This window comes from Nicotiana tomentosiformis, chromosome 1 (assembly GCF_000390325.3).
Source record: "Nicotiana tomentosiformis chromosome 1, ASM39032v3, whole genome shotgun sequence".
Taxonomy (NCBI): domain Eukaryota; kingdom Viridiplantae; phylum Streptophyta; class Magnoliopsida; order Solanales; family Solanaceae; genus Nicotiana; species Nicotiana tomentosiformis.
In genome coordinates this window covers 102,281,242-102,425,420 of record NC_090812.1, presented here as the reverse complement: position 1 = coordinate 102,425,420, position 144,179 = coordinate 102,281,242, and the positions used below count along the sequence as shown (strand labels likewise).

At 37.7% G+C, this 144,179-nt stretch overlaps 7 protein-coding genes across 7 annotated transcripts; 3 read left to right on the top strand and 4 right to left on the bottom strand.

The window, feature by feature from the left end:
- Positions 1–5,412: 5,412 nt before the first annotated feature.
- Positions 5,413–5,991, bottom strand: LOC138907915 (uncharacterized). Its single transcript, XM_070198541.1, has 2 exons — positions 5,824–5,991; positions 5,413–5,706 (listed from the first exon to the last, which is right to left on the bottom strand). Exons 1-2 carry the CDS (start codon positions 5,989–5,991, stop codon positions 5,413–5,415), a joined length of 462 nt encoding a protein of 153 aa, XP_070054642.1.
- Positions 5,992–30,967: 24,976 nt separating this feature from the next.
- On the top strand, positions 30,968–35,856 carry LOC138907910 (uncharacterized). Its single transcript, XM_070198535.1, has 9 exons — positions 30,968–31,071; positions 31,246–31,437; positions 31,480–31,667; positions 31,764–31,916; positions 32,004–32,787; positions 33,066–33,214; positions 34,076–34,192; positions 34,403–34,730; positions 35,232–35,856. The coding sequence occupies exons 1-9, from the start codon at positions 30,968–30,970 to the stop codon at positions 35,854–35,856; spliced, it is 2,640 nt and encodes an 879-aa protein (XP_070054636.1).
- Positions 35,857–55,229: 19,373 nt separating this feature from the next.
- On the top strand, positions 55,230–58,904 carry LOC104120316 (uncharacterized). The gene is made up of 6 exons (XM_070198530.1): positions 55,230–55,325; positions 56,654–56,711; positions 57,781–57,867; positions 57,988–58,113; positions 58,260–58,395; positions 58,510–58,904. The coding sequence occupies exons 1-6, from the start codon at positions 55,230–55,232 to the stop codon at positions 58,736–58,738; spliced, it is 732 nt and encodes a 243-aa protein (XP_070054631.1). The 3' UTR covers positions 58,739–58,904.
- Positions 58,905–59,755: 851 nt separating this feature from the next.
- Positions 59,756–67,065, bottom strand: LOC138907902 (autophagy-related protein 8h-like). Its single transcript, XM_070198525.1, has 4 exons — positions 66,937–67,065; positions 66,378–66,570; positions 66,028–66,268; positions 59,756–59,967 (listed from the first exon to the last, which is right to left on the bottom strand). The coding sequence occupies exons 1-3, from the start codon at positions 67,063–67,065 to the stop codon at positions 66,168–66,170; spliced, it is 423 nt and encodes a 140-aa protein (XP_070054626.1). The 3' UTR covers positions 59,756–59,967; positions 66,028–66,167.
- A 1,580-nt stretch (positions 67,066–68,645) lies between these two features.
- On the bottom strand, positions 68,646–72,932 carry LOC138907897 (uncharacterized). Its single transcript, XM_070198520.1, has 3 exons — positions 72,833–72,932; positions 69,614–70,270; positions 68,646–69,533 (listed from the first exon to the last, which is right to left on the bottom strand). Exons 1-3 carry the CDS (start codon positions 72,930–72,932, stop codon positions 68,821–68,823), a joined length of 1,470 nt encoding a protein of 489 aa, XP_070054621.1. The 3' UTR covers positions 68,646–68,820.
- A 17,676-nt stretch (positions 72,933–90,608) lies between these two features.
- Positions 90,609–96,767, bottom strand: LOC104113527 (ribosome-recycling factor, chloroplastic). The gene is made up of 11 exons (XM_009623719.4): positions 96,509–96,767; positions 96,312–96,423; positions 95,757–95,826; positions 95,572–95,667; positions 94,849–94,946; positions 94,360–94,471; positions 93,067–93,108; positions 92,414–92,470; positions 92,288–92,338; positions 91,757–91,813; positions 90,609–90,955 (listed from the first exon to the last, which is right to left on the bottom strand). The coding sequence occupies exons 1-11, from the start codon at positions 96,591–96,593 to the stop codon at positions 90,938–90,940; spliced, it is 798 nt and encodes a 265-aa protein (XP_009622014.1). The 5' UTR covers positions 96,594–96,767; the 3' UTR covers positions 90,609–90,937.
- Positions 96,768–110,877: 14,110 nt separating this feature from the next.
- Positions 110,878–114,854, top strand: LOC104113526 (blue copper protein-like). Its single transcript, XM_070198515.1, has 4 exons — positions 110,878–111,267; positions 112,037–112,419; positions 113,228–113,405; positions 114,318–114,854. Exons 1-4 carry the CDS (start codon positions 111,081–111,083, stop codon positions 114,746–114,748), a joined length of 1,179 nt encoding a protein of 392 aa, XP_070054616.1. The 5' UTR covers positions 110,878–111,080; the 3' UTR covers positions 114,749–114,854.
- Positions 114,855–144,179: the final 29,325 nt, after the last annotated feature.

Here is a 144,179-nt window from a genome sequence, read left to right as displayed (position 1 = left end):
CTAGTAGAGTTGACTGTGACACACTATGTTCATCCTTTTACCATCAATGAGATCCAGTTGCTCATACTGGTTCTGTATCCATTCCGCATCGTTGAGCTCGTCCTCTTGTATGATTCTTATGGAAGGAATCTCCACCTCGGTGGGTATAATAACTTCAGTACCATAGACCAGTAGATAAGGGGTTGGCCCAGTTGACGTGCAGACTATGGTGTGGTATCCGAGCAAAGAAAATGGTAGCTTCTCATGCCAGTTCCTGTAGTTATCCACCATCTTCCTTAATATCTTCTTGATATTCTTGTTGGCGGCTTCCACGACTCCATTCATTTGCAACCTTAAGGTTGGTAGAATTGCCGGTAATGATTGACTCAAGTACTATGAATAGGAAAATAATACGATCTCGGACGAAGTCTGCTACAACCCTCTTAGTCACAACTTTATAGGAAGCGGATTCGACCCACTTCATGAAGTAATCTATGGACACTTAGATGAATCTGTGTTCGTTGGAAGCAGCAGGTTCAATTGGTCTGATGACGTCCATGCCCCAGGCAGAGAAAGGCTAGAGTGAACTTGTTGCATTAAGTTCGTTGGGTGGTACCCGTATCATATAAGCATATACCTGGCATTGGTAGCACTTTTGCACATATTTGATGCAGTCTGTCTCCATAGTCACCTAGAGATCCCCTGCCCTTAATATCTTCTTTGCTATAACGAACCCAGTCATGTGAGGTCCGCAGGTTCCGACATGTATCTCTTCGAGCAACCTAGATGCCTCCTTGGCATCGACACATCGCAACAGTACCAAGTCAGGAGTCCTTCTATACATAATCCTTTACTATGAAAGAAATGGTTGGCCAATCTTCGAAGCATATACTTCTAAGGGTGTGTAGCATTTTCTGGGTATTTTCATTTCTCTAGATACTCCTTAATATTGTGGAACCATGGGTTTCCATCGAACTCTTCTTCAACATGAGCATAATTTGGCTCCTTACAGATTTCTATTGGTATGGGACCAATAAAGTTCTTTTCTGGATGTTGTATCATGGAAGACAAGGTAGCCAGCGCATCGGCGAACGCATTCTGAGTTCTTGGCACATGTTTGAATTCTATCTTCGTGAATCTCTTGATTAAGTCTTGCACGAAGTGCAGGTATGTCAATATCTTAGTGTTCTTGGTGGCCTATTATCCGAGTACTTGATGTACTAGTAGATCTGAATCTCCAATCACCAACAATTCTTGAATATCCATGTTGATGGCCAACCTAAGTCCCAAGATGCAAGCCTCGTATTATTCCATGTTGTTGGTGCATGGGAACCCGAGCTTGGAGGATACTGGGTAATGTTTACCGATTTTCGATAATAGGACAACTCTGATACCTACTCCTTTGAAGTTTGTGGCTCTGTCGAAAGACATCCTCCAACCATCATATGCTTCGGTAATATCTTACCCTATAAATGACACTTTCTCTTCGGGAAAATACGTATTCAATGGTTCGTATTCTCCATCTACGGGATTCTCTGCCAGGTAATTGGCAATGCTTACCCCTTGACCGCTTTTCGAATCACATAGATGATGTCGAACTCACTTAGTAATATTTGCCACTTTGCTAGCTTACCCGTAGGCATGGTTTTCTGAAAGATGTATTTCAGTGGATCCATCCTTGATATGAGATATATGGTGTATGTGCAGAAGTAGTGTCTCAATTTCTAGGTTATCCATGTCAAGGAACGATAGGTGCATTCCAACAAAGAGTACCGGGTTTCGTAATGTGTGAAGTTCATACTCAAATAGTATATCGCCTACTCCTTTCTCCCGGTTTCATCATGTCGCCCAAGACGCAACCAAAGGCTCCATCCAACACAGATATGTATAGTAGTACAGGTCTCTCGGGCTCTGGTGGGACAAACACTGGTGTCTTGGACAAGTACTACTTGATTTTATCTAAAGCCTTTTGGCATTCTTCAGTCCAACTCATCGCAGCATATTTCCTCAACATCTTGAAGATTGGCTCACATATTACCGTTGACTATGCTATAAAATGGATGATATAGTTGAGGCATCCTAGAAAACTCATCACATCCTTCTTGCTCTTTGGCAGTGACATGTTCTGAATAGCATTGATTTCTGATGGGTATAACTCGATATCGCAATGACTGACGATGAAACCCATCAACTTTTCAACAGGGACTCTGAAAGCACATTTTGTAGGATTTAACTTCAGATTGTACTTTCGAAGTCGGTTGAAAAACTTCCTCGGGTCTGCTATGTGATCCGAACTCTTCTTAAACTTGATGATGATGTAATCTACATGTACCTCTATTTCTTTGTGTATCATATCGTGGAAAAGAGTAGTCATGGCCCTCATGTAGGTCACCGCGATGTTCTTTAAACTAAACGACATCATTTTGTAGCTGTATATTCTCATGGTATGATGAAGGCTATCTTTTCGGCATCCTCTTCGTCCATCCAAATATGGTGATATCCTGCAAAGTAATCCACAAAGTATTGGGGTTCATTATGTGTATGTTGGGCAACGGGAAATCATCCTTAGGACTTGCTTTTTCTATATCTTGATAATCAACACTCACCCCGACTTTCCATCCTTCTTTGGAACCGGTACAATATTGGCTAGCCAAGTTGGGTACTCGACCACCCGAAGGACCTTGGCTTTGATTTGCTTGGTAACCTCTTCATTTATCTTTAGAATCATATTTGGCTTGAATTTCCTGAGCTTCTGCTTTACCAGCGGACACATAGGGTTGGTAGGTAGCTTGTGAGCCACTATGGATGTGCTTAACCTAGTCATGTTGTCATAGGACCATACAAAAATATCTACATATTCCTTTAAAAATATGATGTATTCTTCCTTCTCTGATGACGATAGATGAATGCTAATGCGAGTTTCCTTGATTGTTTCAGAATCACCTAAGTTAACCGCCTCAGTTTCTTCTAGATTTGACTTTGGTTTATTCTCAAAATTCTCTACTTCTTTGACAATTTCTTCAGGTATTATATCATCTTCCCCATCTTCCAAATCACTTTCCTTATGTTGTGTTATCTCATTATATGTCACAGTCATAGGTTCATCATGATATGTAATAATTATGTTGAAAATGAATGTAGAAAGAAAATAATATAATTAAACGAAACGCAATGATGCATAAAGTAGAACTTAAAATTGTCAAACAAGCACGACTCGATGTCTCGAGTAATTATTTCAAAACAAAACATTGAAATTGTCTTAAATGCCAAAAAGAATTTTAAAATGAATCATGCTAGATCTGCCAAGGCTACCCAGGTGCTCGGCGAGCGGGGATGGTGCAGCAGTCCAGTTCATGAGAATAGCTCCATCTCCAACTATCTAAATAGTAGGGTTTTCATGATCCTCCTCAAAGATTGCAATGCAGTCCATAGTTTCCTCGTCTAGAAATAGCTTCCTTATTCCGGCCAAAACCTCATCTTCCTCGAATCCCCAAATCACATAAGTCTAGCGGAATGTCTCGTGCAGCAGTGGTGTGGGTTGTTCCAACGGATAGTAGAAGTCATTCCATGGCGGTATCCAATCATTATATTCTTGCATGGTGTATTCATATCTAGGACCAAAGGTTATGTCATGTTATTATGGTCGTATTAGTTCTATGATCCCTTGAATCTTAGGACCAAGACCCTTGCCCGGTTCATACCCTAACCACATCAGTATGCTCTGTATCTTGTTGCTCCACCATCGCCCTTTCTCGATGCGTTTATTCGCTCAATGCTGTGGAATGTTTCTCCTCCCAATTTCCTCCCATTCTCAGTAGTTGGCACAGTCTGGTTGGTGTAGATAGGGTTATTTCCATCTCCGTGAAAGATTACCTCTTAATGATTCCACTAGAACTTCACATCTTGGTGCAGAGTAGAAGCGACCTGCCCTAGCTATGTGTATCCATGGCCGTCGCAGTAAAAAGCTATAAGTAGCCGATAGTGGCATCTGGAAATCAACGCCGAACCAAGTCGGGCCCATCTTCAGATCCAGGTTGATCTCTCCAATGGTGGCTCTCTGGGACCCATCAAATGCTTTCACGTTTATAATCCCCATCCGTATCTCATACATGACTATACCCAATCTTTTCAAAGTAGTCAGTGGTCATATGTTCAGACTTGAACCCTCTATTAGAACTCTAGCAATGAACTTGTCTTCATATTGCATAGTGATGCGCAGTGCTTTGTTATGACTTAATCCTTCTGGCGGCAACTCATCTTCGTAGAAAGTTATCTTATGACTCTCCAGTATCTATCCCACCATGTTTGCCATTTCTCCAATAGTGATACCGGTAGGTACATAAGTTTCACTTAACACCTTCATCAAGGCATTCTTGTGCGCATCTGAGTTTTGCAACAGTGACAAGATAGATATTTGGAAGGATTTTATTTAAGTGATCAACGACAGAATATTCCCTTGCATGTACCATCGTCCAAGGATCATCAGTGCATGTCTCCACAACAGGTGGTTTATGTGCAGTTTCTTTACTCGTTCCTCCAATATTCTCATGTGTGTAAACCCTACCAATTCTGGTCATTCCTTGTGCCATGCCTATCTCTTCCATTTTGGCTTTTCCTTTTCTCCTTGCCTCTACCACATAATCCCATGGGATAGCATCAGCCTTATAAGATGGTGTTGGAGGTACCATAACAGTGAAGGGCATATCTACCTCGACCTCGAATGGTACCTGGGTTTGCACCATAATCGGCAGGAGGGTGACATCAGATATTTTGGGAGTGTCACCCTCTCGGATAAGCCTAATAGATCCTTCCTGATCCCATTCTTCATTAAGTTCTATCACATTCACTCTCTCGCCTAGGAAGAGGGTTATTGTGGACATTCGGCGTGGACTTTTTTGCTTGTATAACTTTGGTGTCAATCAGTGTATGAATCTTATTTTTCAACATGCAGCATTCCTCGGTAGTATGACCCTTCATGCCTGAGTGGTAGGCACAAGTCTTGTTGGGGTTAACCCACTAGGAAGGATTTTCAATAGCAACAACATGAATGGGAGTGACAGAACTAGCGACCTTCAGTCTCTCATATAATTGGGCTATGGGTTCAGCGATAGGGGTGTATTGTCTAGGAGTTCTACGGACAAAGTTCGGTCATGGCTTTGGGTAGTTTTAGCGGGCGAGAGGAGGTGAATGGTAATATGCAATTTGGGTGTTATAGGTTTGGTCATTAGTGGTAAGGTATTGGTATTTTCAAGGTGAGGGTTGATATGTCGGTGGAGGTATCTGATAAGAAAGGGAAGACTTAGGGCCTTAGGCTACCATCACAACACCCACTTCCTTTCTCTTCGAAATATCTTCGAACTGTAAGGCTTTGTTGGTGGCTTGCAGAGCCTTAAAATTGGTCACCATACCGCTCTTGATTCATTCTTCTATCATTTATCCCAACTTGATGATGTCGGAGAACTTGTAATTCTCTATAACCATCAATCTTTCATAATACAGTGGATCTTGACCTCTGACAAAGAACTTATTCATTTTCTCTTGTTCAAGCGGCGGCCTTACCATGGCGACCTCTGATCTCCAGCGAGTAGCATATTCACAGAAGGTCTCAGTTTGATTCTTCTTGAGGTTTTGGACATAGAAAATGTCTGGCGTGTTTTCTGTGTTAAACCTGAATCTATCCATGAAATCGGATACCATGCTTACCCAGTTTGCCCACGTCTTCGGATTCTAGCTAATATACCAAGATAAGGTATCACCTGTAAGACTTAACATGAACAGCTTCTTATGGATTTGCTCATTCTTCCCCACTCCTACAAGCTTGTCATAGTATGTTCTTAAATGTACCTTAGGATCGCCGGTGCCATCAAACATTTCAAACATAGGTGGTTTGTAACCCTCCGGCAGTTCCACATCTGGCTGGATACACACGTCTTCATAATTCAAACCTTCAACACTTGTCCCGCCCTCAATACTCTGAACTCTTCCAGTCAGTTTCTTTAGCTCCCCGGCCATATTCTAGATGAGCAAGTCCTTCTCGATCGGTTCGTGTATGTATAGGGTTTGTTGTGGGGTATTTTGTAAGGTCTCCATGTATATCGGGTTACCTTGGTGTGTTCCTGGGACTTGGGTATATGGGTGATCATTGATTGAGGTTTGAAGGGGATCGGGGTAGGTTGTGGTGCATTTTGAGAGGTATTATAAGTAGTGGTTTACGAATTATGGGTCGGGTGATGGTGGTGTTATTGAGGGGTTTGTACTGGCGGAGGGTTAAGGTTTTGAGGGGGTGCAGGGTTTTGATATTAGTGCATTGTGGGAGGATTTTGTGAAGCTATAGGTGGCGGATTTTGAGCTTGTGTGTTTTGGGGTGGTATTTGATTCTGGGTGGTGGTGTTCTGATGGTTGATGTCAAGGACATTCAGAGTAAGGGAAAGGTTTGCTAGATTTCGGACCTACTCAAGCTCACCCTGTAATTCCAAGATCTTATGTTCCAACCGTAGGAACAACTCATTTTGTCCTGGCGTACTCCTTCCGTCTGAAGTTTCAATATTTTCTACCATGGTAGCGTTGTCCTTTGGATTACTGCTTAAATCATCCATCTTCCCTTTGCCTTTGCCTTTGCTTTTGCTTTTGGGGTTGCTAGGTGGAGGAGGGGTGGAGGACCTCTAGATATGGTATGATATGTTGATGATGCCAAAATGCACGAACCGACCTTTGGGAATGGAAATAATCAAAAGAAGGAAAAACAAAAGGTAACCAAGTATCTAAGATGAAGTAAAAGAGTGTTTGCAATATTTAAGCAAGTATCATGTAAGGTCATGCAACAATTCACGTCCTAATTTGGGGACCTCATTGTTCCCGAGGTAGGCCTAAACAACATATGGACTTGGAGAAAATTCATGCCAATGTTAACTCATTGCATTAATGCAAAAATGAATCAAATCAATCTTTACTAAATCGAAATAATAATATGAAGTCACTAATGGCACGAAGCCTAATTACATGGAAAGCTAATGAAATCTAATCTAGAAAGCGATAAAGAACATTATCTTCTAGTCTATTTGGTCCTAGAAGGACCTTCTCCATGCTTGGCTCTTTTGACTCCATCAATCACACTTCCTAGGTCGCGCATGTCGAGTAGCAAGTAAGCCATTGCCAGCTTCCCTCCTTCATCATAGCCCATACCTTGACAATCCCAAAGCCTCATTCTCATCTTCCCCTCTAGATCCATCAATCCTTGCTCTAGGTGGTCCAACCTATTTGTCGACTTATTTGCAATTTCATTCCATTCTTTGATCGCTTCCATATCCATCGTATGCTGATCTAGATGCTTAGCTTAAGATTCAAACACTCTTTTGTGTAGCTTCCTGTACTTTACCTATGCCTCAACCACCTCATCTATGATTCTGTCTTTCAGATTGACCCCCAGTTTTACGTCCCCGTTTATGTCGTCTTTCAACCAGAGAGGTAGTAGTACATATGACCGGCGTGATACTTGTTTGGTTCAATAGTCTCCCCATCCACGATGATCTTTTGGTTCCACATATGTTGGGCCTCAAATTTGAATGGGATAGCATCTCCTTTGAAGTCTGCTTTGTACTGAACCATGTAGGAAACCCGAGATATGACTTGCTTCCTCCCAGCTTGGCTCATTACCCTTATTGGAGCGTAAGGGTAGATGCCTCGCAGCCCAGTCAGTACCAAGTGAGTGGTTCCTTTACACCTGATGATGACCTCGCTACTAGGAAACCACTCGAACATCCAATGCACTTTCTCATTTGTTAGATTACTGAAGAAACGCACCCAGCCTACAACATTCCCAGGCTACCTATCTGGACCGAATGTATTATTCGTTGGATGATTACTTGTTATGTAGTCATTCAATGGCCTACACAAGATCTCTTGGCGGTAATTTCCCCTCTGAAAGTGTTCCGGCAGCCAAACCTGTTGTAGGAGTATTCAACCCTCAAAATGCCTAAACCCATTCTTGCACCGATCCAGAGCACGGTACATCTCAGCTAGGATCATAGGGATGATGGTGTATTTCTGACCCTCGATACCCTCCATAACAGTCTTGGTAACCATGGCTAAGCGAGTGTGAATTCTCCCTCCTTGCATCAAAAAGATCAACAAACCCAAGAAACAAACTATGAAGACATAAACCCGGCGGTGTACCCATCCAAAAGAGGTAATGGCTAGCAATTCGTGATGCAAGCGATACGATTTTCTATGCCCATATCACTCATAGAGAAACCCGACGGGGATGTAGGATTTATTCAGGCAAACTAGTTCGACATTCTTCTTAATTACTAGCATTTTCAGAATACGGCGTGGGGTGCGCGATTTTTTGGCACTAGTAGACCCGGACTATCGAATGGTAACTTGGCGAAGTCCTCTATCTATTCCAGAAGAGGAGTCATTTCTATATTGCCAAATCGGAAAACATCCCTCTTTTCATCCTAGAACATGGTGGTTGCCTCAATTAATTCCCTGTTGGGTCGAATATTCAGCAAAGATGGTAAGTTACCCAGTACTCTCCTCTCGTGAATTTTGTCACATGGTGCAAGGTCATTCCACCAGTCAATTAACAGAGGCGGAATATTCTATACCATGCCAAACCTGGGAATTTTGTGCTTCATTTTCTACAAGCAAGTAAAGGTTAGCCCTTCCCCCTCTAAATACGACTATTTATGCAATAATGGTCAACATGTTGGCCCATTTTCTCCAAGCTATGCACATAATATGATGGTATCCTTTGGGATTAGGAAATCCCTTTGGACTTTGGACAAGGTTTATCTAAGTGGGTTGATGCATCAATGACGTTTCAATCCATACTAGGTTTAGCATGATGCATGTATATTTCAAATCAGAGCGTGGTTTCTAGAAGGGTCTAGATTGGTACTCTCAAGTGGATGACTTGAGAGGGAAAAGCACAGGACCGTTCACTGCACTGCCGATCGAATAGTCTACTACTAATAAGCCTTTCCTGTTTAAAAGGGGTGTTTTGTAGGAAAGTGTGGACGCTCATCAAGCGTCGTTATGTTGATAATTGGCGCGAGTGGAGTATGATGTTGAAAGTATGATGTTGAAAGCATGCTTTATGCAAAAATAATAACACATTGCCAGATATTTTCATGATGAAAGTACATAAAAACAAAGGAGAGAAGTTAGCATAACTCATGAAAAAATGCGAGAATGCAATTAAATGAAGAAAATAGGGGAGATAGGGACAGGAGACATGTGATATAGTAATTTTAAGCAAATAAGGGAAATACAGAGGGGATGTACATGACATAGCAATCTTAAGCAAATAAGGGAATATGGAGGGGATGTACATGATGTCAAATAATCTGTTAATCCACATAAGCAAAAACTTCATTTTGGTAAGAGCCTAAGTATATCCCCAGCAGAGTCACCATGTTGCCACACCCCATTTTCTCGTGAAAGTGGATTTCGACATGTAACAACTCTTTTAAATGGGTATTAAGAAGAGAAGAGTCATCACCTAATGAGTTTAGGGTGCGTTAGGGCACCTATTTGCAAATAACTTTATTTTAACTAGTATGTATCAACAAAGATCGGGTAAGGGCTCAAATTACTTCGAAGAGAAGGTATTAGGCACTCTTCATGGTCCACAACTATGGGTCCCATCCGAACTTTAGGCTATGTGGGATCATTGGATTATAAATGTCCTATGTGATCATGTAAGTTAAAGGAAGATAGTGAATTTAAATATTCAACTACAATGTAAAACAAGTGTAAAGAAGATTGCACATATGAAGGAATTAGACTATACATTAATAGATGATTAGTACAAGGCCTTGGAGATTACAAGGTACAACCTAATTTGTACCAAGTCCGAAGAAATAAAGGTGCGAGTAACAAACGTATGGCGGTCCTAAGTTTTTTAGCCTAAAGGATCACCCCGTGCAACATAAATAATACTTCACAACTCCCTTAAGATAGAGGTGCTCATGCTATTTAGCGGGCACAGACTATTATCTGTTGCTACCCAATTACTATGTTAAAGTTGTTTACCTAAAGCGCTCTAGTTCAATTCTAAACCGCATCCTATGTGTACATTAATCGTCCCAGGCCTATGGTCCAGGAGGATTTGGACCTACTATTTGGGTGGTTCTAGACTTTACATAGGGCGCTCAAAATAATAAAACTAGGCGCACATTCAAAACAGGTAGGACTGCACATAATAGCAATGAAAAGCTCAAGTTAGCCTCCACGTATAAGCAAAACATGCACGCAAAACAGTCTCAAATTATGCAGTAAGGGGTTATAGGCAGTTTTAAAATTGAGACACATTAAAGTCGTTCAAACCTATAGACATGGATTCTACGTGATTGCATGGTGTAATAAAATCTCATCGGTAGTAATGCTATTTAGATTATCGAAGCTGCAGATTATAATCATTATGAAAAGCTCAAGTTAGCCTCCACATATAAGCAAAACATGAACTCAAAACCGTCCCAGATTATGTAGTAAGGGGTTATAGGAAGTTTTAAAATTGAGATGCATTAAAGTCGTTCAAACCTATAGACATGGATTCTACATGACTGCATGGTGTAATAAAATCTAATCGGCAGTAATGCAATTCAGATTATCGAAGTTGCAGATTATAATTATTATTAAAAGCCTACATACATGATCTTTAGGTGATTCGCACTTAGGTAGTGAAGCTGTTGAAAAACTCAAAATTATTGATTTTGATCCTATAGGCATGCTTTCTAAGCGAGTAGCGATATCATATAGGCATGTTTTCTAAACCATTCGTAGTTGAACACGAATTCATCATGCTTATTCTTATAGGCATGTTTTCCAGGCGAGCAGTGTGATAAGAACAACAATAGCGATTTAATTAATCAATTAAGGCCCTATAGACATTATATCTAGATGAACAGATCTTAATTACTTAATGCAATCCTATAGTCATGTTATCTAACAATCACACAGCAATAGCATAAGTTAAGTTAGTAATCAATGATGTTTGAATCCTATAGGCATGCTATCATATATCGTGTAGAAGTGAAGTATGTAAACAAGTGAAACACTTATATTCTTATAGGCATGCTTTTCTAGCAATGTATAGGAATAGGATATGTAAAGCAAGTGAAGTGCTTAGGTTCCTATAGGCATGCTTTCTATAGAGCATGTCAAACAAAGTAGCAATTAAAATATATAGATCCTATAAGCATGTTTTCAACCCCTTTGTACAAAAATAGAATATACCCATTCCCCATTTCACTAATTCCCCAACTGTTTATTTAAAAATTATTACAAGCCCAAAATAAGAATACGGATTCAAATATTATAAACTAAAGGACTACCAACCCAATAAAAAGAGCATGCCTAAAGGAAAATAACCCATCACTTCCTGGACCTTCAACATGCTCTCTCTTCACACGGATAGCAAACACACCTCAAACATGAGAGTGTATCAATTGTATAGCTCAAGACCACACATGGATTCATACCATGCCCGGATGGAGGACCCACTTACTTGGCAATTACAGATTAACCACTTAATCACATAAGTTAACAAACTACACATGGCAACCGATTGACAGATCTGAAGCCTAATAATAACAATACCTCACAAGGATAGGATTAACATATTGGCACTTGCATTTTAGAAGCTAGGCTGACAAGATTGGCCAAACAAGAAGGGTTGAACATGACAACTAGGAGAACCAGCAAAGCCCAGTTTCAACATGATGGGCTAACAACATAGGTTCATGATTTAGAAATTATTAAACATGTGAAAGATTGTAGCATGCTGAACATAAACACAATATTAGGAGAGTTGAGGTGGCATGTTACTTGGTTTAATAGGGCAAGCATACCAGACATACACATAATGAACATACTAAGTTCCCAAGAAAAATAAGTTTTAGGCTAAAGCATGATCTAGAATTAATCTGAAGGAACTTTAGACCTAGGAGTCTTAATCATGACAATCTAACAAAGTCATAGTCAGGGGAACATCAATTTGCACATAACAACAGGATAGTAGGCATGATCCACAATAGTCAACAAACAACTTAACATGCTGAGTATACACAAAGATTCCAGAATCTAAAGAACTCATGGTACAAAGACATATTGACCTAAAGTTAATGGAAAAGGCAGACTCCAAGGCTTATGGCAGTTGACCATGCACAATAGAAAAAGCTAAGTATATTGAAGTTCAATTAGAAGTTTTAGGAAGACACTAAAGAATGCAAGTTTGAATAATCTCCACAATAGAGTTCTCAACAACATAGCAACATGTTTGACTAGAACATTGAGACAGTAATTGGCACATAATGTTCATATAATCATGAAGTAGGAAAAACAGTAGAGCATGCATAAAAGATGCATCAAAAGAAATGTCTTAGAGCAAGTTCTGGGAAGGAATTAATCCCTTAAGGGCTTCAATACAAGGACCTCAGGCAAGTCATGGGAAAAGACTCATAACAAACAATAGGTGATCAGAACAACAGAGCAGGCTACAAGATCATCAGCTGAACATAATGAATATATATTGAAGTTTAGAACCTAGGCATGTTGGGACACTAGGAAATTCAGAACTGCAGAATAGCTTCAAAGAAAGTAGGATGGAAAACGAAAATTTCACAATATTGAAGTCATATTGGTTCACAAAGATCATACAACATGAACATATAGAGTACTGAACACAAGCAAAAGAAGAAATAGGATTGTAAGAGTTAAGGTACACACCAGTTTGCAGATGAACTAGCAGGTAAAGGAGAAAATCAAGTGCCAATAGTAGTTCAGTTAGCAGTAGTAGAGAAAGAACAACAGCACTCCCAAAATCCAGTGCGTCAGAGTTCACAAGGGTTTCAAGTGAACCCCGAGCAGTGCTCGCACTGAGAAAGAGAAACAATCAAATTCCGGTTGCCTTGGCTTTCAGCCGGCCAAGGTCTCAATTTTGAATAGTAGAACGAGTAAGAGTGAGAGAGTAATACAGTAGTTAAGGTCTACCTAAATAGGAAACTGGGGAGGGGTTATATAACGTTCAATCAGGCGAACAGACAAGGAAAGAAATTACACATATATAAACAAGGAAAGAAAATATCGCATGCAAATTAGTAAAGTAGCCGGTAAAGGGAGAAATCGAATTCCAGACCCTAATTAGTGTTAAACGTTTGGAAATTCGCCTGTTGGTGTGAGAAACTAACCATTTTCTGTGTATATGGACGGGATATTATCGAGATCTTGGAGATTGAAGTTGAATGGACCCGATTTTGACAGATGGTACTTGCCAAGTTTAGGCAAGTACTTTATAACACCATTGTCGTGTACATAATGATGTGGTAACACGAATAAGGAAGATGAATCACAAGAAGATTCCATTGTCCAGCCAAAATTGGATAGGGATTAGAGATGATGTGGCTAGGGTTTCTCAGGGGAGAAGAAGGATTGGGAGTGTTTGAGGGCGGCAGAGACGGGAAATGGTCTCTAGGGTTTAATGGGGAGGGATATGAGGAAATGGGTAGGCTTTATTTGGGTCGTTGATCATTTAAGATCAACAATTGGGATTTAAGGGGTATTGGGGTAGGGTGTAATGGGTGGCGACCGGGTTAAGTTTAAGGGGTTGTTTGGTTTGGGCTGCTGAAGGGTAAAGTGAGATAGGTTAGGTGTTTCGGCCTAAATTGTTGTCCGAAATTAGCTCAAAATTGGGCTACAATTTAAATACACAAAATTCATTAAATATAAATAATAGAAAATGAGTAATAAGTAATAAAAAATATTATTTATTCAGTAAAATGCTTAAAATTAATAGCTTAATATTATAAAAATATAAAAATGCTATTGTGGCATAAATAATATAATAAACGCAATTATTTAAAGAATATAGGCCACTATTGTAACAAATGTAGAAAACATAGAAAACATACAAATATAATTATGTAAAAAAGAGATAAAATATTATAAAATTTATATATCACCATAAAAATAATTTAGTGGGATAATTTATAAATATTTGAACAAGAAAATCGATTTTAAGGCTTTAAGAATTATAGAAAATTATAGAAAATACTTATATGACTCTTGTAAATTAGGTAATAGTGCAAAATGATATTCTAAAAGTATATAGAATACTTTATAAAATATGAGGGCAAAATTGGATATCAACAGTAATTATTTTTATCTGCTTCGTTGCTACTTGTTGTATATTCTCCATGTCTACTTTATGTATTTCTTTTACTGTTTGACCACTAATAAGTATCAAGTCAACCCCTCGTCACTACTTTTTTGAGGTTAGACTTGATACTTATTGGGTATGCGTTATTTTACATACTCAAGCTACACTTCTGCACTGAATGTGCATGTAATGAGACAGGTACTACCAGTGGTCACATAGGTGCGTAGCCGCACTTCTACGGAGACCTAGTGGTGAGTTTCTTGCCTTGCTTCAATTTGCAGCACTGGAGTCCCCCTCTACCTTGTTTATTATTTCTGTCGATTACCCTTCAGACATTAGTTGTACTAGTTTTGTATATTCTCTAGATTGCTTATGCACTTGTGGAACTGGGTTTTGGGGTCTTCTAGCATTTATTTACTGTTGTACTGGTCATTACTATCACTATGGTTTATATATTTCGCACGCTTGATATTTTTGAGAAAATAGTACCTACGGTTGCACGAGATCTTACTTATTTCGGTCTTTTAAAAGGAAACTTATGTTTTAAAAGTTAAAAGGGAATAACTAGATTGGAGGTTCAATTGTGAGCTTGCCTAACAGCGGCGTTAGGCACCATCGTGGCCTGTTATGGATTTTGGGTCGTGATAGTTGCAGTGCCCTATTTTCTCGTGAAAGCAGCTTTTGACATGAGACAACTCTTTTAAATGGGTATAAAAAGAGAAAAATCGCCACCTAATAATATTTAAGGTGCTTTAGGGTACCTATTTTCAAATAACACTATTTTAACTGGTTTACGTCACAAAAGATCTGGTAAGGGCTCAAATTACCTCGAAAAGAAGGTGTTAGGCACTTTTCTAGGTCCACAACTGTAACGACCCAACCGGTCATTTTTAGCATTTGCACTTCACTTGGTAGTTTACGGGCATGAGTAGCTCCTTATGATGCATTATGACTTATATGAATCGTCGGTTTTGAAGGTTAGGTTATTCGGAATCGAATTGGAAGAATGGATTTCATTGTTGAAGCTTTAAATTGGGGGAGTTGATTAAGTTTGACTTTTTGTGAATTTGAACCTGGAATGGAGTTTTGACGGTTCCGTTAGCTCCGTTGAGTGATTTTGGACTTAGGAGCGCGTCAGGAATGTGATTCGGAGGTCCGTAGTGGAATTTGGATTGAAATGGCAAAATATGATTTTTTTGGAAAGTTTGACCGGGAGTGGACTTTTTGAAATCGGATTCGGATGTGTGATTCCGGGAACTGTAATAGCTTTGTTATGTTATTTGGGACTTGTGCGCAAAATTTGAAGTCATTCCGGATTGATTTGCTATATTTCGGCATGAGTTATTGAATTTGAAAGTTCGAAGTTCATAAATTTTGATTTGAGGTGTGATTCATCGTTTTTATGTTGTTATGTGTGTTTTGAGGCCTCGAGTAGGTCCGTATTGCGTTATGGAACTTGTTGATATATTCGGACGGGGTCCCGAGTGGCTCAGATGAGTTTTGGACAAGGTTCAGATCATTTTCACTTCATGTTGCATTGCTGAAGGCTGCTGGTTCTGGTATGATCGTACCTGCGGTTGGTTTGCGCAGGTGCAATGGCCGCAAAAGTGACAAAGGCATCGCATATGCGAGATGAGTGCTGGATGAGGAGGCCCACAGAAGCGGAGAAAAGGGTGCAGGTGCGGATGCACAGGTGCGTCGAGTGAAAGCGCAGGTGCGAGTGTCTTCGCAGATGCGGAGTTTGATACCGCAGGTGCGGGGGTGGATGGGCAAGGCCATTTCTTGCAAATGCAATATTTTTCCACAAAAGCGATGGTCGCAGGTGCGACGAATTGTCCACAAATGCGGAAATCGCTGGGCAAAACCTATATTTTGAGGTATTTAGTTTCTATCTTCATTTTCGGATATTGGAGCTCGGATTGGGCGACTTTGGAGAGGAGATTTTCCACATAACTTGGGGTAAGTGTTCTTTACTCATTTTTTATCTTATATCACGAATCTACCTTCATTTTTGGTAATTGGATTGTGAATGTTGTAGAGGAAATTGGGGGTTTTGGCCTAAAGTTTCATAATATAAATTTATGAGTGTTGAACATCGAGTTAGAGTCGGATTTGAGTGAAACTAGTACGGTTGGACTCATAATTGAATGGGTTATTGGATTTTGCAAATTTTGTCAAGTTACGAGGTGCGGGCCCAGGTTGGGATTTTGGTCGGTTTTGGGCTTTTGATTCAAGATTTGATCTTTTTCGATCAGGATTGGTTCCTTTAGCATTGTTTGATGTATTTGAGTTGGTTTTGGTTAGTTTCGAGCCATTTGGAGGTCGGAACGCACGTGATGACATTTTGGAGCATCTTGACTTGCTCGGTGTTGAAATTGGCTTGTTCGATGTAAGTAACTCTTCTAAACTTAGTGTTGAGGGTATGAAACACTGTAATACGTGTTATGTGGTTGGTATTGAGGTGACACATATGCTAGGTGACGAGCGTGTGGGCGTGCACCATGTGAATTGGGACTCTATTATTTCTATGGCACTGTATAGTGGCCCTATTTTTGTTGATATCCATGTTTTCACCATGTGATAAATTAATTAAGGTGTCAATCATGCTAGATATCATATTTAGGCTTTATGCCGATACTGTTGGGTCCCATAGTGGTCGTTTCTTGCTGTCATCTCACTAATTTCATTGATATTTCGTACTCAGTCATATTCATGCATTCATATCATATCTCAGTCTCAATTGTTATTTATTGATACATCATATCATTGTTGTTGGGCTAGTTTCATGACATTATGAGCCCGTGAGTGAGACTGGAGATATTGATAACTGAGTTAGGCCGAGAGCTTGATTATGAGTGATAGTTATGGGATCGGGTTGTACGCTGCAGCATGCTATATTGATTTATGCATGGATCTGCTTTATGATAGCGCTTGGGTTGTAGGAGCCCCTCTGAAATCTGTACACACTCCTAGTGAGCGCGGTTGATTATATTGAGGGATGGATCTTCCCTGGACATAGATCTTGTCCGAAGCATTTATATACATGGAGATGGATCTTCTCCATGGGTCTGGATTAGCCTTCCTCGGTACTGAGTGACTGATGGTCAGTGATGTATATATTCCAGGATGGTTTTTTTCTGGGCCGTGTGGGCCATATACAGTACCGAGTGGTTGAGCATGATGAGTGAAAAGTGTGAGACAGTGAAATTGAGTACTCTGACAGTGTGAGTACTTGATTCATCTCTGAGATACATGGCATTGGCATGCACACATGACATACATGCATAGAGATGCATTTTTCCTCATGTTGTATAGTATCACGTCATTCGTGACTTTTTACACACATTGATATGTAGGTATAGAGAGGTATTTCACACTTGCTATCTGGAAAGAAAATGAAACATCTTATTTATTGTGGAAAGGATATTTGGAAAAATTACAGTTTTCAAACTTACTCGTATTTTTGACATTTTAGGTAAAAGATTTGGGTTTTTACTAAGATACTTGAAAAGCATGATTATTTTCTGGTACTGTAAATGAGTTGCGCATTTTACTTCTGAGATACATCTTTTATTACTTGTATTACGTTGTTATGAACTGTTGTGGGATATTGATATTTTACCCGACCTTGTGTTAGCTCGTTACTACTTTCAACTTGATGTTAGGTTTGTTACTTACTGAGTACATGGGGTTTGTTGTACTCATACTACACTTCTGCACCTTGTGTGCAGATGTTGGTTGTTGATGTTGCTGTGTTCGATGGGAGATGGATTGAAGATGTACCTGCATCCCGGTTGTAGCTGCCCCTTGTTCGTGGTAGCTTTAGATCTATAAAACTCTGTTTATGTACTTTTCAAACAGAAGATGTATTTATTTCATTTCATCTTTGTAAATTATATTCTTAGAAGCTCATGATTTGTACTACCAGTTCTTGGGGAAATGTATTAGTTTCATATAATTTCTTTTGAATAATTGTCTTATTAATATTGTTGGAATTGGATAGCTGTTAATTGGCGTACCTAGCAGGTTGGGTTAGGTGCCATCACGACAAGTTGGATTTTGGGTCGTGATAAGGTGGTATCATAGCTCTAGGCATAGGTTCTACAAGTCATGAGCAAGTGTCTAGTAGAGTCTTGCGGATTGGTATGATGACTTCCATACCTGTCTTCGAGAGGCTACAAGACATTTAGGATATACTTTCCATCTTTCTTTCCTTATCGTACGAAATTGATTCAGCTTGAAGCGTATCTCTTTGAATTCCTTCCACGCATTCGTATGCGCATATGAACACTCGGTATCCGCTGTGCGCCAGTGGCTTGTGATTCTATGGTTGAGATGCGAGATGTGGTTTTGGCGTGCTGATGATGGGCCAGTCTAGAGGACTTGAGGTCAGGTTTTGACGGTAGCTTGAGCACGGAGATTTCGATTGTGTGAGCACATGCTTTTGGGACTTATAGGACCGTTGGTGTCCCTATTAGTAGAATTTGTGATTTGATGACTATGTGGTGAGTATGATGAGACTGCGAGATGTGTTTAGATTGTTCGGATGTGATGAGAAGAGTTTACGTAACATACAGCAAGGACTATGGGGTGTTTGATTTCTATCTTGATTTGGCGTATGGTTTCGATTTATGGGTGTGTTGAGGGATATCTCATGTTGTTTATTTGTGGAGTGAAGTAGATTCTCATGTCATGTTGATGAGTTCAGAATCAAGAAGATTAAGTGATTGCGTAGTACTCGTGACTGTGGAAGGGTGTAGAGAGATGTCAGTTTGAGGCAAAGAAGGTGGGTTATCTCCTGCGAGGTATCCTGAGGTTGTGTGATCCCTATAATGTTTTATAGAGAGTTCTCTTTTACTAGTGAATGATATATGTTGCAATTTGAGTTTGGATCGCTTGTGGAAGTTTGCTTAACCCTCACGAGGATGAATGCGAGATTTGCATATGACTTGATGTACTAGATGGTTTGTGTTGCATGAGAGGATGAAGGATTTAATGGAATCTCACTGTGGTATTATGGTAGTAATGTGGTATGGTAATTGTAAGTAGTCAGATGTTTTATTCTAAGGATTTGAACCAAGTGGGGGAGTCTGCTATTGACGAGTTGATTGCACGGTTATATGTTGTATTGGTTTCGACTCGGGGTATACTGGTGAATCCGTTATAACTTGCAGAGGTCGAGATAGAGGATGACTCGGGTAAAGGAATCTCTGGATACAGGTTGTATTACACTCTATGTGTATATAGGTATCATAAAATAATTGAGGGGTTATTCGCGAAGGATGTAGTGTACATGGAGTAGGAATTTGCCCGGTTGCTTAGGAGTAGAGGTTACTCCCTTGGGTGTTGGTGTGCTAATGGGTCACAGATCGTTCGGTCCATTTGGTCGGTTTAATTGAGATTTGAGTAGAATGGATGACTCTCGAGAATGGTTCTAATGGATTGAAGATTTTTATCTAACGATTTGGAATTTTCAAGATTTGTATATGGCTAGAAACTGGGAGTTGCGTTGGATGGTGTCGAGACTTGTTAAATTTTTATATCATTGTGGATTGTGCATTTCAGTATCAAGAAGGTGAATGAAACAGTTTTAGGTTCACACAAGGTCTCTTTAGAGTGGGTGTCTCGGTTGTGGTGCCTTAGGGGTGCTTGAGAGGGAAGTCAGCGGCTTATGGGCCTTAGGGCATTGTGGTTTTATACTAGGGTCTCTTGTGTGGTAAATTTTGGTTAAGGATCATAGTATTCCAGCAAATAGGACAGTGTGGTAGTAGGTTGGATTAGCACAGTAACGGATATAATCAGTTCTTTGGGTACTTATGATCTGGCTAGCCTCCACAGGTGTTTCGTGGCAATGTTCTTGGGTTTTGGCGACCTGCGTGGCTGGGTTGAATTAGAGAGATTCGGTTCTGATAGCTTGGTGGTGTGCAAATGGGTTTCAAAGAGTTCTCAATGGTTTTTACCACGGTTTGAGGAGTATATTTCTTATCTTCGTGAGGAATATGTTGCGTATTGGGATTTTCTCCGTGATGAGATCAAATGGAAGGTTTCTGACTAATCGGGTATGTATTCTGCTTGTGACTCAGAGTTGATTATGAGATTTTTGTACTCTTCACATGATGGAATGGTAGATGCGGTGTGTTGGGTGCGATTGAGATTTGCATGTGCAAGGTCACAGTTCAGTTTTGAAGGGAAGGACATAAACTCGTAGGCAGCATGGACAGTTGCAGATGACTAGGTAAATAATATTACTAATCGGTATGGACTGATGAGAGTATACATTTCAGAAGGGGCAATGTGTTTTGATTTATGGATACTTCACTGGTATTGCGACACTCTCCTGGTTGATCGACTGTTCATATTCAAATTTTGCTATGTGGCACCGAAGAATTTTAGAAGTATTCCTCGTGGGATGACCGTGTATGAGAGATGTGTTAGACATTCTGGTGGTGGAGTTGGGATCAAATATGGTGATTCGTGTGTCCTATGGAGTTGGAGACTGGGAGTTCTCAGGAACATATTGTTTCATGGTTGTGGACTATGAAGTCGTGACCGGAGCTAGAAGATGATAATATGTGTTATGATTCAATCATTGTGGACTTTTGGAGGGTTATTTATCTATTTGTGGGTGACCAGAGTTGATTTAGGGTCCATTGGTAGGCCTAACTAGGATGGGTATTCTTCATCGAGCCGGATTGGTTGGCTCCATACTGCTATTTTTGAGCGATGTGCCATTCGATATTTTTTGAGCTTATTCGTGTTTTGAAATGATCTGTGAGTTACTCTTCTATGCTACGAGGAATTGTGATTCGTTGGTTATAAGCACACCTGGTGCGGTTCTATTTGGGATTTATAGTGGAATTTGCGCGAGATGGGTATTTGGGTGATGCATGATTGATTGCGCATTAGGTATTTGGTTTGTGTGGAATTGTGTCATTTGCTTATCCATGGTTATGGTAATGCACTTTGAGTACTTGATGTCGGATTGCGCGTGGTTATTGATTTTGAGCATGGTGGCTTAGGTATTTCATATGGATCAGTGTTTGGATAGGGTCACGCATTGCAGTGGAGTTGTGTTGAGATATGATCCCTTGTATTAGATTCTTGTCTTATGGTTCTGTGGTATGTGATGGATTTTTAGCTTTTCGTCGTGGCGATACTTGTTAAGCTTGCGGGGCAGTTCTCTTGTCTGAGTCATTTTTCCATGATTGAGTATATTTGGAATGTTGCTTATTGGTGCATGGATTGCACGGGTTGTGGCTTTATATTATATGGGTGTGTCATGTCACTAGAGTGGTCGTGTTGGATGAGATGAGGTCATTGTACCTAGAATGGATACTATCGGAATTGATTACAGCATGGTTGGAAGGATAATATCCAAAGTCGGCTTAGAAATTTGCTATAGTTCTTATCGAATGAGATGGAGTAACATGACTTTAGAACAAGGCTTTATTTGATATGAGGTTGTTACCGGTATTGGGTTGATTTGAGCAGCTACTGTAATTAGAAATCATTACTTCGAGCATTTAAGCTATGTGGTATTTGAGTTTTGAATATTTGACTTATGGTTACGGCATTTGGTACAGCTTGTTCAGACTTATACAGTATGTAGATGCGAGATTCAGATATTCTAAGAAATTTTGGATGTTGGAAATGGGATTCTAAGGCTTGTGGGCTAAGTTGAATTGTGAAATTTCAGTTATGTTGTGTTATCGGACATGTATGGGATAGGGTGACGTGGGATCACCCCCGGGTACATGCATGGTAAGGTTATACGGCGGTTTAATGGCTTTGGGAACAACTCTTGGCACGTTCGAGGATGAACATATGTTTAAGTGGGGGAGAATGTAACGACCCAACTGGTCGTTTTGAGCATTTGCACTTCGCTCGGTAGTTTACGAGCATGAGTAGCTCTTTATGATGCATTATGACTTATGTAAACCGTCGGTTTTGATTTTTAACTATTCGGAATCAAATTGGAAGAATGGATTTCATTGTTGAAGCTTTAAATTGGGGGAGTTGATCAAGTTTTAATTTTTGTGAATTTGAACTCGGAACGGAGTTTTGTTGGTTCTGTAACCTCCGTTGGGTGATTTTGACTTAGGAGCTCGTCCGAATTGTGATTCGGAGGTCCGTAGTGGAATTTGCCTTGAAATGGCAAAATAAGTTTTGTTTTGGAAATTTTGAACAGGAGTGGACTTTTTTATATCGGACTCGAATTTGTGATTCCGGGAATCGGAATAGCTTCGTTATGTTATTTGGAACTTGTGCGAAAAATTTGAAGTCATTCCGGATTGATTTGCTATGTTTCGGCACGAGTTATTAAATTTGAAAGTTCAAAGTTCATAGATTTCGATTTGAGGTATGATTCGTCATTTTTATGTTGTTATGTGTGTTTTGAGGCCTCGAGTAGGTCCGTATTGCGTTATGGAACATTTTGGTATATTCGGACGGGGTCCCGAGTGGCTCAAATTAGTTTTTTACAAGGTTCGGATCATTTTCACTTCATGTTGCATTGTTGAAGGCTGTTGGTTCTGGTATGATCGCACCTATGGTTGGTTTGCGCAGGTGCGATGGCCGCAGAAGCGACAAAGGCGTCGCAGATGCGAGATAAGAGCTGGATGAGGAGGCCCGTAGAAGCAGAAAAAAGGGTATAGGTGCGGATGCACAGGTGCGTCGAGTGGAAGCGTAGGTACGAGTGTCTTCGCAGATGCGAAGTTTGATACCGCAGGTGCAGGGGTTGATGGGCAAGGCCATTTTTTGCAGATGCGATGTTTTTCCGTAGAAGCGGTAGTCGCAGGTGCGATGAATTATCCGCAAATGCGGAAATCGTTGTGCAGAACCTATAATTCGAGGTCTTTGGTTTCTATCTTCATTTTAGGATTTTGGAGCTCGAATTGGGTTACTTTGGAGAGGAGAGTTTCCACACAACTTGGGGTAAATGTTCTCTATTCATTTTTGATCTTATATCACGAATCTACCTTCGTTTTTGGTATTTGGATTGTGAATTTTGTAGAGGAAATTGGGGGTTTTGGCCTAAAGTTTCATAATATGAATTTTTAGTTTTGAACATCGAATTGGAGTCGGATTTGAGTGAAACTAATATGGTTGGACTCGTAATTGAATTGGTTGTTGGATTTTGTAAATTTTGTCAGGTTCCGAGGTGCAGGCCCGGGTTGGGCTTTTGGCCGGTTTTGGGCTTTTGATTCAAGATTTGATCTTTTTCGATTGGGATTGGTTCCTTGAGCATTGTTTGATGTACTTGAGTTGTTTTGGTTAGTTTCGAGCCGTTTGGAGGTCAAAACGCACGGGGTGGTATTTTGGAGCATCGTTTGGCTTGCTCGGTGTTGGAATTGGCTTGTTCGAGTTAAGTAACTCTTCTAAACTTAGTGTTGATGGTATGAAACCACGTAATACGTGTTATGTTATTGGTATTGAGGTGACGCACATGCTAGGTGACGGGCGTATGGGCGTGCACATGTGAATTGGGACTCCGTTGTTTCCATGGCACTGTATAGTGGCCCTAGTTTTGTTGATATCCGTATTTTCACTATGTGATGAAGTAATTGAGTTATCAATCATGCTACATATCTTGTTTAGGATTTATGTCGATACTGTTCGGACCCATAGTGGTCTTTTGTTGCTGTCATCTCACTGATTTCATTGATATTTCGTACTCAGTCATATTAATACATTCATATCATATCTCAGTCTCAGTTGTTATTTATTGATACATCATATCATTGTTGTCGGGCTAGTATCATGACATTATGAGCCCGTAAGTGAGACTGGAGATTTTGATGACTGAGTGAGGTCGAGAGCCTGATTATGAGTGACAATTATGGGATCGGGTTGTACGCCGCAGCATGCTATATTGATTTATGCCTAGATCTGTCTTATGATAGCGCTTGGGCTGTAGGAGGCCCTCTGGAGTCTGTACACACCCCTAGTGAGCGCGGTTGATTATATTGAGGGATAGATCTTCCCTGGACATGGATCTTGTCCGAAGCATCTATATACCTGGAGATGGATCTTCTCCATGGGGTCGGATTGGCCTTCCTCGGTACTGAGTGTCTGATGGTCAGTGATGTATATATTTCGGGATGGATCTTCCCAGGGCCGTGTGGGCCATATACAGTACCGAGTGGTTGGGCATGATGAGTGGAAATTGTGAGATAGTGAGATTGAGTATTCTGAGAGTGTGAGTACATGATTCATCTCTGAGATACATGGCATTGGCATGAACATATGACATACATGCATAGAGATGCATATTTTCTCATGTTGTATGGTATCACGTCATTCATGACTTTTTATACACATTGATATGTGAGCATAGAGAGGTATTTCACAATTGCTATCTGGAAAGTAAATGAAACATCTTATTTATTGTGGAAAGGATATTAGGAAAAATTACAGTTTTCAAATTTACTCGTATTTTTGACATTTTCAGTAAAAGATTTGGATTTTCACTAAGTTTCTTGAAAAGCATGACTATTTTCTCGGACTGTGAACGAGATGAGCATTTTACTTCTGATATACATCTTTTATTACTTGCATTACGCTGTTATGAACTGTTGTGGGATATTGGTATTGGACCCGACCTTGTGTTAGCTCGTCACTACTTTCAACCTGAGATTATGTTTGTTACTTACTAAGTACATAAGGTCGGTTGTACTCATACTACACTTCTGCACCTTGCGTGCAGATGTTGGTTGTTGATGTTGCTGTGTTCGATGGGAGCTGGATTGAAGATGTACATGCGTCCCGGTTGTAGCTGCCGGTTATTCGTGGTAGCTTTAGATCTATAAAACTCTATTTATGTACTTTTCAAACAGACAATGTATTTATTTCATTTTAGCTTTGTAAATTCTATTCTTAGAAGCTCATGATTTGTACTACCAGCTCTTGGGGAAATGTATTAGTTTAATATAATTTCTTTTGAATAATTGTCTTATTAGTATTATTGGAATTGGATAGTTGTTAATTGGCTTACCAAGCGGGTTGGGTTAGGTGTCATCACGACTAGTTGAATTTTGGGTCGTGACAACAACAGTGGTTGCCGACCGAATTTCAGGCTATGTGGGGATATCAAATTACTTTGTTATCCTAAGTGAGTATACGAAAACTAATTCAATGTTAAACTAAGTGAGTAAGTGGTTGGAGCGGGTTCTTAGAGAGACGGTACTACAGGGTGGTGTCAAGGAGGTTACTATCAATGAGGATAGTGTCTTGCGACTCCAGGGTTGCCTATGTGTTCCTAATGTTGATGGCTTTAGGGAGAAGATTCAAGAGGAGTCACACAGATCACGATATTCTATTCATCCAAGTGCTACGAATATGTATCGCGACTTGAGGCAACATTATTGGTGGCGGCGGATGAAGAAGGACATAGTCTAGTATGTAGTGAGATGTCTAAATTGCTAGCAGGTTAAGTATGAGTATCGGAGGCCAGGTGGCTTACTCCATCAGATGATTATACCATAGTGGAAGTGGGAGCGCATCACTATTGACTTCGTAGTTCGGTTGCCGCAAACGATGAGGAAGTTTAATGTAGTTTGGGTCATTGTCGACAGACTTACCAAGTCGGCACACTTTATTTCGGTTGTTACTACTTAATCTTCAGAGAGGCTGGCCTAGATTTACATTCATGAAATGGTCTGGTTGCATGGTGTGCCTGTTTCCATCATTTTAGATAGAGGCCCTCAGTTCACTTTGTATTTCTAGAGAGTAGTACAAAGTGAGTTGGGTACCCGAGTAGAGCTCAACACAGCCTTTTAGACTATGGAGGATATGCTCAAAGCATGTGTTATTGACTTTACAGGGGAGTGGGATAGATTCTCGCACTTGACCGAGTTTTCTTATAACAACAGTTATCAGTCCAGCATAATCTAAAAGACGTTCGCGAAGACAGTAACGCATTCAGGTAGAAGAAAAGGGCATGGGAGGGGTCAGTCGCCTTTGCTCTTCGCAACCGTGTTCGCGAAGCTTAGGCTAGGGAAGCCTTTCTGGGCATGAGCAAGCATTTCCTTCGCGATCGCTAGTCTCCTTCCGCGATCACAAAGAAGGTTTCACTGGGCAATGTCTTAATTAAAAATGGGACTTAGGCCATTTTCTCTCATTTACATTTCCCTTGGCTGATTTTGGAGCTCTTGGAGGGGGGGTTTTCATCTACCATGATAAGGTAAGTAATTCCTACCCAATGTGAGTTCAATACATAGATTACAGGTAGATTTTAACATGTAAAGTGTGGGGATTAGGATTTTGTTGAAAAACCTAGGTTTTGATAAAAATGAGATTAGACCATGAAAATGAATATGGAATTGAGTAGAAATTATATATTTGTATTAGTGAGGTTACGGGTAATATCTATTTATGAAAATATTCAGAATCTAAGAACTTAGGCTTCGGAGTGAATTTTAGGAACCTTCGAAATTGGGTTGGGTAATTACTCTATAGGTTTAATTATAAACTTTTGAGCACTTATTGATAAGTTTATACGACTTTTGATTAGCTTCGTATTGCTCAGCTTCATTTGAGGAGTTCTAGTGAGGTTAAAGGGTCGAATAGTGGACTTGAAAACGAAGTAAGTCTCTTGCCTAACCTTGTAAGAGGAAATTTATCCCCTTATCTGTATTAATTGGTGTGTGTTATGCCATGCCCCAAACCTGGGGAGGCATGGCCGGCACCCAGTGACACATTTGGCCCGAGCATATCACTCTGTAACTGTGAACTCTGGATCATCAGAAAATATCATCTGAAAATATCGTCTCTCATCTGAGGGGTAAGCATACCCAAAAGCTCATATATATATATATATATATATATATATATATATATATATATATATATATATATATATATATATAACCGTGCATGCTAATGAGGTCGCCATGAAAATCTACTGATATACAAAATATATAGGACTCGTCTACAGGCCTCTAGCGATAACTGAACTGTATCCTGGTCGGGAGAGGTCCTCGACCTACCCATAAAATATGTATATATAAAATATACTCTAAGGTCTAGACCTGGTAACTCCAAGAAAGTGGAGCTTACCAACCGAGCTGATGTTTGACTTTGTCTACTGGGATGGTCTATCCAACTGTCTATCAGGACCTGCAGGCATGAAATGAAGCGTCCCCGACAAAAGGGATGTCAGTACAAAATAATGTACCGAGTATGTAAGGCAACATAATAACTGAAAGCTGAAACTGAACTGATAATATAATAACTGAAAGTAACTGGGAGTCAAGGATGATCTGAAGATATGCTTACTTGCTAATACTGACTCAACTCTCTCAATATAGTAAGTAAAATAGTTATCCGACCCAATAAGGCTCAATACGTATAACTGCTTCGCCGTATTAGGCTTGCTCATAGGCGCTCGGCCTTACTAGGATCTGTATCTCAGTCATTCTGGGGTCGCTCATCGGCGCTCGGCCATTATAGGCTCAATAAATAACTTACTATCTGATTGGAGGTTGCCCAATATGGGCATGCCTACCGATTATAGCTCGGTAGTTGTGAAAATACTATAATACTGTATATATATATAGACCTTCTACTCTCTTGACTGAAAGAAGATAATACTTATCTGAATAGAAAGTCCGAATAAGGGAGAATACTGCAACTTATAAGACTAGGATAATGTTAATAAATTCATGAATACGAACTTCTCTTTATGTCTCCTTATCAAAGACATGTAGTTACGAGATCATGCCCAAATGAAGGAAAGGTTTAACCTTAACATATCTTAAACTCGTTGAGTTCTTAATAGCTTCCAAGCAATTATTCAAATAACTCAACTCAGTCTCCCATAGCATAAGGAGATTCAAAATCAGTGTTGAGTAAAGGCTAAGTCTGTAACTTTAGCTAGTAGCTCGTTTATGTAAATTTGGGCAGCATCTCCCCTGTAACAAGGGCCTCCACCAATACCATATACCAAATGATAGCATCAATGACAAGGATAGAGTTTTGGAAGATCCAAGAAGGCCATTTAATAGATCTCAAGTTAAAGAGTTATAGACTAAGGTTGTTGGACTTCAATGGCAAATAAAGAAGCTTTTAATTGTAGAGGACAAGCTCAAGCCTAAAGGAGATGAATTGTACAAGTTTTTAACTATTTGGAGGCCCAAATTGATCTCCAAGAGGAGGAATATTGGGTCCTCAACTCGGCCTTTGAAATCCAGTAAAAGGGCACCCAAAAGAGCTCAAAATGAGATTAAAAGAGGTCCAAAAGGGGATGTTTGAAAAGGAGCCCAATTGGAGTCCAAACCAATGGTCCAAACTAGTAGTTTTAAGGTCCAAATCTACCCCTAAGGTATATGGCCGCCCACCCTACCTAATTTTAATGACTTTTCTTATTCCTTAGCAACCATCCTACCTAATTTTAATGACTATTTATGCCTTAGCAGCTACACTACCTAATTTTAAGGACTTTTACTCCTATAAATAAGGAGTTCATCTAATTCATTGAGGTACTTCATTATTGGTTAAGAATATTATGCTTTGGAGTTCTTTTGAACCTTTGTTACTTATGCTTTGAGATTTATCTTTCAACCTTTACTAGTTCATAGTTCAAGGTAGTAAGATAACTTCTTTATTATGATATAATTTATGATTGATGGTAGGCTATAATCTCGTATTTTAGTCGCTTATGGCATTCTAATTTACCGCACTTTTATTGGGTTTGAGCTTTAATGGATAGTGTTTTGCACTTATTGTGTATTTTATGCCTTGTAGGAGTGATTCTGAGCTATGTAGATGTATGGAATGAATTCGAGTGATTTGGAGCTTTGAATTCTAAGTAAAAGCCCAAGGGATTAAGTCGGGATCGCCTTCGGGGGTCGAGAACCACGTTTGTATATCAAAAAGTGAGCAAAATTCCGTACTTTGAGAAAAGCCCACAGCTGCGGTGCGTAGGGCGCCGCACTTGTGCATTTCTCTGCTGCCTGACAGATTTTAACTCTCTGGATTTCCCCACTAATTCCCCGCATGGCGCGTCGCCCCATGCGGCACGCCTGTGAAAAATTTACAGAGTAATTGTCCTATTTCACGTAGGAAAAAGTGATTTCATTTGGGCCAGACTCTACTTGGTATAAATACATGGAAAAATATTATTTTCAAGACTTTGGACACATATTAGACCTAAGGAGGCTAAGGAGCGGTGGGAGAGCAAAAGCACAAGGAGTTCATCATTCAATCCTCACTCAAGACCCGAGTTTGGATTGTTTTATGTTTTCCTTTACTTTAAACATATTTGTGATGAATTGCTCTATATATATGGAGTAGTTCTCTTTAGGGTTTGATGGATTTGGTGTATTGATATTTGTTTATGGATTACAACTCTAGTTTTATGTATTGAAGCGTTTTTGGATGATCTAATTATTGCATCTATATTCACCCGTTCATGTAATAGAGAGAGGCATAACTTATGATATCTTTGCATTATCTTATTGGTTGAGTTTATTAAATCTTCTTAATAATCAAAAGCGGCTAGTTGAATCATTGATTGAACCTAGTTAGGAGGATAATCGAGAGAGGTTCTCCTAAAGACCAATCTATTACGCATTCTTGCATATATTCATAGAGCTTAAATTGGTTCATATTGTGAGGTTGAGACTTAATTGAGAGGAGTTTCTACAAAATAATTGTACTGATAATTAAGTGAATTCAAGAGAGTCACTTGAACATTAGAAGTGAATTATCTATAGTTAAATCCCAGACAATTATCTTGCACCTATCCTATCAAACCCTTATTTTCTCCCATTGATATTTTCCTTTACTTAGTCCTTGCTTCGATTGTCATTAGTCAATTTGCTCTAGATTCTTAGTTAATTTTTGTATTAATCACATAAATCTAATTGTTGATCATCTTGGATAGCAATCTAGCTACAAACTACGATAATATTGTTTAACTTCAATCAATGTGAATGCGATATTATATTATATTTGACTAGCGAGCATATTTAAGTGTGTGATTTGCGCTCGTTAATTAATTTGTGGTATTCTTAGAAGGCGATTAATACGAGTTATTAATTATTGTCTCAAGTTACTCGTAAAGCGGTCAAGATCCGAATCTTTTATTTTGATTTGTTTTTAAGTAAAGGCATTTGATTTCGTCAATAAATCAAAATGTTGTTGCTTGAATCTTATCAAGGCTATAGAACTTGCATTCCTGGAAGGTCTTGGAATTATTTCCTTGAATTTTCCTATATCCTTTATTTTCTGAACATTAATTCTAGTTGTTCAATTCCTTATTGTTATTGCTTCCGCATTTACTTCTCAAATTCTTACTATAGTTTGGATTCCCGGCCTTGTTATTATCAAGTGGTATTAGAGTGGTTCTATCAAGATTTCGTTCTTGATAATTTTGGGGATTTGTTAAATACTAAGAGCAAAAAAAATGAGTTAAAAAAAAGCATAAGAAAATCAATTTTAAAAAAAAGATTTGCGTTCTTCCAGAAACTTTCTTTTGTATCTAATTTGTTTCCAAAATCTATTAAAGGAAAACAAGAAGAGGGGGTCCCATATTTCAAAGATAAGAAAAAAATTCAATTTTTCATACTCTTTCTAATCTAAATATATAATCCTTTTCTTTTTGTTCGTGTCTTGTTTCAACCGAGCCCAATAGTTCTAAGATTTGGTTTTTCTTTCACTTGTTCCCCAAAAATCTATATTTTACAACTAATAACTTTATATGAGTTGGGTTTAACTATAAATCTATAAAGAATTTATTTCAAAGTTTATTTCGAGAGGAAAAAAGGCAAAGTGTGTGTGAGAACAATTGAGAGAAAAGTCAATTTGTTTGATACAGTTTAATTATTTAAGATGTCACGTACAAGTAGTGATAATGAACGAAGGGTTCTTCAAGTAGCTGAAATCAAAGCAAGAAATGATTTTACCTTGCAAGCTATGCATCAACAATTCGAAAGGTGGAATTTGCAACTCTAAGAGATGAGGGACACCATTACTAAGAAAAATGATACAATAGCTGAACTTAGAAGGAAAAATAATGTTAGGCCCTAAGCTAGGAGAAATGTACCCCTTGCTCCCATTATAAATCAAGAAAACCCTATAGATGATATTAATGATATTGATTTTGATAGGGTGGGAAGAGATAGAAGGGGACAAAGAGATAGAGTAAAAGATGATAATATAAATAGTATAAATATGAAGATGCCATCTTTCAAGGAAACAAGGGATCCAGACTTGTACCTTGATTGGGAGAGAAAGGTTGGAGCCATCTTTGACTGTCACAACTACTCTGAGAGTAAGAAGGTTAAACTTGTTATTGTTGAGTGTTCTGACTATGCTGCTATTTGATGGAAAAATCTTACTAGGGGAAGATTGCAAGAAGGACAAGCACCAATTGTTACTTGGGTTGAGATGAAGAGGGTGATGAGGAAGAGATTCATACCATCACACTTTCAAAGGGAGCTACAACAACGTCTTCAAACATTGAAGCAAGGGTCCATGTCTGTGGATGAGTACTTTAAGTCTATGGATATGGCTATGATGCAAGCTAATTGTATGGAGGAATAAGAGACTATAATGGCTAGGTTTTTAAATGGTTTAAATAAGGAAATAGCTTATACAGTAGAATTACAATAATATGTAACAATAGATGAGTTAGTTGATTTGTATATAAAGGTAGAAAATCAAAATAAAAGAAAGCAAACTAGCTCGTGGAAAGGTAGGTCAAACACCATCTCCAAGAAGCCAGGGCTGAATCAAGAGATGAAGAGTTCTTCTAGACCTCAAGAAGGCAAGGATAAAGGTAAATTTGAGAACAAAGAGGGAGGTAAAACCTTTAACCCTAAACCTTTTACATCTTCTAGTTCTATTCAATGTCATAAATGTAAAGGAAGGGGACATATGATGCATGAATGTTCAAGTAGAAGAAACATCATTCTTAGAGAAGATGGAGGATATGGGAGTGAAAAGAGTGAGGGAGAAGAAGAGGGAGATGTGAGTGATGAAGATGATATAGAACTACCTAATGATGGCATGATTGGGGTAGTTAGGAGGATTATGACTATCAATTTGGGAAGCAATAGTGAAGAACAAAGGGAGAATATATTCCATACTAGGTGTGGGATAAAGTGGAAAACTTGTTCTATGATCATGGATATTGGTAGTTATGCTAATGTGGTGAGTTTGTACTTTGTGGAAAAATTGGAACTTGCATGCATGAAACAAAGGAAAACTTGTTCTATGATCATGGATATTGGTAGTTGTGCTAATGTGGTGAGTTCATACTTTGTGGGAAAATTGGAACTTGCATGGATGAAACACCCTACTCCCTATAGACTCCAATGGTTAAATGATAGTTGTGAACTAAAGGTAAACAAGCAATGCATGATTTCATTCAATGTTGGTAGATATGATGATGATATTCTTTGTGACATAATCCCTATGCAAGCTTTCCATATCTCACTGGGTCGTCCTTGGCAGTATGATAGGAATGTTTTTCATGATGGAAGGAAGAATAGATATTCTCTTGAGTTAAATGGAAGAAAATTTACTCTTATACCTTTATCTCCTTCTCAAGTGTTTGAAGATCAAAAGAGATTAAGGGAAACAATAGGAAAACCAAGGGGAAGGATAAAAAGTGTGCGCGAGGAAAAAGAAAAGAAAGGAGGCCAAGAGTTAGAAAAAAAAAAAGAGATGACCGAGAGAAAGAGATAAAGGGCAGAAATTTGAGAGAAGAGATAAAAAGGAGTTTGAATGAAATAATAGAATGCCTTGGTGAGAGGAAAGAGTCTAAGGAAAGGAAAAAAAATAGAGTTTCTATATAAAAGCCAAAGAGTGTTTAAATGCAAGATAAGAGGGGTTTCCCATAATACTACTTACTTACAAAGAAGTTTTGATTGATTCTGAGTTACTAACTTCTTCTTTGTCAAGTAGTATTTCTTCTCTTTTGCAGGATTTTGAAGATTTCTTCCCTTAAGATATTCCTAATGGATTGCCACCTTTGCGTGGAATTGAGCATCAAATTGATTTTGTGCCTGGATCACAAATTCCAAATAGGCCTACTTATAGGAGTGATCCAGAATAGACAAAAGAGCTTCAAAGGCAAGTTGAGGAGTTGCTTGAGAAAGGCTTTATGAGAGAGAGCATGAGCCCTTGCTCTATTACCATCCTATTAGTGCCCAAAAAGGATGGAACGTGGAGGATGTGCGTGGATTGTAGAGCAATCAACAAGATAACGGTAAAGTATCGCCATCCTATTCTTCGTCTTGATGACATGTTGGATCAATTACATGGATCCAAAATATTTTCTAAAATTGATCTAAAATGTGGTTACCATCAGATTTGAATGAATCCTGGAGATGAATGGAAACTGCTTTTAAGATCAAATACAGGTTTTATGAGTGGTTAGTTATGCCATTTGGCTTGACTAGTGCATCTTGCAGTTTCATGAGATTAATGAATCATATCTTTAAGGATTTTCATGAAAAATTTGATGTGGTGTACTTTGATGATATCTTGATCTTTTCTAACACTTTAGAATATCATATAGAACACCTAAAACAAGTTTTTGAAGTTCTTAGAAAGCAGCTTTTATTTGCTAATCTTAAAAAGTACTTTTTATGTGGATCGTGCGATTTTCTTGGGTTTTGTGGTTAGTTCTAAAGGAGTTGACATTGATGAAGAGAAAATCAAAGAAATAAAAGAATGGCCTAAACCTAAGAGTGTAATTGAAGTTAGGAGTTTTCATGGACTTGCTAGTTTTTATAGGAGGTTTGTGAGAGACTTTAGTACCATTGCTTCTCCTTTAACTGAAGTTATTAAAAAGGATAATATTTTTACATTGAGAAAAAAATAAGATGATGCTTTTAAATTGTTGAAAGAAAAGTTATGGTCTGCTCCATTGTTACAATTGCCTAATTTTTCTAAATCTTTTGAAATCATTAATGTGATGCTTCTGCAAAGGAATAAGTGTTGTTTTGATACAAGATTCTAAACCTATAGCCTACTTTAGTGAGAATTTGAGTGGAGCCACATTGAACTATTCAACTAATGACAAAGAGCTATATGCTTTGAGTCAAGGTAAGCTTAATAGGAGGCATGCTAAGTGGGTTGAATTCATTGAAACATTTCCTTATGTAATTTATTAAAAACAAGGAAAAGAGAATGTTGTTGTTGATGCACTTTAAAGAAGGTATGTTTTAGTTTCTACTCTGACTTCTAAATTGATGGGTTTTGATCAAATCAAGGGACTTTATGCTAATGATGTTAATTTTGGCAAGATTTTTGTAGATCGTAAGTTGGGTCCTTTTGAGAGGTTTAATCTCCAAGATGGGTATCTCTTTAAGGAAAATAAGTTGTGTATCCCTAATTGCCCTTTACGTGAAGTATTTGTAAGGGAAGCACATTGTGGAGGACTTATGGGTCACTTTGGAGTCCCACAGATACTAGACATACTTGCTGAAAATTTCTTTTGGCCTGGAATGAGAAAAGATGTTGAAAGAAAGTGTGCACAATGTTTGGAATGTAAACAAGATAAATCTAAAGTGTTACCACATGGTCTTTACACGCCATTACATGTTCCTACTTTACCTTGGATTGATATTTCTATTGATTTTGTGTTAGTTTTGCCTAGAACAAGATATGGTAAGGATAGTATATTGTTTGTGGTAGATAGGTTCTCCAAAATGGCTCATTTTATTCCTTGTTTAAAGACTAATGATGCTTCACATGTTGCTGATATTTTTGTAAAAGAAGTTAAATTGCATGGTATACCTAGAACTATTGTTAGTGATAGGGATGCTAAGTTTTTGAGCCACTTTTGGCATGTATTTTGGGGGAAGTTAGGCACTAAATGGTTGTTTTCTACTTCTTGTCACCCACAAACTGATGAACAAACTGAAGTAGTTAATAAAACCTTGGGAAACATGTTGAGGGCTGTTTTGAAAGGTAAATTAACTTCTTGGGAAGATCACTTACCTATGATTGAATTTGCTCACAATAGAACAATCCATTCTTATACAGGTATGTCTCCTTTTGAGGTTGTTTATGGTTTTAATCCCTTTACTCCCCTTGATTGATTACCATTACCTACAAATAATATTGCTAATATTAATGGTAGGACAAAGGCCGAGATGAAGAAAATAATTCATGAGCAAACAAGGCTTGCAATTGAGAAGAGAAATGAGCAAACTTCCTTGAGAAAGAATAAGGGTCGAAAACAAGTTATTTTTAAACCTGGAGATTTAGTTTGGGTTCACTTTAGAAAGGAGAAATTTCCTTCCAAAAGGAATTCAAAGTTGCATCCTAGAGGAGATGGTCCATTTCAAGTCCTTGAAAGGATTGGAGATAATGCTTACAAGCTGGACCTTCCTGGTGAGTTTCAAGTAAGTGCTACATTCAATGTTACTGATTTGTCTTTATTTGATGTAGGATCGAATTCGGGGACGAATTCTTTTCAAGAAGAGGGAAATGATAGCATCAAGGACAAGGATAGATTCTTGGAAGCTTCAAGAAGGCCATTTACAAGATATCATGTTAAAGAGATGCAGACCAAGGTGGCTAGATTTCAATGGCAAATAAAGAAGCTTTTAATTGTAGAGGATGAACTCAAGCCCAAAAGAGATGAATTGTACAAGTTTTATAATTATTTAGTGTCCCAAATTGAAGTCCAAGAGGAGGAAGATTGGGTCCCGAACTCAGCCCTTGAAATCCAGCAAAAAGGCACCCAGAAGAGCTCAAAATGAGCTTAAAAGAGGTCCAAAAGGGTGTGTTTGAAAAGGAGCCCAATTGAAGTCCAAACCAATTGCCAAAACTAGTAGTTTTAAGATACAAATCTGCCCCAAAGGGATTTGGGCGCCCACCCTACCTAATGTTAATGACTTTTCTAATTCCTTAGTAGCTACACTACCCAATTTTAATGACTTTTTATACCTTAGCAGCCACCCTACCTAATTTTAAGGACTTTTACCCCTATAAATAGGGAGTTCTTCTCATTCATTAAGGCACTTCATGATTGATTAAGAATATTATACTTTGAGAGTTCTTTTGAACCTTTGTTACTTATTCTTTGAGATTTATCTTTCAGCCTTTACTAGTTCATAGTTCAAGATAGTAAGATAATTTCTTTATTATGATATCATTGATTACTTTGTGGTATTCTTAGAAGGCGATTAATACGAGTTATTAATTGTTGTCTCAAGTTACTCGTAAAGCGGTCATGATGCGAATCTATTATTTTGATTTATTTTTAAGTAAAGGAGTTTGATTTCGTCAATAAATCAAAATGTTGTTGCTTGGTTCTTGGGAAGGCTATAGAACTTGCGTTTTTGGAAGGTCTTGAAATTCTTTCCTCGATTTTCATATATCCTTTATTTTCTGCACCTTAATTCTAGTTGTTCAATTCCTTATTGTTATTGCTTTCGTATTTACTTCTCAAATTCTTACTCTAGTTTGGATTTCCGACCTTGTTGTTATCACCAACAACAACAACCAAAGCAATACAATAAGAACAACATCAATAATAGGGTACAAAATATTTCATTAACAAGTCATCAACATATCCCGACGAGCGGCAAGCTCAGATTGAATTCTTTTAGCACCCTTCAACCCCATTATCATTCATTATTGAACTTAGTAATATATTCAGTATAATAACCAATACCTTTTAAAGGATTTTCAACCTTGTACTTAATTTTAAAGTTACCCGAAATAGCCTAACACAAGATAATATCATTGTCGACAACTTCCAAGTGCTTTATAGCCATTTCCTTTTCTAGTTACCAATTTCCTTAACAAGATTGACAAGTAAACCAACATAATCATACTAACAATATCATAGCCAACTTATTTTCTATAATTTCCAGCCACTTAAAGTTCATAAGACAAACTTTCAAATCAATCCATCAAGAACAACATCTCAAGCTAATCCAAGTATTATCTTGTAGTTTATCATACAAACAACTTAACCAACATACAAGCAAGCTTATGCACAATTATTAGTTTGTTATACTCACCCTAGACAGTAGCAACAACTTGAAATTTCACCCAAACACAACCCACAATTATCCTCAATGACACCATAACACTATAGGTGTTGTATTCTCTCCTTGAATCAAATTTTGGTGTTCAAGTAGGTGCGTAAACACATGTAGTTCGCCTTGAAATATATATATATATATATATATATATATATATATATATATATATATATATATATATATATATATATATATGAAGGAGGTACTGATTATTATCTTAATCAACAAGAAAAATATAAAACCTGAGGTTACTTCACTTTGAAGAACCATCCAAAACAGCCACAAGATAAAGAACTATTATCTAACACCACAGGGTTTCTAGCGTTGAATTCATGTTTTTATCTTAGGTTTTCATCCTATGATCATGGAGGAACCCTTGGAAAGCATTTAGGAGGGTTTAGGAACTATTTTGGACGAGAAAAATGTGTGAAAATGATTTAGAATTGACTTTAATACAAGCTGGAGTTTTACACCGACTTTGTGGATCCATGGGACCTGCTTGTGCAGTCCCACAAAAACATGAATATCTCTCTACTCCGTTGTCGTATCGACAAATGGTTAAATGTGTTAGAAACTAGACTCGTATATCTTCGATTTTCTAGGTATATCACCTCATAATTCTAAGTATATGGGTAGAAAAGCTCAGCTACATTTGACCTAAGTTTCAGCACTTTTATGAATGTAACTTGTGATGATCTTTTCCAACTTTTGGTCCACACTCGCTTGACTTCAAAACATAACACACGACTATTATAAGACTTAAATAACTCATAACATAATCTCTTTATAATTTTAAGTACCCTAGTCTCACCCGAAAAGTAGATGTTATAACATTCCCAACTTGTCGACTTTCGGCGAAACTTATTTTCTTCAATTCGTTTAACTTCTAAGCCTTCCAACCCTCTTGGTACTTGGCATTCGTGATCTTAAAAATTTGCAGCCTCCATGGTAACATGATTAACATACTTTATAAACTTTTCAAAGATGATCTCATTTCTGAGCATACATCAATTGACTTACGACGTACTCTTACGTACGAAAACATGGGGTGTAACATCATTCCCCCCTTTGGAACATTCGTCCTTGAATGTTGACTGATGCGCTTATCAGTATCATAACCTATAGATCTTACAAATACTTTACTATTGTCCTTTCCATCTAGGCATCTATTCTGTGAATAAATCTAAAGGCCAGGGCATTCCCCCCTTTTGGCCTTTCTCTCAAACCACGACTTGTGGTCGGAATTCTTCCAATCTTGTAAATATTGCTACCTTATGTCATGCAGCATGTACGACTATGTCCTTATATGTGCGCCTATGTGACTCTTCTCTCCTTTGTCCTCCATCTTTTAGCCAATCTCTAGGCTGCACTTTGTGAACATATACAGAACTAAGACAAGATGTCCCTGTAAGCATCTCTAGGTGTACTGAAGTTCTTCGCTCGGTACTTGTCAAACTTACAACTTTTTCTATATCTTGTTTCATAGCCTCGGTTAGCTATGATTATGGCTTTACTACATCTAGTTAGGTCATTCTAAACCATAATACTTACTTTAGTTTATTAGTACCGGGGTCTGCTACACAACTCCATGTTACTCTCTCGCTGCTTATACTATTTGTATAAATCTAAGTCCTTTAATACTTCCTCATTATTTTTCATCTTAAGAATGACAACCTAATCTCCTCTCATACTTTGTAACTTTTAACCATCCATTGTTGATTCACCTTAATGTTGATCTATAATCTACCACTCATAACTTAAAACCTCTTATGTAATATATTGTCACTAGAGCTCACGCCTCATCGGGGAACATCTGGAGTTATTTGCCAGACACACTTAGGGACAATACTACACTTAAATAACTGTATTTCATAGCATCCCAATGTGATTCACCTTATGAGGGTATTTTAATCCTGTACAATTCATGAAATCCCTTTTCTTTGAATCATTACCCAATCAAAGGCCTAAACGTCATCCTCTTATCTATCGCAATTACACCCTTATTCTACCACTAGGGAAACATTCCATCTCTTCTAAATGCTCCTAGTCTCAAACTCCTCTGAGTTCATTTAGGCTATACTGAGCTTTTTATAAATTACGGAAACCATCCACTCTCTTGTTTGATGGGTTTCATCCCGATGACTTACCTATTCTCATCACCTTCTCACTCAGCTTTTCTTATTCTTACTCCTGTCTACCTAAAACCTTGTCTCTCTACCATACTTTACCTTGCGACCTACATATATCTATTTATACTACTTACAACCTCCCTTTTAACTTGCTAGCACCATAGATTTCCTTATGTTATTCTAGAATCTCAAGTGAGACATCACGTCGTCTCTAACTCTTCTTAACTCTCTTCACTAGACCTCACGGTACCTGGAAACCATAGAATAGAAGATATGCAACTGACAACACCACTATCATTTTTGGATACTGAATCACGGCGCTTCTAGCCCTCTATCTAAAATCTGGACTATTCACAACCTTCTGTACTTACGTGTCTCGTACCTTCTTTACCTTTACCTTTCTTATCTTTAAATATCGCATCATATCTTCTGTCACTTTCATAACCTCCCTTCCACATAGGTGGATTTCACATCCACACCTTAAAGCTCTATTATAATACTTGCACCTATGAGGCATACATAATACGGCGTGAGCTTCATACTAACTTCTTATGAGGCTGATACTCTTCTAACTGGCTTTATCGTGGAGCCGTAATAGAATATGGTCGTTTTACTATCTCGCATGTACCTCTTATATTAAGAGTGATTCTGTAATATTCTGAATCGAGATTTCTATAATAATCGGGGTCAAATAATCAGACTCCTGATTCACTTAGCTGATGTAACTCTTTAGTTTCCTCTTCTATCTCAGCCTTTAAGTAGGCTTACGCTATCTTCAGATCTGTGGCTCAGGGTATTAGTTATTACTTTAGCCCTTCGTGGACACTATGGAACATCCATTATATAACCTTTTAACAATTCAAACTTTTGTCACTGACATGAACTCAATTCTTTCTTTCAACTTATACTGGAGTCTCCTATATCTGTATCAATGTCAACATATATGCTACATGGATAACGCTCTGAAATCTTAAGTGCGTTCATAACGTATCTAACTCTAGGTCATAGATCAAATAATTCCTTTCGTGCCTTCTCAACTTTTGTTAAAAGTAAGCAATTACTTTTTCTGGTCATTCTGCCACTTGTTGCATGAATAATTGGCTTATCTTAGTGCCCACATATATTGGAATATTGTACAACTCATATGATCTCAAATATTACTTTGGATTTTACTTCCCGTTCATTAGTCATGTTAGGTTCCACTTTCTTATGCAGTGCAAACAATATTGTAGTAAGAGTGTTGTTACAAGATCATTTCTTCTTTAGGTCACTATGCTTATGTTAAATCCTTCTTCCTTATTTCCTGAGCTAGTCTTTTGTTGTAGTACTTAGGGAAGACTCTTTGACTCTTGTAAAGTTGCAAGCTTATTACATCATATACTCGAAAGAATGTTTGATGTTCTTACTCACCTATAAATATCCCTAGTTACATACCTTCGTGACCTTGTTCTCATGGGGTTACTTCTAAATTCAATTTTTTTTTAATTGTATCCCCCGTGGCACTCTCTTTTATTTCCATAACACCTACATGGCAACTATAACTACCTGAACTTCTATCTGAATATTTCTCAAGGATTACGATGTTGTATCTGCGAGACTGAATGCCCTATGTCGGGATTCACTAGGTTTATCTTGCATGAACTGTTGATTTATTTGTATCCTATTGTCTAGCCATAACTAGGATATTCCAGAATCAACTACTAACTACTCATTGGTCCATTCTCATATCTATATCCCATGTACTCTCTCTCAAGTTATGTGCATTGTCTTATCTTACCACTCGCTCTAACTCGATATGTATCAAGTGTTCATTCGAACTTATTTATCAATGACATCCTGGGAGGGAACCCTTACTGCATCTCCCCGCCATCGTGCTTGCATAATGTACTAGAGGAAGATACATATCTGTAGGATCTGAATAAATGCAATCTCATCCCTTTCTTCTTTTTACTACATTCTTCCTTTACTATTCCATAGGTACCTCTTCATCTTTGGCATCTTTTCACATCTTCGCTGACTCTTACTCGCCTTGCGGTAACCCTTATGTACCAAGGATAACTGAATTCCTTACGCACGAGGGTGACACCTAGTGTAATTGGAACACTTAGTCCTTTAAGCTTAACTCTACTCAGAATGCTTGCTTTAGGGAAGCATATTCTCGAATGACCTTTAAATGTTATTCTTCTATTGTCCATTCTAATTTTGCTGAAACACGGTCTCTGAAATTCTCATGATGTCGACTATTATCAAATCGGCTGGTCCCTAATTCATGTTTGTTGTTTTTTGTTCACTAGCCCATAATAATTTATATTACTCAAGGGGTCTAACTTAGCCTTCTAGTAATCATGTTGGATTCACCAACTCATTTCTCAAAATACGGATATGACTTTATGGCTTATACTCTTTTATAGTCTCAAAGCATGTCACCTCTTATCTTTTTCTTTACTTGACTATAGACTTTGTCATCATGTCATATTATGATTTACTGTTATCACCTTTTTATCACATCTTACTCGTAATACTTCATTTACTCTCTTCCTATTCTCCTGATAATATCTCTGTCTATTACCTTATTCTGAAAAGATCAACAAAATATTCTTTCACTTTTATCTCCCCATGCTCCATCTCACTGGCTCTTCCGGTCACCTAATATTCTCTTTTTACTAGGAACGGGAGCCATACTAAGGTAAATATTTATCCCTTCTAGGATTCCGGTGCTTATCTTCTAAAATTTCTTAACGTTTTATGTACTATTCAGAGTGCGTCGCTTGAGTGTCTCACAAGGAGAACTATTTTCACGTTTACAATATCCTTCGGAAATGTCATCTAACGCTAACAATCCATCTACCATTTTGGGTTACTCTAACCCCAACTGCATCTTGATATCCCATCCTTCTCGTAATTTATATCTGCTAGCTCCCATAGGGCATAACTGATATGGGTGTGGCAAATTGTAAATACCTATGTTAATGTTGAAGGTAACGCAGAATGCTTATATTTCTCTACCTGAATTGTAAATACTGATAATCTCCACTAACTAGGTACCTCGTACCCTCCTTCACCTTGCTTCTGTTACTTGTTGAAACTTATACTTCTACCTTATAATAATCCCATGGCCTCATATTCACGGTTTGTGTTTGATATTCCCATTTTAAGGTCTTAATCAAGAAATTTGCAAATTTGGTATGCACAATCTGATAGGGCCTCAAATAAGGCCACGCCGTCAAGAACTCTCTCTCTCTCTCTCTCTCTCTCTCTCTCTCTCTCTCTCTCTATTAGTGCCCTTACATGTTGTTGAATTAGCCCTTTAGCTAGCCGTAACTTTTCTAATTAAAAGCATCTCTATATCATTAGCAACCATAAGTCTTGGCTCGAACTCTTATGACTCATCTTTATAGCACAATGTCGATTTGAAAGAAGGGTAACAGACTCCTAAATGCCTTGTAGCTTCCTGTTTATATAATATGATGCACAACACGTCTATAAACAAGGCTCTACTAGACACGACTTATAGACTCTCTAGGATAGAACTGCACTCTGATACCAAGTTTGTCACGCTCCAAACCTGGGGAGGCGTGGCCGACACCCAGTGCAATATTTGGCCCGAGAGTACCACTCTTTAACTATGAACTTTGGAGGAGTAACCCTCAACTTAGTACGATGAGGCCATATTCTGAATCATCTGAAAAAATCGTCTCTCTAATATGAGGGGTAAACATACCCAAAAGCTCATATATATATCTAATATGAGGGGTAAGCATACCCAAAAGCTCATATATATATATATATACATATATATATATATATATATATATATATATATATATATATATATATATATATATATATATATAATGTTTAACTGTGCAGGATGATGAGGCCTCCATGAACATCTACTGATAAATAAAATATACAAGACTTGTCTACAAGCCTCTAGCGATAGCTGAACTATATCATGGTCGGGACAGGGCCTCGACCTACCCATAAAACCTATATATATATATATCATAGACTCCGAGGTCTAGACTTGGTAATTCCGAGAAAGTGGAGCTTACCAACCGATCTGATGTTTGACTTCGTCTACTGGGAGGGTATATCCAGCTGTCTATCAGGACCTGCAGGTATGAAATAAAGCGTCCTCAAAAAAAGGGACGTCAGTACGAAATAATGTACCGAGTATGAGAGGCAACAGAACAACTGAAAGTTGAAACTGAAGTGATAATATAATAACTGAAAGTAACTAGGAGGCAAAGATGATCTGGAAATATACTTACCTGCTAATACTGACTCAACTCTCTCAATATAGTAAGTTAAATAGTTGTCTGGCCCTATAAGGCTCAGTACGTATAACTGCTCTACCATAGTAGGCTCTCTCATAGGCACTTGTCCATACTAGGCTCTGTATCTCAGCCATTCTGGGCTCGCTCATAGGCGCTCTGCTACAATAGGCTCGGTATATAACTTACCATCTGATCGGAGGTTGCCCAATAGGGGTCTGCCCACCAATTACAGCTCGGTGGTGGGGAAAATATTATAATACTGTATATATATAGACCCTCTACACTCTTGACTGAAAGAAGACAAAACTTAACTGAATAGAAATTACGAATAAGAGAGAATAATGTAACTTATGGGACTAGGATAATGTTAATAAATTCAGGAATACGAACTTCTCTCTATGTTTCCTTATCAAACACATGTAGTTACGAGATCATGCCAAAATGAAGGAAAGGTTTAGCCTTAACATACCTTAACCTTGTTGATTCCTTAATAGCTTCCAAGCAACTATTCAAACAACTCAACTTAGTCTACCATAGCATAAGTAGATTCAAAATCAATGATGAGTAAAGACTAAGCCCGTAACTTAAGCTAGTAGCTTGTTTATGAAAATTTAGGCAGCATCTCCTCTATAATAAGGGCCTCCTCCAATACAATATACCAACAAAAACAAACAGAGCAATACAATAAGAACAACATCAACAATAGGGTACAAAATATTTCATTAACAAGTCATCAATATATCATGACGAGCGGCTAGCTCGGATTGAATCCCTTTAGCACCCTTCAACCCCATTATCATCCATTCTTGAACTTAGTAATATTCAGTATAATAACAAATACCTTTTAAAGGATTTACAACCTTGTACGCAATTTTAAAGTTACTCGAAATAGCCCAACACAAGATAATATCATTGTCGACAACTTCCACGTGTTTTATAGCCATTTCCTTTTCTAGTTACCAATTTTCTCAACAAGATTGACAAGTAAACCAAAATAATCACACTAACAATATCATAGACAACTTATTTTCCATAATTTCCATCCACGTAAAGTTCATAAGAGAAACTTTCAAATCAATCCATGTAGAACAACAACATCTCAAGCTAATCCAAGTATTATCGTGTAGTTTATCATCCTAACAACTTAACCAACATACAAGAAAAATTAAGAACAATTAGTAGGCTGTTATACTCACCTTAGACAGTAGCATCAACTTGAAATTTCATCCAAACACAACGCACAATTATCCTCAATGACACCACAACTCTATAGGTGTTGTATTCTCTTCTTGAATAAATATTTGGTGTTCAAGTTGGTGTGTAAACACTTGTAGTTAGCCTTGAAAATGTAATATATATGAAGGAGGGACTGATTATTATCTTAATGAACAAGAAAAATACGGAAACTAAGGTTACTTCACTTTGAAGAACCATCCAAAATAGCCACATGATGAAAACCTACGATCTAGCACCACGGGGTTTCTAGCGTTGGATTCATGTTTTTATCTTATTTCTTCACCCTAGAATCATGAAGGATCCCTTGGAGAGTATTTAGGAGGGTTTCAGAACTGTTTTGGACGAGAAAAATGTGTGAAAATGATTTAAAATTGAATTTAATACAAGCTGGAGTTTTACACCGACTTTGTGGGTCCCCTGGGAGCTACTTGTGCAGTCTCGCGAAAATGCGAATATCTCTCTACTCCGTTGTCGTATCGACAAATGGTTAAATATGTTAGAAACGAGACTCGTATATCTTCGGTTTATTAGGTATATCACCCCATAATTCCAAATATATGGGTAGAAAAGCTCAGCTACATTTGACCTAAGTTTCAGCACTTTTATGAATGTAACTTGTGATGACCTTTTTCAACTTTTGTTCCACACTCGCTTGACTTCAAAACATAACATACGACTATTATACGACTAAAATAACTCATAACATAATCTTCTTATAATTTTAAGCACCCTAGTCTCACCCCAAAAGTAAATTTTATAACATTTCCAAGTTGTCGACTTTCGACAAAACTTATTTTCTTCAATTCGTTTAGCTTCTAAGCCTTCCAAACCTCTTGGTACTTGGAATTCATGATCTTAAATATTTTTAACCTCCATGGTAATATGATTAATGTACTTTATAAAATTTTCGAAGATGATCTCATTTTTGAGCTTACATCAATTGACTTACGACGTACTCTTACGTACGAAAACGTGGGTTGTAACATGTTACTTGTTGTGGTGAGATGGGTTGTAACCTCCATAGTAACATGATTAACGTACTTTATAAACTTTTCGAAGATGATCTCATTTCTGAGCTAACATCATTGACTTATGACGTACTCTTACGTACAAAAACATGGGTTGTAACATGTTACTTGTTGTGGTGAGATACGTATACATGAGATGACGAGAGTCCGTACGTAGCTATATTCATGTTATGTCTAGGTAGACTTAGATTCACATCATGCCTTAATTGTTCTATTTGTATCTATCCTGTGTACTGATTTCCTTGATTATGACTGAGATTGAGGACTAGAATAAAGATATTGATTTATCCTCTTACTTTGGAAAAATTGGGAAAATATTGATGAAATATGGATCAGTGTCTTCTCAACTCGCATGTACTTTTGCGAGCGAGTTAAATTTCTCTACTCTTATGGAATCGGGTAGTTCGCATCGGCAGTGTATTAAATTACTCTTATGGGATCGAGTCGTTCGCCTCGGCAGTATGGTAACACTATTCTTATGGGATTTGGTCGTTCGCCTCGGCAGTATTGAGTACCACTGTTCTTATGGGATCGGGCAGTTCGCCTTGGCATCCTTGTGCTTAATACTGGAAACTGAATTTGGTTTGGTAACTGTTGAGTTAGCGTCTTCAAGGCCGGTTATAACATGTTTAGTGATTTGATATAGACTCATGTGGGGAATTACTGTAATTGTTTTTATCTGTTTCGTTGCTACTTGTTGTACATTCTGCATGTTTACTTTATGTACTTCTATTACTTTTTGACCACTAGTAAGTATCAAGTCGACCTCTCGTCATGACTTCTTCGATGTTAGACTAAATACTTACTGGGTATGTATTGTTTTACATAATCATGCTACACTTTTGCACTGAATGTGCATGTACTAAGACAGGTACTACCAACTGTCACAAGGGTGCGTAGTCGCACTTCTATGGAGACTTATTCGTAAGCTGCTTGCTTTTCTTCGATCTACAGCACCGGAGTCCCCCTCTACATTGTTTATTATTTCTATGTATTACCCTTCATACAATAGTTGTATTAATTTTGTATATTCTCTATATCGCTCATGCACTTGCGGCATCGGGTTTCGGGGGCTTCTAGCAGTTATGTACTGTTGTATTGATCATTACTATCACTATGGTTTATGTATTTCTCACGCTTGATATTTTTGAGAAAAGAGTATGTACGGTTGCACGGGATCTTACTTATTTCGGTCTTTTAAGAAGGAAACTTCTGTTTTAAAAGTTAAAAGGGGATAACTAAATTGTAGGTTCACTTATGGGCTTGCCAAATGGCGGCGTTAGGCACCATCGTGAACTATTACGGATTTTGGGTCATGACAGTTGTCGTGCCCTATTTTCTTGAAAAAGTGGGTTTTGACATGTGACAACTCTTTAAAATGGGTATTAAAAGAGAAAAGTCGCCACCTAATAATTTTTAAGGTTTTTGTAACGACCCGGCCAGTCGTTTCAAGAGTTATAGCCTTGTTTTCCCTATTTCTACTTCTTTTTGTATTATTCAGCTATATTATGCTATGTCGGGTTAGTTGGTTCGGGACCAGAGTGGTTTCAGAGTGAATTGAGACACTTAGTCTCTTAAGTAGAAACTTATGTTGGAAAAGTCAACTGGATGTTGACCTATGTGTAAACGATCTCGGATTTGAATTTTGATGGTTCCGTTAGCTCCGTTAGGTAATTTTGGACTTAGGAGTGCGTCTGGAATGTGATTTGGAGGTCCGTGGTAGAATTAGGCTTGAATTGGCGAAATTGGAAATTTGGCAATTTCGGTCGGCAGTGAAAATTTTGATATCAGGGTCGGAATGGAATTCCGGAAGTTGGAGTAGGTTCATAGTGTCATTTGTAATGTGTGTGCAAAATTTGAGGTCATTCTAACGTGGTTTGGGTTGTTTCGGCATCGGTTGACGAATTTGGAAATTTAGAAGTTCTTAGGCTTGAATCCGAGGGTAATTTGATGATTGGATGTTGTTTTGAGTGATTAGAAGGTTCAACTAAGTTTGTATGTTCATATATGACTTGTTGGTATTTTTGGTTGAGGTCCCGAGGGCCTCAGGGTGATTCCGGGTGGTTAACGGATTTGTCGAAGTTGGAATTTGCAACTGGAGCTGCTACTACTGCTATTTTCGCACCTGTGGAAGAAAACCTCGCAGGTGTGAGGCTGCTGGTGCGCGTGGGGAGTGCGCAGGTGAGGGCAACACTGGGCCAAGGCTGGGAATGCAGGTGCGAAGAATTGGCCGCATCTGCGAGCCCGCAAGTGCGAGGCCTTGAGCGCAGATGCGGAGATGAGAATTTTGGGCTGGTTTCGTAGATGCGCACCAGGGACAGCAGATGCGAGTCTGTAGGTGCGATAAAGGTGTCCGCAGGTGCAGAAGTTGGGGTATTAAGTGAGTTGCACAGGTGCGGCTCCTTGGACCGCAGGTGCAGTCGTGCGGGGGCGAGAAAATGGCCGCAGGTGCGAAAAACATGGGCAGAAACCATAAATAGAACCCTTCGCGATTTTGGTGCATTCTTCACCATTTCTATTCGGTTTTTGGAGCTTTTGGGAGAGATTTGAAGAGGGAATCAAGGGGGTTTCGTTGAGGTAAGTTAATTGAGCCCTAATACTATGTATATATGGTGATTTTCCGTTATTTAATCATGGTAATTAGTGAAAATGAGGGATTAGGGCTTGGAATTTTTGGAAAGTAATTTAAGGATTTGAAGGACCAAACGATGTCCGATTTTGATGAATTTGGTATGGTTAGACTCGTGAGTGAATGAGCTTTCTAGTTTTGTAAATTCTGTCGGATTTCGAGACGTGCGTACGAGGGCCGGGTTTGAGCCAATTTCGGGTTTTGGTCTAATTTTGAAACTTTTCTTGTGGAATTCATTCCATTAGCGTATATTGATGGTATTGTACTGATTGTGAATAGATTTAGAGCATTTGGAGGCCGAGTCCAGAGGCAAGAGCATTGCGGGGTAGAGATTTGACCGGTTTGAGGTAAGTAACGATTGTAAATCTTGTCCTGAGGGTGTGAAACCTCGGATTTTGTATCATTCTACTATTTTTAGTGATGCACATGTTAGGTGACGGGCGTGTGGGCGTGCACTGTTGGGAATTTGTGACTTGGTCTATCCCGTAACAACTATAAAGTTGCATACTTTGTCGAAACCATATGATACTTATATGTTTTAGAAAGAATTTCTGTAAATTGGGATGAATGCCATGTTTGGGCCTTGCGTCAATGCTGTTTGGACCCTTAGGGGCTGTTTCTTACCATCCTCTCATTGTTTTCGATTGAAAATCTATACCCAGTCATGCTTATACTTGTTTACCGCATAACGCAGTTTTATGACTCTATTTTGATGCATATAAATGTTTTGGGCTGAATGCTCTATTTTACTGAAATGCCCGAGTGGCTTGAGAGGTTTATGACTGAGTGTGGCCGAGGGCCTAATTTGTGAGGATGAGTGTGGATCGGGGCTGCCCGCCTGTAGCATAATTTATTATAATGGCACATGAGTTGTCCGTGCAGCACGTGAGTTGTCTGTGCAGATTATAGCGCTTGGGCTGAAAGAGCCCCTCTGGAGTCTGTACACACCCCCAATGAGCGCAGGTACCTACTGAGTGCGAGTGCCGAGTGCTGAGTGACTGGGAGAAATGAGTGATTGTGAGGTATGCCCGAGTGGCAAGAGTGATTGTGAGGAATGCCCGAGTGGCACGAGTGACTGTGAGGTTTGCCCGAGGGGATATTTATGAGTGATGTTTTGCCTGAGGGGTTGTTTATGATTTCATCATTTTTGCTCACCTTTGTATTTTTCCTCTGTCTGAAAACTGTTGAAAAATATCTTTAAATGCTTTTTACTGGAACTAGGTTAAACGAGATGTTTTGATTCAAATCCTGATTTTTAAAATCATGTGGTATTTTACTGAGATTTTGCGATATGAATGTTATATGCTTTATTGCTCGTCACTACTGCTCAGTCTTTATTTATTGTTGTTACTTACTGAGTTGGCGTACTCACGTTACTCCCTGCACCTTGTGTGCAGATTCAGGTGTAGCTGGTCACGGTAGCGGTTATTGAGTGTTCTGGTTGCAGATTTTCTTGGAGATAGCAAGGTAGCTGTTTGGCGATCGCAGCCCCTGCTCTTCTCTCTCTTATCTTCCTCTAGTTGTATTTAGCTATTTTTCAGGCTGAGTTAGCCTTGATATTATTAGATAGATTATAGTAGATGCTCATGACTAGTGACACCCCGATGTCGGGCTTTTCCTTCCGCACTTTTATTTTGATTGGAACTCCTTTACCATGGTTTTTATGTTAAATAACCTTGAAATTATCTTTAAAATAAAAATATCGGTTTGTTTTGGAAATGAGTCGGCTTGCCTAGTTCTGCGATAGGCGCCATCACGACAGGGATTAGTTTTGGGTCGTGACAGTTCTTTAGGGCACCTATTTATAAATAACTCTATTTTAACAGGTTTATGTCAACAAAGATCGGGTAAGGCCTCAAATTACCTCGAAAAGAATGTGTTAGGCACTCTTTAAGGTCAACAACTGTAGCTCTCGACCGAATTTTAAGCTATGTGGAGATATTAAATTACTTAGTTATCCTAAGTGAGTATAAAACTAATTCATTGTTAAACTAAGTGAGTAAGTGGTTAGAGCTGGTTATTAACCACTCTATGTGGAGAAAGATAATTAACCAATTGGGAAGAAGTAGTACAGAAATAATGTAAAGAGAATAATTTGGAAGATAGTACTTTATTCATTGACTAATTTTAATTAACAAAGCTTGTGATTATAAATATTTTTGAACCTTAGAGCTACTTAAACAAATCCCAGATTTCCTCAAATAATACTAATTGCTAAGACATGAGTGATTAGACATAGTGGGGGGGAGGCCCTAAATTTTTAAGCCTAAAAGATCACCCTGTGCAACAAAAATAATACCTTGCAACCTTAAGTGCAATGATTTCTCATATTATCCAGCGAGAACCGACTATCATCTCCAGCTATCTGATTGCTATATTTAAATTGCTTACCTAAAGTGCGCTGACTTGATTCCAAGTCGCACCCTATATGTGTCTATCCGTCCCATGTCTATTGTCCAAGAGATATTGAAAAACTATAAGGGTGGTTCTAGACTCATCCAAGGCTGCTCAAAATTAAAAGACTAGGCACCAGATAGTTAAAAACAAATAGGACTCCACAAAAGCACAATTATCATAAAGGGCTCACATTTACCTTCACAGATTGATTCATATAAGTGACAAATTACCACCGATCCAATGGTTTATAAGAAAGTTGTAGAATTAAAGGTTAGATCAATGAATTTCCCTATGAACATTATTTCTAATTATGGAGGCATTTCCGACAGTTTGCTAGTTAGCCCGTATCATCAAATTAATAGATTTGGTCCTAGAACATGATTTCTAGGTGAAGCTGTAAATGGCCACTCATAATGGTGAAGGAATATGAACCAATTAGATGTTAAGCCTATAAACATAGTTTCTAATTGGATATCATAGCAAGCAGACTCCATTGTTATATCTTATAGGCAGGATCTCTATGTGATTTAAGTGTTTGAGTATTAGATTATGCAATGGTCAAGTGATATAAGCCACTGATTGCAATCTTATAAACATGATTTCTAGGTATAAGGCATTAGGAACATAGATCTTATAACATGGTAACACAAATTGTTAGGTTATTTAACATAAATGTCCTATATGCATGGCTTCTAAGTGTAGTAGCGCAGATAGTTGAACAAATTAGCACAGAGTAGATCCTATAGACATGGTTTCCAAATGACGTTGCAAATCACATAGGCAGTGTTTTATTACTATTTTCTTGAGATCATAAGCTCATGATTTCTAAGCGAGACAGACAAAGATGGAGGTCCTATGGGCATGATAGCTAGTAATAAGTAATATGCAAAAATAGAGCATGGTTGACAAGTGGCAGGCAAGGTAATTTGGACCTATAGACATGTTGTCTACAATTATGCAAGAATTAAACTATCCCAAACCCGCTTTTAACTATTGTGAGCCCAAGTACATCTGGGCCTTCAAAGCTTCCACGAACACGAATGACCATAAATTGCACCACAACTTAGTGGCAGCGAAAGGAAGCCCAATTGAAGGTATTATTCGACTGATCTCGATGGTAGGGCTTACGAAACCATGTGCTTACCAAGTTAAGGAACTAGGAGAGGCAGAATATACACCCCTAGAAGTAGACTCTCTAAGTGCTAGTGCTTAGTCTCTATCACAGAAGATAACTGCGAACATAGTGAAAAGAAGAAGGATTTTATACTGATAACGCTAGTGATAAGTTAAGCCATGTATACTATACCTTATTATGCTTGTTATTGATTTTTAACATGATATCCAGGCCATAATGAATCACGAGTTACAAAGGTTTACAAACAATTTCACTATCAACAAGGAAAGAAACAAGTCTCAATGAGCAGTAAGTGAGATTCATATACAATCCACATTCAATCAGTTCCAACCGATTTGAATCATCCTTTAATAGCAAACTGACAAACTATAGAAGGACAGTCAACAAAGAATGGCAACCTAAACACCAAATTCAAATAATGTTCACCAAATCGACTAGCTAGGTCTAATTGCGTAAATAGATATTGAGCATTGTCAGGATTCTAACAGAAACATCAACAATTGAACTCCATGGTGTGAGATAGTGGCAAAGATTTCCTATAAGCATACTAAGACAAGAACGCAATTGGAAAGCCAATAACAGCAGATTTCATAATTAAACAGGCAACAGTATAATTAAATAGCTAAGAGACTAACTTGTCAAGACGGTAACAATAATAGGTAACAGAAATTACAAAGAACCCCAATAGTATCTCCAGAACCTCGAATCCGCAAGTCAGAGTTCACAAAGACCTCTTAGGATCCCCAAGCAGTGCTTATGCTGGGAAAGGTATAAAGAAACAATATCTAGTGGCCTTGGCTTTCAGCCAGCCACAAAGCAACCAAACAGTAGAACCAAATAGAATCAAAAGAACACAGAATAATATGTGTGAATTATAGGTATGAGAGTATTAGTGACTTAGATCTGCCTCTAGGGAGAAAGGGAGGGGGTTTATATAGTACCAATAGGAGATGAACAAATAAGGAAAGAATAAAATCATGCAAACCTAATCAGAGACGAATTTAGGGCAAATCGCACATAAACCCCAATCACAAAGAAATCATCAGAGATATGCTAAAATGGGAAGATATTTACTCTTCCCAGAAATATAAAGCCATAATCGTATCCAAATGCTTAAGGTGGTGATTGTGTCTGTGTCACGACCCAACTCCTATCGAAACCGCAGTGGTGCCTAACACTACTTTCCAGGCAAGCCAACAACCATATAATAACTATGCATTTGATTAAACATAGTTTAATAAACTTAGCATCGGAAAATATCATAATTATCTAGTGAAAATAATAACAATATTGCTACATCCATTCCAAAATCTGGTATCAACGAGTACATGAGTACTACTAACTGCCAAATACAAACCAAATCCTCAATACAAGTGTCTGGACAATAGAACAGTAATATAGGAAATAAAGGAGAGGGAGTCAAGGTCTGCGGAGGACATAGCAGCTACCTCGAAGTCTCCCGAATACTGGTACCAACATGGCTCTAGCAATCACCACGTCCAGATATACATGGATCTGCACACGAATTGCAGAGTATAGTATGAGTACAAACGACCTCATGCACTCATTAAGTAATGGAACTAACCTTGGGCTGAAAGCAGTGACGAGCTCAAAAAAAGACAATTAGAAACCAATATTAATGACACCACAGATATAATAATGACAATAACAATATGTAACTCAAATGAATTATCATAATCAGGTCGTTCACATTACAGGAATTTAGACATGCTTTCAAGTATAACAATTAAAGCCCAACACTAATAAGAACATTTCACTTACCAGCTAGCATGAGGAATGATACATCTCTATGCCTACATGTCAAGTATTCATGTCAAATGAATGATTTCATGGTGGTATCCCCATGTGCTCTTACTCTCAACATACTTAAGTTATCTGTCTCAAATGCCCACTCCATCACACATACACAATCACTCAGCACTGTACGGGTGCCTAGCATCAATGCCCCTTACCAAAGCACGTGTATATACTACTATGTCTGCGCTCACTGCTGGTATGTCAGACTCTGAAGGGGCCGATCCTGCCCAAGCGCGAATCAAAAGTTAATATGGCATGTTGCGGCATGCAACCCGATCCAAATAATAATAAAGCCAATATGGCATGCTGCGGCATGCAACCTGATCCATATAACACTCTTAACACGGCTTTAAGGCCCTCCTCAGTTATCAACCTCTCAAGTCTCAAGAGTTCACAATCTCATATCACGCATCCCAACAACACCACATATGGAAAACCAATAACAACATACGATGTAATAATGAATGATGAACACAGACCGAGACATGATATGCAAATGAATAATTATGACTGAGTGTATAATTAGTAAAGTTAGATAATCCAAAACAACAGAAATAGCCTCATTAAGTCTCAAACAAATAATCACATATCCTAAATATGATTTCTAGCATGAATCATAGCTCAATAAATCTAACAAGTATGGAAAACACACATAAAACAAGGTATGATAGTAACATATTCCAAAAGTCAACCCGGATCATGATTACACTTGTGCACGCCCACACACAGCATGTGTATCACCCCAACACATCAAAAACAACATGGTTCCCAGGGATAAGTACCCTCAACTCCAAGTTTAGAAATGTTACTTACCTCAAAACGTGCAGGTCAATACTCCAAAAAATCTTTGCCTCGCGAATCGGCCTCTGAGTGACTCTAATCTAGTCAAAGCAACTTAATACCATCAAGGTCTGTGGACGACATAACATCTACCTCGAAATCTCTCGAATACTGGTACCAATGCGGCTCTAGCAATCACCACATCCAGATATATATGGATCTGCACACGAAGTGCAGAGTGTAGTATGAGTACACCCGACCCCATGTACTCAATAAGTAACGGAACTAACCTTGGGCTTAAAGAAGTGACGGGCTCAGAAGAAGACAATTAGAAACCAATATTAATGACAGCACATATATAATAATGACAGTAACAATAAGTAACTCAAAGGAATTATCATAATCAGGTCGTTCACATTACAGGATTTTAGACATGCTTTCAAGTATAACAATTAAAGCCCAACACTGATAAGAACATTTCATTTATCAGCTAGCATGAGAAATAATACATCTCTATGCCTACATGTCAAATATGTCATGACCCAACTGGAGGGTCATGACTAGCACCCGGGCCATACTTGTCAAGCACCAATGTACATTTTATCTAAACTTCCTTATTATCTTTAAGGGCCAACGAGATCAATATAAATGGTAGACATGGATCATGAACATCCAACAATGAAAGATAATGGCATGAACATATATAACATGGGACGACACGACAGTCAAGAAACTATAAATAAGGTACGAGCTACCATACTGCCATAAAAGACTATATAACAAAAATGATCCGACAAGGCATTCCAAACCATACATGAGTCGACACCTATCTATGAGCCTCTAAAGGAACATAAGTGATGCAACATTGCCGTAACAGGGCCCCAACATACCCATAATGTCTATAATAAAAATGCATATCAAGACCACAGCAAGTCCGGAGAAGGCATCTCGCCAATAACCGCTGAACTGGGTAGCCTACTGTAGTGGGGGAGCTGCGTCTACGCGTTTATCAGGACTTGCAGCATGACATGCAGCGTCCACAAATAAAAAGGACGTCAGTACGAATAAAGTACTGAGTATGTAAGGCAAGAAACCATAAGTAAGAACAGTAATGTAAACAGGGATAAAGAATATACAACCTGTGACATCTGGGTACCTCTGAGGGCTACTGACATAAAATGCATGATACATACATATATATACATAAACTTTTAAAACATACGCCTATGTGGGAATCATCATCATCATATCGTACCCGGTCGTAATAGGTTCGGTAAAATGTACCCGGCCATCATAAGGCTCAGTAGAATCGTACTCGACCACGTGGAGCTCGGTAAAACCCAACTAATAAATGGTTGCACAATAGTTACCATACCCGGCCGACTATAGCGCGGCTTGGTAGAGTAAAATAGATACATATATATGATGCGTGTTGGACTCATTGGAATCACATTTTGAACCTTTCGGAGTGACGTAAGGTCGGTATCCTCCGTAGATGTCATTAGGATTAACTCTTCATCAAGAATATTATAAGTATCAGGATGGACCAACAATATTGATAACATATGAATAAGAGAAGTCACATCAACATCAATCGTTCCATAAGAAGGGCAACAATGTAATTACTGCTAGCTTCTAAGAGTAGAGTATCTTTGGAAGCTCGTGCATTACATTATGTACAATCGGAGTCGTGCAAAAGAATGAAGGGGATAGACTCACATACCTTGTATATACTTCCCAACCTCAAGCTATGAAAATGTCACGACTCCTTAGTCTATAATAAGAGAAATGACACTATCGTTAGCGTTTAAGCGTCGTAACTATTATGTATCGACCGCAACCTATTTTACGATGAAACGGACAGAACCTACCCTATTTATATGACTTCCCACAAGTTAATACAATCACCAAACATCCCAAACAACATCAACAATAATCATATTGAGCCTCCCAAAACAGTCCACTAACCAACAACATTACTACCAAGCCTTTCGATATATATTTCACAAGTTCTAGTTTCAACGACTTAGCCGCAACTTGGATAATCTTAAATACATATAGATTATGTATAGGCTGATCGGAGTCTGCGACAGAAAGAGAGTGTTACACTAGAGCGGTTGAGAATTGACTGTAAGGGCCTTATTAACCTTTTACTTTATCTGATAAAAAAATTAACCCTTTCTTCGTTCTGAACTGTTTTTTTTTTTTTTTTTTTTTTTTTTTGGCTCCGGATTCTCTATTTTGATGTCATGTTAGTTTTCTTCTGATTCACTGGCCATGCTATATGATTAGATGTCAAGTTGCCGTGAGTTTTTTTTTTTTCCTTTCCACTTTTGCAATGATTGCATCTATCATTAGCTCTTAGATTTGGTATATTATTATTACTAGGTATTAGACTAGAAAGAGTGTTGTTATGCTGCAATTCACCTTATAAAAAAAAAAGTTATGTTGCATTATGCTGGATGATTCACAGACAAATACATATGATTGTGGGTGTTCTTTGGTATACAAGATGATGTAATGTCACTAATGTGTATGATTTGCTTGCAACACTGAGGTGTTCTTAGGCTTGAGCAAAGAGTCCAGCTGTCATCAAGCTGTGATGTGTATGTAGTATCATTGGTTCACTAAATTGTAGCTTATATTTGCAGTATTTATGCCATTTTTGCTTCAAGTTGTTGGTGCATTTGATCCTCTGCAAGGATTTCGGTTCTTGTGTTTAGAGTTGGGGTGGTTTCGTAGGATACATATATGACATGCACAGAATTATTTCTCTTTAGAAAACCATTTTTGTTGCAGTTTCATATGCTAGTTAACTGGATAATTCGTGTTCTAATAGGATAAATTTATGTAACTTCCTGTCAAATTATTGACTGCTGCGATCTTGCTTTGTGTGTGTGTGGGGGGGTGGGGGGTTTTGGGGGGGGGGGGGCATTAAGGTCAGCAGATAGATAACTACTCGTCTATCACCCATTTACTCATCTTGCCAGCTTCACTAGGTCATTCCCATATGTCTATGCAATGGAATATGTAGTGATAGATTTCAGAACCCCAAATGAAAGCCATGGATCTGACAAGAAAGTAAAATAGCTATCATCATACAAGGATGAAAAAGACTTAAATTAATCATGTCGCCCTGACTCACTGGATGAACACCTTCCTCTATTACTTTGAATTAACGGGTTTTAACTTTTTGCAGTTGAGGACCTAAAATTGGATGATGTTGAAAGTTTACAAGGAGTTCCTTATCTGGCAATTGGTAAACATCTTTGTGGGCCTGCTACAGGTACTTCTTTTCTATCTGCTATAAGAAAAAGAACATAGACCATGCCTTTACACAGTGGATTTGATTCTTCTTCAGGCCAGTTTTACTTTATGAACTAATACAATAAGCAATTTGATGCAGATATGACTTTAAGATGTTGCATCGGGGAACAATGTGATGATTCTCCTTCTGAATCGACTTGCCACATGATCGGCCTAGCTATAGCTACATGCTGTCATCATCTTTGTCAGTGGAAGCATTACATAAGTAATCTGCCTTCTGCCCGCTCTCATCTCATGCTACTTTCTGTTGCACATATCAGTTTTGACTCCGTTCTAGTTTCTCCTAGAAAATGTTCTTTCATTAGCATAACTTTGTGACTTACCGAAATTCATGAATGATACCTACCGCAGATAAGCAATATATGTTGAATTCGGGAATCAGCAAGGATGATTTCAATGCCATGACATGGTTTACCAGCTGGGCCGTCGATGCAGATCATGGTTCAGACCTTAGTGGCACTGATTGGTCTTTTGATCTACAGATCAGGTATGGTCTTTCTATTATTCAGACCTCAGAGGTTTCTTTACTTACCACATTTTCTCTTCTCTTGCTCCTAAAATGACTCTGTTATAAGTTATTTCCTCTACATGTGGTTCACAGGGAAAATGAGCATGTAGAATCTGATCTAAATACATATGAAGTCAGAGACATGGTGAAAGATATGAAGGCTGTGGATAGAGCCGTCGTAGGGTTGATGTGTAAGGATATTATAGATGTTGGGAGGTTTATGTGGCTCAAGGAACATGGACTTGAATGTGAGCTTGTCAAGTATGTTCAGTCAAATATCTCTCCAGAAAACCGTTTGTTGGTCGGTCGGCAGAAAAGCTGAGTGATAACGTGCTGCTATACACTGCATTTGTATCCCTTAGATATTTAGCATTCTCAAACCTGTAGGTCTAATTCACAATTTGATAATGTATTCTGGATATCAACAATTTTCGAGTAGATATGTTTTTGAGGTCGTATCCTTTGACATTTTGTTCCGGTTTTAGGCACCCAAAAAAAAAAAAAAAATAGAACGGCTGTAATTTCTTTGTTGTTGACCTTGAGGACCAAAGTACGCTTGAAATAATTGTTGAATTCTACTACCTCAATTTCCTTTGTCAGACTAAAAAAAAAAAGGAAATATCATGCCTTAACAATATATCACCCAACATTTGGATGGACTCGCACTCTCCAACCTTCCTACACTGTCAGCATATCAAAATGAGTACTTGGTAATCTTCTTTTTTCATTCTTCTGCTGCTTTTGTCGCCTCACCAATGATATTGAAGAGCTCTCGATTTGGATTGTCCTAATACGTTGAATTAAACTTGGAAGAGGGAATTCGAGCTTGTGTTGGTGTCTTGGTGAAACAATTATAATGGCCATTGCGTCGAAGAAGACCAGACCATGTTCTACATTTCAGTGAGACCAACTTGTTCTGGCATTTACTCACAACGGCCTACTACTCCTGATCAGAAGGAACCATCTCACCTCAAAGCTTATTTTACAACCACAAGATGAAGACAGAAGGTGGAATATTTTCTGGGTTGATTTGCACGTCGATCATTTTTCCAGGAGGGACCCCAACATGGCATTCCATGGCCATGGTGAACGTGGACTTGGGACGTCTAGCCAGAGATAAGCTGAAGGGTCAATTGGTTTGGCCATGGTAGATCAAATGAGAAATATGACACCACGATTTGGTTTCGTCCAACAGCATTTGCCTTAGATTATACAAACACTTGACTCGAAATGGTTGTGCTAAACACCTATTCAATTTGTACTGTTTTATTCAATATTGTTTTGACCAACCTCAACTAGATTGTGAAAAGCCGAGTTAGAAAAGAGAAAGGACCTGAAATTAGCACATGAATGGTATCCATTGTACATTAGTTTCAAGAGGCTCTCGCCAAGGGTCTACATTAGCAATTGCACTCTCAAAAGTTTAGCACAGGGATTTTTATTTTTTTTGCTTTTCAATTCAATAGATTAGGATTTGGAGAACAAAATCAACAGATAGGATGATTTATCTCCAACTACGACCACTGTTTCTCAACTATTCAAGGCAATAGCCTAATGATGTTGGGCATATTTCGATATGTGTTGATGTTACTTTACCCATGTTTTAACCGCTTTTTGATGCTATTTGATCTTTAAAATGCCCAACATGGTTTAATTATTGGTTTTATGACTAATTGAATTGTGTGTGATGAATTAGGGTGTTTGGAGTATAAAAATATGAAGAAAAGGTGCTCTAGGTAGAGGAAGAGGGGTTGGATTTCGTGCACCCTTAGCAGTGAAGTCGGCCCATAGCATCCGCACCTGGGCAAAGCTGAGAAGGAGGAACAAAGGGTGGATGCGACGCATCCACCCTAGCATGCGAAGCTGAGAAGTGGAGGACGAGGTGGATGCGACGCATCCACCCCAGCATCAATCCCTGTAGCCAAGTCGGATTAGGAATAAGAGAACTTTGGCCCACGACTTTTGTACGCAATATATAAGCTAAAAACGCCTCTTTTAGGGCATCTAACATATTGGGAAGAGGAAAAAAAAAAGCCACAAAGCTGTGGAGGCCGGAATTCATCAAGTTTCTTCTTTCTCCCACCAAACTTAGTAATCTTTATGTTTCTTTGTATGATTTGTTGTTTGGCTACCATGTCTATATGGAGCTAAACTTCACGTTCTAGGGTTGTGGTTCTTTCATGACTATTATTATGCGGATATTGATTTTGACTTCTTGATTTATCATATTAGTTTATTTATTCAATCTTGCGCTTAATTATTTAATTGCTTGATCACCAATTGAATATTATCTACGAATCTAGAATTGAACTCGAAAGTGAAAATTCTAGATTGCATATAGGATTGAGTAGAGCAAGTTCTTGAACTCGGGCATCGGGGAACGGATTCGTGGTTAGGATAGACATATACCTAATTACCTTGCTTGGTTGATTTACAGGAATTATAAATGCGTTCTTGTTGATTCTAACTCCATAGACATATAGGCGTTAGGTTAGCTTGAATAGGCGAGTAAGAACTCGACAGATTCTTATGAGCAATATTAACCCTGTCAACCAATAAGCTAGATAAATTAGTCGGTCAATTCAATTGAAGAATACAATAGGATTATTAGATAGCCCATAACCCTAGATCGTTTTCATTACATTGATATCATTAAAATCTGCTCTTTCTCTGTTCAAAGTTTATTATTTATATTTTTCTTATTTAATTAGTTTAGAATAAAATATTTTTAGATTTAATTCTTGTTTAGATAATTGGGATAGTCTAATTTAGTTAATAGTTAATCATAAGTCCTCGTGGGTTCGACATCCGACTTTTAGTCACTTTATTACTTGACGACCGCGTATACTTGCGTGAGTGTGTTTGGTCGCAACAAGTTTTTGGCGCCGTTGCCGGGGACTTAGAAATTAGCTACGTGACTAAGTTAAGCTTTTATTAGATATTTGTTTTCAAGTTTTAATTTTCAGTTTGCCTGGTTTGTGTCAACGCAGGGTCTTCTCTCGAATGCAGAGGAGTAGAAGTGCAAACAACCTCATTCCTCTTGATCCAGAAATCGAACGAACACTCCACTGGTGGAAAAATTGTCAGAATGTTCCCAGGAGCGAGTTGTGCGCACAATCTCAATCCTTTGAGTGGAATATTTGTAATATGTGTGGTGGTCAAGATGGCCATTGGGATGGTTGTCCTAATTTTGTTCATCCTTCTCTGAGCCCTTATTATGATCTTTCTAATGATATTTCTGAGTTTGATAGGGGCAATGAAGTGCAGGATATGGAGCCTGATGCATATATTAGGGATATTCTGAGGCAAGTAGCAGAGCAACAGGATGAACTCAAAAAAGATATGAAAAGAATGAGGGCAGCAATCACAAGAATGAAGGCCAATATGGAAGAATTGAATGAAGAGAGCGAGTACCAGCAAACAGATAATTTTGAAAAAGTGGAGATTTTGAGCCATATGTCGCTGGTGGAACAATCCGAAAGATTAGAAATATATGAGGCTCAACGTGAGGAAATTACAAATGAGATGAGATACTTTATAGAAGGAAGAGCCAAATTGGGACAAGAGATCGATAAATTTGGTACTACTATTCACGACTTAGAGGCTCAATTGAATACAAAGGTTGATGCGTCTAACGCCCAACAAAACAGTAATGAGTTGTGTAAAGCTGAAAATGAGCTTATACGCCAAATTGAGGAGCTAAAAGTGGAGAGCCAATCACTCGAGAATATTTTTGTTGATGATGCCCATGTTGAGAAAAGTACACTAGAGCCATGTGAGGAAGTAGATAATGTTATATTTGAAGATTCTTGTGTATGTAAATATGAGGATGTAAAGAGTAATACAATTCTAAAGTTAGGGCGTATTGGTCCTCATTCCAATCATTTTTCCACATTGTGTTTAGATAGTAAGATAGTAATCAAGACATCTGAGCCTATGGGGGAGTCAAAGAGTGAGGATGAGAGTGCTTGTATTCTTGAATTTGTCATGCCAAAAAGCAAAAAATACATTCCTCATCTAAAGGCCGAGAAGTGTAGAGTGAAAAATTTATTACTTGGCCTGGTTATCATTGTAGCCCCACCACTGGAGCATAGCCGCAAACTGGATGCCATGTTAGGGGCTCAATTCATAAGTTCGAAGTAGAGGCAAAAAGTGATTCACGTCGTGCCGCTACGTTAAATCAGGCGCTTGTTGGGAGGCAACCCAGCTTTACTGCTTTCTTTTATTTTTGTTTATATTTTATTTTATTTTATTTTTATTATTTTGTAGTATTTATTTTTGTTTTGTATGATTATGAGCATAGGAAGCAAAGCCATTAGAAGAGTGCAAAAGCGAGCTAGATGGTGAGGACTAAGTGTGGGGTGACCACACAAAGGACGATGTCTGGGGAAAGTCTGAGTACCTCGTGAGCCGCTATTGCTTCGGCCTTTGGCCTACCAGGGAGTCTCGTTTACCCTCTTATTATTTATAGTGTGCATTGAGGACATTGTAAAATTTTAAGTGTGGGGTGAAGAGATCGTTTGGATGAGTTTCTGTGCTATTTTAGCTTAGTTGTAGTACTCATTCTTAAGTGTAGTAGCTTTTGTGAAAGAAAAAAAAATGAAAAAAGTAGAAAAATTGGACTTTTCCCGACGATTGATCTCCTAGACAGTTTTCTTGAGGGATTAAATTCTAAACAAAAATCCAAAAATATGTCTTTTAGCTTTCTTTAGGTAGTAATAATCTCCTGTGATTTTTCTTTGTGCCTCGATTCTTTTCCATGGGATGTAGTTTGAACCGAGTAGTTTTTTTTCTTTCCGAGTAGATTAGGAATTTAGGAAATAAAAGGAGCAAGAATGATGAACCTAGGCGTCCTTGACTTGTTTGATAGTAACATATTTATACTTTGGCATGTGTAGTATCTTCTGTATGATTTGAATTTATTGATGATGCCTTGTTAAATTGGATAGCATGTTTTGTGGTGCCTATGTCTCGTTTACATGACTTATGTTCACCTTGTGTTTAATACTTAATATCTCGTGGCTCCGTGAATACTTGCATTGCTTGAGAGTCGGAATGCGATCATCCTTAGTGAGTCATGTACCATGTGTGGTGAGGTTTTTTTGTGTTGTCCATGTATTGTACTTGTGTCTAGAACTTGCCCGGTATGTGAGTTGAAGCGAAATTTTAGGTGATGCTCGGTTTGAAAAATGATTTTAGGATTTCTTTGATCTTTTTGAGCTTATTTATTATCACAAATAAAATCTATCCCTAGTTAACCCTTTTGAGCCTGTAGACCTTTTATTTGGTACCCACATTACAAGCCTATACCCTTTTTATTTTTAATTGATATTGTTTTGATCCTTTTACCTCTTAAAGCACTGTAATGTTAGATGAGCGCTAAAAGAAGTAAGAAGGGACTAAGTGTGGGGTGACTTTTGAGTGGAACCAATGAAAGAAAGAAGGGTGCACTTATTTTGTAAAATAATACACCACTAGCGGAAATTGAAAGAAAAAAAAGAAGAGAAAAATCTGGAAAAAAAGAAAGAAAAATATAGATGAATAAATTATTGTCTTGTTCTTGCTAGTGGGTATGAATTAAAGTAGTGCTTAAAGAAAGAGGAAATATTGTTGGGGTGATATTATTTGTGAAATTGAAGTGGTGTTGAAGAATTTGCGCTTAAGTTATTTGATGATGTGTAAAGTGCTTAGGCGGTTGAGTCACTATTCCTAAAATATATCCTACCTTTCCCTTTGCCCACATTACAACCATGAAAAAGTCCTAATTGATTTTAGATCGAGCGAGCTTACATTAGTAGAGATTAATATTAAGGCCAAGCCTATGGTACCAATTGCATGCATGTGACTTCTCTGTGAGAGTGAGCGATTTTCTTTGATATATGTGAGTCATTAAAATATTTGATCATGAGATTCGAATGTGTGGATTGAACTCGCTCTCTTGTTCTTGTTGTGAGGGCACATGGTTTCACGAGGGATAGGTAACGTTATTAGACTTCTCTATGATGTTGGGTGTTCAAGCCATGAGTGCATTGTGACATTGAGTCGGTTTTTGAGGTTAGGATTGTTGTGAGCATTTGTTGTGAGCATATTGTCTTTGTTTGAATATTTTTAAAAAGAATGACACAAGTAAAGGTAAGTGCATATGATGCATATTCTAGAGCCTAGTTGTGGCAAATGACCATGGTCATAGGTGTAGTATGCTTTGAATGATAAGAGCTTAATTTTGCCTCGTCTACTATAGTGATGGTTTGTTCGAGGACGAACAAAGGTTTAAGTGTGGGGTGGTGATGTTGGGCATATTTCGATATGTGTTGATGTTACTTTACCCATGTTTTAACCGCTTTTTGATGCTATTTGATCTTTAAAATACCCAACATGGTATAATTATTGGTTTTATGACTAATTGAGTTGTGTGTGATGAATTAGGGTGTTTGGAGTATAAAAATATGAAGAAAAGGTGCTCTAGGTAGAGGAAGAGGGGTTGGATTTCGTGCACCCTTAGCAGTGAAGTCGGCCCATAGCATCCACCATAGCATCCGCACCTGGGCAAAGCTGAGAAGGAGGAACAAAGGGTGGATGCGACGCATCCACCCTAGCATGCGAAGCTGAGAAGTGGAGGACGAGGTGGATGCGACGCATCCACCCAGCATCAATCCCTGTAGCCAAGTCGGATTAGGAATAAGAGAACTTTGGCCCACGACTTTTGTACGCAATATATAAGCTAAAAATGCCTCTTTTAGGGCATCTAACATATTGGGAAGAGGAAAAAAAGCCACAAAGCTGTGGAGGCCGGAATTCATCAAGTTTCTTCTTTCTCCCACCAAACTTAGTAATCTTTATGTTTCTTTGTATGATTTGTTGTTTGGCTACCATGTCTATATGGAGCTAAACTTCACGTTCAAGGGTTGTGGTTCTTTCATGACTATTATTATTCGGATATTGATTTTGACTTCTTGATTTATCATATTAGTTTATTTATTCAATCTTGCGCTTCATTATTTAATTGCTTGATCACCAATTGAATATTATCTACGAATCTAGAATTGAACTCGAAAGTGGGAATTCTAGATTGCATATAGGATTGAGTAGAGCAAGTTCTTGAACTCGGGCATCGGGGAACGGATTCGTGGTTAGGATAGACATATACCTAATTGCCTTGCTTGGTTGATTTACAGGAATTATAAATGCGTTCTTGTTGATTCTAACTCCATAGACATATAGGCGTTAGTTTAGCTTGAATAGGCGAGTAAGAACTCGACAGATTCTTATGAGCAATATTAACCTTGTCAACCAATAAGCTAGATAAATTAGTCGGTCAATTCAATTGAAGAATACAATAGGATTATTAGATAGCCCATAACCCTAGATCGTTTTCATTACATTGATATCATAAAAATCTGCTCTTTCTCGGTTCAAAGTTCGTTATTTATATTTCTTATTTAATTAGTTTAGAATAAAATATTTTTAGATTTAATTCTTGTTTAGATAATTGAGATAGTCTAATTTAGTTAATAGTTAATCATAAGTCCTCGTGGGTTCGACATCCGACTTTTAGTCACTTTATTACTTGACGACCGCGTATACTTGCGTGAGTGTGTTTGGTCCCAACACCTAACCCCTTTCAGTTGAGAGTATGGACATTCCAGTGCAAGAATTTACAGGAAGAACCATCATGCATGCCAGACATGCAATACAGATACCATTTACATATTTTAGTTCACAATGTACACTTTCTAAGAGTGACAATATGCTCAACTATTTGCACGACCAAAGGTTTTCTCACTGCTGTAGCACATGTAGAGGAACCCATCTTTATCCTTGAAAGAATCATACACAGTCTCCATCAAGCTTGCTGCAGCAAAAGAAAATCCATACGATATCAGTGACGGGGCAAATAATCCTTGTCATGGTGTTATAACATGTAAAAAAAATTGAGGCAAGGTGAACAAACTAGGAGTTACTTGTGTGAGGCAAGGTGTTATTCACAAACACGAAGAGAGCTTTCCCAGGAGCCAGATGGAGTCTGCCACTCAGAATGTGGATAAGTTGGCCAACGGACATATCACGGGGTACCAGGTATCTGTGGTCAAGACCGAATAGAAGAATTAAAAAAGAAAAAAAAAGAGGATTATTACTAATTAGGACCTTATAGGACTATTATAAGAGGAACAGTAGAGGACTACATAGTGGTAGGGGAGTGTCTTGGTTTTTTTTTTTTTTTTTTTTTGTGGGGGGGAAGAAGTGGGTTTTCCATCTCTGTTCATTCAGCAAACTACAGGAAACCACATGTACAACCGTGAATTAAACTACAACCCCTCCAAGAAACTAAAAGCAAATTCCAAAACAGGGCCTACGGAGGAGAGTCAGTTATTGGGTTTTCGTTGCATTTACAAATAAATGTGAAGCCCTAAAATACTATTTAAGGCAGGGTATGGTAGAAGAATCATTTTTTGGCAGGTAGCCGGGATAGTACATTGTCCACTAAAGAGAAGATCCCAGACTTGTTCAGCTCTATGTTACACAAAGCTGTTCCAATAGCTCGACGTAGATGACAGAACGGATGAGAAGTAAGCTTCGGAAGGCACTGCTATGATTGGGAAATCGAAAGGATGACCCAGTTTTTGAAAGACCTGGAAGATGTGCAGACATTGTGAGAGGCTCCAGATTCTTTGATATCGACAGTTCCAAGAAAATGGTATATTTAATGTGAAGTCTTGCTATCAAACATATCTGTTGCAAGTGGCACTACCCCCACAATAGCCTATTAAATTTAGTTGGGAAACTAGAGCTCCTTATATAGTAAAGAAATTTTATTAATAGTACCGAAATGGTACACAACATGTACAAGAGATGGATTATCTCTATTCCCTGAAACTAGAGCTCCCTATAAGGTTGCATGCTTCAGTTAGGTTATAGTTAATGAAGCGTGTCTACTCAAGAAGACAAGAATATCAAAGAAGAGCTATGCAGATTTGCAGTAGATGCTGCATGTGTAAAAGGAGGTTGAAAACAATAATTACTCTTTTTGAATTACTGGGTTGCGATTCAACTGTTGAATTTTGTTTACATTTTTAGGGTGAAACTGGTAATATCACAGAAAGTCAAAACCCCTCTTTTGGTGCTGGAGAGGATCGTAAGATGAAAAAGGATCTATGGAAAATTTAGAGCGCCATTCCAACACAAATATGTTGGGTGGTACAAGGGAAAGGAATGAACGTGCTTCTATGGAAAAACTACTTTCTTTTTCTTTTTGATAAGGGTAAGAATTTTATTGATCCAGCACTAAGCATGTGCTACACAGGAAAGAAAGAGACTGTAAGCATTCTTTTCACTTTTCCCTCTCCCTATGTAAAAGTTTTGTTTCCCTCTGCTGTCAGATTTTCAGTTCTAACTAGATATTCATAAGAAATTCTCTAAGCGCATCCAAAACTAGGAAGCTTAGAAAGAGCAGTGTTTTGGATAGCGTGCGGCAACAAATAGCGACGAGCGCCCGCTTCACTGAGGCGAGAGGCGCGCAGCGAAGCGCTCGCCTTTTTGATGTGAAGCGACAATTTATACAAAAACATAAAATATTATATACATATAACTAAAAACTCAATAACAATTATATATTAATAAATATATCATTCAAAAATTAAAGACACAATAGATAGTCATAGACTCATAGTAGATTCATAAACTAAAGTCTAATAGTCTAAAACAAGCAACGTCTATTCTTCTTCAAGATTTTCAAATTCTACAATTTTATGAATGTTAGCATTATATTGGCTATCATCTTCTTCATCCTCGGAGTTTTCATCAATTAGGGACCGGCTTGAACTTGCTACTCCCTTTCCCTTGTAACTTGAAGAACTCCCTCTAAGACCATAGATATTCTCCTCAACTCCAACCGCCATAGAAACAGTACCCCAATCAAGATCATCTCCTTCATACACTTGTTCATCTTCATGATTTTGGGGGGCTCCAGTTAACCATTCATTTGCCTCGTCAATGTTGTCCAACAAAATTGGATCAATGGTATCGCGAACTTCATAACGTCGCCTCAATGTTCTATTGTATTTAATATACACTAGATCATTGAGACGCGATAGCTCAAGCCTATTCCTTTTCTTGGAGTGAATCTGCGCATAAGTTGTTTAGATTAATTAATCGATACTAATAATAATACAATATAAAATATATTAATATAATAAATCTACTTCTTACAAGCTCAAATACGCTCTAATTTCTCTCGCATCCAGATGCACTACAAGTTAGGCTTAGTACTTTGATGGCAAACTTTTGCAAGTTTGGAGTTTGATGTCCAAATTGCTTCTACCATTCAACTATAGAAAAATATTTTAAAAGTTAATAAGTATAAATCAAATAAATTAATTTAAAGTTATAAGGATATCTATATTAAAGTTAGTTACCTGGCGACCTTATGTCTCTGGCTCTAATGGCCGCTTGTAAACCAAATAGGCCCTCTGCTTGTGAGTACCTACCAAACTCCTCCCCTATTTGATCTATCGTCGCTGAATTAGGGACCAACTTCTCAAGACATGCATGGTATCCAATCCACACCTCTGAAGCCAAAGTTTCATCTCTAATGTTCTTGTAAAATAATCCCGGGTTCAGAAGATGGCCTGCTGCATGCAAAGGTCGATGGAGTTGATTCTCCCACCTGATATCAATTATCTCAAAAACTTTCTCATATTTTCTAACATCTCCCTCAAATGACGCTGCAATAGTCTCTTTGGCTCTATCCATAGCCTCATAAAGATAGCCCATTGGTGGTTTTCTCTCCCCATCCACCATACGAAGTACCTTAATCAAAGGACCACAAACTTTAAGAGCCCGAACGACGTCATTCCAGAATGATGGAGAAATAAGAACTTTAGCAGTTTCTTTTCCCGCAACTTCCTTTGCATATCTATTATCTTTCCATTCATTTGAAAGAACTAGCTTTCTCAATTTTTTCTTTTGCAAGTAAAAACTATGCAAAGTTAAGAAAGCCGTTGCAAATCTAGTCTTGGCCGGTCTCACCAAATTTCTTTCATTTGTGAATTTCCTCATCAAATTCAACAACAACGGCCTCTGACTGATGTAAGAATACACCCTGACGGCCTTAGTGAAAACTGTAAAAGTAACAATAACAATTTTATAGTTAATACTTAATAGGATAGGACATAAGTATAAATAACTATATTAAAGTTACCTGAAGCATATGGGTTTTCCTTGAATATGTCACCAAACATCAAGTTGATACAATGGGCAGCACATGGAGTCCAATAAATGTGTGGATACATAGCTTCCATCATCCTACCCGCACTAACATTCTCACTAGCATTATCTGTAACAATTTGTACAACATTTTCCTTTCCAATTTTATCAATAGTCTTTCTAAACAAGCTGTACATTTTGCTTCCATCCGTAGAAGAGTTGCTAGCATCGTGAGATTCAAGAAAAACACTCCCTCTTGGAGAGTTCACCAACACATTTATGATCATTTTTTCATTCCGTGCTGTCCATTTATCCATCATAATGGAACATCCAAACTTGTTCCATTCCACTTTATGCTCCTCAATAATTTGGTCTATCTTCTTCACCTCTTTTTTAAGATGAGTTACTCTAACTTCATGATAGCTAGGAGGCTTCATTCCTGGGCCATATTGTCCTACAGCTTCAATGAATTTATCAAAAGTTTTGTAGTTAACACAGTTGAAAGGAAGCCCTGCATCATACATCCATGCTGCAAAGGCACTTACGGCACGGTCTCTCAAAATCTTCTTGGCTTCTAAACCTAGACCTTCTTCACCTTTTCCCTTTTCTTGTTGTTTTGCCGAGAAATAAAGATTGAGAGGACCTTTTGTCACTGTACGTGCCGTCGTGGATGACCCACTAGAACAATTTGAAGATATCTTATGAGTTTTTGGGGGGGAGGTCTCATTTCACCATCTTCATCCATTTCATCATCTTCATCAATTAGATTCACCGATGCTTCAAAATTCATTTGAGTTCTTGTCACATTTTTCTTATCAACAAACGCTTTTACTTCCTCCCTAACCTCGGGCGGACAAAGGGTACATTGTACTACATTTTTAAATCCACCTATCAAATATTGCTTGTGACGAGTTATCCCACCATTATATATTTTTTCACAAAACACACATTTAATTGCGGATCTTGATGAGCCTTGTATAGCATAATTCCAAGCTATATCATTTCGTTTATTACTATCGGATGACATTTCAACGCTGTTTTATTGAAAAAAAAATTACCAAGTCAATATGCAATTAATTCTACTCTATAAGAGACTATAAGTCAATAATTGGAAAAAAAACAGGGCCTGAAAGAAACAGAAAGTTTGTTAAGAGAAGAAGCAACCTCTGTTATTTTGCAAAAACAGGGCTTCGAAACAACCTCTGTAATTTTGCAAAAACAGAGCTTCAAAACCTCTGTTATTTTGCCAAAACAGAACCAAAAAAATAGAGCACAAAAACAGACCTCTCTTTCTGTTAAGAGAAGAAGAAACCTCTGTATTTTGCTCGAAATATAGAGCAGAAAATAGAACTCTGTTTCTGTTCTTTTCGACAAAAAACAGAAGAAAAAAAATAGAAAGAAGAAGAAGAAGAAGAAGAAGGAGAAAGGAGAAAGAAGAAAGAAGAAAGAAAAAAGAAGAAAGAAGAAAGGAGAAGAAGAAACCTCTGTATTTTGCTCGAAAAATAGAGCAGAAAACAGACCTCTGTTTCTGTTCTTTTCGACAAAAACAGAGGAAAAAAAATAGAAAGAAGAAGAAGAAGAAGAAAGAAGAAAGAAAAAGGAAGAAAGAAGAAAGGAGAAGAAGCATACCTGGACTTACAATGGCTGGAACCTCAAGTTTCTGAAAGAAGAAGACGATGGCTCGCGAGTTCAGAACGTCAAAGTCTCAAAGAAGCTCTGTTGTTTTGTTCAAGTTGAAGAAGATATGTTGTCAAGCTCTAATCACGCCCCTTTTTGTTGAGTCTTTGCTTTTTTTCTTTTTTTTTTAAAAAAAACAAAAGGCGACGCTATGGTCGCTTCTCGCGACACTGTCGCCTCACGCCACGCAGGCAGAGGCGAGCGCTATTTCGAAACGCAACGCAACAGAGGCTCTGTGGCGACACTGTCTCGCCTCGCCTCGCCTCACGCTATTAGCGCTGAGGCGAGCGCTATTTATAATACTGGTAAGAGGTTCCTTACCTTTAACCGGAATTAACAACTCCAATTTGACCTTAATTGTCCACAAAATATCCCTCCAATGTTGCCACAACAACAAGGAAGCGAAACTAGCAATCAATTCAGGTTTTTCGGCATTAGAATTACTTTAGAAGACTTGAAATCACCTAGGGATGATTTTAAAAACTTGAGGGAGTATTTATAGAACATAAAACACTTAAAACAACCTCCCACGCAAGCTGGAACAACACAAAAATCAGCAACAACAACAAGAACAAGAAACTTACTAGCACCACGGGATTCCCGATACTTGATTTGTGTTGTTTGCCCTTTGTTTGGGTCTTGAATCATGAGAGAACCTTGAAAGAGTGTTTTTAGGGTTCTAAGGTCTGAATATACTGAAAAATAATGACTTAAAACGAGGTTGATGCATCTTATATATATTTAAACCTCCTATGTGAGCCCCATAGAGAGCTGCTTGGCGCAGTCTCGCAAACACGCAAATATCTCTCTATTTCGAGGTCGTATCATCTAACGGTTTAATGCGTTTTAAACTAGACTCATTGATATTCAATTTGGTGAGTATATCACCCCGTAATTCAAAGTACATTGGGAGAAAAACGTAGTAACATTTGACTTAAAGTTTAAGTAAAATTATAAACGTAAGTTGCGATAACTTTTGTCGACTTTTGTTTCATAACACACTCGACTTCAAGACTTATGATACGGATATTATATGATTCAAATAAATTAAAACATGACCTCTTGGGATAATTAAGCACCTCTAGTTTTACCCGAAAATACGGGTTACAACATCCTTGATTTGTTTAACTTCTAATACTTGTTAACAACTCTTATACACCCTTGTATCGTTAAGACCAATAGGATTAACTTCTTATCATCTCAAAGATAATCTCTTCTCGGATTTACGTTGACTAACTTACGGCGTGATCTAAGGTACGCGAATTTGGGTTGTAACACCCCCCCCCCTCCCCGGGAACATTCGTCCTCGAATGTAAGGGTTTATGGGGAGTCTAACTCATCGTGGATTCCGACGGAAATTTCCGGTTGAGTTTCCCCTTTAAATGGAAACTAGCCAAACTTGCAAGCAGTTAAATCCAACCTATGGCCTTACAAGACTATACAAACCATTATGGATATGTACATTTTCTGCATATCACCATTTTGTATTAAAAAAGAGTACTCACAAGCTATTGTTTACCTCATAGAGCCGTTTCACCTTCTAATGCATCCTTCTTTTCCCCAACATCCTCATTATCTTCAATCTGGAAAAGGTAAGGGTATTTAGACTTCATCTCCTCTTCTGTTTCCCATGTCATTTCTTCCGTATTCTTGTTCCTCCACAATACTTTGACGGAAGCTACATCCTTTGTTCTCAGCTTGCGAACTTATCTATCTAATATAGCCACTGGCACTTCTTCATATGATATATCCTCTGTAACTTGTACATCTTTGATAGGAACGACCCGAGAAGGGTCTCCAATACATTTCCTCAACATAGATACATGGAATACCGGTGGAAAAATTCCAATTCATATGGCAATTCTAACTCATAAGCAACCTGTCCAATTCGTCGAAGAATTTTGTACGACCCAATATACCGCGGACTCAGCCTACCCTTCTTCCCAAAATGCATAACACCCTTCATCGGCGAGATCTTCAGGAAAATCCAATCACCAACCTCAAATTCCAGATCACGACATCGGACATCGGAATAAGACTTTTGCCTGCTTTGTGTCGTCCTCAGTCGCTCTTGTATCACTTTCACCTTCTCAATGGCTTGGTGAATAAAATCTGGCCCATATAATTATGTCTCACCGACTTCGAACCATCCAATTGATGATCTACATCTCCTCCCGTACAGTGCCTCGTACAGGGCCATTTTAATACTGGAATGGTAGCTATTATTGTAGGCGAATTCTATGAGTGCCAGATGGTCATCCCAATTCCCCTTGAAATCTATAACACATGCTCGTAGTATATCTTCAAGCGTCTGAATGGTACGTTCAGCTTGTCCGTCAGTCTGCGAATGGAATGCATTGCTGAGATTCACTTGTGTGCCTAAACCCTTCTGAAAAGACCTCCAAAATTTAGCCATATATTGAGCTCCTCGGTCTGATATAATAGATACCGGCACACCATGAAGCCTAACAATCTCCTTGATATACAACTTCGCATAATCTTCAGTCGTGTAAGTTGTCTTAACTGGCAAAAAATGGGCAGATTTTGTAAGTCGATCAACTATCACCCAGATGGAGTCAAACTTATGATAAGAGCGAGGTAATCCAATAATTAAGTCCATATTAATCACCTCTCATTTCCAGGTCGGAATCTCTATATTCTGAATCAATCCACCGGGTTTCTGATGCTCGATATTTACTTGTTGACAATTAGGACACCGAGCTACAAATTATGCAATAGACTTCTTCATGTTATCCCACCAATACTGCTCTTTAACTTCATGATACATCTTTGTCGAGTCGGGATGGATAGAATATCGGGACTGATGAATCTCAATCATAATGTTCTCTCGCAACCATGCCACACTAGGCATACCTAATCGGCCCTGGTATCTCGGTGCCCCATCTCCTCCGATCTCAAAAGTTGTAATATTACACTGCTGAATGCCCTCTCTCAATCTTAATAAGGTAGGATCTTCATATTGCCGTGATTTTGCGTCGGCTACCAAAGATGATTCTGTTGTATTCTGTACAGTAACACATCCATCATCAGAGTCTAACAATCTTATTCTCATATTGGCCAGCTGGTGAAGCTCTTTGGTCAACCCTTGTCTACCTGCCTCAATATGTATTAAGCTTCCCATTGACTTACGACTGAGAGTTCTTGCCACAACATTGGCTTTATCGGGATGGTACAATATCTCGACGTCGTAGTCTTCCAGTAATTCAAGCCACCTACGCTACCTCAAATTCAACTCCTTTTGCTTGAAGATGTATTGTAAACTCTTGTGATTTGTGTAGATGTCAACATGGACACTGTATAAGTAGTGTCGCCATATCTTTAAAGCATATATTACTGCAGCCAATTCCAAATCATGAGTCGGGTAATTCTTTTCAGGCTTCTTCAATTGTCTTGATGCATAAGCAATCACCTTCCCACGTTGCATCAATACGCACCCCAAACCTATACCTGAGGCATCACAATATACCACATAACCTTTTATTCCTTCTGGGAGAGTGAGCACTGGCGCAGATGTCAATCGATTCTTTAGCTCCTGAAAACTACGTTCATAAGCGTCAGACCACTGAAACTTGGTAGCTTTCTGTGTTAACTTAGTCAATGGTGCTGATATAGAGGAAAACCCTTCTACAAACCGCCTATAATATCCTGTTAGCCCCAGGAAGCTGCGGACTTCTGACGGTGTTGTAGGTCTCAGCCAATTCTTCACTGCATCGATCTTCTGAGTGTCGACACTAATACCCTCATCAGATATCAAATGGCCAAGGAATGCTATTGAGTTCAGCCAGAATTCACATTTGGAGAGCTTAGCATATAACTTATGATCCTGAAGGGTCTGTAATACTATCTGCAAGTGGCCTACATGTTCTGCCTCCGAACGAGAATACACCAGAATGTCATCAATTAATACGATCACGAACACATCAAGATAGGGCCTGAATACACTATTCATGAGATCCATAAAAGCTGGTGGGGTATTTATTAGCCCGAACGACATCACCAAGAACTCAAAGTGCCAATATCTTGTCCGGAAGGCCGTCTTTAGAATATCCTTCTCCTTAACCCTCACCTGATGATACCCTGAACGTAAGTCAATCTTGGAGAAATACTTGGCACCTTGGAGTTGGTCAAACAGGTCGTAAATCCTTGGAAGTGGATACTTGTTCTTTATAGTAAACTTATTCAACTATCGATAATCGAAACACATCCTTAATGACCCATCTTTCTTCCGCAGGAACAAGACTGGCGCACCCCAAGGTGAAGTGCTAGGCCTAATGAAACCCTTATCCAGTAAGTCCTTCAACTGCGCCTTTAACTCTCGCAACTCTGTCGAGGCCATTCTGTATGGAGAGATAGAGATCGGTTGAGTGTCAAGCAACGCATCAATGCTAAACTCAATCTCCCTTTCAGGAGGAAGGCCTGGAAGTTCATCTAGGAAGACATTTGGAACTTCATTGACCACGGGGATTGATTGTAGAGTAGGAGGCTTTGCCTCCGCATCTCTAACGCGAACAAGATAATAAATGTAACATTTGAGATCATCTTCCTTGCCTTAAGATATGAAATAAACCTACATTTTGGCGTAGCAATGTTCCCCTTCCATTCAATAACGGGTTCACTAGGAAACTGTAACCTAACCACCTTCGTACTACAGTCAACATTTGCATAGCATGAGGCTAACCAGTACATTCCCATTATCACATCGAAATCAACCATTTCTAACACAAATAAATTTGCCGAGATCTGACTACTACAAACCATCACAATGCAACATCTATATACCCTTCTAGCAATCACAGAATCTCATATCGGAGTGGATACCGTAAGTGGTTTACTTATCAATTTAGATTCAACGCCAAACTTATTAGCCACAAAGGGTGCAACATATGATAATGTAGATCCCCGATGAATCAGCACATACACATCATAAGAAAACGCAGACAATATACATGTAACAACATCCGGAGATAACTCGATATCCTGTCGACCTACTAGAGCATAGGTTTGATTTTGAGCACCACTCGAACTCGACATTGCACCTCTACCTCTACCATGACTTATTGACTGTTGAAAACCCTGTGCTGGAGGTCGAACTGATGAGGAAGAACCAGACACAAATCCAGTCGGCTAAGCCATACCACCACCTCCTCTGTTAGGACAATCCTGCATCATATGGTCAGGCTGTCCCAAGAATAGCATGCATCGAAACCTCGACGGCACATTCCAAAGTGGTCCTTGCCGCACTGATCACAATGAGGTGTTGGGGGTCTCGTCTGACTAGTATCCCTATGATATTGTGAGCCTGATGCCCTCGAACTCTGACCTAAACCAGAATAGGTAAACCGATCATACCGAGGCCTCTGAAACTGTGGAGGAGCACTAGCTACAGGTGGCGCCGAACTCCTCGAAGACTGGGGCCTTATACTGCCTATGAAGTCATCAGAATACCCTGCAAATATCGCCCTCTTATGCTGGCCCCTATCCTGATCCCTATCTGCCCTTTGCTAGCGTTTACGATCCTCTAGGGTCTGGGCATAAGCCTGAATACGGGAAATATCCATTCCATCTACCAAGGAGGCTGCCGTGCACTCATTTATCAGATGTGGTCCCAACCCATTCACGAACAGGTGCACCCTATCGCTCATCTCGGCCACCATATGGGGAGCATACCTTGCTAAAGAATCAAACTGCATACTATACTCGTGTACACTCATATTACCCTGTCAAAGGTTCAAGAACTTATCAGCTCTAGCTCGCCGTATCTCAACTGGCAAGTAGTGACAAAGAAAGGCCTCAGAAAATTCCTTCCACACAGTTGGAGGAGCGTTCGGACCCCTAGATCTCTCCCAACTATCATACTAGAAAACTGCTAAATCCCGTAACCGATAAGAAGCTAACTCTACTACCTCCGTATCACTAGCATGCATAACCCGCAATGTACGATGAACCTGATCAATAAAAGTCTGCGGATTCTTGGGCCCGCAATGTACGATGAACCTGATCAATAAAAGTCTGCGGGTCCTTCTTGGGGTCTGATCCGGTAAACACTGGAGGGTCTAGTTTAATAAAATCACAAACTCTCGAACTAACCGGTTTATTAGTAGCACCGGTATTCTGCCTCTGAGCCTGAGTAGCTACCAAGCTAGTCAACAACTACACTACACTACGCATATCGTGGTTTGTAGTGCCAGACGGAGGAACTGGAGGTATTGGGTGCCTCCTAATATCCTCTAGAGGAGATGGAGAGGTATGAGACGGCATCTCACTCTGAGTCTCACTTTTGCCTGCTCTAGCTGGAGGCACCTGACTGGTGCCCTCTGCCGTAGCTGTATCAAGCCATTTACTAATCATTTGCTTCCTAGTCGAAGGCATCGCTGAAATAAAACAAAGTGAATATTAGATATGAACACTTACGACTCAACTCTACGCACGATCTAAATTCAGGAAGAAGGTAACAACCCTAGATGTCATGTAGCCTCCTGATTATAAATGTGGCGCTTTACATATCCATAATCAAGACTCTACTAGACACGGCTCATAGACAACCCCTAGGACAGACTTGCTCTGATACCAAGTTTGACACGACCCAACTAGAGGGTCATGACTAGCACCCGGGCCATACTTATCGAGCACCAACGTACATTTTATCTAACCTTCCTTATTATCTTTAAGGGCTGACGAGATCAATATAAATGGTAGACATGGATCATGAACAACTAACAATGAAAGATAATGGCATGAACATACATAATATGGGACAACAAGACTGTCAAGAAACTATATATAAGGAACGAGCTACCACGCTGCCATGAAAGACTATACAACAAAAATCAGCCAACAAGGCATTCCAAACCATACATGAGTCTACACCTGCCTATAAGCCTCTAAAGGAACATAAGTGCTGCAACACTGCCGGAACAGAGCCCCGACATACCCATAATATCTATAACAAAAATGCATACCAAGACCATGGCAAGTCCGGAGAAGTGATCTCACTAATAACCGCAGCCTACTGTGGTAGGGGAGCTGCGTCCACTCGTCTAACAGGACCTGCAGCACGACATGCAGCATTCACAAATAAAAAGAACATCAGTACGAATAAAGTACCGAGTATGTGAGGCAGGAAAACAAAAGTAAGAACAATAATGTAAACAGGGATAGAGAATATACAACTTGTGACATTTGGGTACCTCTGAGGGCTACTGACCTGAAATGCATGATACATATATATACATAAACTTTTAAAACATACTCCTCTGTGGGCATCATCATCATCATATCGTACCCGGTCGTAATAGGCTCGGTAAAACGTACCCGGCCATCATAAGGCTCGATAGAATAGTACCCGACCATGTGGAGCTCTGTAAAACCCAACTGATCAATGGTTGTACAATAGGTGTCGTACCCGGCCGACTATAGCGTGACTCGGAAGAGTAAAATAGATACATATATATGATGCGTGCTGGACTCATTGGAATCACACTTTGAACCTTTCGGAGTGACGTAAGTTCGTTATCCTCCATACACGTTATTAGGATTAAAAACTTCATTTGCTTAATACTTGTATTGATTGTCATAAGCCAATAGTATAGATTCTTAGTAAATTTTAGTTTTAATCACATAAACCTAAATTGTTGATCATATTGGATAGCAATCTAGTTACAAACTAAAATAATATTGTTTAACTACAATACATGTTGATACGGTATTTTAATTTACTATATTCGACTAGCAAGCATATTTTAGCATGTGTTTTACGCTCGTCAGGTTTTGAGGATACAGGGTCATATCTGTGTGCCCAATGTGGATGGGCTTCAGGAGTTGATTCTTGAAGAGACCCACAGTTCTTGGTATTCTATTCATCCAGGTGCCGCCAAGATGTATCAGGACTTCGGCAGCATTATTGGTGGAGGAGGATGAAGAAGGACATTGTTGCACATGTAGCTTAGTGTCTAAATTATCAGGAAGTAAAGTACGAACATCAGAGGCCTGGTGGTTTGCTTCAGATATTCCTGAGTGGACGTGGGAGCGTATCACTATGGACTTTGTTGTTGGACTCCCACGGATTCAGAAGAAATTCGATATGATATGGGTTATTGTGGACAAGTTTGACCAAGTCAGCACATTTCATTCCAGTGGCAGTTACCTATTCTTCAGAACAGTTAGCTGAGATCTACATTCGCGAGATTGTTTGTCTTCACGGTGTGCCCGTGTCTATCACTTTTGATCAAGGTACGTAGTTTACCTTGCAATTCTAGAAGGTCGTACAGCATGAGTTGGGCATGCGCGTTGAGTTGCATACAGCACTTCACCCCCAGACGGACAAATAGTCGGAGCACACTATTCAGATATTGGAGGATATGCTTCGAGCTTGTGCTATGGATTTCGGGGGTTCTTGGGATCAGTTCTTTCCGCTTGCAAAGTTTGCCTACAACAACAGCTACTAGTCTAGCATTCATATGGCTCCCTATGAGGCATTATAAAGTAGGCAGTGTCGTTCGTCAGTTGGATGGTTCGAGCCCGAAGAGGCTCGGTTGTTGGGTACAAATTTGGTTTAATATGCCTTGGATAAGGTCAAAATTTTTCAGGATCGACTTCGCACCACTAAGTCTAGGCAGAAGAGTTATGCCGACCGTAGAGTTTGTGATGTTGCATTCATGGTTGGAGAGAGGGTATTGCTCCTAGTTTTACCGATGAAGGGTGTTATGAGGTTCGAAAAGAAGGGCAAATTGAGCCCTAGGTATCTCGGAACCTTTGAGATTCTTGAGAGTGTGGGGGGTGGCCTACAGGCTGGCATTGCCACCTAGTTTATTAGCAGTTCATCCGGTGTTCTATGTTTCTATGCTCCGAAAATATCACGGCGATTCGTTCCATGTGTTAGATTTCAACTCATTCCAATTGGACAAAGATTTGACTTATGAGGAGGAGTCAGTGGCTATCTTAGCCCGGAAGGTACGGCAGTTGAGGTCTAAGAGTTATCCTTCAGTTCGAGTGCAGTGGAGTGGTCAGCCAATCGAAGCAGCCACATGGAGTCCGAGTCGGACATGCGAAGTATACATCCACACCTTTTCACTAGTCCATGTACATTTCTATGTCCGTTCGAGGACGAACGTTTGTTTTAGAGGTGGAGAATGTAATGACCCGATAGGTCATCTATAGTTTTACCTTTTATTTCTGTTCTTCGAGACCTCGAATAGCTCCGTTTAGACCTTCTCGATTTGTGTGTGCAGTCCGTATCTTTTTCCAAAAAATATTATGTGAAAAATCTATGAAAACGTGAAATTTAGCATTAAAGTAAAACACATTTGGGTTGACTATGGTCTATATTTTGTGTAAACATACATTGATCAGTATTTTGACGGTCCTAGTGGGTTCATATTGTGATTTGGGATTTGGGCGTATGCCCGGAATCGAATTCGGAAGTCCCTAACTTAATCTAACGTAATTTGTTAAAAACTATTAGTTTAAAGGTTTAAAGAATTCCTAATTTTGATTGTAGGTTGACTTTGATGCTACGGGTTCGGATTACGGTTTCAGAACATTGTGTATCTTCATTTTAGTATTTATGACTTGTGTGCAAAATTTGGTGCAAAACGAGTTGATTTGACGTGATTCGAACGTCCGATTGAAAAATTGAAAGTTCTTAAGTTCTTTGAAAATTTCATTTGTTTTGGTATCCGATTCATAGTTCTAGGTGTTATTTTGGTATTTTTCTCGTGCGAGTGATTTCGTATGATGTTATTACACTTGTATGCATGTTTGGTTTGGAGCCCCGAGAGCTCGGGTGAGTTTAGGACGCGTGGCGGAGTATTGAAAGAGTTAGGACTTTGGTGGTTCTGGTGCACAGGCCTCAAACCTCGCAATTGCGAGGTCTGGTTCGCATTTGTGATAGTACAGGGCCGCTGTCAGGTTCGCATTTGCAAACAATTTCTTCGAAATTGCGAAAAGAGGCTGGGAAAATAGGGATCGAAATTGCGATCAATTAGTCGCTTTTGCGAAACACCAGTGTTCGCATTTGGGAACAAATCATCGCAAATGCGATGATAGCAGAGATGTGGGCTTTTTCGCATTTATGAAGCATTTCTCGCATTTGTGGGGTTCGTATTTGCGAACCCGAGATCGCAATTGCGACATTTGCGCTTGGACAAAAGAGGAGAAAAACGGGATTTAGCTCATTTCTTTCAAGCTCTCAACCCTAAACACCCTAGAGGCAATTTTTTCAAGAGATTTTCTTCCTAAATATATTGGTAAGTGACTTTAATATACTTCTTTTCATTTACCCATTACATTTCATAAGATTCCAACATCAAGTCTAGGATTTTCATGGTAGACATTAGAGATTTTGGTAGAATTAAGGATTTTTATAATTTGGGATTTAGACCTCGAATTGAGGTCGGATTTAGAAATTAATTACATAACCGGGATCGGGGTGAATGGGTATTCGGGCTTTGGTCCGAATTTCGGTTTTGACCAAGCGGGCTCGGGGTTAACCTTTATTGATTTTTTCAAAAATGGTCTAAATTGAACCTTTTTCATTCGCGGGTAGTTTTTAAAGCTTATTTTGAATCATTAGGTTAATAATTTGCTAGATTTTTTTGGTTTGGAGGCTTGTTCGAAAGTCAAGGCCGTGGTTGAACCTTGAGTTGATTGCAGAGTGAGGTAAGTGTTGGGTCTAACTTTGGTTTGAGGGAATTAGGGACCCTTGGACTACATGTTATGTGAATTATGTGTGAAACGATGTATATGCGAGGTGGAGAGTGTATATGGGCCGTTACATTACTTGCTTCCCTATTTTCATTGATTCATAGTATATCTTGTTTCATACCTTAATTGCTACATGCTTATTTGATTTCCGTGCCATAATTGCTACTTGCCATTTAGTATTTCTGAGATTAAATTTTCCATCCCCTCCATAATTCCATGCTTATTTATTACTTGTCTCTATTTGCTTCCCTTATATATCTAAATTATCTTATGCCTTGTTTGCCTTATAGTTTCGTATTAACAGTTGCCTTCATTGATGTAGTTTTACTTTAATGCATTGTTAAATGGTAGATACCGTTGGATTGGTAAAGCTGAGACATCTGAGTAGTCCGAGTCTCTTCGGTTATCATGTTATTCTCTATTGCTCATACATTTGTTCTCTTGACGTATGATTTCTCGTAAATCTTGATTACTGAGTTATTATTATTAATTGAACTTGTTTGGGGAGCGGGTTGCACGCCGTAACAGAAATTGAAAGGAAATGAATTGAAAAGGCGGAATAAAGACGGACTATGATGTTGACAGATGATTATATTGTGGGATCGGGTTGCGCGTCGCAATGGATTGTTTAAAGTTCATATTGTGGGATCGAGTTGCACGCCGCAATATATTGATAAAAGTTATATTTGTTGTAATTGTTGGATTGGCCTCGGTTGTTGAGATGAGTTATATGACTTGTCATTCGGGACTCTCTGTTAGTTGGTGTTGAGTTCGTTGATATGAATTACCTGCTTTACTTTTATTCCAGTCTTTTTTGTATTATTATTTTCTACTGTGTACAGGTTAATGTAAGTGACCCGCCTTAACCACGTCACTACTTCGTCGAGGTTAGGCTCGACACTTACAGAGTACATGGGGTGGGTTGTACTCATACTATACTCTGCACTTTTTGTGCAGATACCGGAGTTGCTCACATCGACATTCCGTAGACTTGCTCGGTCCAGCTATTCAAAGGAGACTTGAGGTACAACTGTTTGTCGTCCGCAACTTTGAAGTCCCTTTCTATTACTTATAGTTGTTTATTTGATTCAGACAGTTATGATTATTTCAGACCATTATTAGTAGTATCTTAGACGCTCATGTATTCGTGATACCAGTTCTGGGATTTGTATTTGGATTTCGTCACTTTTTTTAGTTTATTTACCTTGTTTCAGACTATTCAGTTTTCTTTATTGTCATCGTATTTGAAATTTGTAAAAAATGGTTTATAACTACATCTAACTTTGGCTTGCCTAGCAAGTAAAATGTTAGGCGTCATCACGGTCCCGGGGGTGGGAATTTCGGGTCATGACACAACTCTCAACAAAGGAGCCATCAAATTTTGGCAGATCTATTGGAGCTGGTTTATCATGGCGAAATGGGTTCAAGAGATAGGAAAGAGTTGCCTATTGTTAGTATAACAGAGGTTGAGGAGTCAAAATATTTTACGGTGATGTAGTCTGTTGGTAAGAAGTAAAAAGAGGGTTGTTGTGTTGTAGCATGGGGTTGGAAGCTTGGTGAAGCTGGATGAAAAACTGGTGGAAATCGAGGTCGGAAAATCGGTGGTATAATTGGAGCAGGACTTATTGCTGGGTTAGGAGTTGATGTTTGATTGTTATGGGCTTTCATAAAACTAAGTTTGTGATAATTTCATATAGAGTAGAGGAGATTTTATCAAACTTCTTCTCAGGAGCAGCCAGTTATTGTTGGACCAGTTTCAATTCAGCATCTAAGGTCCTTAATCGAGTATTAGGGACTTCACCTTCACCCATTGGTAGGGAAGGTCAACGAGAGCACCAAATTAGTATGAACTGAATCGCGCTGATTCAATTCTAAGTCATACCCCATATGTGCCTACTCGTCCCATGCCTATTTTCTAGGAGGTGTTGGAAAACTATAAGGGTGGTTCTAGACTCATCCTAGGCTGCTCAAAATTAAAAGACTAAGTATCAAATAGTTAAAAACAAATAGGAATCGGCAGAAGCATAGTTAGCATAAAGGGTTCACATTTACCTCCACAGATTGATTCACATAAGTGCCAAATTATTACTGATCTAGTGGTTTATAAGGAGGTGGTAGAATTAAAGCTTGGAACAACAAATTTTCCTATGAACATTATTTCTAATTGTGGAGGCATGTCGAATAGTTTTCCAGTAAACCCGTATTATTGAATTAATAGATCTGGACCTAGAACATGATTTCTAGGTGAAGTTGTAAGTGGCCAATCGTAATAGTGAATGATTATGAACCAATTAGATGTTAAGCCTATAAACATGGTTTCTCCGTGGATATCATAGAAAGAAGACTCCATTGTTAGATCTTATAGGCAGGATCTCTATATGATTTAAGTCTCCAATTATTAGGTTATGCAATAGTCAAGTGATATAGGTCATTGATTGTAATGCTATAGACATGATTTATAGGTGTAAGGTATTAGGAACATAGTTCTTAAAATATGGTAACACAAATTGTTAGGTTTTTTAGCATAAAACTCCTATAGGCATGGCTTCTAAGTGTAGTACCGCAGATAGTTGAACAAATTAGCACAGAGTAGGTTCTATAGACATGGTTTCTAAACAACGTTGCAAATCACATAGGCAGTGTTTGATTATCGTTTGCTTGAGATCCTAAGCTCATGATTTCTAAGCGAGACATGCAAAGATGGAGGTCCTATGGGCATGATATCTAGTAACAAGTAATATGTGGAAATAGAGCATGGTTGACAAGTAGCAGGCAAGGGTTTTTGGACCTACATGCTTGTTGTCTACCTAGTTATGCAAGAATTAAACTATCCCAAAACCCCTTTAAACTATTATCCCCATTATTTTTATTACAAACCAAGAAGACAATTACAGGTCCAATAGGAAAGTCGATAATACACTGCCACATGCCAAGGACATAGTAACAAGATACAGCGTGAACCCAAGTATATCTGGGCCTTCAAAGTTTCCCAGAACACGAATGAGGCCTATAAATTGCACCACAACTCAGTGGCAGCGAAAGGAATCCCAATTGAAGGTATTATTTGACTAATCTCGATGACAGGCTTACCAAACCATGTGCTTGCCAAGTTAAGGGACTAGGAGCCACTGGATATACACTCCTAGAGGCAGACTCTCTAAGTGCTAGTGCTTAGTGTCTATTATAATAAATAACTACCAACATGGTGCAAAAAAGAAGGAATTTATACAGACAACGCGAGCGATAAGTTAAGCCATATATACTATACGTCTATACCCCATTATGCTTGTTACTTATTTTTGACAGGATATCCAAGCCATAATGAATCACGAGTGACAAAGGTTTAAAAACAAGTTCACTATCAACAAGGAAAGAAACATGTCTCAATGAATACACATGAACTAGTGGCTTCCAGTTTCAGGCCTTATCAGGGATTAAGAACATCAAGAGCAGTAATTAAGGCAAACTTAAGGTCTGGCTTGTAAAGGAACACATGTGAAGTCTCTTATTAAGCAGCGAGTGAGATGCATCTACAATCCACATTCAACCAGTTCTAACCTATTTGAATCACCCTTTAATAAAAAACTATATAGCAGGACAGTCAATAAAGAATGGCAATCTGAAAACAAAATTTGAACAATGTTCTTATCCCAATCGACTAGCTAGGTCTAATTGCATAAACATTGAGCATAGTCAGGCTGGCAAAGATTTATCATAAGCATACAAAGAAAAGAACACAATTGGAAAGCCAATCATATCGGATTTCACAATTAAATAGGTAAGAGTAAAATAATATGGCTAAGAGACTAACCAGTCAAGACGGTAATAAGAACGGGTAATAGAAATTGCAAAGAGCCCCAATAGTATCTCCAGAACCTCGAACCTCAGCAAGTCAGAGTTCATGAGGACCTCTTGGGATCCCGAGTAGTGCTTATACCGTGAAAAGGTCTAAAGAATTAATATACGATGGCATTGGCTTTTCGCCAGCCACAAAGTAACCAAACAGTAAAACCAAATGGAATCAAAAGAACATAGAAAAATATATGCTAGTTTTGAGTATGAGAGTATGAGTGACCTAGGTATGCCTCTAGGGGAAAAAGGGAAGGGGATTTATATAATACCAGTAGAATATTAAAAACAATAAGGAAAGAATCAAACCATGCAAACCTAATCGGAGTCGGATATAGGGCAAATTGCACACAAACCCCAATCACGAAGAAATCGTCGAAGATATGCCAAAATGGGAAGATATTTCCTCGTCCCAGATGTATAAAGCCAAAAGCATATCCAAATCCTTAAGGTCGTGATTGTGTATGCCCGATTTAGGAGAATCGCTTTTTCCATAGAAGGATTGGTAACAAAAGTTACCATGATTAAGTGAGTAAGAGAGAAATAAGGTAAGTGAGACCGCATATAACCGCGTATAAAGAAAGGGTGCGGAAAGATCTTTTAAAGTCGGATAGGGTTTAGTCAAAGAGAGAAGGGAGCGTATAAGGGCGGCTTTGAGCGAGTGAAATGGTATTAGGGTTTGGGGTCTAGTAAGATAAAAGATGAGGACGAGTTGTGAGCAGTTGATCTTTTGGGATTAAAATGAATGATGGGTCGGGTGTAGCGGGTATGATCCTGGTTGGGGTATTAGGTCGTTCAATTTCGGGTTTAGGGGGATTGGGCATGGGCATTTTGGACCTTTTGGTCCAAATTTTGGCCTGGTTTGGGCTGAATTATTTTTAAAAATGCGAAATTAAGAGAAGAATAAATTAATAAAAATAACTAACTAATATATATAAGATTTTATTTATGCAATTAAATACATAAAAGTAGTAAGTTGTGATTATAAAAATATAAAATGCTACTTTGACTTAAATAATATAATTATTATAAAATATAGGCTATTATCGCAAATAATTGATAAATGATATAAAATGCCGTACAATTAGATGGAATGATATAAAATGTGCATAAAATACTAAAAATGTAGATAACTAATTTGGTCAACTTGTAACTCATAAATAATTTTAAGAGAATAATAAATAATCTATTTATCAATTATAAATGCTGGAATTAGTTGAAAGTGCTCATAATATACATAAAAATAAGAACTCCAGAAAAAAAATTTAGAAAAATGCCATGAAGATAATAAATTAATATTTAAAGCATGTCATTGAGTAATAATGCAGGAATTATTCTATAAATAATACTCAAAAATTATATAAAGATACGTTATAAAACATACCAACCCACAAAGATTAAATGAGAATCATGAGGGCAAAATTGAGTATCAACACCAGTTCTATCGAGTTTCAAAGATTAGATATCGGAAAGCTCCACCCTTATTCTTGGAAGAAATTAATCAAGATTCAATCCAAGGATCAAATCATTTGGATTGCCTATCTCTCGAGATCTTTTCCAATCAAGACTCTTAAATTACAAATCATCCCTCAAGACGTATATATAGTCGAAGGCCAAGTATAAGAAGAACATACTTTCATCTGGCCAACCTCAAGCTCTTTGTTATACTCTAATCCAGCATTGTAATCTTTAATTGATTTACTGTGTAACTAGTAGAGAGAAGAAATAAAAATATTGGTGATGCATTGTATCAAAACACTAAGAGTTTACTTTATCTCTAAAAGACGTTGGTGGGTGTTCTACTCATCAACATATGTGTAAGAAGAATTTTAATGAGCTTTAAAGATAGAACCCTCTTGCAATCCAAGAGGACTGGTCTAAGATTCACATTGAATCCGAGCTGGTATAAAAATATTGGTGTCATTTACTTTCTGCACTTTACATTTTGCGCTTATTATTTATATTCGCTCAAACTATTAGTTGACTAATTGACAAACTAATCGACTATCTTTCAAAAAGAAATAAACGGGAGTCAATTCACCCTCCCCGCGCCCCACGCCCCGCGCCCCACGCCCCATCCCCTCCCCCCATAATTTTAGGATTTTTGAAAATGTGGATAATGGTAAGGCCGAACATTAATAGGGTAGAACTTGGGACAAGTAGATTATGATTATCTTAGAGACTATGAGGTACCAGGAATAAAGTGTGGGCAAACAAATTCAGGATAAGAGTCAAGGAGAGAACAGAGGTCAGTTGGTATATCCTAGGGTGTAAAGGATGGAGAAGAAATAAGTTCAAGGTGAAACATATAAGCGATAGAGCCATTGGAGTGTAAACGCTGCAAGGATTAAAGTTAGACCTATTCCACTGATGGGCCAGGGATACCCACCCAAGTAATTCTCTTATTTTGGGCGTAAAATTGGCGTATACGTGTGGCATAATCTGTTACAGTTGGGCCCAAATTTGCAAGCCACACCACACCTAACACAAGATTTTCACCTTCAAACTCAATCACACAAAAAAGGTCATTAGCAAAAATATAGTCCTAAATGGTAAGAGAAAGCTGACGAACAATACCTAAACACTTCAACTGTGAACCATTTCCCACCATTACCGAAGATTTTGAGGAACTTTCATTAGGCAATTTCAGAAATTTTGAGATATGGGGATCAATAAAATTATGAGTGCCTCCGTCGTCGAGAAGGACCTGGACAGAATTAGCTTTGACAGTACCACTATACGTAGTGTCATCATAAAGGACCCATCAGAGAAAGCCAGATAACTTATGGCCGAAACAGATCCATTGGCAATAGGTGATAGAGTTCCCGTTGAATCAGGTTGGATCTCAGTTGAATCAGAACGGTGCATCGGAGACATTATCATCACCTAGTAAAAGAGGTAGTTAAGGGAGATTGACACACTTGTGAACCTTGGTCCATTTAGTATCCCAATTAAAACACACGTTACACAATTTAACTTTAAAAGATTTCTTTTTATAGATTGAAAACAGCCAACGCTGAAATTCTGGTCTAGTTTTATTTTTCAGAGGTTTTTTATTTAGAGGCCATAGCGGTTAGGAATTCTACTGCTAAAGGAAAATAATCGAGGGTCCGCCAAATTTTTCATTTGGTAAGATGCAAGTCGTGGGCTAAACTTCATTTAATAAATAAATGGGATTTTTACACAGTAAATCGCCCCATATTATATAATCAGCATATATTTTTTATATATATAAAGGTATGATTATTTTTGACCAACCACCAAATATATTAAATGACCTTTATAAATAAAGGCAACAAGGGGCAGGCAAGAATATAAAGGATTTGGAGGTAGCCAACGAGAATCAAACATTGGTGTCTTTATTAGTGGAAGTGCACAAATAGCCGCTTGAAGGACCACTACTCGAGACATAGCTAAAATTTTCAAAATATTTAAATTTTAGCACTTCAAAATCATTAAAATTTGAACTTCGGACATGAGAAAATAAAGTTAGGCTAGTCAGCTTCCAAGTTCCAATTTCAAACCTTTTGGCTGAAATTGAATTTTAAAATCTAAAAATTAAACATCAGATATGAAGATATGAAGTTGGACTAATCTAGCTTCAAACTTGAGATCTTTGAATTTCAATCTTGCCTTTCTTCTTCATCTTAGTTAATTCCTTACTTGTTGTATTCTGGTGATTACGAGTCGGTTTGGTTGTACGTCGGAGATAATACAGATTATTAGTCTGAAGAAGAAGTAGCATGGATTTAAGTGATATTCTTTGATGCAAATAGCCCGAATTAAGCCACAAATTTCAACGTATCGTGCTTCACGTGATATTCTTATACTATCGATCTACCATATATGTACTCCTAATAATCTAACTTTAAAACTTTAGAATCTATAGTACTATGTGTCTTGAATATATAACTTTTGTTTCCAAAATTAGAAGATCACTTTCTACATTTACACTAGAACAATTTTAATGCCTTTTTATATTTTAAATTCTATATTTTTTTAAAACTTTACGTACGCGGTACGATTATTATTTAACAAGCCCTTATTTAATATTATCATTTACCTGTTGTTTTATCCTGACCTCAAGTTCTTAGAGAAAGAAAACCACCAACATTAATAGGATAAAACCACAGGTAAGTGATAATATTATATTTTGGCAATCACTTATATTCAACAATATAATGTAATAATTGAATGAGTGATATACAAGCAGACACACAACTGAACTTAAAGGGGGAAGCTTAGATTCGCATAAGCAATTGCTTAAAGACAACACAGACGAAATGACATCAAAAGGTAAGAAAAATCTTGATAAATCAATAATTTATTCACTTTTGAATGCTGACAACCAACGAGTGCTGCTGTTCCTCTATGAGTTCTTTGATTGAAAGTGTTTCGAAGATAATATTAAAAGGCAAGGAATGGGAGTTGCCAAGTGAAACGGTTTGAAGTATGTTACTTTGTTGTCCATTATATCAAACAATATAAGGGGTTAAGAAGACAACGTCTGGCAGACAAGTAAATTAACTGGTAAACATACACTTATGTATATGCATAGAGAGGCTCACAAAGCGAATGCACTACCCGGACTCAGAAAACTTGCAAAAACTATTGGCTTCAGGTAATGCAATGAAACACCATCGACAATGGCGTATTCCTTCTCAAAAGAGTATATATATACACATTAATGAACAAGATGTCACAACTTAAGTCAAACAAATAGACAATAGAGCCTTCCAAAATAAAGAGAAAGAAGAGCAACGACAGTATATCTTTCACAATCAACAAGTACGTTCCACTCTGGATGCTATAGTTACAAAACCCAGCAGCCTCAACTTGAAGATGGGTGCTCAAATCAGGTTGTTACAAACATATTAACTTCTTTAAGCAATACTTTCCAGTAACAACAGATTCAAACAAAATTAACTGGGACCATTCCAGTTCCTGAGTGCTCTTTACGTCATTTCCACAGAAAAACAAAGACATGTTACAAGCCTATGCACCAGATGAACCTTCCAAGAAAAATTTCGTTATTGCACCAACTCCATGTACACATTGCACGGAACTGTAGTCAAACTGTCAGCATTTCCTGAGAGTAAAAAGTAGATGTGTTCGATAAAAATTCCACTAACCCTCATTGGATAAATAGATTGGAAGCATAAGCGAGTCAAAAGGTAAAGCATGGCAAACTAGTGAGCAGCCAAACCAAACGAGGAAGTGGAAAACAATGGAGAGATAATGAACTACGATCATACTACCTATGGGGTACGACTGAGTTGGGTTAAGGGTAAATGGGAGGGGAAAGCAGCTTCAGCTGCAGCTATGGAATATAAATTGAAACAATTAGAATATAATATTGCCACTCCATAGAACCCTTTCTCAAAAGATGACCAACTTTGCCCTATTTATTGGTGAGCAAAAGGAAGATTGCTAGACAACACAAATCTAGAAAGTTCGAAAAAATATGAATGGTAAAAGGCTTCTTCAGGGTGTGCACGCATGAAATTAATGGTTCCATCTGATTAAAGGATTGCCTGTAAACAGCCACAACGTGAAACTAGACTCACTTCCTGTTATTCAGAACATAGAAGCCACAACGTGAAACTAGACTCACTTCCTGTTATTCAGAACATAGTCAATGTGCATAGAGAAACATACAGTATATGAAAGGGCCTAGTGAAGCAGAAAAGTTGCAGAGAAACATGGTATGGTAAAAGGATGGGGAAGAAAATATTTCTTTAGTGCCCCTATCAGAACTTAACTGTTGCTACTCAGTTTTTCTGCTAGTTTATTACTTATTAGAAAAAGTTCCCAGGGAATTTGGAGTCTACTCATATTTTTGTGCATATTTAATCTCAAAAGACCATGTGAGTATTCTTGATTAACATACCTTCTCCTTCTGCTTGAAGACGGTATCAATCTTCTTCATATATTCATCTGTGACTTTCTGCATAGAAGCAGGAAGAATGTCATAAGAAGCAAGACTTCAGGTTGTTCTGTAGTGATATTTATTAGTCATTGGAGGTATTTCCTTCAGTGGGTTTGAGAAATTAGAGCAGAAGTAGGTATTACGAGAAACCCAGAAAACAATTTTAGTTCCTCTCATCCATTAGAATCCAAGGCGTCGAAACAACCAAGTAGTAATTTACAGTTTAAAATTACGATTTATGAGACAATTTTCTTTTTTTAGTTCCAAGTCACGATTTTATTACCATTGCAATGCAAAAGATACAATTTGAAGGAGGGTATAGCCTGGCCTTCTATATGGATTGAGAATTTGACACAGCAAATTCATACAAAATGAGTACAGAATTGGTGGGATTATCTCCACACCAACATGCCAAATGGTAATAAACAATTATGGATAATCACTTTCTGTTTCTGAATTCTTGTGCCATGAACACCAAACTTTGTTAGGTACCTGTAAATCACCAGATAAGTCCTTCACATTGTCTTCAGAAAGCTTTTTCTCCTGAAAAAAGGTAAGATTCCTCAATATCTAACATCCGAAAGATAAGGACCATAAGTTGCCAAGAGCTCAACAAACCTTCTCAAGCTTTTCATAAGCTTTTAAGGCATCTCTTCTTATATTCCTTAAAGCTACCTGCAAATGTTTCATAAGAAAGAGCTAGCAGTATCCAGTGGACTTGATTAATAGGCAATATAAACACACTACCTCCTCCATCCCTAAACAAATGAAAGAGTCATAGTGGGCCAAGCTATCTAAGCTTTAAATTGATATAGGACATTTTAGATTAGAATAACAGCACTACATTCAACACATTATTAAAATTGAAAGGCTAGTTAAGTTGTTTAGGAAATCCATGTACAGAGAGAAGTTGTTTGAATTTCCATCGTAATTGTGTATCACAAATTGGGATAGAGAATATGAAGTACTTTGTGTATGTCATACACTGACTGCAACCATATTTCAGTCTATTGAGCAGTTTAACACCAAATTTACTGCTTGCTACCATAAGGACCATGGATAGGGTACCTCTAAAAGAACCAGAGTAAAGATATAACTATACCACAGTCGTGATCAATTGTAAATCCGAAACATCAAGTGCACCAAAGAACAAATTGGAGTTATTTCTGATAGTAGATCCCACTACATTATGAATGGGGATATTTTCTTTTAAAAGCAGAAAAGAAAATAGAAAGGAGTTACAACATGCTTCTAAAATAGATAAAACTTACCTTTCCTTCCTCTGCCTGTTTAGAAACAATTTTGGATAGCTCCTACATAAAATGAAGAAAAATAAGAAAAGTAAAAGTGCAAACTCAAATAGAAATTGAATGTACTGAACTATTCACATATTTGGAATGAAGTTGTTAGGAACAAGGTGGGTATTGCCTCGGTGGAGGACAAAGTGCGGGAATCGAGGCTGAGATGGTTCAGGCACGTGCAGAGGAGAGACATAAATGCCCCGGTCAAGAGGTGTGAAAGGTCACATATTTACCAAATCATAAGCATTGAGAAAACCCGAAGGGAAGCCTTGGTTTAACCAATAAAATTGTTGCTATGTGACCAGGAAATCACGGGTTCAAGCCGTGGAAACAGCCTCTTGCAGAAATACAGGGTAATACTGCGTACAATAAACCCTTATGGTCTGGCGCTTCCCTGGATCCCGCGCATAGCGGGAGCTTAGTGCACCGGGCTGCCCTTTTTTTTTAACATTGAGAAAACCCACGGGGTGAAGTAGACTTAAGTTGGAATTAGATCAAAAGTTGTAACTACATTTTTTCATAAAAACATGCTATTATAAGACATAAACTTTTGATTTATCATAATCAAAAAGGAATTCTCAATCAAATAACAGAATGGCTGCCGGTCAATTTGGCAGCAAGACGTTCTGTACCCTAAGTGTACGCCAATCACATAGCTTGAATAGCAAAAAGTCACCTCTAGTTGGGATATGGTGCAATTCAAGTTTGCTAGTCCTCTAATTAAAACAAGGTCACTCCCAACCAGTTATTAAACCTAGATATCCAGTCATTTTAGATAAACTGCATAGTGAAGCTAGTGCCCCTAATGTTCTTGTTTCCGTATGACCTATAAGACTGTAAAATCACCAGTCATCTACTCCTCCGAAAATAAACAAGTCAATAATACTAGATGATGTCACATACACCACAAGAATAAAGGAAACAAAAAACTTTCAGAAAATTAATGACAACAATACAAGATATTAATACAGAGCAGATGAAGAGATATGCACTGAAATGCAAGTACCTTGTCTGTAATTAGTGGCTACACTAATGAGAACATGAAATTGGGATTTAAAATTACCAGAAACAATAGACAAATATTTTCCCAAGATACAGGACGAGAAAGCATGACTTAACCGAAAACTGGGTTAATAAATTGGAGATAATATCTATCCAACCCATAGCATATGGGGTTACATCATAAATGGCTACAGTTAAATTCAAGCTCAAAGTTGGCATCTAAAAGAAACAAATTTGACTGAGCACGGGAAAACTTAATACCTTCCTCCTGTCAGATGTCAACTGGGGTACAGACATTCTTATTACTTCTCCATCATTATTTGGTGTCATACCAAGATCAGAGCTGACAATAGCCTTCTCTATAGCTTTTAAACTGAAAATTAAGTCAAAAAGTAAAGCTGAGTGCAGAGCAAATACATGCATTGGTTGATCAAAATGGTTCTAAGAAATCTCTCACGAGGACACTTTCATTAGCCTAAAGCTTAAAAATGAAAACAACTTCTATGACTTGTTATCATGTAAATTATACAAGAAAAACAGTATACAAAGGCAATGAGTCTGATGAAGTTGACGTCCTATTGTTTGATACATCCAAATTCCAGAACTCACTCTTTTGCTCACCCTATTTCAAAATGCATCTAAGAATCTACAAGTAGTATTGATATCAAGAAAGCAAGAGATAATGGTCACACATCCAAAGTATTAGCCGAGGTAATTTTCTTTTTTTTCCAATTGTTTCAGAAGTTCAACCTGGATTTGTCATAGGGCTGCACCAAGATAGAACTTGAATCAGGAGTGCTTATTTGCGCTATGCTTTTCAAGCTGACTGGAGTTCCATAGTAATCCACCTTGTATCAGCAATTAAAATGAAAAAAAGAAAAGTTGTACTTAGACATCTTGCATATAAGAAACAAAGCGATATATTTTACCACTGGAATTTAATTACCCAAGAAGCATATTAGTCACTGCCTACCATATCTCAGACAACACATTTCTACAACCAGATAACTACTATGAAGTATGAATACATGAGAAATACTAAGGAAATATTAGGGGCTTGCAGTGAAGTAATGAGAAAGGCGCAGCAGCCTCTAAGCAAGAACATGTATATATCACTCAAAAGTCATAATACAGTAATACACCAGAGGGGAAGGGACATGGTACAATTGACAAAGAAAAAACAAAAGGAACTGTTACTCTAGGCAGACCTGAAGAAAATTTTACAGGAAAACATGTCGGTTAACAAATTTGCAGAATGCCATAAGCTGCATAACATCAATGTGGCACCTACAATAACATGAATTTCAATTCATTTATAAGTTATAAATTTGTTGATAGGATTTCAATGGTTTTGTAAGCCCTCCATTATGTTCTACGGATTCAAATATGATGGTTATCAATAATTTGTCATGTTAATCATAAGCAACGAAGCATAATGTCATCTGAAAAAAAAGTTAACTACAAACGTCTTACCTCAATTTTATCTAGCATAGCTGGGCTAGCTCGTCCCGTCCTTATAGAGTTGAAATTTGACCTAACATTGTCAATTGTCTTTTCCATCCTTTCTTTCTGAAGTAAAATACAAGGGTTATATGAAAAGGATAAATAAACGAGCTGCCATACCTTTTCATAATTAAAACGAAAATCACTATACTCACCACATCTTTCTCAATCGCAGCTTTTTCCGCTTCTATTTGTTCGATGGTTGCACACCTCACAGTTCCTCTTCTAAAAAATCAAGCCCAAGTTATGTACATGGAGATTCAACAACAAGGGCGGACTTAGTGTACTAGTTACGGTTTCATCCAAACCCCGTAACTTTGACTCAGACCGTACATATGTGTTAAAAGATCCACTAAATAGGTACAAATAATAGATTTCTGATCCAGTAAATCAAATGGGCTGCCGTAGAATTTCGAACACAAACCCATAAAGTTCAAATTCGCATCTGGTCAACACGGAAAATAAATGCAAGCAACAGCAAGACAACAACAACAAAAATTGTTACTAATACACCTAAATCCCGAACTAGTTGGAGTAGTCTATATAACTCCTCAATATACATTCCACTCAATATGGACCCGTTGCATTCCAATATTCAATTAGAAAATTAAGGGTGTCTAGTAGATACTTCACTTTTTCAACTGACATACAAAAAATAGAAAGTAAAAGAAAAGTAACGGCACAACACAAGAGTATAGAATTGGACTTGCCTCTTTACCCAAGATAGCTTAACAGGCTGCAAGCTCCTTGCTCCGACACGTAAGCTCACATAGTTCGCAGACGCCGTCAAAGAAACCACATTACCAGAAGTGCGAAAATCATCTGCAAGGTGTTTGTTGAAATGCTACAACCGGCGTGTCATAGAGAAAGACAAGAGGAAAAGGAATAGTACGTAGTAGATAGATACCTTGAAAGAAAAGGAGGGGTTTGGGAGGATTGGGCTTTTGGTACAGCGAACGGACTGGAGTTGCAGGCGAGAATGCTATCGTCATTGTGGAACGCACAGAGAAACAATCTTTCTTCTTTTGATCGTCTTTTGGAGTGAAACTTCAGCACAAACTTTTGGATAACTAGGATAAGAGTTCTTTCCTTTCCTTTTCTTTTTCTTCTTTTTTGAAGTCTTTTCTTCTTCTTCTTCTTTCTTTTTTTTTTTTTGTTGAGAAAATGACAAAGCTAGTCTCTTATGTTTTTTTATTCCCTTATATTTGGGGTTAATTTAATAAAATAATTCGTCTAATATGCACCCAATCAGTTTTAGTCCTTGGTTTATGGAAACTAAGCATTTTTTCTATCTTTGTTATGTTTGTAATACGTAACAATCGTTATTCTAACAAAATTGACTTGTGAGAAGCACGTGAGCTACTTAAATTTTAAATTGAAGAGAATCTTATGAACATGTTTTATTTTTTTTATCTTTGTTGTGTTTATAGTACATAACAATGGTTATTCTAATAAAATTGACTTGTAAGAAATATGTGTGCGACTTAAATTTTAAACGGAAGAGAATCTTATTGCTAATATAATAATTTCTTTAGAATGATAAGATTTCAACAACAAAAGTTGCTATCAAGGGTTCAAAGGAGATATTTATGTTGATCCTTTGGTTTCATATATTGACGGTCAAAGGGAGTAAATGGTGTATTAAATTAGCTTAAACAAGATTTTTCTTAAGATACAAATTGGGGGAAATGAATCCCTAGAAGTTTGTCCCGACGATTTTCTTCACTTTAAACGTCTCTCTTACTTCTCTTCATCAAAGACAACACCATCATGTGTTTTGATAATAATAAAGACCAAAAATATTTAATTTTAAAAAATATAAATGACTAAAACTGCCCATAGTATGTTTAAAGGATCATCTTAAACTACCCCAAACATAAGGGAATATTTTTATCATTTTCTTGTTTCTTTTAAGTTCTTACATTTTAGTTTGTTATTCTCTTTCTTATGTTTTTTCTCTCTTTTCAATTTTGAATAATGGCGAGTACGCACACGATAAAGAACAATCAAATTTCAGTAGTATAAAAGCAACTTTTAGGTAAATTCAAAATTCTTTCACTTAGGACTTGGCTGATTGTTGAGGCGAAACAAATACTAGCAAAAAAGGGTTCAAAAATAAAGATGAAGGCTCAAAGCATTAACAGGGTTGGGTGATACCGTGCGTAGATATCGAAATTTTAATGGATCAAGCCTATATGAAATTTAGGCTAAATCCTAAATTCAAGACTCTACTCTTGAAATTCTAGGAGTCTATTAGGGTTGCTTGGAAGCTACTCTAGCAAAAACCTAACTTGGAGGCTACTCTACCCAAATCTTAGGTCACTCCTATAAAAAGGGTTACATGTTTCCTTAAAAATGGCATCTAAAAAATAAAGATCATCTCGAATATCCCATAAACTCACGGCATACTCACAAAAAGATCAAGATGTGGCCGGATAATTCTTGATAATCAAATACTTCAAGAAGATCCGCAACACACTTTCATGGATATCAGATACATCCAAGAATGTCTACATCATCCTATATTCCAGAAACACGCTGCTCTAGCCCTCGAATCACGGAGATAATCAGGAAAGAAAAATCAAGGGAGAAACATAATTGTACTCACAATTGATTGATAAAATTACTTTATTCCTTTGTGATTGCAGTTATTTTTCGTGTGTCAAAAATTCGTTCCAAATACCGTGAAACTAAAATAGATGTTCATTCTTTAAATCCTAAAATGAACTACATTTATATAATCTTTAAAAGTTTGGAGAATCTCAAACAGGCTCACGTAACATAGTAGTTAAAGTTCTGTAATTCTGAAATACGAAATTAAGAAGTGTTATAAAAAGAAGAAGAAAAACACGGTAAAAAAATTTTCTCACTAAAATATTTAACATGATTAACAGTTGATAAAATGTATCACAACACATAATTCAGCGTTGTAGTCGAATTGTGTGTTTGCTATGTATATATGCTTGTTTGTTCTTTTTTGCAGTGCAATAAAATTACCTAACTCAAGAAATTAGAATTCAAGATCTCAAAACTATTAGTATGTCATTTTAGCAGACCTTGATCACTAATTAGTCTCAATGCATAAGCATGCCATTTAAACATACAAAAATTTAATTACTAAATAGAACATATATTATATGAGCTAGCTTTTGAATATTTGAATCAGGGAAAAAGTATCGAATTAGACTCAAGTTATACATAGTTTATATACACAAATACAATATGCTAAATATAGCAAATTTAGGCTAGCTTCTTTTTTGTCAAAAGTGTTTTTTTTTTGTGTGTGGTTAAATCTGTTTTTTTTTTTTTTTTCAAAGTTAAGGTGTTTGGCCAAGCTTTTAGCAAATAAAAAGTATATTTGAGTAGAAGCGGAAAAAAGTAGTTTCTCTCCAATTTTTTGAAAACCATTTTTGAGAAAAATACACTTAAAAATACTTTTTAAAAGCTTGACCAAACACAAATTACTATTCAAAAGTGCTTTTCAAATTAACTAATCAAACACAAATCGGTTCTCACTGAAAGTACTTTTCTTAAAATCACTTTTTAAAATAAGCTGATATTAGAAGTTGAACCAAACAAGCTATTAAACTCATTAGGTAAGCAGTTGACTAATGTTTTAGCTTAATGCATATTACTTTGACGGAGGAAAAAACAGTTGATTGTAATCATACCGATTGAATTATAAAAGAAATTTTGAATATTTTTTTCTTTCAAAAATCTATTTTGAAAAAAAATTGTTACCCAAAATCAATTTAGGAGTATATTGGTGGAAAAAAGGGATGGCACGTGGACCAACAGCGAGGTGACAAGTGGCGCTTATAATTGGGCCGATAAAGAAAGACAAAAAGTTACGGAAAAAATGCCTATGGTGTTTTATCAGAGAAGGCACCGGATCTGACATCTTGAATAGAGAAAATAGGTACGAGATGTATGAAGACCATAAAAGAGGAAGATTCATGAATCGGTTGTAAATATGGAAGGAGAATCAATATTAGCTTTGACCATAAAAATTATTTTTGAGTTAAACAAATTGGTTCCGTAACCGGGAATCTGATAATCTATTAACTTTCCCAATATCATTTTTTAGCAACAAAACATATCTACTGCTTACGAAATTGATCAAATAAATCAACAAGGCGGAACTCTACCACATCACACACTCATAGCTACTCCACAACATTCACAAGAAAATTCACCTGAAAGGTCTGCTACTCGCATTGATGGGCAATAAGCAGGTGAATAAGCTAACGAGCAAGATACTTTGAAACAGTTGACTGCACAACACGTGAATGAAGCACTGCGGGCTTTTGCGAGTTGATTGCCCAACGTTGTGCAAACTCCTCCACTAGTACATACCACCTGGGAAAACCCGCGTTCAGGGTTTGACAATTCTGGAAGTGAAGAAATATCAAACGAATCCAGAGATGGAGGATCAGGTACACCTAATAATTCTAATTTACAAAGTTTAGTACTAACTTTGCAGAAATAACTCAAGGAGCAAAACGAGTGTATAGAGCAAATACCTGGCATGTCTCCAGTAATCAAGGGTGCGAATAATGACAAATATTCGCAACAGCCCTGGAAGCCAAGTGCGACCTTTACCAATTCCCAAAAGGTTAAAAATGTCTGATATCCCTAAATATGATGGGACATCCGACCCACGAGATCACGTTACTGCATTCACCACAGGGGTCAAAGGCAATGATTTAACCAAGCAGAAAATTAAATTAGTCTTGGTCAAAAAGTTTGGCGAAACTCTCACGAAAGGGGCGTTAACATGGTACTCACTCTTACATGAAAACTCTATTGACTCTTTTGATGAGCTTGCATATTCATTTATAAAAGCACATTTGGGGGCAAAAAAAATAGAAAAAATGATGGAATATATCAACGTGAGAGAATGATGTTGCCACAAGTACCTGATAACTGGGCGGCTTTGGCAAGTAATTTGAATGAGAAAAGTTCAGAAGCCACGAGGAGGTTGAAAGAGAGTTTGTGGGAGTTTACTGCAACTACTTGGAACGATGTATACAATCGATACAACACGAAGTTGCGAATAGAAGAAGACATGGTTACTCAACCAAGGGTAGAAGAAAGGCCAAGATCTAGACGTTCAAAAATGGAAAAAATGACTGGTAAGAACAGGTACGAGCCCTACATGGGACTCGCGGGATGAGATTCCCGATCTAAACAAGAAAATGCATGGTTTGATTCAAGATCAAGACAAAAGGAGACAAGTTCCTCTTCCCGATTCAAAAGGGAACATAATACATGAGGCAATGATTCAAACTCTCATGCAAAAATAGGAGATTATAATTTCAACATCAGTACATCCGAATTTGTGGTTGTTCGGATAGGAATGGGCGACAAGGTACGATGGCCGAAATAAATGAAGTCAGATCCTGGCAAAAGGGATCAGGAATTTCGGTGCGAGTTTCACAACGATCATGTCTATAGAACATCAGATTGCAGGCTCTTATAGGGGGAAGTTGAATATCTACTGAAGCAAGGCTATCTCACTGATCCGTTCAGTAAGAAAGAAAAACAATCTTACATGAAAAACAGGCAAGAACCACCAAATTTCCCATCTCCAAAAAGAACGGTAAACGTCATAACCGGGGAAGAAGAAGTTAATGGGGTAACGTACATGTAACGACCCGATCGTTCGTTTTGAGCTCTAGCGCGTCGTTCGACAGTTTGAGGCTATGAGCAGCTTCACTTTAGGTATTATGACTTGTGCATGTGGTCGGAATTGAATTTCGGGAAGTTCGGAGTTGAATTGGAAAGAAAATTCTCATTTCGAAAGCCTTAAGTTGAAAGAATTGACTAAGTTAGGATTTTAGAGTGAACGGCCTCGAAATCGGGATTTGAAGGTTCCACAGGTTTGTATGATAATTTTGGACTTAGGCGTATGTTCGGATCAGGTTTTGGATGCCCCGGGAGCGTTTCGGCACCTATTGTGGAAGTTAGCATTTTGGAAGAATTTCATAAATTTAGGTTGAAGTGCATTTCAATGTTATCGATGTCCGTTTGGGATTCCGAGTCTGGAATAGCTCTGTATGGTGATTCTGGTATTGGGAGCGCGTCCGGAAGTGGATTCGGAGGTCCGTAGGTCATTTTGGAGTCATTTGGCTAAAGTTAGAAATTTGAAGGGTTTTGAGAAGTTTGACCGGAAGTGAACTTTTTGATATCGGGGTCGGAATCTGATTCCGAAAGTTGGAGTAGGTCTGTAATATCAAATGTGACTTATGTGCAAAATTTGAGGTCCATCGGACGTGATTTGATAGGTTTCGGCATCGAATGTAGAAGTTGAAATTCTAAATTTCAGTAAGCCCGACGTTATTTTGATGTGATTTGAAGGCTCGACTAAGTTTGTAACGTATTTCGGGATGTGTATATTTGGTTGAGGTCCCGAGGGCCTCGGGTGGATTCTGGAAGGTTAACAGATAGAATTTGAAATTTGAAGAAGGGCTGAAGCTGCTGAGCTTCTGGTGTAATCGCACCTGCGTGAGGAGGGCCGTAGGTGCGGGAAAAGGACTTGCAGAAGCGGATTTTGCTGGGGGAGGCATGGACCGCAGATGCGGTCGAGATCCGCAGAAGCGGGACCGCACCTGCACGCGTGGAGCTGCAGATGCGGAGTTGAGGGGTCTGGTAGAAGACCACAGAAGCGGTAGTTGGGCCGCACCAGCGGAACCGCAGAAGCAGTCAAGTGACCGCAGGTGCGGAAGTCGGAGCTGGGCAGTGTCTTCTTTAAAACGAAGGTGTGGCTCAATCTCATTTCATTTCGCCCATGGGAGCCGCTTTTGGAGCACATTGGAGTGCCATCTTCATCGATCATAATGGGGTAAGTACCTTCTTCACAATTTTGAGTTAAATACATGAGTTTATATGGATTTGGACATGGGAATTAGTAGAAATTAGGGCTTTGGTGGGAAAATCTAGAATCTTGTATATTTGGATTTTGACCACGAATTTTGGACATGGAATTGAGAATAAATTATATATTTGAGTCTGTGATATCATGGGCAGAGTTTATCTTTAAAAATTTTTAGAATTCGGGCACATGGGCCCGAGGGTGATTTTTATCGACTTTTCGATCGGGGTTAAAAATTATTGTAAATTTTGGAGCACGTTTTCTAATCTTTAGGGAAATTCTTGGGTTTTCTTGTTTCTAACAAGGGTATTGAAGTAAATCACGCACAGATCAAAGCAATTGAGGAAATACCTGATGTACTCACGAGCAAAAAAGAGGTACAAAGATTAATAGGTAGAGTAGTAGCTCTGGGAAAGTTTATATCCAAATCTTCAGAAAAATGTTTTAAATGCTTTTCAATATTGAAAAAGCAAAATCAATTTGAATGGAATAATGAATGTCAACAAGCTCTGAAGGATTTAAAGTCATATTTATCAAAACCGCCCCTGTTAGCAAAGCCAAGAGACGAGGAAAGATTGCTCATTTACCTTGCTGTGTCAGAAGTGTCGGTAAGCCCTGTACTGGTACATGAAGACAAAGGTAAGCAGCCTCCGATCTATTATGTTAATAAATCCTTATTAGATGCCGAGACATGGTATCCATATTTAGAGGAACTTGCATTAGCTTTAATTATGGTATCAAGGAAGTTACGACCTTATTTTCAATGTCATCCCATTTTTGTTATAACTGCTTTTTCACTAAGGAATATATTACACAAGCAAGAATTGTCAAAAATATTAGTTAAATGATCTATAGAGCTTAGTGAATATGATATTATATATCAGCCTAGAACTGCCATAAAGTCTCAGGTACTAGCGGATTTCGTAGCAGATTTTAGCTCGAACCTGATTCCAGAAGCAGAAAAAGAGCTGCGAGTGTTCACTGGAGCTAATCTGAGGACTTGGACCTTGTTTACTGATGGTTCTTCAAATGTTAAAGGAGCAGGTTTAGGAATTAATTTAATTTCACCTTCAGAAGAAGTCATAAGGCAGGCAATAAAGTGTTATCCAATTACTAACAATGAGTCAGAGTATGAAGCTGTGATTGCAGGTTTGGAGCTCACGAGAGAGCTTGGTATTGAACAAATCATAATCAAAAGCGACTCGCAACTGGTAGTAAACCAAATGCAAGGAACTTATGTGGAAAGAGAGACACGAATGTAGCAATACCTAGAAAAGGTATGGGAATTACTGAGGCATATCCAGACTTGAAAAGCTGTACAAATATCTAGGGAGAAAAACGCAGAAGCAGATGCATTAGCAAATCTGGCATCTGTGGCTGATGCGTTAAATGCAGAAAATACAGTTGTGGTACACTTGTTTTATTCAGCCCTCGACTAAACCAAGAATGAGGTAAACTTCAATAATTTAACTTCGGATTGGAGAAACGAGTTTGTGAACTTTTTGTAGCAAGGAATGTTGCCCGATGATAAAAATAAATCTCGATTGCTACAATTGAAAGCAATTTATATCGCAAAATATTTGGAAGACCTTTTAGCACAGTGCCTTGGACCTTCACAAACAGAATATGTAATGAGAGAAGTACATGAGGGGCATTGTTGTAATCATGGCGGGGAAAGATCGTTGATAAAATCGCTAATAAGAGCAGGATACTATTGGCCAAAAATGGAAGATGAAGCAGAAAATTTCGTAACAAGATGTGTACGCAAATAATATGCATCGACCAACAGAATTGCTACATTCAGTCATATCACCTTGGCCATTCAGGAAATGGCGAATAGATATCGTAGGTCCACTGTCTCAAGCTAAAGGAAAGGTACGGTTTTTGTTAATTCTAACGGATTATTTTCCAAAATGGGTAGAAGAAGATGCCTTTAAAAAGGTACAAGAAAAGGAAGTTATGGACTTCATTTGGAGAAGCATAATATGTCGATTTAGAGTCCCAAAGGAAATCATTTATGATAATGGGCCAATTCGTATGTGCGAAAGTTACTGATTTTTCAAAAGTTAGAAGATTAAAAGAATTACTTCGGCACCTTATCACCTCGTAGCTAATAGTCAAGCTGAGTCGACAAATAAGGTCATCATCAACAACCTAAAGAAGCGATTGGAAGAATCAAAAGGAGTAGTCAGAAGTACTATCGGGGGTATTATGGGTTTACCGAACTACGACAAAGATAAGCACGGGAGAACCCCATTCTTGCTTGTATATGGGACTGAGACTTTAATTCCAGTAGAGATAGGGGAACCGAGCACAAGATACATGCATACAAATGAAGCGTCAAATGAAGAAGAACTTTGTATAAACTTAGATTTGACAGAAGATAGAAGAGAGGCAACATGGACTCGGATGGAGGCTCAAAAATAGATGATTGAATGGTACTACAACATGAAGGAGAACCTAAGGTATTTCAAAATTGGGGACTTTGTCCTCAAAAAAGTGTTTCGATCAACACAAGCAGAAAATGCAGGAAAGTTGAGTCCAAATTGGGTAGGCCCATATAGAGTTAAAGGCATTGCTGGAAAAGGAGCATACGAGTTGGAAACTATGGACGGCAAGGTGTTACCATCCCATTGGAATGTAGTCCATTTGAAGAAGTATTACTTCTGAAGAAGTTAATACCCATGGTCAGGTATCCTAGAATTTTATTTTTTACGTTGTTCATTTAAGTTTTACTAACTATTGTAGACAATAGGCAAAAAGCTAGCCCGTACAAAATGATGACATTAGACCCGAAAGACACGCAGAATATTTAATTATTTCTGGTCTAGGTTACAACAATTCTGATGGCAAGGGTTAAGCAGTCATCATCTAAAAAGTTACCTCTGAGTCCCGTGTGTGTTTCCTTTTTTAGGGAAATGACCAAAGTATGCAGTTGATCCAGTGTTCAAGACCTCATGCTTCAATGCTCCAAAACTGGGGGGACTATGCATATGGAAGAGTACACAAGAAAATAAGATGTACACCATAAAAGCATAACTTAGCCAATGGCAAAACTTGGAATAAAATGTCAAATTTTCAAAGTGTTCAAGCTCGCAGAAAGAATGGGCAGTAAAGAGTTGAAGAACCTACAGAAAACTCCCATGAAAATTTAGGTTAAGGCCATAGATTTAATCACGAAAAAATGTACATGTACTTGTAAACCTGCTATAAAGAAAGCAGTTATGAAAATGTTGTACATGAATATTTATTTGAAAGTTCAAAAATAAAAACTTCTTCAAATTACTTCATATTTCATATCTTTACATCAATATGAAGATGAGACGCCATCATAATTAGTGTTGTTAATATAAAAGGTCCATTTTTTAATATAAAAAAATTGTGCATACTAAAAACGCGGTCTATTAAAGCATTTTTGAATGCAAGTATAAGCTCGAGAACTTAAAGAGCAAAAAAGCATAATATGCAACGAAATGATATTTATATCAACATCCTGAAAATAGGGAAGGCAAAACTTCCCAGAAACCACTTAGAAATAAAAACAATAAAGTTTCAACAAACACCAACACACGCCACTTCTGAGACAAAGGGTAAAAACTAATGAGCATCATTAACGGGGGTAGACAGATCAACTTGAGAAGACGAAGGTTGGACATCTGCTTCACCAGGATTAAGTCTATCTCCATCACCTTTGAAACTTTCATCCTTGGGTGTTGAGAAGCTTTGATGTTGCTAAGTTTCTCAATCGCTTCCTTAGCTTTTGCAATTTCATCATTAAGGTCAAAACCCTCCTGGTTAGTCTCGGTCAAAGTATCGAGATGAGTATTCAGAAAAGCCCAGCTAACATCAAGTGTTAGCTTGTCTTTAAGAGCTTCATAATCTTTCTCTAACTACTCTATCTCAACCCTCAAGTCTTCTTTCTCATCTTCCGAAGCTTCATAGGATGCCTTCAAAGGTTCAAGAGAACTCTCAAGGAATTGAATCTTATCAGAAGAGGCACGGAGATCCTCTTGAGCTTGGGTGAGTGTTTGCACCAAATCACCCACGTATACCTCATTCTGATTTATAAGTTCTTTCAAGCTTCTAATTTCTTCAGTTGCCTTTGAGTACTGCTCATCAAAGGAAGATGCCAATCTATCCTTATCCTTTTCAACTTGATTGGAAGAAGCCTTAAAAACCACTAATTTAGCGGTGGTTATCTTCAGTTGTTTCTCCAAAGCTCCCTTTTCCTCAGCAAGAACATCCTTTTCAAGTTGAAGGCTTTCAAATTGTTCCTTCTAATTATCAGCTTGGTGCACAACTTAATCACTTGTTGATCAGCCCAAGATATCTTCCTCATGAGCTACATACCTGTTAAATTGATTTGTAGAAAGACAAAGGAGAGGAATTATAAACATGAAAGAAAAAGAAGAAATATAAAGAGAATGGAGATATACCTTGAGGGCAGAATGAATAACGTCATTCATTAAGGTCAAAGAGCTGTGAGATTCAAGTTTTTTCCTTTCCACGGGACCAATCAATGGTTTCAACCATACAGTAGCTTGGCCTGATTTCTTTAACAGATTACCACCATCGGGGACTTCAATCAAAACTTTCTTCATGTCTTGTATACCGCTAGAAGGTTTGGCTTCATCACAAGAAGCAGTGGCAGGAACGACAACAAGGGTATCTGTAGGTAAGGGAGCAGAAGAAATGGGAGGATTAACAGCAGAAGTAACTGAGGTCATTGAAAGAGTAGCAAGTGGTGGCTCTTCAGATACGAGGCCAAAATCTTTTTCACCCTCAAATCCTTGGGCGAAAAGTCTATCAATGGGACTTGAAGGGGGATTACCAAAATGGTCAATATCTTCATCAGAGATATCCAAACGGACACTCTCTGGCTGATCAACAAGACTAAAAGGCGCGAAGCCTGAAGGTGGGTCTCGAGAAACAGTGGCTTCATCATTTAAAACCACGCATCTTCTAACTCGTGGCCTCCTCACTAAGGAACCTTCTTCATTATCTTCTTCTTCGGAGTCACTGACTTCAGCATTCTTCGTCTTAGAAGAAGTTACACTCAAAATTTGTTTATGTGCAGAGCTAATAGAAAGCCTAGCAGAAGGAACGGAAGCAGGGCTGATGCCACGAATTGGCAAACCCTAGAAACAGCAATAACAAAAGGGATCAAAGAAGAAAAAAAACAAAGGGAAAGAAAACCATGGAAATAAAAATATATCGTGGGTTTTCACTTTCCATCCACCATGATCTCTGGTCCATGAGAGCAACAATCTATATTTTTTCTACCCAATCACGGAAGTCAGGGAATTCTCTGAAAACTTCCATGGTAGCTGAAAAATAAATATAAACGTATGTGAGAAAAATTGAAACATTGGAAGAAATTAGGGGTGTTCATAAAAACGCGAAAAACCGAACCAAACCGAAAACTTATACTTTTTAGGTTTGGTATAGTTTTGGTTTTGAATTTTAAAAATCGATCAAATTTGGTTTGGTTTTGGTTTTAATCAAAAAATAACCGAACCAAACCAACTATAGAAGTAGTTATTAAATTTATTATTACACACACACACACACACACACATATACATACATATATATATATAATTTGTATATAAAGTTTCTAAAATTCTATGGTACATATTAGTCGTTTGTATTTTTAGTCTAGTTCTTTGCTATTATAATAATCTAATTGCCAAGTACAAAAATTTATTTTATGTTAAAAATAATTAATTTTTAATTGAGTACTTAAATTATTCATCACTATTTGATTCAATTATCATCAATATATTTTGGTAAATGATATATTTATCAAAGAGCAATTAGTTTGATAGTGTTACGTTGAAAATGTAGTCACCGGAATATGTGTTTGGTAGTGTATGTTTCATATTTAAGAAAAAAATTGATAAATAACCGAAAAACCGATAAAAACCGACAAGAATCGAATCGATAAAAAACCGACTTAATTGGTTTGGTTTGGTTCCAATATTTGAAGAACCGACTTACTTGGTTTGGCTTCTTTTTAGAGAAAAATCGATCCAAACCGAACCATGAACACCCCTAGGAGAAATAAAGAAATAGAGAAAAATACCCACGTGCAAAGTTTCACTTCTCAGGAAGGGCACATTCTCATCATCCACTAAGTCACGAGTGAGAACATCTACAAACCGGACATACCAGCCACGGTCATGGTCATCCTCGGGGCTAACTAAAACTCTCTTACTTCTTGCCACAAGAGAGAAAACATCCCCGCGAAAGAGCTTTGGGGAGTACAGGTGGAGTAAGTGACGAAAAGTAAAAGGAGCAAAAACTAAACTTGACAAATAACGGAGGCAAGCTACTACCTTTCACATGATCGGACCTATTTGGCCAAGGCAGACATTGAAGTAACGACAAAATTCAATGATTACGGGGTCAATAGGGGGGTTAAACCCTAAAGTAAAAGCATAGGTATAAACAAAAGAATAACCTTCATGATAAGAGGTAATTCTATCATCAGCACTAGAGGTCATCACTGGGAAATCTGGTTTCCAATTGCATTCACGACGGACCAAGGAAAGGAGGCCAGGAGTGATCAAACTAGGGTAATGATCAGCAGGATTAAGTGATGCCATGAAAGAAACCTATTTTCTCATAGTTTTACAGTTTGGTATGAAAGAAAATTCCTGAGGAACAATCTCAGATACAATGGGTTATGGAAGTTCTAGCTCTAGAGGAGGAAGGTTTGGCAGTATCCCTCCGAGAAGGGGTAGAACTGTTGTTAGATAAAGAGCCTAAGCTACAAAGTCTGCCACCTCTTCTACTTCAAATTGGAGCAGAAGAGAGTGAAAGTTCATCAATAATCACTATCTTACGGGGGTCCGATGATGAATAAGGGTTTAAAGAACGAGAAGACATCTTTAATGGTGAAAACACAGAGAAAGAAAGAGAACTATAAGACGAAGTTAGAATATGGATGCAAGGAGGTAGAAGAGATTTTCAAAGTTGTGTATGATATGGTATTTATAGGAAAAATAAAAAAACATCATTTAGAAACCGTCATTATGAACTATTCAGAAAGTGGGAGACTATCTGTATTGGTGAAAAAAAGGCATGATACGTGGACCAACAACGAGGTGACACGTGGCACTTATAATTAGGTCAATAAAGAAAGACAGAAAGACACAGATAAAATACCCACAGTGTTTTATCAGAGAAGGTACCAGATCTGATAACTGAAAAAGAGGAAATAGGCACGAGATGTATGAAGACCATAAAATGGGAAGATTCATGAATTGGTTGTAAATATGGAAGGGGAATCAACATTAGCTTTGATTACGTGTGATCCTCTGTTATTACTATAACCGTTACAAGTAAATTTAGTAACGTGCAATCAAGGCAATTAATGCCATTAACGAGTCAGAATTAAGTAGGGAAACCATTACAATTGTGTATCCTTATATAAGGACCCATACCTCATTTTGTACTTTCATCTGAATATCTCTAAATTTATGCAATCAATCATTTTTTTTATTTGATTCAAGATTCTAATCCGCAATTCTGGAGGAGATTAGCAATAAAAGATAAGCTTTCTTTCCTTTACTTATTATCTCAATTGTTTACTTTATTTCTATATTATCAAGAAAGTAAAGTAATTTTGGTTATCAGTAACCCAATTTTTCTTAATATTAGCTTTGACCATAAAAACTATTTTTGGGTTAAACAAGGAGGGTATGAAATTCCTCCATTGTTATAAAAAACAATAGAATTAAATAAAGCATTCTCTTCTTGGATTAACACGTTCATAATCAAGTTCCACTACTTGATGTTCCCATAGAAAATAAATCAACGAGACCATGTCCATGCATTACGTATTAATTTAAAATTTTGAATTCGTATCTGAATTGATTGATCATTTGACATATATGTCACATTAGTGAGCAGCCTTGTACTGGCATTTCATCCACATAGGTAGGGGTGACAAACGGGCGGGTCGGATAGGGGGCAGGTCGAAAATGGGTAATGAAAAAAATGGATAAATTATTCGATCCGATCCATATTTAATACGGATAAAAAACGGGTTAACCGGCGGACAATATGCGTAATCATATTATTTATGACTTCATGAATATGATCACTTTTGTGAGAATTCCTAATCTCCCAAAGTTGAGGAATCCCAATTTGAGGTTTTACAAATATAAAAGTTAAACTCATTAGTTATCCATTTAGTTATTATCCAAATGGGTAATATGATTATTATTCATATTTGACCCGTTTTTAAAAAATTTATTATCCAACCCATTTTTTAGTGAATAAACTGGGCGGTTAACTTTTGTCACCCTACACATGGGTAATGACTAGCCTATCTGGACAAAGGCATATATCTCGCATGCATACCCAACGGAACCAACTCACAAAGTTCTCCAAATTCACGAAATATTTGTGAGTCATACAAAGACCAAGTCTTGGCTTTTTCTTCACTCAGTCTGCAGAAGCGTTATATAATGACAGTGTGAAATGCATTTCCTATCGATTCCATAACAACACTTCTGTGTAACTCGCTCCTTTCATTTGAATTCTAAGTTACTTTTTATAGATTACTGGAATTCTTTTTGCTGTTGGCTGTTGAATCATGGTTTTTACGAATGAAGCTATGTTTTTGCTCTCAACAATGGCTGTTTTTAGTTTGTTTACAGCCACGCTAGGCGGCGGCGCCGTGTACAAAGTGGGTGATGCTGCTGGTTGGACGATCGGCGGCGCCAATGTTGACTACCATATGTGGGCTTCTTCTAAAGTTTTCCGGGTCGGCGACATTCTCGGTAAGTCCGCCTTCTGTATAAAGCTTCCGTTTTAGTTTCAATTTCCTGAGTCCATACGATCATTTTAGATCTTCCAGCAATTTGTGTTCGATTGAGGTTCACGGCTAACTACTTGTAACACAAGATTGTTTAGATAATTGACATTTGGCAGTTCTTTTTTCTTTTTCACTTAGTAGAGAGCATGAAAATTTTATGAACAAAGAACTAATTATTGAGATTCTTGATCGTGAAATTAGGGGCTATTGAGTAGTCCCCTTGTGATAAAATTAAACCAATTTAATTGAGAAACAAATTGTGTCTTTCCACTAAATTTCGTACTCGTAACACTATTGTCAACTGATGCTTGATCGAGTTGTACTCTTTGATTCAGGATTTAAATTTAATAAGTTGAATAAAATCATGATTTACATAAAGTAAGTTTGAATACGTATATATATATATATTATACATATACCTATCATACATCTTGTGAGAGAACTAGAGTCGTGGATGTGATTCTAGAACGTTGTTATTGATATAGAAATTAGAATGTTTGACTTATTTTTCCTGATTGCTAATTTCCTTTATTAAGGTTAGTATATCTATATCTTCTTTTCTCTAAGGTTACCTATAATTTGTATCTTGTATAACTTGTCTAGTTTAGTACTACTTAAATGCTTTTAACAATAACATGATAACCTGAAAAATTCATGATATGTGAGATGATAAAAATCAAAATTTACCACATTGTAGCATTTGTCATTGATTTCAACTTCAAATGGTACTGTAGTTTTCCAGTACAACCGAACACAACACAACGTACTACGAGTGAGCCTCCCCGATTACCACTCGTGTAACGCTGCAAATCCAATCGCCACTTACTCCTCCGGCAACGACTCCATCACCATCAAAGGTCCGGGTCACTACTACTATATCTGCGGTTTTCCGGGCCATTGCCAGGCCGGACAGAAGATTGATGTCAGGGTCCTTAAAGTTTCTGAGCCCACTGATTTCAGTAGTAAAAGCCCAAGTCCAGCTCCAGCCTCATCTACTACTAATGGGCATGTAATTGCACCTAGCCCAGTCACAAAGAGCAGTGCCCCCTCATTGTTCTTGAATAATGGGCTTAGGCTTTCCCTGACTTTGTTAATGATTGTTATTGGTGCAGTTTATTTACTTTAATTGTACTGTGCTATAATATGATGTTGTAGTTTAATTTTCATGATCTGGAGCATTTTGGTGATTAGCCATTGTTTTATTGGGTTCTAGTATGAGTCTGTATGGGAATGCTAGTAGATTTTAATTTATTCGAACTCGTGCATTGCGTTCTGTTTTGTAGTCTCTTAACGATTGAGTTGTCCTCTTGGATGATTCTTCTAGAGTTTTAACTTCTAATCACTAACACTGTAAAAGAATTTTTAAACTATCATGACACCTAAAAGATAGGTACAAATAATATTTTATAAAATAAGTTGGAATAAAGTGATATGGAAAATAAGTTAAGTCTATGTAAATAAAATCCTGTATTTTATTATTCTCAACTAGATTTGAGGCCTTTGGAATCTTTGATCTCCGTCGGAAAAAAAAAGTGAAAGAGACATAAGAGTATAAAACGTACTCCCAAAAATAAACTAGAAAAAAAAAATGCAAATCGCTGATAATAATCACAATGATAGGTTGGAATGACAGATGTAACCATTAATAACTTACGTGAGTATCAATTAACATCAGTAGTAAAAAAGGAAAGAAAATCATGAATTGAAAAGAATTAAAGGAGCTACCAGAAATCACATTTGCCCAAATGGTAAATTCTAACAAAATCTTTTTCTTTCCAAGAACTGATAAAATTGGTTGTTATATACAATTAACAAAATCTTTTTCTTTCCAAAAACCGATAAAACTGGTTGTTATATACAACTAGACACCCTCATTCACTCACCTTTCGAAACTTATTTGTGCCTCGGTTTCTTTTGACTAATTATTAGCTATGACTCTGCCGAAGAAAGCCATGCTGTTGTTTTTGATGGTTCTGGTATTTTGTGGAGTAACAAAGGGTGAAGTATACAAGGTTGGTGACTCCACTGGGTGGGCAGACATTGGTCACTTTGACTACAAATCTTGGTCTGCCAGTAAGAATTTTCGTGTTGGCGATTCCATTGGTAAGTAATTTACTCATGGCATGTGAATATTGAATTACTAAAAGGAATTGTATCACAAAAGTGTAGGCTTGGTAATTATTCACCATGATGAGATGGCGATATAGAGAAAAAAAGTATTTACTTTGTTATATCACTTAAAAATAAAGAGTCATACTCTTCGAAATAGAAATGTGATGGGATTTTGGATCTATGTCATTAAAAAGTTTTAACATTATTTTATATAAAACTGAGTAATGGTAGAGATGCTTTTTTTCACCCAAGGGGATTAAGAACAAGAGAAAAGATTTGGTCACATGCATAGATGATAGATCTATCTTTTTTCTGTGTTCCTTGCAGAAGAACACCAAGTTTAGGTATGCTTATATGAACTTTCAATGCAAAAGTAAATTAGGCCGCATAAAATCCAATGATTGTACGGCCTTTATGAAGTGTTAATATGTTTTCTCTGCTTTAGATCAAATAGCAAAAGTAATTAAATTCTCTTTTAGGCGAAAATAACCAAATTCATAATATTAAAACAGTGTTTAATATCACCATCTATTACATGCAGAACTTCATATGGAAAATTGTTGTTAAAATAGCAGTAATCATATAATTTATCAAGGAACTAAATAGAATCTTTTATTCTAATGTATTGCGAAACTTTGGCCTCCTTCGTTACGTTGTAGTTGTATACAAATATATTATAATATGGATTTACTTATTCTTACTTTATAAATTATCAGTAGAGTTTTTCTTTTAGGGAATAAGATCCTATTAGGGTACGAAAATTAACCACCAAGAGTTTTCCTTCTTTGAAAATGACATTAATTATCACCGACCAATTAAGATACTTTTGGATGTTAATGTATATTACTATGTATTCGCTTTTGATTTTGAGTTATACCCTTATTATTGTTTTCTTTGGGACAGTGTTTGAGTACAACAAGCAATTCCACAACGTGGTTCGAGTGACACACAAGAACTTCAATGCATGCAATGCGACAACAACTTATTCCACCTTTAACACTGGCAATGATACCTTTGTGATCATAAGGCCAGGCCATTTCTACTTCATTTGCAGCTTCCCTGGCCATTGTCAAAATGGCCAGAAAATTGACATCAGAGTTCCTAAGCCAACGAAATCATCGTCCTCGCCTTCGTCCTCGCCATTGTCTTCGCCTTCATCCTCACCTTTGTCCTCGTCGTCGCCTTCGCCTAAGCCTAATTCTCCATTGGAGCCAATTACTCCATCATCAACACGGGCACCTTCACCATCTCCTGCTGCAAGTGGATCCTCAGAAATGATCTTCTCTTTTAAGCTTTGGTTGTCCATGCTTTTATTAGTTGCCACTATGGTTTAATTAATTCCTACTATTCTTTACTAGCAAAAGGTCCAGGTTCTTTCTTTCTTCAAAGACAGTTTTTTTCCAATTATAGTAGTCATTTTATGGTTTAATATTGACATTACTGCTTGGTAATTCATAGTAATATTTATTATTTAACTGTTTATATTTTGCCTGTTTTCTAAGGTTCTTGAGCTATTTCGATTTTTGATTACTATATCGGGTGATATATCAAGGGATCAAGAAAACTCTGCCAAAGAAACAGATCATTCTTTGAAATTACTTGAGAAATTGAGTGTCTAAACCCGAACTGGTTGTTTGGTACACCGTACACGGATCTGTTATTTAGGAATTATAAACCTAATGGTTGTTTTCTACGAAGATAAATAATGGAAAAAAATACACTCTTTGTCTGTTGGGCCAACAGCCCAACCGATTTTGGCCCATATTTTTGCTTTCAACCCGGATTAGCCCAGGGTGTACATTTTCATCCTTTAACCCTCATTACTATCCCCATTTTTTTAAATCAGGAATTTTGATTAGTGATTGATGGAAACTGCAGTAGCAAAGGTAAAAGCAATCTAAATGAGATTAGTCTTCTTTTTTTTTTTTGACGACGGACGGTAAAATTTCTTTGGTTTTAGGCGAACAAACTCATAAGAAGAGATCAGCTACCAACTGTTTGATCCACGATCCACTCTAAAGAGCATTTTAAAGTTTAGTCTTATGACAATTTTACAGCGAAACAGAGGCGCGACCAAACTAAGCATTTTAAGAGAACAAAGGAAGAGAACACAAAATAGTGATAGTGGTCAGATTTGGTCAACTTTTTGTAAGAGCAGCTCTACTCATACTTCTGCTTATGGAAAGAATGAAGATTTTATTTGGGGTTAAGAGCATCCTAGAATTTATAATCCATTTGATGATGTTTTTGACCCATTTCGAAAATTGGGCCTTTTTCAGGATTTTAAGTTATTTGGATTCGGTGTTGTTCCCGTCCATTGGAAATATCATGAAGAGTTCAAATCTTAAATTTGAAGTGATTTAGAGTAGATTTGAGTAAAATTTCAGAAGCTATTCAAGGAAGAAGACATAGTCAATTTTTATATGATAGTGTATAATATTGTACAATAGAGTATTATACACTATTATAATATACTCTTATACGCTATTATACACAACTATTTACATTATGTACATGCTTTATATACAAATATATAATCTATATCTATCCATCACGAAAGCCTTTAGCGAAATCTCATTCGCCTTTTTTACCCTTTAAAAATAAAGTTCACATTGAACAAAATTGTAATTTAGGTTACCTTCCTAATATTTTGGATACTACAATCAACTAGAATTTTGATTATTAATTTTAACTAGGTAGAAAGTCCTAATATGAAATATTCTCTTTTTTATTATTTGGCCCGTATAGACTATCTAATATATATGAATTTGAAGTAAACCAATATTGTAATTCTTTAAACGAAGTTCCAATATAGACACGTTGATGATCTTAAGATTATGCAAAGTTAATTGCTGTAGTATTCTAGGTAATCAAAGAGATGATAGTTGGTAAATAAATATCTTGGGGTTTCATAGCAATTTGCAAGTATTATACATAATATAATTTTTTTTAGAGTTAGGTTATATTATTATGTAAACTAATTATAATTGTAATTAAATTTATTTTCTAATAAATGGTACTTTAAATCTATTACCTTACGTAAATCCTTTCCTTATTTGAATATTTATCTACTATGTCCTCCCCTATTTGAATTATTACCATCTACGCAATTATTATATTTCTTTTTTATTTACGTCAGAAATTGTTAAAAGTAACTTTATAATTTGAAAATAATTTTATTTTACCTAAAGATAAATGTTACAATAAAATTTTGTAATTTAAAATTATTTTTGAATATTTAAGATTTTAAAACCAACTAAAGGTTTCATTAATAAATTACTTTTTTAAAATTTAGGATTTCTTTGTGAAATTTTTAGTTTATTTTAAACACATAAAGAATAGTTGTGCAAGTCTTTATTTCAACTCTTTATCCTATGATACAACCGAACTAATCCAACCTATGTACACCCCTAATACTAATATAGATCTTTAATAATGGAAATCACAACACAATTTCTCTAGGGTTCACCAAAGCACTTCAATTTTAAATCTATTTGGTTAAGTATATTTGCTCAATTAATATATATATACATATATATATATACACACACTACTTCTTCTCTAGTATTTTTGTGTACGTGGTGTGATTGAAGCTTTGAATAAACCATAATGGAGATCGAAAGCATATCATATTTCTATTTCTAATTCCTTTTTATGAATATTATCTTCTTTATCTTTATAATATTAATATTTTGTTATACAATTTATAATATAATATTTATGATTTTAAAAAAAAATTAATTTATTGAGATAAGTACCAAAGACTAGTACTATATTAAAAGCACGAAGGCCCTTAGTGAAATATCGTTCGCCTTTTGTACCCTTTATAAATATATTTTATATTGGACAAAGTTGTAATTTAATTATTTTCCTAATAGTTTGAAATCGACTAAAATTTTGGTTATTAAGTATTTTCTTGATTGAATTATGTACGATGTCTTAATATTTAGAACTTATGAAGTTTACTATAAGGCAGAATAGCCTAATATCCTCTAAATATAATATTTAGAACTTTTTTTTCTTCCCAAAAATAGTTTTTGTGAATAAAAATAATGACGTGGAATATTTTTATCCGACGTGAATAATACAGTGAGATGATTGAGGAACACACACGGTCAGAAGAGTTTAAAATATTACGTTTGAACGGGTAGAAGTATCTTGTTACGACCCCAATTTTTCACCTTCGGATGTCGTGATGGCACCTAGTCTCAAAGACAAGGTAAGCCTAACATTTAATAATAACATAACAGGAATAACCAAATTGAGATACTAAATTAAAACAGATAAACTCATAATAACTTCCAAAATATAACCTCAACAACATAAAACCGGTGGAACAGAGTCATAAGCTCTACAAAATATTCTAAAACGTCTACTACAACACTGTCTAATAAACAAAACAACAAAATAAGAAGATAATGGAAGGTGACTCTGATGCTTGCGGACGCCGAGCATGTATATCTTGAAGTCTCCGGAAGGCAGTTAATAAGTCAATCAGTAAAGTCCAGCACGGGCAAACGTACCTGGATCTGCACAAAAGATGTGCAGAAGCGTAGTATGAGTACACCACAACGGTACCCAATAAGTATCAAGACTAACCTCGGTAGAGTAGTGACGAGGTCATACCAAGACACCTACTAAAATATGATAAACAAAACAAAAATATAATAACAAGAAGTAATGGAAAACGGAGAAATGAATGATAACGAAAATATTTAATAACGTAAACTAATGACAGAATTGTAGGCATAAAGACACAAGAAGGAAGCAAATAATAGGAAATAGTCAAATACGGACAAAAAATGATAAGACAAGGAAGAATAAAAGCAACAAGAACTGTTCAACCAATAACTCTTTTCAACATGAGATGCACAATAAGAACCACAACTGAGGTACCGCCTCGTATTCACATTTTTTAATTTCAATCACAATCTTTTCTTATACCGATGCGTGAGCCTTACATTTAGATAGTTTTGAAAATATTTTTTCTGAAATAGCTACACACACTTTAGGTCACCTTATGTCATCGCGTGGCTTCAAGTAATTCACTTACTAGCAACACGCACATAAATCCCGCCTTATGCCGCTACATGCATATTAATCCCTATCCTTATACCCCGCATGCGCATCAATATCACAACACAATAATAACTCGCACCATAAGTGCCCATATACCACAACTTGCCAAAAATAAACAATGCCAATGTTTCCACAATAACTAGCTCATGGCTCAACCACAATGTGTATAAGAATCTCAACAATAACAAAATGAATGTGAATTGCTCAACAAGAACGATATTTCAACAACTAACAACTTGACCTCAACGTGATAACAACTTTTATAACTTCAACACCAATAACTCAACAAGAAGATATTTTACGAAATAACAATTTCAAATAAAAGTAATTCAGCAATTTAGGAGGTAACAGGGCAATAAGGCAATAACTTCAACTAAGCATATAAGAGCAAAATAACAAGTAAGAAATAGAACAAGCGTTAACAATGTCAATTAAAGTATGTAAGGGTAGATTAACACATGAAAGAGTTGATTAACAATAAGGGATATGACATGTTATGCCAATTTAATTAAAGGCATGGAAAGAGTCTAAATAGCCAAAATCGGCCAAAATCACATATAGCCCGTGTACCCATTCGTCACCTTGCACTACACGACTTTCACATAACAAATCAATCCCAAATCCTAAGGGGTAATTCCCCCAGTATTTTAAAAAGCGTGGGCGTAAGGCGAGACATTTTACATATACCTCAGCGAGGCGTAAGCCCCATAGGTATTTAATTTTTAATATTTTATAAAATAGTATAATTACAGTAAATATTTATAAACAGGTAAAATTGCATAAAAATGAAGAAAACTGTAAATATGTGAAATATATATATGTGTGCTTCATCCCCACAAAAAATTAGTCAAAACAATCTATTATACGCTACTTAGAAGTTCAAGTAACTTGAGTCGAAAAGAATAAAGATTTCTACATGGAGGAACAAAAAGGATGACTAACCTTCAATTTGAACTGTGAACTTGCTGATATGAAGGAGAATGGAGTTCTCTTTATATTTGTAAAAAAAATTAAATATTCGTTGCTTTTAAGAGATATTAGTAGACTAGCGGACAAGATAAAAAATTGGAAAAAACCATGAATTGGGGCTTCGATCAATAAAAAGGTCTTGACTTTTAAATTTAATACATTTTAGTTCCTTTTTAAAACTTTTGAGTAATTACTAAGCTGAATTTTGAAAATTTGGATAATATATGAAGGATTTACTCAACAAATTTTGTTTTAATTTAAAAACATCTCTAGGGCTTACGTCTCACTAAAAAACTCGCCCTGAATGCCCAGGCGTATGCCCGGGCATATGCCCCGAATTGCTGGGCGTACGCCTCTTGAGACTTTAACCCCACACCATCGCCCCAGAGTGTTTTTGGTGCGCCTCGCCCCGAAAATGCCTTTTAAAATACTGGTTCCCTCACACAAAGTTAGACAAGTTACTTACCTCAACTAGGCCAACTCAACCCTCAGAAATAGCTTTTCCCCTAAGATTCGCCTCCACATGGATCAAATCTAACCAAAAGTGACTTAATATTATCAACCAATGCAAGAGAAATCAATTACAATAAATAAAGTTATGATCTTTACACTTTTCCCTAAAAGTCAACCCCGGGCCGGTCCGATCAAAAACCTGGTCCAAGGATAGATTCCAACTACCCATAATCCTACGAGTCCATATATGTGATTAGTTTTCAAGTCCGAGGCCAAATCGACTCTCAAAACTCAAATTCTTGCTTTCATAAACTTAGGAAAAATTTCACAAAATTTCACTTTGATTCACATGAATTTGATGCTAAATCTAAGATATATTAATGGAACATAATTGAAAATTGATTATAATCACTTACTCAATGTTTGTAGATAAAACTCCCCTCTCCAAATTGCCTCATACCGACTCTAGAATTCTAATATGAGAGAAATGAAATGAAATTCCGACTTTCCTAACCTTTTGTTTAGTTACAGGTGTCGCAATTGCGGGTTCGCAATTTCGAAGAAAAGCTCGCAACTGCGGCACTAACAGTCTTAAGGAAAACCTTGCAAATGCGAAAATGGGTTCGCAAATGTGAACCATGTTCCTTTTACAAATGCGAACCTAGCGTAGACCAAGTCAACTTTGTAATTGCGTAACTTATGATCACCCTGCTAAGCTCGCAGTTAGGACCCTGGTGTTCGCAAATGCGACACTAGAGGCATCAACACAACAAAAACTCAGATTCAGTCCAAAACTATTCCGCGACGCGTCCGAAACTCATCCGAGCCCTCATGCTCCAAACCAAATATCTACACAAGTCTAAAAATATCATACGAACTCGCTCGCACGATCAAAACACAAAACTAACATCTAGAACTACGAATCAGATACCAAAACGCATGAATTTCAAAGTAAAGCTTAAGAACTTCTAGAATTGCAACTAAACGTCTGAATCCTATCAAATCAAATCCAAATGACACCAAATTTTGCAAACAGGTTCTAAATAGCATAACGGACCTATTTCAAGTCCCAAAATCTAATTCCGAGCCTGATAGTCAAAAGTCAACCTACGGTCAAACTTCTAAACCTCAAATTGCCAATGTTCGGTAAAACAACATAAATCAACCTACGGACTTTCGAATTCGATTCCGGTCATACGCCCAAGTCCAAAATCACGATACGAAGCTATCCGAATCATCAAAATGCCGTTCTGGGGTCGTTTTCACAAAAGTCAAACATTGGTCAACATGATCAACTTAGGCTTTTAAACCAAGAGCCAAAGGGTCTAAATCAACCCGAAATCTTCCCGGAACGAAATCAATCAACCCTGCAAGTCATAAAATCAAAATTAGACATGTAGCATCAAAAGGGGAAACGAGGCGCAAATACACAAAACGACCGGTCGAGTCGTTATATGTCTAGATGAAATTTCGTTAAGTATGGGGACCGGGATATCAAAACCGAATAAGTAAAGGTGTCTATTAGACTATTTTGCCTTACTATAATTATACAACTTTGACCTTTTCTACCTCTTTTTACATAAATTAAGAAAACGTATCCCAAGTCCCAACATTTAGGACTAAAAGTTAGGAACTTGTATTCAACTATAATTCCTTCAAATGTGTGTAAGAAGGAAAATATATCGATTCTTGTTGTGAAAACTTGTTTTACGAAAACTTTGCTACATATCAAATACTAGAAAAAGAAAAAGAACCTCTGAGTACTTTCTCTTCCTGTCTAATAATCAAACGATTCCAAAACAACATTCCATTGTTAATTTGATTCCTCTTAAATATGTCCGTTAATCTTATTTCATTTATGTTAAATGTATCTGTAGGTATATAAAATTTGCGAAATTAAATTCATAAATTAATTTGGACTATATTTTAAATTCAAGATATATTGGTCCAAATAAATATTATGGGCTAATATAATTGGATTAATTATATAAATCCAATATATATGGATTAAATAAATAAGTCATAATTCATTGGGCTAGCCCATTTAATTGGGCTAAAGTGATGAGACCACTTCATTAAGCCCAAAATGTCATCTTCCTAGAGGCCCAGTTTGGTGCCACGTGTCATATGACGTGGCGCGCCAAGTCAAGCAGAAGAGCCAATAGGATCATGCCACGTGTCAAAATAACAAGGCATGCTAAGTCACATTAAAAGGCTAATGAAATCGCGCCACATGTGCAAGTGACATATTCTGGCCAATCAAATGCGTCCTTGTCACACTTCGATTTGATTAGTCGGAAAGAGTTTGTTCTTATCATAACTCTTCCCTTCCATAACTATAAATAGAGGTCTTCATAATCCAGAAAAGACACTAGAAGTTATAACAAGAAGCAAGAAAGAGCTCGTGGATCAAACGGTGCAAATTTCTCCACAAGTTTCAAGCTTCAAGCAATCAAGTTCAAGTTCAAGAAATCAAGTTCAAGCTCAAGAACGAAGAACAAATCAAGTTCAAGCTCAAGAACGAAGAACAAATCAAGTTCAAGCTCAAGAACGAAAAATAAATCAAGGTTCGTCCTAGTTGAATTCAAGATCATCGTTCGTGGAAACAACTACATATTCAAGATCAAGCTCAAAGGCCCTTGAATTTATTTACGATAGGAAAGAAGAATCAGAGGATAAATAGAGATTGTACACTCAAATTATTTGAAATCAAATACTACGATTGTTGTAATATTTTTCGGTCCTGATTTTATTTTCTCGACGCAAATTTATTGTCTACAAATTCTGGCATGCCCAGTGGGACAATCTCTACCTCTCATCTCAACATTTTAATTATCAAAGTTCAACAACATTGAAATGTCTTAAAAGAAAATCAACTCCAGTTCAACTTCCGCCAAGGCTGCTAATTCCAGGTTCTATGCTGATGTGGAAAGCATCCTCGATGTTACCTTTGGAAGCTTTGGACCAGTTACGAGGAGCAAAGCAAGCTCGTTAGGACAACAAGCACCCCAAATGCTGTCCGTATCAACCCCTATTTTTGGATCTTCATCCTCAAAAGGAGAAAGATCTTCCACAAATGTTCCCGAAGAAGGAAGCGATGTTGCTGAAATGATCAAGAACCCTTGCTCTGCTTGACCTCTCTGGATCCAAGCACTTTGCTGTGAAGGAAGATGATTATACTTCAAGTGATGAATCCTCCCCACTTACACCACATAGCGTGAGCCAATCAAGGATAAATTTGTGTGAAAATCCATGCTACTCTCCATCATCCATGATAATCATGCAAGCCATGGTGACAAACACTTCATCTGTGGAGGAGCAGTTGGCAAACTTGACGGAAACAATCGCTGGCTTGACCAAGTGCATGCAAAATCAATATGCTAGAATTGACAAGCTAATAGATAGGGTGGGAATCTTGATGGAAGAAGAATCCACACATGCACCTGGCAAACTCCCAGAAGTTCAAGAGATTGATCCTCCCCTACGACAAGTAGCATCCGCTAAGGCTATCCCTGTCTCATCTGAAGGGATGATTCCAATCGATCAACTGAAGGTGTTCATTGAAGGAACCATTAAGAATAAGTATGAAGATGCTACCAAGTCCTCCCTTGCAAAGCCATACACTGCAAGGGTCGATATGTTGAAGATGTCTGCTGGATATAAACCTCCAAAGTTTCAACAGTTTGATGGTAAAGGTAATCCAAAGCAATATGTGGTGCACTTCGTTAGGACGTGCACAAATATTGGGACTTATGGAGATTACCTCGTCAAGCAGTTTGTCCGCTCGCTAAAAGGAAATACTTTTGACTGGTACACAGATCTCGAGGCTGGATCTATTGATAGCTGGGATCAACTAGAGCAAGAGTTCCTCAATCGATTTTATAGCACGAGACGTACTGTAAGTATGATAGAACTTACAAATACTCATCAACGAAAGAGTGAACTAGTTATCGACTTTATCAATCGTTGGAGAAATGCAAGCCTCAACTGCAAAGAGAGGCTTAGTGAAGCTTCTGGCATAGAGATGTGCATCCAAGACATGCATTGGGGACTCCGCTACATCTTGCAAGGTATCAAGCCTAGCACATTTGAAGAACTCACGACTCATGCCCACGACATGGAGTTAAGCATGGCCTCCGTTGGAAACAAAAGGCAGCCTATCTATGAGCCCCGCAAAGGGAACGACAAGCAAGAAGTGAGGAAATGGAGCAAATTTGTACCCAGGTCTGAAAACAAAGAAGATATGAATGTCAACACATCACCTGTGAAGTTCACAACAAAGGTGAGCAAGAAGAAGAGTATGAAATCCACTTCTTTTCAAGATAAACCAAGTGGGAAGTTGATTCTAAAAGAAATGCAAGAGAAGGAGTACCCATTTTTGGATTCTGATGTGCCAGCAATTTTTGAAGAACTCCTTGAGTTAAATCTCATTGAGCTTCTGGAGACGAAGCAGCCAAAAAGCTGGTAAAATGAATGACCCAAATTACTGCAAATACCATCGACTCGTGAGCCACCCTCTGGAGAAGTGCTTTGTCTTCAAGGACAAAGTTAGGGACTTGGCCCGTGATAAGAAGATTGTGCTTGAAGATGAGAAAGAAAGTGCAAACCAAGTCTCTATCACCTTTGGCTTATTTAGTCCGGATGAATTATATGGTTTTAAAGAAAGTAAAGATGCAGAATTATTGGAGAACAATAAAGTTCAATCAACCTGATGATGATGAAGGTTGGACGTTGGTAACTCGTCGTAGGCACCACAAAAGGAGCCCACGAAAAGAATCAATAGAACAACCAACAATAAAAATGATGGTAAAAAGACGAAGAAAATAGAATCTAGTTATGCGTTTGGGGAAAGCAAAAGTGGAGGTGTACCACTCTCAAAAGCCACAAAATCCAGTGACCTTGGAGGAGTTTTTACCAAGTTGGTTTCGCATGAAGATTTCCCATGGGGGTATCGATGCCTCTTGTTGCCATGCTGACGAAGGGAAAAAAGAGAGTGATGACCTACCGTTGGCACCATCTTCGGAAAAGCTCATTGAGTCTACTACTCAAGAAGTTAATGCTTGTGAGAAAAAAGTCACGTTCACAAATGACGACCTTCCACGAGGTGACATTCTTCATAACCGCCCGTTGTACCTGGTTGGCTATATGCGTGATGAAAGGTTAAATCGAATTTTGGTTGATGGAGGATCCTCAGTGAACATCTTGCCAATCCGCACTATGAAAGAACTTGGTATTCCCAAGAACGAACTCTCGAAAAGTCGTGTGATGATCCAAGGATTCAACCAAGGGGGGCAAAGAGCCATAGGTGCGATCAGGTTGGGAATCACCATTGAAGATATGCAATCAAGTGCATGGTTGCATGTGATCGATACAATGACTTCATACAACGTCTTGCTTGGAAGACCTTGGATACATGAGAATAAAGTAGTTCCATCTACCTACCATCAATGTTTGAAATACTACAAAGGTGAAGTCGAGAAGAAGATAATTGCTGATGACGAGCCATTCACCGAAGCTGTCACACTTCACCGATGCAAAGTTTTACTTGAAGAACTGCATTGTGAAGGAGCTAAAAGCTGATGATAGCATGAAAAGCAAGAATGACGAGCCCACAACTAAAAGAGCTGAGGTGATTGCTGGTAGAGTCAAAGCTGTTACTGAGGAGGTACAACCCAACGCGAATAAATCTCATAGAGGGGATATTGTGTCATATGGCAAGAAAGTAAGTCCTGCACTCCAATATGTCCCTAAAAGAAAGAAAGATGAATGTGAATCATCTAATATCCAAACTAACATGCTAAAGGAGTTAACTCTTCCGGTAAAACAAATTGAGGCAGTAAAGTTATCCTCAAAGCCATTTGCAGGGTTTGTAGCCCAAAATCGTTTGCAGAATGTGGCACTCCCTACAAAGCGAACAGATGAAGGTTTTGATCCTAATGCTTATAGGCTATTTGCAAAAGCTGGATACAATCCCAATGAGCCATCAAAGTTAGGGAAGCTCCCATCAGAAGATGCGACGAGGCAACCACTTAAAGGTTTGGGATACAAGTAATGGTTTCGTGTGATGAGGTACTGAAGGTGAAGCCATACACTATGGTCTACACTAAAGAACGTGATGAAGACGAAGAAAGTGTGGGTTCTTCGTATCATGTTACTGCACAAGGCGAGCATGGTGTTTTATCTCTAATGGAGGATGACGAGAAATTGGACGATGTTTCACCGTGTTATCATACATCCTTCAATGATGGGGACCCTCAAGAAGATGAATATGCGAAAGATGCTCCACCTGAACTTGAAGAAGGAGTGAAAACTACAATTGATGCCTTACAAGAAGTTAACCTTGGCACCGATGAAGAACCAAGACCCACCTACCTAAGTGCTTTACTAGAAGTGGATGAAGAAGGCACTTATATTGAGTTACTCAAGGAATTCAGGGATGTCTTTGCTTGGAGCTACAAAGAGATGCCTGGCTTGGACCCGAAAGTAGCAGTCCATCACTTTGCCGTCAAGAATGGTGCTCGCCCTGTTAAACAAGCCCTAAGGCGCTTTTGGCCGGACTTGGTTCCCTTGATTAAAACCAAAGTTAACAAACTCATCGAAGCTGGCTTTATTCGTGAAGTTGAATGCCCAACATGGGTTTCAAGTATTGTCCCTGTAAGGAAGAAGAAGGGCCAGATTCGAGTGTGCGTCGACTTCAGGGATCTCAACAATGTGTGTCCCAAAGATGAATTCCTGCTTCCTATTCCAAAGCTGGTGATCGATGCTACTACTGGGTATGAGGCAACATTATTTATGGATGATTCGTCAGGCTATAACCAAATTCGCATGGCACCAAATGATGAAGAGCTTACTGCATTCCGCACACCAAGGGTATTTATTGCTACAGGGTAATGCCTTTTGGCTTGAAGAACGCTGGTGCTACTTATCAAAGGGCTATGCAGAATATTTTTGACGACCTTCTCCACAAAAATGCTGAATGCTATGTGGACGACTTGGTGGTAAAATCAAGAAAGAGGGGTGACCACTTGAAAGACTTGAGAATGGTGTTTGAGTTGCTCAAGAGGTACCAACTTAGGATGAACCCATTGAAATGCACCCTTGGAGTTACTTCCGAAAAGTTCCTTGGTTTCATTGTCCGACATCGAGGTATTGAAATTGATCAAGCCAAAGTAGATGCAATTTTGAAAATGCCTGAGCTTCGGGATATTCACGAATTGAAAAGTCTGCAAGGAACGTTAGCGTACCTTAAGAGCTTCATCTCAAACCTAGCTGGGAGGTGCCAACCATTCAGTCACCTTATGAAGAAAGGTGTCCCTTTCAAATGGGACCAAGCGTGTAGCAATGCCTTTGAGAGCAATAAATCCTACTTGATGAAGCCTCCGATTTTAGCAGCCCCTATACTTGGAAAGCCGTTGATACTATATATTTCAGCATAAGAAAGGTCTATTGGAGCGTTGTTGGCCCAAGAAAATAGTGAGGGGAAAGAAAACTCTCTTTACTACTTGAGCAGGATGATGACACTAAATGAGCTGAATTATTCGCCAATTGAAAAGTCATGTTTGGCGCTAGTCTTCTCAATCTAAAAGTTGAAGCAATACTTTCATGCTCATGTCATTCGTTTGGTTTCTAGAGCAAATCCCATCAAGTTTGTGATGTCAAAACCTATCCTTAGTGATCGACTAGCAACGTGGTACCTTCAGTTTCAACAATTTGAAATCGTGTACATCTCTCAAAAGGCTATAAAAGGACAAGCGTTAGCAGACTTTTTGGCAGATCACCTTATACCTGATGATTGGGAGCTAACTGGCAAACTACCTGATGGGGACGCAATGGTTATTAAAGTTCAGCCTCCATGGAAGATGTACTTTGATGGTGCTGCACATCACGAAGGAGCTGGTGCTGGTGTAGCACTTATCACTTCTCAAGGTGAAGTTTTTCCCTACTCTTTTATGTTGACGCAACTCTGCTCTAACAATGTTGCTGAGTATCAAGCACTAATTTTTTAATTTGTTGTTTTTTCTTTCTTGTTTCCCTACCTATTCATTTTTTTCAGAAAAATTATCTAATAAAGTTAAGCTATTGACATTATCGAGTCTCAACATATTGAATATAGCACGAGAACATAAAAACTCTTGGATTGTTGGCTCGCTTAATATATTTGATGCATTACTCTAGTATTGCTCTTTTGTGCTCGAAAATACACTATGTTAGAATGTTACAAAATACGAAAAGGAAGAAGGATAGGAATTATTTAATTCATATAGAGAAAAAAGAAGGAAACGTTGGAATGAATAATAAAATTCAGCTATGAATCAACGATCACCCAAATGGAATCAAACTTACGATATGAACGAGGCAACTCTGTGATGAAATCCATATTAATCCTCTCCTATTTCCACATCGGAATCTCTATATTTTGCACTAGCCCACCTACTTCTGATGTTCTATCTTTACTTGCTGACAATTGGGGTAGTAAGCTATGAACTCGGGAATGTTTTTTTTCATATCATTCCACCAATAGATCTCTGTAATATTATTGGAATGTATATGAGCATAAGCAGAGGAATGCAGCTAGAAGAGCATTGCATAACTGTTAGCTAGTTGTTAGAAGCAATTAGTGTTAATGAGCTGTCAATTAGCTGTTAATAGTTGTTGATGAAGTTAGTTAAAAGTCACGTGAGAAACACGTGATAGAGAAGAGGACATCGACTATATAAGCTTGTACATGTACTCATTCTATATAGAGCTAACATAGTTTCTTCCGTCTCATCTCTGCATTCTCTCCTCAAATTGATTCCAATCTCTAATTGCAGTAGTCAATTTGACATGGTATCAGAGCAGGTCTCTAAAGGCGACTGATTTTCTAGTGAGATTCCAACAGCTACTCTAGAATGTAAAGCTTGCTCAATTTTTCACAGCCATGGCAGGAAACGAAGTCACGTCGTTAGATCATAATCATCCATTATATCTTCAAGCTGGAGATGCACCTCGACTAGTTTTAATTCCTCTAAAACTCACATGCCTGAGAATTATGCACTGTGCAGTAGAGCGATGAAATTGGCTGTCACAATCCCATATTCTCTCCGTAGGATGTCGTGATGGCACCTAGTATCTAAGACTAGGTAAGCCTATCAATTATGAGGAATAACTGAATATAAATATGAAACTCAATCCTTAACAACTGAAATAAACAAGAACGACAGCTTAAATAATTACAACTCCCAAAATCCGGTAGAAATAAGTCACAAGCTTCTAAAAGAAATACTAAGTATCTTTATGCATCAGAGTCTAAAGAAAATAAAGAGAACAATATAATAAGGATAGAGGGGGAGACTCCGAGGCATGCGGATGCTGGCAGATATACCTTGAAGTCTCCGCGTACGGCTAGCTCACTGATATCTGGTCTGATAGAAAGTACTTGGATCTGCACAAAAAGATGTACAGAAGCATAGTATGAGTACACCACAGCGGTACCCAGTAAGTGCCAAGCCTAACCTCGGTAGAGTAGTGACGAGGTCAGGTTAGGACCCTACTGGAAATAATAAGGGACAAGGCGAAAAGTTTAACAATATAATAATAATAATGACAATGAGAATGGATCACGTAAGGAATATGTTACAATTTAACTGCACAGAATAAGGGCAAATAATACCTCACGGAAGGAAAATAAAAATTTACATATTTAAGGAAAACCTAAAATAACCAAAGGCATGTGCAGCCATAGAGAAATATCAACAAGGGCACTCCCGAGGTATCGCCTCGTAGTCCCAAATCATAAATAAATTCACAATATCTCATTTTCTTATATCACCGCGGGAGCCTTCACATTTAATTTTAAAGAAATTATTTTTCTCGAAATAGTATCCCGCATTTTAGCCACCCTTATCACACCGCATGACTTCTAATAGTTCCCCTACTAGCCACGTATATCAAGATACCTTTATCTCACCGTATGCATTTCAACATCCAGACCTTATACCACCGCATGTGTATCAATATCACAATATATCACAATTTGCACCTCAAGTGCCTGAATATTTTAACTTGCCAAAATAAATCAACAACAATATTATTTTTCACAATAAGGGGCTCACGACTCAATCACAATGAATATAATATCTCACAAAATATTCGAGAGTAAATAACTCAACAAAAATAATATTTCGAAATTTTAATACTTTGCCTCAATACCAAATTTTAAATGTCAAATATTTCATATTAATAATAGTTCAAGTAAGAAATTCAACTTTCAAATAATGAATACAGAATAAAAGAAATAAAGTTTCAACTAAACAGGTAAAGCAATTAGCAGAAAAAAGGTAAGGCAAATTTAAAATGTAAAAATAGATCAATGATGATGAATAGAACTAGATAAAATAATTTACTTAATATGTAACAAAGATCTATTCAATTTAAAACTAGAGTTTTCTATATTTAGCCCATGTACACACTCGTCACCTTGCGTACACGATTTTCAATACGTCACAATTTTCATGACAATAGCAATCCTAGGAGAATTTTTCCCACACAAGTTTAGACAAGTCACTTACCTCGACTTACGTAATTCTTTACTCCGCTATGCCTTTGTCTCGCGATTTGGCCTTCGAAAGCCTCGTATCTAGTCACAATTAATTCGATTCAGTCAATACAAATTATTGAAATTAATTCCATATGAAAATACTAATTTTCCAACAAAATCAGAAATTTAACTCAAAAATCGTCAGTGGGGCCCACACCTCGGAACCCGACAAAGTTACAAAATATGAACGCTCATTCAACCACGAGTCCAACCATATCAAAATTACTAAATTACGACATCAACACGACCTTGATGGGCTATAATCTCGTATTTTAGTCGCTTATTGCACTCTAATTTACTGCACTTTACTTATGTTGAGCTTTAATTAGTAGTGTTTTACACTTATTGTGTGTTTTGTGTCATATAAGAGTGATTCCGAGTTATTTAGATGTTATGGAATGAATTCAAGCTATTCTGGAGCTTTGAAGTCTAAGTAAAAGCCCAAGGATTAAGTTGGGATCGTGTTCGGGGATTAACGGATGATAGTGCACTTTAAGAACGAAACGAAAAATCAAGCAGGCATATTGCGCATTGTCCAATAAAATATACATAACTTTTCGCTAAGAAATTCGTTTGGGCTCCACAATATATCGTTGGAAAGATATTTAAAAGGGCTACAACTTTCATGTTTTACATTTTCCCAAATCCCCATCTACCGCGGCACATGGGGCGGCGCGAGGTGCGGCTGTGCAAAATGTGCCCAGAAAGTGATTTTGCAAATATTCTGGAATTCTCCACAAGCGCGCTACATGGTGCGGCGCAGCATGCGGCGCGGTAGTGCAAAATTCTTAGAGTATGTTCCCAATTCCACTAAAAAGGATATTTTCATCTAGGGTTTATTTGGGGGATAATTAAATACAAGGGAAAAATACCATTTATTTATTTTTGGACAGATTTAGACCTAAGGAGGCCAAGGAGGCTAAGGAGGCTAAGGAGGAGTTTGAAGAATACAAGCACAAGTATTTCATCATTCCTTCCTCACTCAAGATCGGGGTTTGGATTGTATTTATATTTTCCTCTACTTTTATTTCATTTGTGAAGAACTTCTCCATGTCTATGGAGTAGAAACTTTTGGATTTTGATGGATCTGGTGTATTGATGATTGTTTGTGGATTATAACTCTATTTTTATGTATTTGAATTATTTTTGAAAGATTTAATTGTTGCATCTATGTTCACTTATTCTTGTAATCGAAAGAGGCATAACTTGTGATATATTTACACTATATTGTTGGTTGAGTTCATAGATTCTTCTAAGTAATCGAAAGAGGCTATTTGAATCCTTGATTAAACCTAGTTAGGAGGATAATCGAAAGAGATTCTCCTAAAGACCAATCATTACGAATTCTTGCATATCTTCACCGAGCTTAAATCGGTTCATATTGTGAGGTTGTGACTTAATCGAGAGAGGTGTTTCTACTAAATAATTGTACTGATAATTAAGTGAATTCAAGAGACTCACTTGAACATTAGTAGTGAAGTATCTAGAGTTAGATCCCAAACAATTATCTTTCACCTATCGTATCAGCCCATTTTCTCCCATTGATAACTTCCTTGCTCACCTTTGTGGCGATTGTCATTAGTCAATAGCTGCAGATTTTAGATTATTAATTATATAAATCTCAACTGTTGATCCTCCTAGATAGCAATCAAGCTACAAACTACGAGAATACTGTTTAAATCCAATCCATGTAGAGACGATATCATACTATACTATCTTTGACTAGCGAGCACAATTTAAGTGTGTGTTTTGCGCTCGTCAAAATTTGGCGTCATTACAGGGGATTGGCAATCAATAGTGTTTGAAATGGTTTGTAGTACTAATTCAGGAATTAGCTTTTAATGTTTTCTTTTATTTTTAGTTTGTTTGGTTAACTTCTCTTCAAGATTTCTGTTGAAGAAATCCTGAAGAACATATTCTTGATACTGAACTCTAAATATTGTCAAGATGGAGTACAACCAGCCTATGAAAATGGTTGAAGAGTTAGCAGCTGAACACTATCAGCGGTCTGCTATGTATTTTAAATGCGGTGGAAATCATCTATGGGTTGATTGTCAAGCAGGTAGGTATTCTTCATACAACCAGCCTAAGAAAACGGTTAAAGAGTTAGCAGCGGAACACTGTCAGCGGTCTACTCTATGTATTAAATGCGGTGGAAATCATCTATGGGTTGATTGTCAAGCAGGTAGGTTTTCTTCATATGGTTCATCTTTTGAACACTCTCACTTTGTCTCTAGTCCGTACAGGTATGAGGATTCATATGGGCACAATTCTGACTCTGGTTAGCATGAATACCCTTATTATAACTGGAATGAAAGCAAAGTGAGACAACCACCTCAAGCGGAGAATGGTAGTTTAGAAGAGCTTATGTACAAGTTCATAAATAAGGTGGAAGAGAGATATACACAAAATGATGAAGCCATTAACAACCTAACAATGCAAGTGAGTCAAATAATAAGTACACTTTCAAAAAGCTCATTACATTGTGATGGTGAATATATGGAAGAGATACCGTGTAAAATTGAGCCTACCCAAGATGATGAACATCTACAGAGAGAGTTTTTCACTCTGCAAGAGGACTCTTGTTCAACTGAGATGATTGAAGATGAGGCTTGGGTTGATTGTGCATCAATCAAAGAAGAGTTCAAATCACCATCCACCTATCCACAACCACAATTTTTATTAGAAGAGAATGAGGAAAAACGGGTCTTGGACATACTAGAGGAACACTCAAATGACCCTTCTTCATCATTTTCTTATTCTAACCTTGATCATGTGGATTTTAATTTTGGAGATTTACAGGAATATGCAGGGATTGATCTTATGAATGAATACAGAAACAAGTTGAGGATGATCCTACAAGAATAATCCACCGCTCAAAATGAGGCCAAGAAAAAAAAGAAAAGAGTGGGTCTTTCAAATATCTCTAAAGGACTTTGGTCTGATGAGCTCCATAAAGAATCCCGAGGAGCGAAATCGAAAAATTCATTCAAAATTAGGGATAGAGTTCACAAGTTCTCGAAAACAGAAAAAGTTCAGGGAAGTTTTATTTACATCTTGCTTTTTATTTATGTGTCATGGGGACATGCCACAATTTAAAGTGTGGGGTGGAGATGTATATATGTACATAAATGTTTGTTTTTGTTTCTTGTGTGTGTTTTCGTTTCTTTTGATTGAAATTTTTAAAGTCAATATATATATATATATATATATATATATATATATATATATATATATTATTTTCTTTAGGTAGTATAATAAATTTCCCTTGATTTTTCTTTGTGCCACGGTTCTTTTCCAAGGGTTTTTTTTTGAACCGGGTGTAGTTAATTTTTTTTTAGGAGTAGGAGTTTTGTGCTGTGATTTTAAATGAAAGCAATATCTCTTGACTTTATTATGCCCTGAGAATAATATGTGCTTTAGTTGTGATGCTTAGGCTCAGTTTTTGACTCTTGTATAAACATCTTAAATTGTATGTTCTTAATTTTGCTTAACTACTTTGATTAGAGTGTCTTGATAAGTCCGATCCTGAGTGAGTTTTGTGCTATGTGTATGTGAGGCTTTGTGTATTTTGTGTAGTGCAATTGATGTCTAGAACTTCCCCCATGTGTTTCCAAAGCGAAATAGTAGATTTGTTCAGTCTTGAAAGTGATAAATACGTTTCTTTGTTGAGCCAACTATATATGTTACCCACCAAATTGTTATGTATCGTAGTTGACCCCGTTGAGCCTGTAATCTTGTTTCTTTGGTAACCACATTACAAGCCTTATCTATTTGAACCATTTACCTCTCATGAGCACTTGAAATTGGTATGAACTTTATAAAAATTAAAGTGTGGGGTGGTTGGTTTGGCTTTTGAGTGGAAATATTGAAATAAGGAGAAAGGTGCACTGTTGTGAAAAAGTATGAGCCACTTGAATCGAAAAAGAAGATGAAGAAAAAAATAGTTTATATTCATTGATAGTGGTAACTCTTGATGTATTTGTGCTTAAAGAATTTAGGAGTTGATATATATGGATGTGAAGGTGGAATTATGGTTTGACATAAGAATGGGGTTTAAAGGTTAAGTATATGTATTAAAAGTGCTTAGGGAGGTGTAGTTACTCTTATATCTAAATGTATCCTACCCGTCCCGCAGCCTACATTACAACTAATTAAAGCCCTACTTGATCCTTGACTAAACAAGCTCGATTAGTAGGGTAGTACACTACGGGAAAGCCTATGGTGGATCTTTTGTGGCATATGAATGTTGTTCTGAGAGTTAGTGAATTCTTTTTATCTTGAGTTCCTAATTATTCTTAACTTTTATTGTGTGTGAAACTACTCTCTATTGTTGGGTGAGGGCACTTGATTCATGAAGGAAAGGTAATATCATTGACCTCTGTGTTAGAGTAAGTGAGCAGGTTGTGAAAAGTACGTGGTGCTTTTGAGTCAAATCTTGAACCGGGGATGTTACGGTATTGTGCTTAATCTGTTCTATTATTCTTGGTATGATGAGTTAGGAGAGTTGTTTAAAAAGGTCGTGTCTATGTGAAGTGTAGTTTGATTGCTCGAGGACGAGCAATGGTTTAAGTGTGGGGTATTGATGGTAGACTATAATCCCGTATTTTAGTCACTTATTGCACTCTAATTTACTCCACTTTACTCATGTTGAGCTTTAATTAGTAGTGCTTTACACTTATTGTGTGTTTTATGCCGTGTAGGAGTGATTTCAAGTTATTTAGATGTTATGGAATATATTCAAACTATTCTGGAGCTTTGAAGTCTGAGTAAAAACCCAAGGATTAAATTGGGATCGTGTTCGGGGATCAAAGGATGATAGTGCACTTTAAGAACGAAACGAAGAATCAAGCAGGCATACTACGTATTGTCCAGTAAAATGAACATAACTTTTCGCTCAGATATCCGTTTGGGCTCCACAATATATCGTTGGAAATCTATTTATAAGGGCTACAACTTCCATGTTTTACATTTTCCCAAATGTCCAACTTTCGCGGTGCATGGGGCGGCGCAGCTGTGTAAAATGTGCCCAAAAAGTAATTTTACAAATGTTCTGGAATTCTCCACAAGCGCGCCGCATGGTGCGGCGCGGCATGCGGCGCAGTAGTGCAACATTCTTAGAGTATGTTCCCAATTCCGCTAAAAAAGGATATTTTCGTCTGGGGTTTATTTGGGGGATAGTTAAATACATGGGAAAAATACCATTTCTGTACTTTTGGACAAATTTCGACCTAGGGAGGCCAAGGAGGCTAAGGAGGGGTTTGAAGAACACAAGCACAAGGATTTCATCATTCCTTCCTCACTCAAGATCTGGGTTTGGATTGTATTTATATTTTCCTCTACTTTTATTTTATTTGTGAAGAACTTCTCCATGTCTATGGAGTAAAACCTTTTGGGTTTTGATGGATTTGGTGTATTGATGATTGTTTATGGATTATAACTCTATTTTTATGTATTTGAATAGTTTTTGGATGATTTAATTGTTGCATCTATGTTCACTTATTCTTGTAATCGAAAGAGGCATAACTTGTGATATATTTGCACTATATTGTTGGTTGAGTTCATAGATTCTTATAAGTAATTGAAAGAGGCTAGTTGAATCCTTGATTAAACCTAGTTAGGAGGATAATCGAAAGAGGTTCGCCTAAAGACCAATCCATTACGAATTCTTGCATATCTTCACCGAGCTTAAATTGGTTCATATCGTGAGGTTGAGACTTAATCGAGAGAGGAGTTTCTACTAAACAATTATATTGATGATTAAGTGAATTCGAGAGACTCACTTGAATATTAGTAGTGAAGTATCTAGAGTTAGATCCCAAACAATTATCTTGCACCTATCCTATCAGCCCATTTTCACCCATTGATAACTTCCTTGCTCACCTTTGTTGCGATTGTCATTAGTCAATAGCTGTAGATTTTAGATTATTAATTATATAAATCTCAATTGTTGATCCTCCTAGATAACAATCAAGCTACAAACTACAATAATACTGTTTAAATTTAATCCTTGTGAAAACGATATCATACTATACTATCTTTGACTAGCGAGCACAATTTAAGTGTGTGTTTTGCGCTCGTCAGTCCTTCAAATCCCCTAATCTCATTTTCAAATGCCTAGACCCAAATCCTCTAATTTGACCTCAAAAACACGTTATCTAGTCGAAATACTCAATGATACTTCAATGTTATTGATTAACAATGATCATAAGTGACTTACCTGAAGTTTCCTCGTGAATTCTCTATGAAAAATCGCCCAAAACCGTGTGCTTTAACTCCAAAATGGCAAAAATGTCGGATCCTTCTGTTTTTGTAGCTTGTCTAGTGTTTTCGCTTATGCGGAACATTTAACCGCATCTTCTGTTCTGCTTTTGCGGAAAATCTACCTCTTCTGCGGTTTGCTAAGGTCCCTCTGCCTCCTACTTCTGTGATTAAACGATCGCTTCTACGAGAAGCAGTCTGCTTCTGTGGTCCCAAGCGCACCTGCGGTCCCTCGTCCGCATCTGCGGTCACGCAGATGCGGAACTTTCCTCCGCACCTGCGGCCACTGCTCCACTCTCCCTTTTCTACTTTTGCGCTCCCATTCTCGCTTCTGCAAGCCAAATTCCGCAGGTGCGATTGTATTAGAAGGCAGAAAGTTTCCAGCTTTGTCCTAAGTCCAAATTTGATCCATTAACCGTCCGAAATTCACCCGAGGCCCCTGGGACCTCAACCAAATACAAACAAGTCCTAAAATATCATACAAACTTAGTTGAAACTTCAAATCACACCGAACAACGCTAAAACCATGAATCATACCCCAATTCAAGCATAATGAAACTAAGAAATTCTAACTTTTACATTCGATGCCGAAACCTATCAAATCAAGTTCGATTGACCTCAAATTTTGCACACAAGTCATAAATGACATAATGGACATATTCAAATTTCTAGAATCGGATTCTGTCCCAGATATCAAAAAGTCAACTCCCCGATCAAACTTTCAAACTTAAATTTATATTTTTAGCCATTTCAAGCCTAATTTAACTACGAACTTTCAAATAATTTTTCGGACATGCTAGTAGGTCCAAAATCACCATACGAAACTATTGGAATCATCAATATTTTATTTCGGGGTTGTTTACACATAAGTCAACATCCGGTCAACCTTTTCAACTTAAGTTTTTAATTTTGATACTAAATGTCTCAATTTATTCCGAAATCTCTCCAGATCCGAACCGACTACCCCGTCAAGTCACATAATAGATATAAAGTATAAAATAAGTAGTAAATAGGGGAACGGAGATACAAATCTCAAAACAACCAGCCGAGTCATTACATTGGCACTCAGAGGCAAAAACAAGCTTGGATTTATGGATGGAACATGCATCAAAAGCATGTACAACGGATAACTAGCTGAGAAGTGGGAGAAATGCAACGCGATTGTTTTATCATGGATAGGAAGCATAGTTTGAGTGAATTGATGCCAAGCGACTATGCATCCAATGCTAAGAAAGTCTGGAGTGATTTCCAAGAGAGGTTTGATAGATCGAATCTGACGAGGATTTATCATCTCTGGACTGAGATTGCAACTTTGAGATAAGGTACTGATTCAGTTACTACTTATTATTCTAAGATAAAGGTGTTTTGGGATGAACTAGATGTTTTGGCTCATTTGCCTTCGTGTGACTGTGAAGAATCTCTTCCCTATGTTGTGCACTTAAGATCACAGCGTTTACTGCAATTTCTTATGGGACTTAATGAGTCTTATAGTAACATAAGAAGCAATTTGTTGGCAGAGAGGCCTGTGGTGTCTGTTAATGAAGCCTATGCTACTATGACTCGAGAGGAAAATCAGAATGTCTAGATGTAGTCTATGTGAATAGAGACCCTTTGACAATGCTAGTAGGGAAGACATACCAAGGTTTTAAGCCTAAGAAACATGGGATAGTTTGTGAGCATTGTGGATATAAGAGACATTTGAAAGAAAATTGCTACAAGATAGTTGGACATCCACAGGATTTCAAAAGTAAGAAGAAGAGTGCACAAACAGGGGGATTTAGGACCTTTACTAACTTTACAATGGCAGGAGATGGAGGAAATATGTCTGAGGGGGCAAGAGCATGGTCATTTCTTTACAGAGAAGTAGTACAAATAGATTTTGAGCATGTTAGACAAGCCGGCCTCAAGTGAATGTGTGGGCAACATAACATGTAATATGGCATGTATGATCTTACAATTATCCAACACCTTTACTTCTGATTGGATAATTGACTCGGGGGCATCACATCATATTACATCATGTAGAGAATTATTGACTGCTTTTAGATCATTGAGAGATCAAAACAACAGCAAGGTATAGATACCAATTGGTGGTAGAGCAGGAATTACAAATGTAGGGAATGCAGTGATCCTAGGAAAATATGAACTTGAAAATGTTTTACTTGTTCCAGATTTCAAGTTCAACATTCTCTCAGTATCAAAAATAACCAAGCAACTTTCTTGTGTAGCTTTGTTTTTCCTTGATTTATGTGTGTTTCGGGGACTCTTCAATGGGAAGGTTCAGGGGATTGGTAAGGAGAGCGAATGATTGTACATACTACAGGAGGTAATGAAACCTGCAGTAGGAGCAGTTGTTCATAAGGAGAAAAACAGTGGAAAGCTATGGTACCTAAGACTAGGACACCCTTCAATTGGAGCTATGCAACATGTTGCAAGCCTTAAGAATAAAGTTGACATCAACATTAAAGAGTGTTGTGAGATATGCCCTCTGGCAAAACAAAGCAGACCGAAGTTTTCTAATAGTAGTAGCAGAACTGACAATCCTTTTCAATTGATACATCTTGATGTCTAAGGACCATATAGAAAAGCTACATATGATAATACGTACTACTTTGTTACCATAGTAGATGATCATAGTAGATTTATATAGATTTGTTTGATTCAATCTTAGCGTGTGAAGTGTTTGTGGTGTTGAAAAACTTTCTAGCATTAATAAAAAAATCAGTTTGACAGGAATGTTAAGATCCTGAGATCTGACAATGGAACATAATTGTTTAATGCCAAATGCAATGAATTGTTAGCTTGTAATGGCATTATACATAAAAGTAGTTGCTCGTACACTACACAAGAAAATAGAGTTGTGGAGAGAAAACACAGACATATATTAGAGGTGGCTAGAGCATTGAGTTTTCAAAGTTCAATGCAAACCAGGTTTTGGGGAGACAACAAACTACCATCTACAGTGTTGTAAGGCAGAACACCATTTGAATTATTGTATGGAAGACCACCAAAATTAGATCACCTTAGAGTATTTGGCTGTCTCTGCTATGCAAGTAGACTGCCTAAAGGTGATAAACTTGCAGTTAGAGCAAGGAAGACAATGTTTGTGGGATATTTTGAAACACAAAAAGTATACAAGCTTTATGACCTTGATGATCACCAAATCTTTGTCAGCAGGGATGTGCAGTTCAGGGAGTCCATATTTCCTTTCAGAACTGCAGGACAGGAGGAAGCACCATGCATTGTTTTTATTCAGAGAACCAATATATGGAGAGATAGACTCAACATATACAGAAACTCCTAATGCTGAGACACTTATTGCACAAGACTTAACACATATAGATGGCACACATGCTATACCTCCAAGTCCAATACTGGACACAAATGACTCAACTGCTGCTTCACATGAGCCTTATAATGCAACACTAGACACAGGAGACCAGGCAAATCAATTACAATCAGATGAGAATCTTCCAGCTAAGTCATCTGATCAAAGTGCACTCTTTCAACCTGATCACAATGTCATTCAACAAAATGAACCACAAGTAGAAGCAAACCAAGACACTCATGTACATGAGGCCACCAGTACCAGACCAAGTAGCATGGCCAGACTACAAATATGGCTCAGTGACTATGTCACTACTATCAAGCCAAGAGCACATTACACATATCTTATCTCATAGTATGTCACATATTCTCATCTCAGTCCAAGCTACTAGGCTTACTTTAGTTCTTTTTCTATACCAACTGAGCCTAAATCATTCAAGGAAGCTTCTACATATCCTAATTGGATCCAAGCAATGCAATAAAAGATGGATGCATTGGAAGGCAACAAGACTTGGGAGCTAGTGACACTACCAGTTGGGAAGAAAGCCATAAGCTCCAGGTGGGTATACAAAATAAAACATAAGAACAACGGAGAGATAGACAAGTATAAAGCTAGATTGATGGTCAATGGATATATACAATTGAAAGGACTAGATTACCATAAGACTTTTTCCCCAATGACAAAAATGGTTACTGTTAGGACAGTAATCAGTATAGCAACTTCAAAGAATTGGTTTTTATATCAAATGGATGTCAATAATGCTCTTCAAGGAGACTTATATGAGGAGGTTTATATGGACCTACCACAGGGATTCCATAGACAGCGGGAGTATAGGGTCTGTAAATTGCTAAAATCCCTGTATGGGCTCAAGCAAGCTTCAAGGTAATGGAACATCAAGCTTACCACTGTTCTATTGGAAGCTGGATACTGTCAAAGTCCACATGACCATTCACTATTCACTAAGCAACAAGAAGGCAGCATTGTGATCATCCTAATATATGTGGATGATATACTAATCACTGGCAGTTGCAAGGATTTAATTGATGAGGCAAAACAAACTCTGTACAATAATTTCAAAGTGAAGGATTTAGGTGAGCTCAAGTACTTCCTGGGAATTGAAGTGCTCAGGTCACAAAAAGGGATACTTCTTAATCAAAGGAAGTATGCTCTAGAATTAGTGCTTAATGTGTGATTAAGTGGTGCAAAGCCAGTGTCCACACCTCTTGAGGCCAACACTGAGTTGACTACTACAGAATATGACAAGCTAACAGGATGCATAGATGATCCTTTACTGGAGGACATCAGGACTATCAAAAGTTAGTGGGAAAGTTGATTTATCTAACAATCACAAGGCTAGATATCTACTTCACAGTTCAAGTCCTTAGCCAATTCATGCAACAACCAAAGATATCATATTGGGATGCAATATTAAGAGTGATTAGATACATTAAAGGATGCCCAGGCTTAGGGATATCCATGTCTGAGAACTCCACAACTCAGTTGACTGCATTCTGTGATGTAGACTGGGCTGCATGCCCTAACACTAAGTGCTCAGGTTATGCCATCTAATTAGGTGACTCTTTAATCTCCTAGAAGTTGAAGAAACAAGATACTGTCAGTGGATGCTTGACAGAAGCATAATATCGAAGCATGACAGCATGTGTAGCAGAAGATGTGTGGCTGCTTGGTCTGTTACAGGACCTTGGAGTATCTGTTCCCAGAACAGTTCCACTTTATTGTGATAGTAAAGTAGCTATCCAAATTGCTGCAAATCCCACATTCCATGAGAGAACAAAGCATATTGACATCGACTGTCACTTTGTTCGTGAGAAAGTAAAAGAGGGGATGATTCAGACTACTTATCTAGCTACTCAGTCTCAGATTGCGGACATGCTAACCAAAGGCTTAGGCGTAAGCCAACATCACCTTCTTCTTTCCAAGCTGGGTGTGCTCAATATCTTCCACCGGGAGTATTGGAATGTATATGAGCAGAAGTAGAGGAATGCAGCTAGAAGAGCATCGCAAAACTGTTAGCTAATTGTTAGAAGTAGTTAGTGTTAATGAGCTGTCAGTTAGCTGTTAATAGTTGGTTGATGAAGTTAGTTAAAAGTCACGTGAGAAGCACGTGATAGAGAACGGGACATCAGCTATATAAGCTTGTACATGTACTCATTCTAAATAGAGCTAACATAGTTTCTTCCGTCTCATCTCTGCATTCTCTCCTCAAATTGATTCCAATCCCTAATTGCAGTAGTCAATTTGACAAATTTCATGATTCATCATACATCTTAGTCGATCCAAGATGAATAGAGTAGCGAGGATAATGTACCTCTGCTATAATATGGTGCCGTAGTCCCGCTATATCCAGAACACATAATAGGCCTCGATGCCTCAAGACTCCACTTTCTGTTATCTCAAAGGTTGTCACTTCATTCTGTTGAACTCTCTCTTTAAGCTGCAATATAGTAGGATTCTCGTATTGTTGACTTTAAGTTTGTAATTTACCCAATAAAATTACTGAATATATTAGCGATGTGTGGCAATAGGTTGCTGATATAGTAATAAAGAAATAAGTTACTGGCGGCTACTAACATGTCGTAATATATTGTTATGGTTACCATACCTGTGAATTCAAAGTCGTAACAATATTAATACCTCAATCCCTTTCACGTTCCATTGTGATGCTATGAAAAAGTAAATTACTGGTTATTTAAACTATTTATCTTGACGTAAAGAATAAATGACTCATCATTATTGGAAGGTGTTGAATTTTTAAAGGACTTGCAATGAACCCTACAATTTGTGTACTAGGCATCAAAATGTTTAGCTCTTCATTAAATTCATCTATTGAAAAATCATTGATTTATACATACTTGAACTGTTGAACATATAAAAGAAAAATAATTCTCCCTCGGGATAATAAATTACTAGTCATTTATTTGGCGTTTCATAATGTGCAAGGTAAATGACTGGTCATCTCTTTGTTAAATCACTTGAAAAATTTAGTTCCATTGTGATACTATGATACTATTAAATAATGATTAATTTTCAAAATAAAATAATTGCGGTAAAAAAACTTTGTTTGGCACTTGAAATGGTTCGGTAAAGATGGTTCGAGGCTGAGATGGGTCGGTCATATGAAGTGAAGGTAGTGGCGGAGCCTGAAGTAGTCAGCTCGACCCTCAGGCCACATAACATAAAACGGAGGTTATTATCACTATTATTACTAGTTTAAATCAATATTATAAAATGCATTTTTGGGGCGAGTCTCTGGGCGAGACGTGGAAAAGAAACTTGGGCTTCTTAGGGAAGAGCTTACGCTTAGACATTGCGAGTTTTCAGTTCGGGGTGTAAGCTAATCCTTAGTTTAATGCATAACAATAACAACAGCAACTTACCTAGTGAAATTACGACTTTGGCAATATGAGGGTATTTTGGTAATTTTAGTACTTTGAACCATCAGCCCACTACCTAAACGATTTACTACAAATATTACTTTTACTTGGACTTGAACTTTATGTTAACTAGTGTCACTTTGGCAGACTTATCATAGGATCTATTTAAGAGTTCTAAGAAAATATGGTGATATTCCTGGGAAAAATTATTTCCAGTCAATGGAAGAACCTTTTTCATGAAGCCAAGATCTTTTAGCTATGTAGGAAGTTAAATTGCAAATATCCTAGATGTCAACCATAGGAAGATGAGCACTATGGTCGCGCAGAGTGGCTGGAGAGCTCACATTTCGCAATTACTCAAATCAACATAGTAATGTTTAATTATTTCTAAAATCACTCAAAGCATATGTCAAACATCTTACAAGATGCTTCAAATATCTCTCAATAAGTTTGCAACATCTTAAAGGATGTTTCACACATTTGACAGGATGTTTCGAACATCCTGATAAAAGTCTAAACATCTTTCGGGATGTTTCAAACATTCTCGTGTAAGTTTAAAAATCTTCAGGATGTTCCAAATCAATTTGAAGGTGATATGATACACCAGGTCACAACAACCAGTACTAGGGTTATCATAGCATTATGAAGGCTAATGAAAATAAATAAAATATCTTTTACAAAACTAATGCTTGTGTTTACTG

Bases quoted from the DNA above. Each gene is read 5' to 3' on its own strand.
- LOC104113527 (XM_009623719.4), bottom strand. From the start codon at position 96,593: ATGACGATAGCATTCTCGCCTGCAACTCCAGTCCGTTCGCTGTACCAA. The intron at 94,472-94,848 runs GTTGAACTTCTG...CTTAATTTTCAG, and splicing joins CAGCCCTATGACAAATCCAG to TTTAAAAGCTATAGAGAAGG. The intron at 92,471-93,066 runs GTAAGTTTTATC...AAACATTTGCAG, and splicing joins AACAGGCAGAGGAAGGAAAG to GTAGCTTTAAGGAATATAAG.
- LOC138907915 (XM_070198541.1), bottom strand. From the start codon at position 5,991: ATGGCCGGGGAGCTAAAGAAACTGACTGGAAGAGTTCAGAGTATTGAG. The intron at 5,707-5,823 runs GTACATTTAAGA...TATATTAGCTAG, and splicing joins ATGGCACCGGCGATCCTAAG to AATCCGAAGACGTGGGCAAA.
- LOC138907910 (XM_070198535.1), top strand. From the start codon at position 30,968: ATGTCACGTACAAGTAGTGATAATGAACGAAGGGTTCTTCAAGTAGCT. The intron at 33,215-34,075 runs GCAAGTTGAGGA...GCTTCTGCAAAG, and splicing joins TAGACAAAAGAGCTTCAAAG to GAATAAGTGTTGTTTTGATA. The intron at 34,193-34,402 runs GTAAGCTTAATA...AGATTTTTGTAG, and splicing joins GCTATATGCTTTGAGTCAAG to ATCGTAAGTTGGGTCCTTTT.
- LOC104113526 (XM_070198515.1), top strand. From the start codon at position 111,081: ATGGTTTTTACGAATGAAGCTATGTTTTTGCTCTCAACAATGGCTGTT. The intron at 112,420-113,227 runs TTACTTTAATTG...TTTGACTAATTA, and splicing joins TTGTTATTGGTGCAGTTTAT to TTAGCTATGACTCTGCCGAA. The intron at 113,406-114,317 runs GTAAGTAATTTA...TCTTTGGGACAG, and splicing joins TCGTGTTGGCGATTCCATTG to TGTTTGAGTACAACAAGCAA.
- LOC104120316 (XM_070198530.1), top strand. From the start codon at position 55,230: ATGGTAGACATGGATCATGAACATCCAACAATGAAAGATAATGGCATG. The intron at 55,326-56,653 runs GTACGAGCTACC...GATTATGTATAG, and splicing joins GTCAAGAAACTATAAATAAG to GCTGATCGGAGTCTGCGACA. The intron at 58,396-58,509 runs GTATGGTCTTTC...TGTGGTTCACAG, and splicing joins TCTTTTGATCTACAGATCAG to GGAAAATGAGCATGTAGAAT.
- LOC138907897 (XM_070198520.1), bottom strand. From the start codon at position 72,932: ATGACATGGGAAACAGAAGAGGAGATGAAGTCTAAATACCCTTACCTT. The intron at 70,271-72,832 runs GTGAAACGGCTC...CGGCACGTACAG, and splicing joins AAAGAAGGATGCATTAGAAG to TGACAAAAGGTCCTCTCAAT. The intron at 69,534-69,613 runs GTAACTTTAATA...TTACTTTTACAG, and splicing joins GGAAAACCCATATGCTTCAG to TTTTCACTAAGGCCGTCAGG.
- LOC138907902 (XM_070198525.1), bottom strand. From the start codon at position 67,065: ATGTCTGCACATCTTCCAGGTCTTTCAAAAACTGGGTCATCCTTTCGA. The intron at 66,571-66,936 runs GTAACATAGAGC...CTCTTATAATAG, and splicing joins AGCTATTGGAACAGCTTTGT to TCCTATAAGGTCCTAATTAG. The intron at 66,269-66,377 runs GTAACTCCTAGT...CTTTTGCTGCAG, and splicing joins TAACACCTTGCCTCACACAA to CAAGCTTGATGGAGACTGTG.